This window comes from Aristolochia californica, unplaced genomic scaffold, assembly GCF_029961685.1.
Source record: "Aristolochia californica isolate CCGP_79_NKW_82.1479 unplaced genomic scaffold, dmAriCali1.0.hap1 SCAF_5, whole genome shotgun sequence".
Taxonomy (NCBI): Eukaryota; Viridiplantae; Streptophyta; class Magnoliopsida; order Piperales; family Aristolochiaceae; genus Aristolochia; species Aristolochia californica.
This window is the reverse complement of record NW_027182214.1, coordinates 39,121,362-39,265,540: the sequence shown is the minus strand read 5'-3', so window position 1 is coordinate 39,265,540 and position 144,179 is coordinate 39,121,362. Positions and strand designations below refer to the sequence as shown.

The window sequence follows — 144,179 nt, the reverse complement described above, 5'->3', positions numbered from 1 at the left end:
ACACACAAAGATACAATGAGCTAGAATCTTATCAATATGAGCTGGAAGATCATGTAGGACCCACAAGGATGAGGCCACAAGCTCACCTCCTCCCTTATTTCCACGTTATTGAAGAAGAGTTATAGTTCAACTTATATTAGAACTCTATTAGATTGTGTTATCCTTTCAAGATAGACTTATCTTAGAGAGTTAGAGTTGGAATGTAATTAGGAGATTTAAAGGTTAATTGTATCAGGACTCTATCACTTTCTCTACTATAAATAGAGGTGTTGTAATTTGGAATTAATCAAGTTCTACAATTTTCTCTTCAGTAAATCTCTCTCTTTGCTTGGCACACACTGTGTTACTCTTCTCTTCTTCTCTCTACCCGAGAGCCTTCTTCCCATTTTCTCCTTTTTTTTCTTTCTCTCTTCCCTTGCTTGGAATATTGGAAAATGGATCCTAAATTCAACAGATTTAGGATGCAAATGGAAGCGTTAAGTGCAAAACGAAGTTAATTGGGCGATTCTCGATAGTTTCGACATTGCTTCGTAATCTGGGCATAACTCTCTCATCCGAGCTCTGGTGGAGATGATTCAAGATGCTATGGAATTCGAAGAAAGTGTTCTACAACTTTTATGTTTTAAATTTTAAGAAATAAAATATAATCCAGGTCGAAACCTAGCTTGAAGTCACGGCACATACATTGTGACCCAGACCGAATGCACCAAAAGAAAAACCCTAAACCGAGAGAAAGAAGGGGAATAAAAGGAGAAAAGGAGTTTGGCACCCCTAACCTCATTTTCTATTCTCCAGCTTTTCCTCTCTCTTTTCTCTAGTTTTTTTCTTCAAATTTCTTCATGGCCCTACGTGGCTAAACTTTCAGACTGGGTCAAAACTGAAGAGTTGGTATCAATAAAACTGTGAGATTTGATTTGTTTTCATCATTCAATTTATGTTTTGAGTATCTAATGTTCTTCTGTAGTTTTCTTTTATGATTGTCTCGTTTAATCAATAGGAGGCCTACTATTTTATTACTCGTTGCAATCTACTGCTAGGTTAGATGTCAAATCCATAATTATTTGATCTCTCTAACCTGTGAAGCAATCGAGATTTGATGATTTGTTGCATCAGAAATTATTAGATTTTGAGAAGAATGTTGGACTAAATTAAATGCAGCCGCTTGTGCTTGTGTTGTTTAGCTTCATCGATCTCTCTAATTTTTATGGTTGCTGCTAGGGTTAATTGGATCGTTTGTTTTCTAAGTTACTACAAAAGGAGGGATAAGAAGATAGTTTCAACGGTGAATATTCAAGTGCGAATTGATATATGCTTGCATCGATGATCAGTTGTGAAATTTCGATGGTGGATGTTGACTTAGACCAAGGTTTGTTCTTTTGATTGATTTTGATTCTATTAACTTGAATTGTTTCTAAGTTGATTTTCTTAAAAGTGTTTTTGCTATACTCACCCCCCCCCCCCCCCCTTTCCTTGTTCACGGAGCATAAAAGTAGACTAATCATTCTTCATGGGATCGATCCTTACTCGCACTACTACATATATTTTTAGGAGTATAGGTTTTATTTTTTGTTGCCTGCGACAGCACACCAACCGACTTATTATAGAAGTGTGGAATGTGGATCTTATTTTTACTTGGCAGTTGAGAATGTTTGGGCCCCCATTGCTAGGCAGATTAGAGTAATTTTTTTAGGCCTTTCATCTAATTTAGTTGACTGGTTTTTAGCCTATGTGGGAATTTTAGTTTGAGGGAATAAAAATCTCTTGTTGGCTTGATTGGTCTTGTCGATCCTTGTGAAGAAGGGCTTTTGCTTATGATTTGATAGAGTTTAGGTTTTTTTAAAACTAGGTCTCTTATCCAATTGAGAAAGATGAATTTCAGCATTTGTTGGCAATTTTCAATTGGTATGGATGTTGATTCTTCCCCCTAGTAGATGTTATTTTTGTTTGATCCTCGGTGAGAGGAATGTCTATTACTAATTTGGTGAAAGTTAGTGTTGTGGATTCCATAGCACAACGAGTAGTCCAGAGGTGACGCGGTGAGTTGACTTAGGAGTAGGACTTAGGAGTAGGACTTAAAAAGGAGTTATGCGTATAGGTATTTTTATTATTTGATGACTGTAGTATGCGTATAGGTATTTTTATTATTTGATGACTGTAGTGAAGGAAGCCTTAATGGAAATTTTGTAAAAAACTCTGTTTTCGGGTGGAGCTTAAGAGCTCACGATTGGAATGAAAAATCAAGAAAGGAATTTGGGATCTGCGTTCTCCCTAAGGAACCAGGGTCGGTGTTCCCCTGGAACCCACGATGTAGACTCTTGTCGACGAGTCTAACCCTCCATTTCGGCAGCCTTCCTCTTCGCTTCCCTTCCATAACTCTATTCCGACCTTCCGTAAACCATTTCCACCCACCGTCATCCCCGAATCGACAACATAGGTCGACCAGAAAGGTCTCGGCGACCAGAATCTCTTCAAGAAAGGCAAGGCGACCTCTCCCTTCGACGTACAACTCGCTCTATGGTCTGGGAACACAACATCTTGGTATCAGAGCAAGCCGAAATGGGAGAGCCATCAAACAGCGAAAATTGGGTATCTACCGTCAGAGGAATGATACAAACCAGTTAGAAAGAAACCAAGGGACGTCTGGCGATTTTGATGGAAAGCAGAGGGTCTCAGGTAAATACTCAAATCCAACAAATTTCTGCTAAGCTTGATAAATTATTGGAGTAAGAAACCCCACTCCTCGTGAAGAAAGGAGGAGCCCTGCAGCAATGTAGAGTGACCATTATGTGGGTCGAAATGATTAGACCGAAAATGGTGTAAGCTCTGGTTCAGGTGGTGGGACCATTCTGAGGTACACCAAGTTGGATTTTCCTCTGTTTAAGGGATCTGAGGACTCCTTAATTTGGTTATATAGGTGCGAGAAATTTTTCTCCCATCAAAGAATGGCTGAAAATGACAAAGTAGGATTGGCCGCCTTCCACACGCTCGATGAAGCACAACTATGGGGCCACCAACTCGAAATGGAAAATCCAGACATAGACTGGGCAGAATTTAAAGATTTATGCACAATTCGGTTTGGACCGCCTGCTCAGAGCAATCCATTAGGGGACCTAGCTTTGCTGCGTCAAACCGGCACCATAGAGCAATACCAGCAGGCATTTCAAGAAAAATTTGCCCAAGCCAGTAAAATAGTTCAGGTGGATCAACAGGTGGGCTTGTTTACTGCTGGATTATCAAAGTCCCTCTGGTTAGAGGTTGAGCTCCTCGATCCCTCTAATTTAGCCCGAGCAATGAACTTAGCCCGCACTCTAGAGGCCAAACAAAAAATTCAGAATTGTCAGCCTTGGCAAACTAACAGGTCTGCTACTAGCAGCACATGGCACTCCAGTGCCCCTGCAACTACTTCCACAACAACCAAGACAAGTCAGCCTCCACCAGCATTTATCAAAAAAAAATTCAAGAGCAGAAATGGATGACAGAAGATCCAGAGGGTTGTGTTATAATCGTGATGAAAAATATACATTTGGTCATCAATGTCTGAAGTTTTTTTGGATAGAATTGGAAGATCATGAGGAGGACAAGCCCATACACGCCGAGCAGGTGGAGGCAGAGCCAGCACCTGAAATTTCTCTCCTTGCCATTACTAGCCTCCAATCTACCAATACGATGCAACTTAGGGCTCTCGTCAATGAGAATCCTCTCCTAAGTCTGGTTGACTCAGGAAGTACCCATAATTTTATAAGTCTCAAGGCGGCACAGCAGTTACAACTTCAAGTACAGCCTCGTCCTGTCGCTTCAGTGTCATTGGGGAATGGAGAAAAACTTCCAAGCTATGGAATCAGCACGACTGTGATATTTTCCATTGAAGGTCATCAGTTTGAAACCAAATTTCTTATTACCTCTCTAGAGGGATTCGAGATGGTTATCGGAATTCATGGCTCCACACGTTTGGACCGATTTTGTGGGATTTTGCCACTTTGACCATGAGTTTTAAGCTCGCCGGCCACCTCTTAACGTTCCAAGGGCGCAAAGCTGAAGTTAGCCTTGAATTGCACAGCAAGTTGAACGCGAAGCATGCCCATAGTGTTGCCACTGAGAGGGCTTCAGTTGCGCCACAAACAACAGCCACTCAAATTATGCCTCCACAGCAATATTCACAACAAAATCTGATACTAGTTCAGCATCTGAAGTTCTGCTTCAGTGAGCCACTCACAGTTGGCTTTTCTAGTGTCTTAAATGGCATTTGACACTTTTGAATGGATGTCGAAATCTGACAATCCATTGTTTCACCATCCTGTTGCAGTTGCAGAAATTTGGGGACTTTTACCACTTCACTTGGCGGACAGTTCAATTTTACCTTTCACTTATCCTTCTTATGCAGCACAATTGCAGGAACATTGGCAGCCGCTGAGTTCAATATTGGAGTGTGGAATTTCTTTATATCCCATAGATATGACCATTGAGGACCAGATAGATGCAGCACATGAAACAGAGAAGGCTTCCACTCTAGGACAGCGACAGCCATTGGATGATTTCTCTGAGCTGAGGACACGGCTACTTAATGACCAGATGCTGCTTTCTAAAAGAGGCTTTGTGGATGCAGATGGCCTCAACGGACGACTGTGGTTCCAGCATTTGCTTTCCGGTCCTCCTGGTGCCTCTAACAATGAGCTTTCTTTCTTCCCTGGAATACCGGATGCCCTATCTCAAGCCACAAAGATGTCAAACCGAGCAGGGCAAACAACACTTGAACAGGACATTTGGAGGGTTGCCAACGCAAGCCATTTCTCTCAGGGGCAATATCCCTTGACCCAGAACTTGGGTGGTGTACCGAAATTTTGCTTTCTATCAGTTGTTCACGATTTTCGGTTCAGAAAGTTAGATCATGGGGAAAAAAATTGTTTCCTCCTTGCAGGTGGAACCTACGGCTCCCGAAGGTCCTTTCGAGTTCAAGGACAAGCTCGTTTTCTAGGCGGGGAGTGATGTTGTGGATTCCATAGCACAACGAGTAGTCCAGAGGCGACGCGGTGAGTTGACTCATGAGTAGGGCTTAAAAAGGAGTTATGCGTATAGGTATTTTTATTATTTGATGAATGTAGTGAAGGAAGCCTTAATGGAAATTTTGTAAAAAACTCTGTTTTCGAGTGGAGCTTAAGATCTCACGATTGGAATGAAAAATCAAGAAAGGAATTTGGGATCTGCGTTCTCCCTAAGGAACCAGGGTCGGCGTTCCCCTAGAACCCACTGTGTAGACTCCAGTCGACGAGTCTATCCCTCCATTCCAGCAGCCTTCCTCTTTGCTTCCCTTATGTAACCCTATTCCGACCTTCCATAAACCATTTCCACCCACCATCATCCCCGAATCGACAACATAGGTCGACCAGAAAGGTCTCGGTGACCAGACTTTGTTCAAGAAAGGGAAGGCGACCTGACCCTTCGACGCGCGACTCGCTCTATGGTCCGGGATCACAACAGTTAGAGACATTTAGAAGCTTGAGGTTCCCATATAATTTAATAGAATGATTCATAGCATATGTTAGGAATTTTGTTGTATGGATTTTGGTTTGCTTGTGAAATTCCTTCTCTCTTAAGGGCATGTTTGGAACCCACGAAACAGAAAAGGGGAGAGAAAAGTATTTTATATTGCTTGGAGGCTTATAGAATAATTGAGAGAAAAGAAAATAAGAAAAGAAAATTCACTTAAAAATAATGGAATTTGGGGAGAAAAGAAAAGAAATCGAAACTTGAGAAAAAAAATTTAATTATCAAAATTTTAAAATATTATTAATTTTCTTTTATTTTTTCTTTTTCCACATGTATCCAAACAAGAAAAACTACATTTCTTTTCCATTTGATCTCTCATTTTTTATGGGTATCCAAACAAGAAAAAAAACTTTTTTCTTTTCATTTATTTTCTCTTTCTCTTTCTTTTTTTTCTCTCCACTTTTTGAATTCCAAACACAGCCTAAGTCTTGTTAAGGGGGCTTGAATTTTTGGTTAATGGGAACTAGTGGTGCTAAATGGGAAACATCACCTAAAATGGTAAAACAAATAGAGTTGTGATGCTGATTTCAATAGGAATAGCTTTTTGTGAATTCTTTCACTACTATATCCTTATTAAGAAAGATATAAATTCTAAGTTTTTATAAGAGAAAGATGTCGGATAATTGAGTTCGAAAACAATTATTCCTTGAGTTTGAACAAGGGTAATGTGTGGATTGAGTTAAACAATTGTGTGGTAGTGCCCATCTGAGTAGGGAGTTTGAGCCTCAATTGAGTAACCAAAAGAGAATGATAGTGCCCCATCTACAGCGGAGAGTTTGGGCCTCATTTTGGTAACCTAAAAAGGATAGTAATGCTTCATCTATGGTGGGAAGTTTGGACATCGACTGAGTAATTAGAAGAGTACTACATGGACTTTGTTAGTCTTTTGACAAGATAATGTAGGCCTTGCTTGGGATGCCTAGTGAAGTATCTGGTGAGTACACCGATTGAGGAATATGAAATTGGCCAATGTTATAGGAGTAGACATTATTATTGAATAAGAGGTGGCCTTATGTCATCATTTATTTTACCCCGTCCAAAAGATCAAAATTGTTTGTGGTTGGGAATCTACGGCGGAGGAACTTCATGAAAATTATTTGTGGTTGGGAGTCTACGACGGAGGAACTTCATCCCCGTCAAAAAGATAAAAATTATTTGTGGTTGGAAGTCCATGACGGAGGAACTTCATCCCCATCAAAAAGATAAAAATTATTTGTGGTTGGGAGTCTACAACAGAGGAACTTCGTCCCCGTCAAAAAGATAAAAATTAGTGGTTGGAAGTTCATGACAGAGGAACTTAAGATTACATCTATGTTATCCACCCCCCCCCCCCCTGTAATGGCTTTTATGTCTCCTACCACTTGAGAGTCATTGTCCTGTGGAGGGACACGGTGGTGGACACTTCAGAGCAATACCAATAGACACACTACTAATAACAGTGGAGTGTGTCCTACATCCAGCATTAAGACTGGAGTATGAAGCAATGGCTTACCGGCTAGGAGTGATTTTTACTCTCACTTATAATGCCACAAGGCCTCATGGAAGGACGCAACAACGTGAGGGGGAATGTTGGAAGATGAAGACATATTGGAAGATGTGCCATTTTATACAAAAATATTGTATACATCATTTGCAGCAAGTTTGGAATTCATGTTGTTCTCTCACCCCCAGCTTGAGGGGGAGTGTTTGAAGATAAGATCAAATCCAAATGACCAACGAAGGCCCACATATATAAGATTATTATAAGATGGGCCACATGACCAAGGAAGGCCCACAAGATGGACCCAAGCCCATAAGAAGTGGGACCCACAATGATTACCATGAGTTGGCATCCTTATCACATCAGTTGGAAGATCAAGAAGGACTCACAAAAGTATCTTTATCTTAGGGTCACGACCAAGAAGAGTTTTAGTTTAAGTTATATTTGTCTTTTATCAATATTGAGTTCCTAATTATGTTACGACTTACCTTAAGTGTTAGAGTTTGGGTGTAATTGGGACAAGGGTAGTTTTATTGTAATTGGACTCTACTACTTTCCTCTATTATAAATAGAGGTTCATGTACTCTAATTACAACAAGTTATTGATGCCAATGAAGTATTTCACTTTTTCATAAATTCAACAGAGGACACATCTTCGGTGGCTACCCCTATGGAGGTCAATGTCAAATAGTTTATGTCATCTCCTCGGCACCTTCATCTTGCGGCAGTTTGGTGCATCATCCACTATCTGCACGACTCCCCTGCTCATGGCTTATTCTTTCCTACCGGCTTTGCGCTACGTCTGGTTGCCTACAGTGACACTAATTGGGCAGGGTGCTCCGATACCCGCCATTGTACTACAGGCTGGTGTATATTTTTAGGGGATGCACTAATTTCTTGGAAATGTAATAAACAAGACCAGGTGATCAAGTCATCTACCGAGGTCGAGTATCACGCTATGTTTACTATGTGTACTGAAGTTATTTGGCTCCGCAGTCTTCTTGATGAGCTCCAGTTTCCTCAGCCCTCATCTACACCTCTTCATGCAGATAATAGAAGTGTTATCCAGATTGCGGCCAATCCGGTTTTCCATGAGCGCACCAAGAATATTGAGGTTGATTGTCACTCCATCCACGACACGTTGGAGCGTCAGGTAATATCTCTTCCGTACATTTCTTCAGATCTTCAAGTGGTCGATGTCTTCACCAAAGCATTATCTCAATCCCGACTTAATTTTGTGGTTGGCAAATTGTAGTTGGTTGACTCACCAGCAGTTGTTGTCGCCGCCTCTACTGCCGTCGTAGCTGTTCGCTGACGTCTATACCGCCGTCGCAGCTGCTCGTCGGCCGTCTCTGTGGCCGTCCGTTCAATTTCTTCCTCTCCTTGTCGTCACCTCTGTTTCCGTCGCCACCGCTTCCGTCACCGCCGCTTCCGTCGCCGTTGACTCCGTCGTGGCCGTCATCCCCGACGATAGGTCCTCCCCGACGCCGTAACCCCCTTCCCTCCTCGTCGTCTCGGCGAAAAACCAGAACAGGGGAGAAATAATCTCCCCCTTCCTCACGAGAAGATGATCTCGCACGTGCGATTTCGCACGTGCGAGATCATAAAATAAAAAAATAAAATAAACTTTTTCCTCTGGAAAAAATTAAAAATAAATTTTATAGAAATAATTTTCTATAAACTATTAGTGTCTCATTTTTTTAAACATTTTTCTAATTGAATTTTTTATTAAAAATCATATAATTTTCTAAGTAAGATTTTTCGTACCAAGATGGGGTAGAAAACTGTATAGAAAATTTTTGAATAAGTATTTAACAGTTGATGTTGTAATACTTTTAGCATGAAGCAATTTTCATTGCAATTTTATGTTTGATATTTTATTTAATTAAAAATTTATCGATAAGTATAATAATATATTAGATTGATTATTAATTTTTATTTATTTTCCTAGAAGAGACAATAAAAGGTCCATTTAACTTTCCTAAGAAAATTTTAAAATATTTCCTGTAATTTTCTAATAAGTCACTAATAGTAATAAGATTTTATGTAAAGGTTTTTTTGGGAATATGTATCATAGGAAAAATATTTTTAGTTTTTCCTAGCATGTAAATTTTTATCTAGGGGCACTAAGGAGGCCATAATAAATTATGGCCAGATTCAAAAATTACAAAACAAGTTTGATAACAATTGTAGTAAAAAATATTAATATTGGTGCATTTTAATCCATTATTGAAATTCAATCCTGAACCTCCCCTATCATTATATTTTTTAAAAATGTATGCATAATTTTATATATAATTTATTCAAAGCCACCCCTACGTGCGAGATCATAAACAAGGGGAAAAAAAAACTCTTTGTCCCTTCCTCATGGCTCTTAAATAAATTGAAAATATATTTTAGTAGAAATACGTTTCTAGAGACTATTAGTGGTTTTTTCAATAAATGTTGAAAAGACATTTTTAATAGAAATATAGGGACCATTAGTGCCTCATATTTTTTCAAAACATTTTTTTAATTATAAATTCTTTAAAAAATCATATAATTTTCCAAGTAAGATTTTCTTGCCGATATGGGTTAGAAAACCATATAGAAAAATTTTGAATAAGTATTTGACAGTTGATGATAAAATACTTTGAGCATGAGGCAATTTTCATAGCAATTTTGTGTTTGACATTTTATGTGATTAAAAATTTATCGATAAGTATAATAATATATTAGATTAATTATTAATTTTTATTTATTTCCTTAGAAAAGGCAATAAGAGGTCCATTTAACTTTCCTAAGAAAAATTTAAAATATTTCTTGTAATTTTCTAGTAAGTCTGTAATAGTAATAGTATTTTATTTAAAGGATTTATAGTTTTTATTTGGGTGATTGTAAATTGATAGTGATATTTTATTTAATTTTGTTGTGTTTGATTATTGTATGGAGTTTATTTATAATGTTATGCAGTGTATGGAGTGTTTAGATTATTTTATGGAGTGTATAAACAATTTCATGAAGTGTTTATGGAATGTATAGACAATTTTATGGAGTGTCTATGGAGTGTTTATGCAGGTATTATGTATATTGATTATGCCCAATTTTAAGTAGAGGTCATGCCGAATTTTATACAAGTATTATATATATAGATTATGCTCAATTTTAAGTAGAGGTTATGCCCAATCTTATACACATATTATATATATAAGTTATGCCCAATTTTATGTAGAGGTCATACCCAATTTTAGGTAAAATGTATGCATAATTTTATATACATTTTTTCGATATATATTTTTTGAAAAGTTTTAAATGTATGTTGAGGCTCAAGCTCGGCTCGAACTCGTTGGGCTCGAGCTCGATAACAATTTTAGGCTCGAGACAAGGCTCGGCTCGAAGCTCGGCTCAAAATATTTAAATCAAGATCGACTCGAACATAACCAGGTTCGGACTCGGCTCAGCTCGATGCCACCCCTACTCGCACTACTACATATATTTTTAAGAGTATAGGTTTTAGTTTTTGTTGTCTGCGACAGCACACCAGTCGACTTATTATAGAAGTGTGGAATGTGGATCTCATTTTTACTTGGCAGTTGAGAATGTTTGGGCCTTCATTTCTAGGCAGATTAGAGTAATTTTTCTTTACGCCTTTTATCTAATATAGTGGAATGGTTTTTAGCCTATGTGGGAATTTTAGTTTGAGGGAATAAAAATCTCTTGCTTGCTTAATTGGTCTTGTTGATCGTTGTGAAGAAGGGCTTTTGCTTCTAATTTGATAGAGTTTAGGTTTTTTTTAAACTAAGGTCTTTTATCCAATTGAGAAAGATGATTTTCAGCATTTGTTGGCAAGTTTCAATTGGTATGGATGTTGATTCTTCCCCCTTGTAGATGTTATTTTTGTTTGATCCTCGGTGAAAGGAATGTCTATTACTAATTTGGTGGAAGTTAGAGACATTTAGAAGCTCGAGGTTCCCATATAATTTAATAGAATGATTCATAGCATATGTTACCAATTTTGTTGTGTGGATTTTGGTTTGCTTTTGAAATTCCTTCTCTCTTAAGGGCATGTTTGGAACCCACGGAATAGAAAAGGGGAGAGAAAAGTATTTTATATTGCTTGGAGGCTTAGAATCATTTAGAGAAAAGAAAATAAGAGAGAAAATCACTCTCTTAGATAAAAAAAAATTCACTCAAAAATTATGGAATTTGGGGAGAAAAGAAGGAAAAGAAATTGAAACTTGAGAGAAAATTTGAATTATCAAAATTTTAAAATATTATTAATTTTCTTTTATTTTTTCATTTTTCACATGTATCCAAACAAGAAAAACTACATTTCTTTTCCATTTGATCTCATTTTTCGTAGGCATCCAAACAAGAAAGAAAAAACCTTTTTTTTCTTTTCTTTTCTCTCCACTTTTTGAATTCCAAACACAGCCTAAGTCTTGTTAAGGGGGACTTGAATTTTTGAATAAATGAGAACTAGTGGTGCTAAATGGGAGACATTTCACCAAAAATGGTAAAACAAATTGAGTTGTGATGCTGATTTCAATAGGAATAGCTTTTTGTGAATTCTTTCACTACTATATCCTTATTAAGAAAGATATAAATTCTAAGTTTTTATAAATAATTGAGTTCCAGAACAATTATTCCTTGAGTTTGTATTGTGTGGATTGAGTTAAACAATTGTGTGGTAGTGCCGATCTGAGTAGGGAGTTTGAGCCTCAATTGGGTAATCAAATGCCCCATCTTCAGCGGAGAGTTTGGGCCTCGTTTGGGTAACCTGAAGAGGATACTAATGCTTCATCTATGGTGGGAAGTTTGGACCCCCACTGGGTAATTAGACTTTGTCAGTCTTTTTACAAGATAATGTAGGCCTTGCTTGGGATGCCAAGTGAGTATACCGATTGAGGAATATGAAATTGGCCAATGTTATAAGAGTAGACATGTTAAAGCCTTATCAAGTTATTGTTTTGTAGCTGAGTTGTCGCTTATGGATTATCGTCCCCTATTTTGCAAAGACTTTTACAGGATATTTGCAGGTATAATTCATGGCTTGTTTGAAATGTTGAAAAGAGATTGTGAGATGTCGGAAAAGACTCCCGCAAGTAACTGGCCCAACTTTATATCAAACCTAGAAAGTGGGTTCACCAATGAGCAGCTATTGACCGTAAGGCCTAAAACAATGACGAAACCTACGCAGCTCCAATGCTCCGAATGAATTTTTTGTTCCCAAGAGCGTCAATTATTGATCCCACTTCGACTGCTTAACTGCCAGGTCCTCACTAAATTGAAAACAGTTCGGATTCGGTCCGAAGAGATCATCGACCAAATCCGATGCGCTTTGGAGAGATGGGTATTTTTCCAGGTGGTTAATCATGGTCCCAGTGAAACTTCCTGATGAGATGACAGAGGGAATTCGCAGGTTTTTCAGTAACCGGAGAAGATGCGACATTACAGAGGAGACCACGCTTAAAAGATCAACACCCCTGCAGTTGGCTTGAACAACATTCGACGGAGAGAGGTGGTCCGGTGGAGTGATAGGAGTCGACGTTAGGGTTGGTCGGAGGGAAGAGGTACGGGGGAATTGCTGGTTTCTGATCCATACATTCGGATAGGATCCAAAAGATCCGAACCGATAGGAGGATCTAGGTCATATAATTGCATAAGACACCTATATGAAAAGTGGAGAGAAAAGCTCCATTAATCATTGGTACTTTATTATTCCCATCAACGCAACATCTGCCACATATTTGGATAAATTCCAAACACCTCCTCGACGGTTTTCCTGTTTAAACATAACAAGGGGATTTACAACCTAAATGAGGACACATAGGAACAATGTTACACAAAAGCTAAAGCTATTTGTCATGACGGGCCTTAGTTGAAGGTTTAAATAATGTGGTGCTTATGTAAGACGTGGTTTATTAATTAAGTGGAACAAGTTGTCATGGCAACGACCTACCACAAGGCAAAGGGCACGACGGCATCAACCCTGAATTGTTTAAGGGCCACATCATCCAAGTCGGAGAGATGCGTAGGATTCTTTTCCCAACTGACACCAGTCTCGACTCGGTCGCGGCTAACCCACATAAAATTTTCTCCTGGCTCAGTTGTGGACAAAGTGGGTAGAGTCAGTTCACCCAACCTTAATTCCGACTGTTCTCTTACGTACTCGAACAACCACCCACTCTCTCCGCTCAATCTCTGCCAATGTCACGTACTCGAACTCTCTGATACTTCGAATAGTTTTAAATAGTAGGAAAGAAGAAGACGACGAAGAAGAAGGAAACCATAGGTGATGCGAGTGCGGGAAGTTAATACGGAGTCGGGCCGAGTAGATGATGGCAGCATTTACTAACAGTCACAAGAGGTTGTGCAGGAAGGCTGACATGCAGATCCTCACTGGATAATAATCAAAAATCTCGTACATCTCTGCGCGTTCCTTAAATTGGTGAGCTAACCAGACGAGCAGCAGCACTTGGCAATTATGGTTTTCAATGGAATCACTTTCGCCACATAGTGCGGAAAAGAAACTAGACAAATAATTCACGCGTCTCACATTAAACGGATACAAGCTCATCTAGAGACTCTACCCAATTAAAAATCTGTTCCACCGATCATTAATGACTCAAGAGTGATCGGAGCTCGAGATGACTTACATTTTCGGCCACCAAATAGATGGAGTTGGTGTGGAGAGTGAAGAGTGTGAAGACCTCCCAAGCAAACTGAGCTCATCTTATGCCACCACGTATGACAGATCTTATCTTCCAGAGCAACAGTTCCAGAATTGAATGCTCTTCGCCGGTTAGTAAGTAAACACACTGAAGCATTCGCATCTGAACCCGAAATTACGAAACTGATAATAATAAGCTAATAAGTCGAGTAGATGTGAGCTGACTCGATTAAGCATTTAAGAAAACAGGCGATGATTGTTTAAGATTTCGCTCATTACGTATGGGAGAGGAGTGGCAGACAAGTCTAAGGGTGACGAGTATCATTGAGTATTGGGAAGCATGAGTGAAAAATCGAGAAAACAAAGCACTCGACAACACGACAAAGAAAAAAGCCCAAAAACACGAAGAAATCAAAGCAAAACATTCCTGTTCCTTAATAGAAGGAGATGTGTCATCGATGTCAATTAACGTCTATCCAACCCCCAACAAACGGTACTTAAGCAAAATATATATGATGGAACGGGAACCAAATAGGAAAAGCGAGCCATGCACTTTGCTGTGGAATTTGGATCACAAACCACCACAGGGACGGGAACGACCCCACCATTACAAACGACTTTAGCCGTTTTCAACGGCCACATGTGGCGTCATTAACACATGATTAATATAATTACGAAAGCGAGGGGTACAAAAGGCCAGTTACAGATTTGATCTGGTCAAAGAACAAGACGGGGGGGGACCACAGCGCGGAAAAAGCAACAGATAGAAGTGTTATATAAATGATACGTACGACGAGTCTTTGCACCCACGACGCTTCACGCACAAGCAACAACTAGACATCACCACTCCCCCACTTCCTCCTAACATTTTCAAATTTACACTTGTGTGTGTTTTTTTTTTCTTTCGCACTTAATTGCAGAGTCCGTTTCGCTTTTGCCGCTTTTTACAAAAGAACGAGTAGGCAGGCACTAGGCCGTACCCAGGTCTGAAAAGAGAGAGATACCTTGTTTTTCGGGCAGCCCCGAGTCGGACCAACGCGACTCTCCCTCGGGCGGGGTGAAGCCAGTGGGGACGCACTTCACTTTCAGCCAGGATGATGCATATAGCATGCATTTTAAAATTCAAATTACAAAATGCGTACCCACGGGGGTTTGGTCAAATTCACTGCAGAGATATTTTCTCCTAACAGGTTTCTGTGGCGCAGAAGCAGGATCTGATTGAAAAAACACACTCGAAAGAATAATAAAGCATTTATCATATTTCTTTTTTATTACTTAATCGGCGATCCGTGATATTTTTGGGCGGTTTCTCCCCTTTCCGCTCTTTGGCATGGACCAAAAAACACACGACAAAAGTGCAGGCAGAACATCCCGGACAAACGAAAAACACCCCATAAGAGACGGACTTTATTACAAAATATGCCCCCCATCCTATCTAAATTTCCATTCATCCCACCCTTCTTCGCTTTTCGCTTCCTCCACCCCCTCCCTTACGGCGCTTTTTATACCCCCCCCCCCTCCTTTCCTTCATCTTATTGCTTTTCAAAACAGTTTTCTTCTTCTTTCACTTTCTCGCCAAATCCAATGTAGAATTCCTATTGAGCTTTTTTGTCTTTTTATCTTTTTTTTTCCTTCATACATCATCATCTTCTTCACCAAGTAACCCAAGTTCTGTAGGGTTTTCAGTAAGTCCATTCTGAGGGAAGGCGGATCTCTTGATTTGCGGGAAGAACGGGGCGGACTAAATTATGGCGCCTCGGCTGGTGCAGGGGAGTAACAGAGCTGATGCAGGAAACAGAACCATCTGTCGAAGAGATGAATACAGCAGTTACCATCTCCATCTCAAGGCTTCCCCGGCCAACAATCTGTAATAATAAATTAATCATGCCCGAAACGAACCGAGGGTTTATCAACAAAAATACCTTCTTGGTGGACAAAGCTGGGCTGAAAGCGAGGCTGTGCAGTACCCATCTCATCAAGATTCAAACTCAAAGCCTGGACCACTCTGGCAGGAAGAAGAACCGTCGAGCACGCTGTCAACCAACCACCCGATAACAAAGAAATCAACACCCAGATTTTAAGAATAAAATTAACCTCCTTATCTACAGAAGTTTCTCGCTGAAAAAACACAATCCACGATTTCAAAATAGAAGCTCCAAGATGAACGAACAATCTAGCAGTACTTCGAACTGAGCAAAACAGATTGTTTCAGATGCTCCAAGCAAAAATTAATAGAAATAGCAAACAATAGAAAAAAGAATCCTTGCAAAACATTAAAAAGGATAAATTAAAAAATAAAAAAAAACTGCCTTCAGATAAACTCGAATGTATCTTTAAAGTGTAGCACAAGATTTTCCTCAAGAGACGAATGAATAAAGGAATAACCTGGCTTCTTGCGGAGATCCGCTGCGTTACCGACTCCCCTAGGCAAGAAGACGCCAGTGCCGCATGATTCCCTACTGGTACCAGAACCACCCAGAAATACTGCTCGCATGCCCGCACCGGGTTGCTGCTGCTGTTGCAAAGGGGAGCAAGCGGAAACAGATAAACCCAAGGGGCGGCCGCATCTGCCACCGTTGCCAGATCTTATCCTGCCCTGCATCTGCTGCGGCGGCGGAGCAGCAGTGGGATTCGCCTTACTCTGCCTTCCCCAACCGGCGTACGACTGCTGCTTCATAAGTTGTTGCTGCTTTAGCTGCTGAAACTGCAAAATAGAGAAACTTTCTAATTAAACACAAATATCAAGAGAATACACCAGTCATATGAATCTAAACGCCGTAGGAGGAGGTCCAGAAAATGAAATATGTGCCGGAGACGAACGCAAATGAAACATTTGCTAGGGCTAGAACCAAAAAGTGAAGTAAGAGGAAACTCACTTGGGTACTCTGAATTTGCTGCTGGGTGAGACTTTGGTTCAGAAAATAGCCAGTTGAAGCTGTTTTCCTGGGAGGTCCCAACAGCCCCCTTCCATGAGATCTCTGAGCCTCGTCGTTCATCTTCATGCGCACAACTTGTCCCGCCGCCGCATAAAGCAAATCCCAGGCATCCTCCTTGTGATTTAGCGGGGTGGAGGGAGGAGACGACACCTGAGACTGTCCGTTCGGACTATTTCGGCTCGAACCGTGGCTATGAAAATTCCAACAATCCACAGCACACAGAGTAGATTGGGGAGAACCGGCCATGACCCTCTGAAACACAAAAGGGGGAAAAAGAAGAATGAGCCGACGAGTGTAAGAAATCAAAATCTATGAAGCAAACGGAACTTGCAACAAGAAACCGTTTCAGCTTCCAACCAGAAATGCGACCATCACTTCAATTAGCAGAAGGATGTGAAAAGGACAGCGAAACCCCCAATATCCCACCGATAGAGGAATTATTGAGGTTAGAAAAAAGGAAAAAGCTGAAGCCAAGGGAGGAAATAAAAGAGAAAAGGAGGGAAAACGCTGAGCTGGGTACACCTCAATCCAAACTCACCTTCGTTTTCTCTGCGTCAGATACAGGGCCGTGACCGAGCCTTTCGTTGTCCAGAAGCATAGAGTGCGCCATTTGCCGAGATAAACCAGCGATACATTCCTCCTCGTCGCTCTCAGTCTCAGCAGAACCGACCAAAGATTCAACCGGCGAACTCAAATTGGAACCGAACGAGCCAAACTCGTAAGGAAACTCGCCCGGAAAGCAGACCCTAGTATCATTTTCCTCGCCCCTGTGCTTCTTCTCCATCAGTATGTCTTCCACCAAGAACTCGGACGGAAGCCAGAACTCCCCATCATCCAAATCCTCCGCCATCTTTAAAGAACCAAAGACAGCAAGAAGCGCAGAAAGCAGACACCACTTCCTCCTAGCTGTTTTCCTAAGAAACAATAATAGCAAGGACTGGGTTGGCCCCAACAAAAAGTAAAACCCTGGGAGGGACGGAGGGAGGGACGGAGGGAGAGGAGGTCGGTTTGAACTTTGAAGGGAGAGGAGGTCGGTTTGAACTTTGAAGGGTGAGAAGGAATGTTGAGACGAGAGTAAGGGAGCTTTATTGAGGTTTTGACGAGGGGAGTGTGGGCTTGCGTTAATGAGCCGAGCTAGAGAGATTTTTCTTTTTCGTTTTTTTCTGAAAAAGAAAGAGGGTTTTTGACTTTTTCGTAAAAAAGAAAAAAAAAAAAAAAGCCATGTAACAACTGGCTCCGGAGTCATGGCTGAGTTCAGTGGTTGGAGCAGACATTTGTCCGCCTGTGAAACTCACCTGCCATGTGTTTTCATCACAACCCCTTTCCCTTTCCCACTCTACCACTCCTTTTTACCGCTTTCTTTCCTGTTTTTTTTTTTTTTCCTTTTTTTTCGTCCCTTCACCCTGCCGTCCCTGCCGTCGTCGTCGTCGTCGTAACGACACCACATAAATCACTCGCCATCAATTAGGGTTAGGGTTCAGATGAACGATTTTCCCCTTAAATAAAATGACGAACTTACCCTCTCGCGCCTCTTCCTGCTTTCACTGTTGGCTCTGCTCTGTCACGGCTAACGCGTACTCCACCAGACGGTTGCCTCCACAGTCCGTAACTCTGTCCACTGAGAAGTCTCCCCTTTTAGTTAAAACCCAGATATTGCCTTACTGAAAATTTTCCACTTTTGGGCATTCAACTAATCTCACGGTCACACCTTACCCTCGTAGGACCGAAAATCTGCTGTCCAAATGCACATTAATCCAAAATTTAAGCTGTTATTTACGCAAAGAAAGTGGGGATTTTATTAGCACTTGCTCCTCCTTGGCTCTATGAGTGACGATCTCTTATAAATACTTGCACGTCGTTAACGTTATAATTAGAGCACTTATGTATAGTCTCTTTTTTCCCACATGAATAGGTCCTATTTAAAGGCTTTTCACTTAATTGGAAAGTCGATCCAAACTCATTAGAAACTTAAAGGTAGGATTCTTTTTTATAAAGTTTTATAATCAAAGGATAAACAAAAAGCAAAAGCAAAAGCAAAATAAATAAGCCACCACAAACCGGTTTCAACCTAATTGTATACTTTTAAATGGACTTGTTAGTGTTTTTTTTTAGGGAAAATTGGAAATTAATAATCAATTTCATACATTACTATACTTATCCGATAAATTTTCTATAAAATAAAATATTAAATACAAAATTACCATAAAAAATAATTTTCTGCTGAAAGTATTACAACATCAAATATCAAATACTTATTCAAAAGCTTTCCAAATGGTTTTTCGCCCCATCTTGGCTAGAAAATTAAATAATTTTTTTGTAAGAATTTCCATCTAAAAAAGTGTCTACATGGAAATGTATTTTACTAGAAATACATTTCCAACGTTTCTTGGAAAAGACACTAACAACACCTTAGGTTAAACAAAAGAAATTACTTGTTGACTTTTATCTTGCCTAACAAAATGTTAAAAAAATAAATAATTTTTGAGATACTATGAAAGAACATAAACTATGTGCAATAGTGATATAAAAAAATCTCCGAAAATGTAAAAATTATGAGTTGAACTTGTTTACCGTCTTAAATATTTCGTCTTAGTAGTGTTTGACTTTATTAAGGAAACAAGCAAAAAAGCAAAATGGTAAAGATGTGAATTTTATTCAATCAATCGCTATCTTCTATTTCTCTTTATCACTTGATACTTCAATTAATATGTTTAACTACAATGTTTTAGTGGTTGTAATGGTCTTCTAAGGGGGGTTAGTCAACAAACATAAAATTTGAAGTTCATCTTCATCTTCATTTCAATCATGTACATGAACTTCATCTTCGAAATGGATGTAAGTGTGGACGAGTTCATGTCCACTGGAAAACAATTTCCGATGTTAGTGCCCCAAATGAAAAAACGCAGAAAATAAAAGAATTAGTGACTTGTAATAGTATACTTAATTAAAATATAATATTTAAACATTAAATTAGGTAAAATTAATATTATTACTACACGAATAACTAATTTAATGTATAACTTAAATATATTAATATATTAATTAATTGAATTATATATTATATTAGTTAATGATTACTGTTGACTATACATTAATATAGTAATTACGTGAGCCAATTAACTGTGCACATGATTAATCAAAAAAAATAAATCAATAACATTAAAAATAACATAAACGAATATAATACATTTAGTTATTAATTTATTGATAATATATGATATTCTTTAACATTAAAAATCATGATTAAATAGGAAAAATCTATCAAATTCTAACTTTAACACACTATATTATTAATTAATAATATTTTTTCCATTAAATTTAAAACCATTGATTTTATTAATTATAAAAATGAGTTAATTAAACCAAGTGCTTGAGTTAACAATATTTTAATTACCACTATTAAATCACTAATACAATAGAGTAAATAAAAATTAAATATGATTAATAAATAAATAAAATATTATATTAATAACATAAGATGGATTTCTTACATGGTATTAATTAATAATATATTTTGATAAAATTAAAAATAACTAATTAATCAAATGCATACTTTAACTATATTTTATTTACCAAAGACTTAAATATAAAGTTTAATATAGTAATAAAATTTAACAAAAATATTAAATAAATATATATACAACTTTATTAATAACCTAAAAGAAAGATTATTCAAATAACGAGTTCGTGCCTTTAATATTAAAATCATCAAGTTACAAGTTTAGTACATATGAATGACACATGTTCAAAAGTAATAAGATGCAACCATCATTTATCATTCCACATAGAAGTCGCTATAGTATCTCAAAATTGTACAGCTCTTGTGGATTCTAATACACGCAGCCTTCGAAAGCTTGTTACTTGGCTCCCCTCGTCCTCAAGACCATCGTTATCGTTGTTGTCTGTATCATCCATTGCACCTAATTGGACCACAACACCTCCTCCACCGAGCTCGCCACCGAATCATCATCTTCATATTTAAATAGATCATTGTAATCCTCTCCACGTATATAATTGTGCAAACCTTAAACCTTAAGAACCCTAAATCCTAAAAATACCATAAATCCTTAACCATAAACCCTAAACCCTAATTACAGGACCCTTAAATACTGAGCACCAACCCCTAAAAATAAACCCTAGCCTGAATAAAAAATTTAGACCCTAACCATAACCCTAAATCCCATGATTATGCACAAATAACCCCAAATTAGACACTGAAACTAAAATTAAATCAAATAAAACACTAATTTAATAATAAAAAAATTAGGGTTTAGTCATACCTTCTAAAATTTGGGGAAAACTAAATCTGAAGGGTGAAATCGATGCCTAATCGAAGTAGAAATTAAGCAATTGATGCCCAAATGTCAAAATCGAAGAAAATCGAAATCAAAATGGGGAAAATCGAACGAAATCGGAAGGTATTTTGGGAAAAAAGAGAATAGTGAGAGAGAGCTGGGAGTGGGAGGCCGAAAGGGAGAAGAGAGGGAGAAGAGAGAGAAGAAAGGGAGGTTGAGAGGGATAAGAGAGAGGGAGAAGAGAAGAGGGAGACCGAAGAGTGAGTCCGAGAGAAGAGAGGGAACACAGACCTCGGGGGCGCATGGAGACGAGAGAGGGGGTGCGGGAGAGAGGGTGAACAAAATGAAAAGGAGAAGATCGAGAGACGGAGGCCGGAGAGCGAGTCCAAGATAAGAGAGGAAGCAGAGAGCTCAGGGGCGCAGGGAGACGAGAGAGGGGGTGTGGGAGAGAGGGAGAAAAAAAAATGAAAATGAGAAGAGAGCGAGAGAGGGGGATGCGGGGAGAGAGAGGGAAAAAAAAGGTCAAGGGTTTGAACCTTGGCGTTTACTTCATTTGGATAATGATTAACAAAAAGGGTTGGAAACCAGATTCCATAAATTATAACGTGGAGATGATGTTCAGATTCATCTTAGTCATCGAGATGACTTGGAGTCTGGCGCTCCACTAAAACTCCTGCATCAAGTTGACTACCCCCCCTAAGGACGACAAAAAAGGCACAATCATAAACCCTAAACCCTAAACCCTAAATAAATAAAAAAGGCGGGGAGCGGGGGTTGGTTTTTGTTATGGTCCAAAAGGCGCAACCCTTTGCCTATCTTCAAAATTTCAAGAGTTGGGTAGGACATAGGGTGCAGGGTCAAAATAAGTTAATTGACTTAATAAAATTAGTTGGTGGAGAATAACATTTGCTTCTTGCTTCTCATTAGTCTTCAAGCTCCAAACAACAATTATAATATCTGAAATAATAGGAACATTTGTATATATGATAACGACAAATCGATTATCATATTTATTTTTCTTACTATCTCTCTCCCCTATTTCATTAGTTGCTTTTATTATTTTTATTTTTCTCTTCTTCTTTTTCTTCTTTCTCGCTCCTATAGGTATTGGTTAGTATAATTTTGTTGTCCTATGGCCACACCAAAAGCCCCTTAGTGATTGATAATAAAACTCACTTATAATTTGGGTGAAATATAGATGGTGAAAAATAGTATTACCTAATCAAAATCTCGAAATCAAATTTAATACTACACGTACTATGTTGAGATCTTCATTGTCAAAGGATTTATCTGAACTAGTGAAACTGTGTACTAAAGTCTGTCTTGAACTTGATTTAACTAGGTTTAACTTTTATTAAAATTGAGTAAACATCATTAACAATTCCCTCTTAAACAAATTTTGTATTTTCCCGTGTTTGGTCTCGATCAAGGAGGAACTGGTCTAATAGGACTTGATTCGAACGACCAATTTAGTCCATACGGAGGGAATGTGACGATGTGCTTGGAAAACGATGGCAAAAGCGACGACAAAGAAAATATGGATGATCAGGGTTTAGGGTTTAAAATATGCTGCATTCAGATTCACCGTTACGAATACGTAATGACTATAATGCGTATTCACTCCAGTTTTGACTGGGCAAACGAAGACCCATTTGACCAACCAAGGCCGCTACACTGAACCACCACTTAAACTGCCTCTCATAGGTCCAAAATTTCGTACGACCCAAATCACTGTCCCCATAATTTCCAACTGTATGTCGTCCAAGATAAAAACGCAATGACGAAATCTATCCTTCTCATTCATTCCACTCCTACCTACAAGCAAGTTCAATTTTTTCCACGTCCACAGTTCGGTTACAGTCAGAGTTGGACGAAGCCACTCCCGTGTGCGCGTAGTTGGAACCAGTCAAATATCCGCACGGATTGAACACCAAATGGACGAAGCCAGAGACTTGGAGATCAACAAGTTTCCACTTCTTTCTGTTTGTCGTTACTGCTGCCATGGCAGATAGAAGAGAGAAAATCTGGAAGCATAAGCGGCAAGCGACCGGACGCCCCTGTCCATACCTGCAAGAAATTTGAGACGAGTAAGAGGCGCCAATTGGCTTGTCTTTATTTTCCAAAGCTAGTAGTAGTAACATCTCTGATCTCTCACATGAACTTCGCATATAAGACAGATATTCGATCGAGGACAAAATTATCGTCGGAGAAGAAGCACCAGTAACCAGATCTGGATCTTCGGATCAGATGCACATGTGAGGCTTTCCTTAATCCTTCTGCCTTGCTTTCTCTCTTTCTCACGGCAGAATTTTACATCTCCTTTAATTTATAAAATCAGATAAATCAAGAAAAGGTTGGGAGGGTGGGGCAGCCGATTTGAATCCGGAGATTGTGAGGATCTTTTCTGGTTTGTACAGAGATAATCCGTCCAAAAGCTATTAAATTCAATTCTATGTAACTTTTCCTTTTATCGAGAGTATCACTTTGTCTTTGCTTGAGAATGAACTCTGTCGTTGAAGATTTCAAATGCTTCTTAATTACCTCCGATGACCTGAATCGCTTCCCTCAGTCAACAACTGTGCCAATGCGACAGTACTGGTAATGACTCCACACTCTCAATTACCCTTTACGAATCATGATTCGGATAAGAAGATTTTATTATTTTATTTGTTTAAAAAGTAAAAGAATGGAGTACTGGGTAATGCATGCTTTGTCAATCACATTACAATGGAACGAGGCTAATTGCAATTTTGCCATTAGAATAGGGGAGGGATCCCCAGTGAAATGATGTCTCTCACCCACTTCTTTGTAGTACTCTATTAAGCTCTTGATTACTTATTCCATATACACCGCCCAAACTCTGATTCTTCCCCTTGAAAAGGAAAGACATTCTCCCTATTTAAACCCTTGAGGCGACAATTTAGGGCTTTGTGCTTTTGTTGTACAAAGTTCATCAAATCCTGAAACTATTTCATCCTCCATTAGGGCACATGTTCGCTTCCACGGGGGGCCTCTCAAATTATCATCAAATGTCCGGAGACAACTCCTAATATCCGTTTTCCTTAACGATGGATTCCCCCCTTCCTAGAGTTACTTTCTCTGGTCAGTTTTTACGGGTGGAACTGTGAGTCACAGTCGACCATCGTTTATACCTTAAATATTAACGCAATGCTTGTATTTGTGGAGTAAAGTTTTTAGCTGTAAGGGGGCGAGACCGACACAAGCACGGATCTGCAAATGGAGGAGGATCCCGTTCCGTCCCGTTTCTCTGGCTACGGAGGCACCTGTCTTACAGAAGCTGAATCTGGAGGTGACGTCGCCGTACTGAAGATTCTACCAAAGCAACCGTCAGTTCCGTTGGCTCAGATTTCAAATCTGCCGTCCTATTTAACGGCGGGGCCGTCGTTGTCGGTGAACCGGCGCTCGCCGGACATGGGAAAGGCGTTAGCTTATCGCGGACGCCAACTCCATTATAAAACCTGGTTAATAGATAGACTAGAATAAAATATATTTTGGGAAACATCAGACATCGGAGATAAGCGTGGTGGGGACGGGGAGGGGGTCACCTGCCGAAAGGTACAGCACGGGCGAGACTCAAAGAAGACACGGATAGCGAGTTGGCGGGAAAAAAGGTAGACCTTCTGATCTCTGATGAGCGGATCCTAAGGAGGTCGCAAACCCAAAAAAGGAACAAAGAGGGGAAAAGAGAACCGGGCCGGGTCCCATATACGGGGAGAATATCGAAATTTGGGAGAAAATGGGATGTCTGCCGGCTTGGCTGCAGGAGCGGGTCGGGGTTTTGATTATTTTTAATAATAATCAATCCAAAGAAGGAAATGGGAGGTCTCGAGATTTAGAGTGGCCTGCCGAAAGGAAAGAAGCTCAAACGGTCGCGTCCGATGGCGACTGCTGAGCTTCTACCGCCATTCGAAATTCGGTTCCCCACTTTCCCACCGTGGAGATCGTCGTTTTCTGCGGTGATTCATCTTGAGATGCGTTGATGGCCTGGCCCCCATGGTTGGACGGAGCTACAAGAAAATTGAAAATCGAAAATTTACGGAGACGTTATCTCCTGCCCCGAGACTCGAGTCTAATCTTTTCTTCATGTCGAGAAAATTTTAATAATTTATTAAAATATTTGAGATAAATTATTGGTTAATATGTAATTGTTCATCTGGGATATCTCTCATGGTCAACAAGCGTCAAAGGCATCCAAATATTTTGATGTTAGATGCTTTACCCGATGTCTGCACCGCCGGGCCTGGAATAAATAAGGAGTCTTGATTACGTTTTACTATGTTTTGTCTCATATCGAGCCGTGGTCATAAATTTTCAAGAGGACCGGGCACTGTGTGACTTGTAATTGAGTACATAGAGCATTTAATATTTCATAATGTTGCTAAAGCTGACATTTTAATTATCTTGATACACGACTAGAATTTTGTTACATGAGTGCAATAGGTGTGACTAGGGAAAAAAATATTTGTTCATTTAAATAGGTGTATTTAATTTTTAATTTATTTATTATTTAATACATTTATGATTGATGATCATAAGAGATCAAATTTTGAATAATTAGAAAATTTCCTTTGTATACAAGAAAAGAAAAGAAAACAAGGCAAGTGGAGTCTAGTTGCTGAGAGAGGAGGGGGAGAATGTGTTTTCTTCATAATTCTGCTTTAGCTTTCCATTATACATTCCACACTCCTTTTCCTTTTTGCTTTTTTGAGCAATAAATTCAGCTAAAGCATTTCAGCTTCTAACATAGCAATTCCCTCTTTTCTCTTCCATACTGTCACTTTTTATCAACTACTTAGGCCACAAGAAACCTTAAAAATAGAAATATTTTTATAAGAACCATTAATGACTTATATTTTATGAAAATATTTTTTTATTTAAAAATTCTTACCGCAAAAATTATATAATTTTTTTAGTAAAATTTTCTGGTCGAAAAATTTAAATAAATATTTAATAATTGATGACATAATTCTTTTAGCCGACTAGTTTTCTTGTGATATAAGTTTCCATCGAGGGACAGTAAGTGGGCCTTATTTTGCCTTATTTTCTTCTATCACCAGCGATTATTTTTCTCATGGGGATTAACGTTGCGTGATGGCTGTGATCATGAGGACAAGAGAAGGCCTGATCATAGACCTGGGTCCAGGAAGCTACGCGTGATTTCCGTAACAATTGCAATCTGCGGATGGACTTTCACGTACATGGCCAGCTGTTGATTTGATTGAGATACTATCTTGGTCACTCCAAAAAACAAAAAAAGGACCCATAGAGAAACCATCTTCTGCGACAATGGATCTGGGAAGAAACCACACTCACCTCAGACATAAATGATCAGATTCTGTAATTGTTGCGTAGCCCTTCATTTTCTTTCTGGAGGAATTAAAACTTTAAAGGCGAAGAAGCCATTAGCTTTTGTTACTTGCAATGCAATAAAGAATATCTTGCTTGAAAAGCAAAACTGTGGAAAGACGTATCCGGAGAGCTCATTTTATCCGAAATAAAGCAAAATCGAAGAAAAGGTTAGATGAACCGATTAGGATTACCATTTACACAAAAAGAACGGTAATGAAAGAAGAAGAAAACGATCATTTTCTTTACCACTTTTTCTTTTCTGCGCTTTTTCCAAACACTTTGGAGTCTGGAGTCGCCTTCTTCATCCAAATGAGAAAGAAGAGTAGTTTAATGGAAGAAGCGTTTGGTAGGGAAGAGCACTGACATGTGTGAGTAGATCTTGATCTGTGCAACATCCTTATATTATAATTCGAAAGGAGAGTCAAATAAAAAAGAAAATCAAATGACTTGTGAGAGATTCTGAGCCCATGCAAATGGGTCTCCACCTCCTGGGACAAGGGTTTAACACCTCCCACCACTTCTCATTTGAAAATATATTTCTTCAGTAATGAACGTAATTGTCGTCGAGTAAGCATATCAGGGAATAGATGCACATGGATCTGGGTTGGTGCACCAGCTTCCTACCCATGACCACGCACACAGACATTGAGTAAAAGACTATAATGCATGCATGCATCACAAGGACATAGTAGAGCAAAAACTTGATCACACATTTGGTCCAGGAGCATATTCTTAATATTATAACCAGTATGATCACAGTAGAAGAAGATTAAAGAGGAGAAAAAGAAGAAAAGTCGTAGAGAGAAGGTTTCAGGATTGATTTAAGGGAAAGGAGAAGCAACTATGGATCTACTTTCCACTTTCTAGAGGAGGAAACTGGGGATGGGGTTGGAGACAGAATACTGGGAGATTGGCCATCTGCCCTGCACTATCAATCCTTGACCCTACTATTCAATCTTAATCTTGTGAAAATAAAACATGGCGTCGCCTACCATACTGTCATTAAAATGATATATGTTTATGCGGAACATGTCTGCTTAAATTAAAGATTTAAACGTCGATGGACAGTGAAGATTGCTGTTGGAAGAAGGCAGACGTTGTTCAAGAACCAAGTTATTTTGTCAAATAGTTGTTGTTGGACGAAGGTTGACGTTCTTCAGGAACCCAAGAATCATGAACTCGCATGAGAAAAACAGAGAAAAATCCTGAAATTTTTTTATTTTAATTATGTTTGACCCTTTTTTTTTTCTGCTCATGCGTGCAATGAAAACAACTGCATAACAAACTTATGGTATTTGCACTAGTAAATAACCCTCTTGAGTCTGATATTCTACCGAAAATATTTAAAGGGAATGAAAACAATTAACTCCTATAATACATTGAAACTAAGAGTATTATTATCTTTGTGTTTTAATTAAAATTAAAAAGTAAAAGAGTGGGGTCTCATTGTGGAGGCTTGGGCTTTTATGATACTCATGGATAATTTTTTTTTTTTTTTGAGTCCTAAATGGGACAACGACATGCTTAGTGCATAAAGATGTCAATTTTATTTTGAGTATATTTAGTGTTTATCACTTATATTAGATATGAATAATGGTTATTTTATATCCTATTGTTGGAAATAAAATGATGTAAACTCACAAAACTTAAATAAACACTTTAATAAACCCAAATTGAATATGGTGATAATACGTAACTTTCATCGGTCCGCTTTATCAATCAGATATAAAATAATAATAATTAAATAATTCCTCTGTAAAGCTCGAGGTGTGTATCCACTGTATTTGAAAGACATTCGCCTCCTATGCATAGGAATCTCCTGATCTCTTCCAAGATACAACATACATTTTCTACCTTCTTAAAAGTGCATAGTACTAAAAGAGGATATTTCATATTTTTCTTTCAAGAACACTGGAATTTCTCTCAGGACAAAGAACAATTTCTTATTTTCATAGCTTAGAGTTCTTCTTTGCATCTCCTTTATGTTATGCAGTTTTATTTATAAAGCTTTATGACTCTTATGGGAAGAAAAACTACCTCTTGATCTGACCGTCCAGATCTGTAATCACTTTGATCTCACGATTCAGATCATTGATCCCAATCTTACCGTCGAATCTGTAATTGTTTTGATCTGATGGTTCAGATCTATAACAACTTTTGATATAATTGTTAGATTTGTAACAACATGATCTGATAGTCTAGATTTGTAACCACTTGATCCGATGGTTTCGATCTTGTAACCATTTTATCTAACGGTTCATATATGTAACTAATTGATATGATGATTTAGATTTGTAATCGCTTGATCCGATGGTTTCAATCTTGTAACCATTTTATCTAACGGTTCATATATGTAACTAATTGATATGATGATTTAGATTTGTAATCGCATGATCCGATGGTTAAGATATGTAACTGTTTCCATCTAATGACCCTGATCTTCATCCATCTCAACTGTCATATTGGAGTATGTGTGACCACACACGTTCGAGCATGAGAGCCTCGCACACGCGTGTGTGTTAATCTCACATGAACTCAAGGAGGACAGATGGGTATTTATATTTAACCCAAGAAGTCCTCACTACTTTTAGCAATGTGGGATTAAACAAAATGAAAGTAGAAGAAAAACATGGCTTTGGTCTGACAAGTGTTGAAGTTGTGACCTCAAATATATATCACAACGCTCTGACCAACAAAACTAGGCAAGCACGCGTACCTATGGGGGGGGTAGTCAACTTGAAGTCCGAGATGAAGATCAACCGCATTACGCCCTTCATCAGTTGAAGTCGTTAGTGGAGCATAGATGACATTTCATCTGGATGCTGGGGATAAAGCGGTCCTTCATCTCCACGTTATAAAAAATTTCATCTCGTTGAAGACCATTTTTCCCATTCTTCCAGATGAAAAACGCACGCCTTGATTGATTTTTTTCCCCTCTCTCTCCTTGCACCCTCTCTCTCGCGCGTCCTCATTTCCATTTTTTCTTCCCTCTCCCGCACCCCTCTCTCGTCTCCCTGCGCCCTCGACGTCTCTGCTCCCTCTCTTCTCTCGGACTCTCCTCTCCGGCCTCCGGCTCTCGGTCTTCTCTCATACTCGCCCTCTCTCTCGCACCCCCTCTCTCGTCTCCGTGCCTCCCTCTCTTCTCTCGGAATCGCTCTCCATTTTTCTCTCTCTTATCCCTCTCGACCTCCCTTTCTTCTGTCTTCTCCCTCTCTTATCCCTCTCGACATCCCTTTCTTCTCTCTCTTCTCCCTTTCAGCCTCCCACTCCCTTCTCTCTCGCTCTCGCTATTCTCCTTTCTCCCAAAATACCTTTCGATTTCGTTCGATTTCCCCATTTCCATTTTGATTTTCTTCGATTTTGATATTTGGGCATCAATTGTTTAATTTCTACTTCGATTAGGCATTAATTTCCCCATTTGGCATCGATTTCACCCTTTGGCTTCAGTTTTCCCCAAATTTCAAAACGTATGACTAAACCCAATTTTTTTTCATTAAATTAGTGTTTTATTTGATTTAATTTTATTTTCAATGCTTAATTGGATGATACAGACAGCGACGATTGCGATGGTCTTGAGGATGAGGGTAGCAAAGTAACAAGCTTTCAGAGGCAGAGTGCATTACAATCCACAAGAGTCGCACAATTTTGAGATGCCATATCAACTTCTATGTGGAACGATAAATGATGGTTGTATCTTATTACTTTTGAACACGTGTCATTCATATGTACTAAACTTGTAACTTGATGATTTTAATATTAAAGGCACGAACTCGTTATTTGAATAATCTTTCTTTTAGGTTATTAATAAAGTTGTATATGTATTTATTTGTTATTTTTGTTCAATTTTATTACTATATTAAACTTCATATTTAAGTCTCTGGTAAATAAAATATAATTAAAGTATGCATTTGATTAATTAATTACTTTTAATTTTGTGAAAATATATTAGTAGTTAATACCATGTAAAAAATCTATCTTATGTTATAAATATAATAATTTTTTATTCATTAATCATATTTATTTTTTATTTACTCTATTGTATTAGTGATTTGATAGTGGTAATTAAATTATTGTTAACTCAAGCACTTGACTTAATTAACTCATTATAATTAATAAAATCAATGGTTTTAAATTTGGAAGATGTAGATGAAGATGAACTTGTCCACACTAATACCCATTTCGAAGATTTCGAAGATGAACTTGTCCACACTAACACCCATTTCGAAGATGAAGATCATGTAGATGCATGAGATGAAGATGAAGATGAACTTCAAATTCCAGTTTGATAGTGCATGCACATACCCATTATTTTTAAATTTTTTCTATCATTCACCACCATTTTTGAAAATTGAAAACCAATATATGATTAGATTTGACAAGGTTCGAGCAATCAGTACACTATAGCTTACGATGATAGGTATATTTTGGACTTGAACTTGCATCTAATTGGAAGTTCGCCACCCACACCGGTCCTAAGTGAATGAATCTTGAACTTGGACTTTATGTGCAGGCTTTGAGAATACCAAACAACTAAGAGTTAATCCAGCATGTGAGTTCCATCGGGGTAGCGTGTTACAACCAAGCGTAGTTGTATCGTGAGTGCCTCTTAGAGAACAAGTCTAAATTCTTTGTTAGACTACGGCTCCATAGTCACACTCGCATCGATGATATCTCCAAGGCTATACTACATCTCTATACCCCGCTATAATAGCCTCAATATCATTAAGGTAATATACCAACCTCATATCCAGTGCAATTGAGCACCTACTTCATAGAGATGGCGGCGTGAATAAAATTCACTTTAATTTGGTGCTCCTACTAATCACTCATTCAACTTGTTTTTCCCATTGAACCTTTATCTTGGGAATTCCACTTAGATAAGTTGGGTTGCCACTAACGGCGACTCAAATAATAGGCTTTAGTCCGACCCCCCTCGAAGTATATTGTACTTGTCCTCTTGACAGGCTCTTGGTCAGGTCAACTACCAAGTTTTCCATTGATTTAATATAACTCAAGGTTATAACTTCAATGGATGTGAGCTTCCTCAAAATTTTATACCGAAACTCAATATGCCTAGACACCTTTGAATTATGATTTTTACTTTTTAATTTTCATAAAAGTCGCCTGATTATCACAGTTAATTAAGATAATTGGAATTGAGTTATCCAACATGGGAATGTAGGATAATAGACCCCGAAGCTATTCATCTTCTCCACCAGCCAAACTCTATGGCTACAATTTCAGCCTCCAAGCAACAGCCCCAATACACTGTGTAAATACAAAAACCACTAGTGACTTTACTATTATCGGAATAAAAAATCCAGTTGCCATTACTTTACCCTTTTAGTACAGCAGGAAAACCAGAATAGTGTATTCTATAATTAACATTACCTTCAAATATTTAAGAAGTTTTTCAAAAGCATTCCAGTGAGTTTGATTGGGGTTTCTTGTATACCTACTCGATCTTCCTATCACGTAGGAAATATCTGGTCGGGCACAATTTGATAAATACACAAGACTTCCAATAATTTGAGAGTACCCCACCTGTAAAATACTATCCCCACCATTCTTCTTTTATTTTATGATAGATTCATATGGTGTCCTAACTAATTTACAATTCTAATATCTGAACAGTTCCAGAACTTTTTTCACATAATGATATTGACTCAAAGCAATCTCATTTTTTATTTTTAATTGTTTTGATTCCTAATATCACATTTGCTAACCCGAGGTCTTTAATATCAAAATTATTATTAAGGTATTTCTTTACCTCTAATATTTTGATATTTTCATTTCCAAATATCAAGATGTCATCAACATAAAGACAAAAGGTAATGAAAGACCTATTGTATATTTTAAAATATACATATTTATCAAAATCACATATTATAAAATCATATGATAGGATTATCCTATCCAAATTTTCATGCCACTGCATAGGAGTGTTTTAGACCATATAAAGATTTGACTAGCTTACACACCTTATTCTTTTGACCAAAAACTACAAAACCCTCTAATTATTCTATATAAATTTCTTCCTTTAATTCACCATTGAGAAAGGTTGTTTTAACATCCATTTAATGTACTTTGAGGTTGTATAATGTAGCTTGTGCAATAAGCACTCAAATTGTAGTTATCCTTGTGATTAGTATGTATTGAAAAAATTGATCCCTTCTCTTTGACTAAAAGTTTTTGCAACTAATCTAGCTATATATTTTTCTATGGACCCATCAAGATTACGTTTCCTTTTGAAGATCCATTTGCATCTAATTGATCTAGACCCTGGAGGTAAGTCTTTGTTGAATGGCTTAAATTAAATATAACATATTTTAAGGGTTATTATATAATTTATGGTAATCTATCGATTATTAAATGACTTAAGTTATTTAAATTATGGGTAATAATATGTTTTAAATAAACATCTAATTTTTAATGTTCTATTTAGTTAGGTCCTTAATGACCTTTGTTTTAAATGTTTATAAGGTATTTATGTTTTATTTGAAATTACAATGTTAGGTTTCTAGGTTAAGTTAGGAATTATTTTTAAACTTAAATAAAGGGTAATTTTTAGTTATTTATTAAACATGTTGTATTATTTGTATTTCTAATTATCTATTTACATATTTATCAAGTTATTCTTTCATTTACATATTCAATTTATTTTTATGAGTTAATTAAAGTACATTTTTTTAATTTCTATTTCTCTATATTTTATAATATATTTACTAAAAATGATTATTTTTTCATTTATTGATTATTAAATTATTTGATTTTTATAATTTATTCATTCGTTGGCTATTAATTGAAATATAGTTTTTAAATTTCGATTTACTAATTGGCTACTGTGGTTGAAATTTTTTAAACTATTTATAAGGTACCCTTTTTTCAAATTATTATTTTATCATGGATTATAACTCATTTTGAAAAAAAATATTTTAAAATTCCTATTTAGTTCTTTATTATTAAATACATTATTTACAATGTATTTTTATGGGTAATAAGTTATAATATGTTTTAATGTATTTTATTCACTCTAATATGTTTTAATGAAATTACAATTTTTATTTTTGTTTTTAGTTATAGGTTAGTAAATAACATTTGTGTTAATTTTTTATAAAGTATATTATGTTTTATTAAATTATAGTGTTTAACCTGTCCTCCTCACCAAGAACCCTCCCCATCATCTATGACGGGCTGAGAGTAGCACCAACCCCCTTTCACTTCTCTTTTCTTTGCTCTCTACTTTCACAAATTGAGGTCTTTTTGCATTAGGGCAGATATCCCCACTCTCTTTACTATTCGACGATAGGGATGGAAGGGCCTTATCTCCTGTGGTCATGATATGTGACCTGACTAACTTTCAAATTTTTATTAAGAATTATATTTTTATTATATTAAATATAATAATTTCTTTTTATAAAATATACTATATTAATTTAAATTGTCTTACTTCTTAACTATTTGTTTTCTTTAAGAATGTAAATTTTACATTTCCTAAGTTTAAAATAAGTCTCAATAAAATGCAAACTCCTTTTATTTTCAATTGCATGTTTAAAAGTATCATTTTTAATCTTTACTACTTACTAAAGGTTTATAATATGTTTTAATAAAAATATAATTTTGTATTCTAATTTATTTAAAATTAGAATTTCTTAAGTCTGAAATAAGTCTCAATAAAATTCAAATGGTTTTTGTTTTCAATTACATGTTTAATTCATTAATTATGAGTTAATTATAACTATAATTTTAATATTTATTACTTTATTAATGGTTAATTATATTTTTAATAAAAATATAATTCAAAATTCTACTTTATTTAAAATAAAAATTTTCATTGATCTATTTAAGAGTTGAAATTTTATCCTTTTAATATATTTTCTTTATAGAATGAATTTATTTTATTTAAAATGATAGAATGGATTAATTGATTTAAATAGATTCGTTTTAAATACATTTCATTGAGAATTTAAATATTTCTTCTTTTTTGAGTATTTATATTTACATGCCCAAGTTTAGTATTGATTTTTAGGACTTCATGGGTTACCTCATGGAGAAAGAGCAAGAACGCACATTGGAGAAGAAAGGGAGAAAAAATGAGGTTATGGATTTGTGTCCAAACACTCCCCTTGAAGCTCTATTTATAAATAAATAAAAGAACAATATTATAATTATGCCCTTCACCCTAGTAAGAGTGAAGAAGAGACAAAAAAATTAAACTAATTACATCTGTAACACCCTAATTACATTATATCTTCCAACACACCCCCTCAAACTAGGAGGTAATGACAGTGATCCTAGCTTGAACCAAATAACATAGATGTAATAATAAACTCCTCCATCACGATATCCCAAGATGAGTACGAATCAAACTCCGACTTTCAAAGGGTAGAAATGGGTGATCAAATATGAGTCGGTAATATAATCGGCCACCAACCTCAAAGGATTTCAATCAAATATAAGGATAACAATCACTGAAGTGGGTAATGCCTGTCATTCACAAGGCATCAATAAAAGACCCAAGGTTACCAATAAAAAGTCTCAAAGAAATTAAAAACACCTATATAAATAAAAGGGACCAACCAAAGTAATTCTCCAAAAAGCTTTAACCAAAGGAGTAATTGAGAGTCAAATAAAGGATGGTAAGAGAAAGGCTACCAAATAAGAGGATAAAGGATAATGAAGAAGATAAGGTGTAGAAGTCCGGGTTCACCATATGTTTTATTTTCCTAAGAACTTCTAATCTTCATCAAAATAATCAATGACAACAATTTTCAGCAAATAATGAACCAAGTTAGGCAACTGAGGAGTTCTTTTTTAAAAATATTATCTCAATCAAAGAGACACAATTGCAATAGTGGATATGGGCCAATGCCCAAATAGCACGTACTAAATAATGAAAGTCCTTAATAAGGACATATGAAATAATCCATAGTGAGTCCATCCTTGAATAAGGAGGTTATGCACCAAATAATAAGCTGGAATCGAGTAATAAGTTGCCCAAAATTCAAGATATTAATCAAGCCAGAGAGAAGGAACTGAGTCAGACTGAGGCAAGGGACTGAGTTGAGCCGAGTCAGGTATCATACCACTATAGTCGAGTCCCTAGAGGAACCAGTAGAGTACTCGAGACTTAGACCAGCATACTAGAGGAAAGGAGCAAGTGGACAGAGTCTAAGTTGACCAGTTCGAGTTGGCTCGTTCTGAGTTAACTCAAGCAGATCGTTGGTCTGAGTCTCGACATATTAAATACAAAATGAACCTATCTTTCTTCCCCTCACAAAAATCTGTAATGAACAACAACACAGATAACTTGGCGGAGTTGGTGTTGTTGTCTCTGGCAACAACAACAAAGTTGGCATTGAAGACGAGCTAGAGAATTTTCCAAAAAGAAAAATAGCATCGGGAATCAAGTGATTCTGGCAGAGACAATCTCAAAAGGTAATCTATAAGCATATAATAGACTGGCGATGAACCTAATGTTAGACGGTTCTCTAATTGTTACCTAAATGACCCATCGCTTGGTGGTTTCCCTTAAACCGTGGTCACCGGGTGTAACTGAAAACAATTACAACCTCTCACATAAATGACCTGTCGCTTGGTGGTCTCCTTTGATGGAAAAGAGAAGTTTAAAGAAAGGGTCTGGTCTAGCAGAAGCATGCCTGGTTGTTGCCATCGATGAGCTTCTGCGATAGACGAGACAACTCTGTTCTCTGTTCGCCAAAAATTGACGCCATGACAGGAGGTACGATCTTGAGTTCATGAATTTCATTTATGTTTTTAGAACATTATATAAATAACTATAATTTGGTATTAGAGCAGCCCTCTCTGATATGACATTATTTCCGTGGAGAACGACGCTCTGTGCGTGCATTCTTTGGTGTCTGCGAATGCTGGCGCTGTGAAGCCAACCGACATCTCATGTTGGTGCTACGTGTCGGCCGTTGTCGCCGTCGTCATGCTTCATTGAAGCAGTGATGGAGGTCGGCTACGAGCAACAATAGATGATTCCCTTTGTCCGCCACGCTCTCGGGCCTCGGCGGCAAAAGAGAGCCATTGGCCGGTGCGGGGTGCGCTAGTGACACCGATGGCGGCGGCTAATGTCTGATGGGAGGTCGACGTCCAATATCCGACGGTGGAAGCCATCGAACGCCGCCTTTGCGCTTGGCTGGAGGTTGGAAACGATCTCCAACGTGCAAAAATAAAAAAGAATTGAAACTTATGGTTAAGTTTCATTTCAATAACGAGTCGACTTGGATTGGTTGAGTTGACTTAGACCTGTTGAGCAGGATCAGACTGGTTGAGACGACTTGAGTGGGTTGTGACGAGTCGGACGGGTTGAAGTGACTTAGACATTAAGGGTTGAATCAGGCGGTTAGGGTCGACTCGGACATGTTGAGTTGGCTTGCCCGTTTTAATTTGCTGTGTCAAGTCTCCCGAGAGAAGACCGAGCTGACTCGGTTCTCAAAATATTTTTTACGCGCTTGCGGGGATTTGACCCTGCATGCTTGATTAAGTTCTGGCGCCAACGACGAATAGGCCCACTTGCCATTATATGTTATCGTTGGATACACATTTGATAGATATTTAAATTGCTATCACTTTTTTATGCAATTTCGATTCATATGAATTAAATAATTGAGCATGCACATATATTTGTATAATGTGCATATTTTTTTGATTTTTAAATTATATAAAAAATTATTTATGTTTTATGCATACTTCATTTTTATGTATATTATAAGGAATTAATAATTGACATCAATTTTAGTCAATTATTTTTTTGTCATATTTTTTTTTATAAATTTGAATAATTGAGTAATTGCCACATCATTCTTAATTATGAAAATGTCTAGTGACATTAAGTTTAGTCATTTAAAGTTAATGACATAAAAATTGTGATTAATCTTGGAAATATAAGAAGTTAACCCCACTGGGTAAATGTTATATTTACGTGATTAATCAGGATGGGAAAGAAATATTTTAAAAAAAAATTCTAGTTGCCCACAGGCCTAGAATATTCCTTTACAAACAAATATCTGGGGTCCTATCATAAGGAGACATAAATTGCATATGTGTTATAATTTAAGTCCACAGGAAAAATTATAATGACATGCTGATTTATTTGTTTGAATTATTTACATGGGTAAATATTCAAAATTTTTGGCTTCATTACATGTTTAGTAAGTTTGTTGTCTGTTTTGTTGTTTTTCAAACTTTGTCTATCCCAAACTTTGATTCCTCTATTTTCCCCTTGAATGGAAGGAGAAAATTCTCCTCTTATTAGGGTGTATGGATTTTGACTTGGTACTTTGAGTAGATGAACCTCCAAATCCCACGGAATCTAATACCCAAATTGAGAAAACATCATTTGAACTTTGTGAGCGATCCAATTGATTAAGTTTAATGTTTATTAAGTCTCATATTGGGAAGAGTATTTGTCGATCCATTCCTGAATGCGCCAAAGCCAAGGAATATCTTCAAGCTATTCATGAACAATGTGAGACTTTCGATAAGGCATTAGTGAACACCCTAATAGTCCGATTGTGTTCCATGAAATTTACTGGCACCAAGGGTGTCTGTGAGCACATCATGCAAATGCAGGATATAGCTGCAAGATTGAAATCGAAGGAGATTGAGATATCTGAGTCATTTTTGGTTCACTGCATCCTTAACTCGCTTCCTTCTGCATATGCACCCTTCAAAATCTCTTATAACACACAGAAGGATAAATGGTCTATTAATGAAATTTTGACCATGTTTGTATAAGAGGAAGGGAGGCAGAATCATGAGAGTATCGAAAGTGAGCATTTGACAACTCGAGACAAGAGACTTTTTAAGAAAGGGAAGCAAAAAATGCCTCTTAATAAAGAGTATATGGGCGGTGTCAAACGTTTCTTCAGCAAGAAGAAATGACATATAAAGAAAACTTACCCCTAGTTCAAACATTGGCTTGAAAAGAAAGGTAATCTCATATCCTTAGCGTGTTTTGAATCTAATATGACTCATGCTTTTTATAACACTTGGTGGATTGAGTCTGGTACTATAATCCATGTTGCCAACACCATGCAAGGTTTCTTGAATCAAATGAAAATCGACGCCAAGTGAACCTTTGATTTCAGTCTTACTACTGTGCATGATATTAATGTAGACAATAAGCAAAGTGTTATAAATGATAAATCTTCCATGTTGTGGGATAGGAGATTAGGTCATATCTCCATTGATAGAATTAAAAAAATAAGTTAATGATAGAGTCCTTGTGACTCTTGATTTAATGATTTTAGTACATGTGTGGATTGCATTAAAGGAAAGCAAACCAACAAGTACAAGAAAGGTGCCAGGAGGACTTCTGATGTCTTAGAAATCATACACATTGATATTTCAAGTCCTTATGATGCATGTTTCAATGGTCAGAAGTATTTCATTACTTTTATTGATGACCATACACGATATATGTATCTCTATATGCTTTATGATAGAAGTGAAGCACCAGATGATTTGAAGTAAAACAAATCTAAATCATGAGGTCAGATAGAGGTGGTGAATATTATGGAAGGTACACTAAAAGAGGACAATTGCATGGTCCTTTTGCAAAGTTTCTTGAGGAACAAGGTGTTGTGCCATAATACACAATGCCTAGCTCACTGTCTTAAAATGGTGTGGTTGAAAGAAGAAATCGAACATTATTGGACATGGTGAGGAGTATGATTAGTAACTCCGATCTCCCATTGTCTTTGTGGAGTGAAACTCTCAAAATTGTAGTCTTTGCACTCAACAGGGTTCCAACCAAGGTGGTTCATACAACGCCATTTGAGTTATGGAAAGGTTGGAAACCTAACTTAAGGCATGTACATGTTTGGGGCTATCCACTTGAAGTTTGGATTAACAATCCACATGAAACAAAGTTAAACTTTAGAACAGTCAGTGGACATTTCATTGGCTATGCAAAAAGGTCTAAGGGATATAGATTTTACTGTTCATCTCATTCGACAAGAATTGTAGAATGCAAGGTTCCTTGAGAATGATGAAATTAGTGGGAGTAGTCAACCTCAAAACTTAGTTTTTGAGGAGCATACAAGTCCTCAACCTGCTCCTACAACTTCGCATAGATTGGTTGTTGTTCATGGTAATCATCAGAATTCGATTATTCAAGTAGAACTAATAGATGAAGAACTATCTCATCATGAGGATATTCCTTTAGATCCAATTACTCAACATTCTCAACCTAAAAATATTGAAGTAACATTAAGAAGATCTTCAAGAGTTAGAAAACCTGCAATATCTTCAGAACATGAAACAACCTGAAGGTTTCATTTTAGAGGGGAATGATCACTTGGTTTGTAGACTTAAGAAATCTATATATGGACTAAAACAAGCATCCCATCAGTGGTATTTAAAATTTCATGATGTTATTTCTTCATTTGGTTTTACAGAGAATATCATGGATCAATGTATATACCATAAGGTCGGTGGGAGAAAAATAATTTTCTTAGTCCTATATCTAGATGATATTCTACTTACTTCAAGTGATTTAGGATTACTTCATGAGGTCAAACGATTTCTCTCGATGAAATTTGATATGAAAGATATGGGTGAAGCTTCTTATGTCATAGGCATAAAGATTGATAGAGACAGATCCCAAGGGACATTAGGATTGTCTTAAAAAACCTATATCAATAAAATTCGAGAGATATATCAGATGAATAATTGCTCATCTGGTGTTGCACCTATTGCCATAGGTGACAAATTAAGTTTGAAACAAGGTCCACAAAAAAATTTAGAGAGGGAACAAATAAAATATATTCTATATGCTTCCGCAGTTGGGAGTTTAATGTATGCTCAGGTTTGCACAAGACCTGACATAGCATATGCAGTGGGAATGTTGGATAGATATCAAAGGAATCCTGGTGTGGACCATTGGAAAGCTGCAAAGAAAGGCTACAAGCTTACGTATAGTCGATCTGATCATTTGGAAGTGATTGGATATTAAGACTCTGATTTTCCTGGCTTCCTTGATTCGAGAAAGTCGACATCAGGATACGTCTTCATATTAGATGGTCGAGCCAATTCTTAGAGAAGTGCAAAGCAATCTTTGATTGCTACTTCTTCCACAGAAGCAGAGTTTGTATTATGTTTTGAAGCGTCATCACAAGCTATATGGTTGAGGATTTTTATTTCAAGGCTTGAAATTGTTGACACAATTTCTAAGCCATTGAGGATTTTCTGTGATAATTCAACATCGGTGTTTTTGGCCAAGATAATAAGATCGGAAGCCGTAGTAAGCATATTGACATAAAATTTTTAGCTATTCGAGAACATATCAAAACAAACAAAGTGGGTCTACCACCCGTTGCTTATAAGGGACATGTTGAACATATGGGACTCAGTTCTATTAAGTAATTTATGTAATTGACATTCCCTTTATGTTTGTATCACAAGTTGTCAATTCAAAAATAAAAAAAAACTCCATTTAAGTTCATTTTTTGTCTTCTCTTATTTGGTTGTATACATAAAGTTTAGAAAATGACAATGTAAGATGATCCTGAATGAGCATTTGGAAGTTCATTCATAAAGAAATGTGCCACATAAAGTTCTCATTCAAAAGAGATAATTTCATTGTAATATGTGGAAGGTAATACTTGCTCTAAAGGACTTACCACCACGATTCATGTAATTTAATATTCTTCGTTTGAGTATAAAGATATTATATATATGGGAAACATTCTTGAAGATGTATCAATAATCAATGATACATATTAAGTTTGTGCATGGGTCAAGTGGGAGAATGTCAGACGGTTCTCTAACTGTCATCTAAATGACCCGTTGCTTGGTGTTTCCCTTAAAGGGTGGTCACCGGTTGTAATTGGCAATAGTTACAACCTCTCACATAAATGACCCGTCGCTTGGTGATCTCTTTTGAGGGAAAGGAGGAGTTTTAAGAAAGGGTCCAGTTACAACCTCTCACATAAATGACCCGTCGCTTGGTGATCTCTTTTGAGGGAAAGGAGGAGTTTTAAGAAAGGGTCTGGTCTAGCAGAGGCATGACTAAACGTTGCCATCAATGACCCTCTGCGATAGATGAGACAACTCTGTTATCTATTTGTCGTTCTTTGTTCTCCGAAAATTGACTCCATGACAAAAATCTTGAGTTCTTGAATTTCATATATGTTATTAGAAGTTCATGATATAAAGAACTATCACCTAAGACAACAACGAACAACGAAACTCCATGAACATCAATCCAATCCAAGATCCAATGCCAACAAAGAACAACAACTTCCGAAAAATAGCAACGCCAAACCTTCCAATTTAAGCAGCTCAACAGAGTAATTACTTCAATAGAATAATTTAGACAGGACATTGATCACTGAAAAACAAAACAAGAAGGGGAGAAGGTGATGGAGTAATTAAAACGTTTGGTGAGTTGGCTAATAAATAATAAGTTTAAGGAAAACTAGGGAAGAAATAAAACATCAGTAAGCGGAAGTCAAGGCGTAGTAGAGGAGGATCCCTTCCCAATAACTTTGGTTTAGGATTTGTCGGCAACCCTCATAGGCTCCCAGCAATTTGGCAGATATCCCAAAAGAATTAAAACACAAACTTCATCATCAAATTTAATTTGAACGGAGGTCAATTGATTGACAATCATGCTAACTCATTCAAATGTGTTTCCACTGATGTATTTTCTATCATCTTTAAATTGAATGGTTTTTTCATGAGATGTACCTTATTATTTGCAGAAGTCTTCTCATAAATATTCGACAAATCTTCATCATCCCCGCTGTGGTTTTCTTCGACGCCACGTTATGAGTGACATTTTTTTACAGTGTTAACCTGACTACTCACAACACCTGTCCATCAACGAGAATCCACTCATCATCTTTCATACCTTCTAGTTTCATATCCAAAAACGGTTAACGCAATTTTTTATTGTATAAATAATCTTTGATCTGCATCCTCTAAAACTCAAAATCCGTACCATCAAACTTGTTGATTCCAAGTGTCGATCCTTCTTCACCAACCATTGCTCTCAATTACAAACCAAAGCTCTGATACCACTTGATAGGAATTAGATACCCTAATTCCATACTAACGAGAGTAATGATGATAATCGCATAAGAAGAAAAAAACAAGCATGAAAATACAACAAAATTTATGCAGGTTTGCCTCAAGGTGAGACTATGTCTTGTCATCTGCCCCTGTAGTAATCCACTGTGAAGATGAAATAATTTACAAGAGAAATTGTACACACTTACTGGCATTTTTCTCTAACCTCTTTGGGGCTTCAACTCAGGATCCTTCTCCAATGATAAACCCTAATAGTAATACCCCAAATAGAAAGAGAAAACTAGGGCAACTACAATACAAGAGTAAAAATCCCAAATTGCCCTTAATGAAACTACAGTCAATATATTGTGGACTCAGCGTAAGATGTTGATTAGGCTCCACAACTTAACAGTAAGAAATTTGTCTGATAAACAAGGAGACTTGAAATGTAATAGACTTTTGTTACTTATCAGATGTTCTGATGAAGAGGAGTAAGTGGCAGAGAGCATACTTGAAACGTTAGTGGCAACAACAGTGGAAGAAGATGCAAGAGAAGATACCATCATAGTCTTCAGTCTTTGCAAGAATTTATAATCTTCATTGGTTATAGTTGTCTTGCCTTTGTGTTACTCAGGTTTGTGTATGAACCGAAGCTTGGTTCGTAGTGGCCCAGTCTGGTTTTCCATGCACGTTCCAACAATTTTCTACTAAATGATTTTGTCCTCCACAATGAGTGTTGACCCAGTTATCAGATCTCGAAGGACCAGAGCTAGTCTTACCACCTCTTGCTTGACCTCCTCTTAATTTCTACCACGCCCTCTAGTGGTAGAGGGTGTACACCTATTATCTGAGTACATAGCGGAGGATACCCCAGTGTGAGTGGTAGAAAAATGGTCTGTTATCCAAAGTAAGGTGACACTTATGTCATCAAAGGGTGAAAGTGTCGAGGAGATGAGAAGTTGAATCTTAGCCACCTCAAGTTATGGTTTGTAATTTGCTAAAAGGATAGCTAAGACTTCCCACTACTTTTCTTGAACCGTTATATCAGTGGAGTAGGGTTGAGCAATTTTCCTCTCCAAAATTAGCCCCCAAAACCGTGCCAAAAACTCATGTATTGTCCCCTTGTTTGGTATTAAACATGTTCTGAACAACATCATAAAGTTTATGGAGGTTCTCTGTGTTGGATTGCAACTTCACACAAGTATCGCATATTTGTTTAGTTGTCTCAAGGTGGACCAAATTATTAGCCACATGCTCTTCCATGCTATTTATCAACTAGTTGATTACCAATATATCATTCTTTAACCACTTAATAGAGGAGTTGTCCTCCTCATCAGTAGGTGGAACTAGTTTGGTGACATGTTTTAGTGTAATAAGAAGCCTTTTAACCTACTATGACCAACTCAAGTAATTAGATAACCCTTTCAAGGGTATAGTGGTAATCTTGAGAAGGTCACTCTTACTTCCTACGTGATCTTCAACCATTAGAGATGAACAAAAAAAAAACTTAAGAGGAGAGTCGTGACTCGAGAGGGAATCACCAAAGAAGACTTGTAAAAATAACTTATAAGTCTAATATGAGTAATGGAAGCTCCTTGAATCAAGCCAAAAAGGCAACCACAAAGAATATGAACTGACCCAAGAGGAGGGAGACCAAGGCCAACTCAGGTTGGAACCAACTTGGAAAGAAAGAGCTAACTAGCTCGGATTAGATAGGGCATGTGATATTTTTTCATTTAGGAAAGAAGATTCACCAAGAAAAAAAATAATGGAAGATCTTCCTTCAATCATCCACTTTCCAAAAATAAAATATGAAACCTTCCTTTAGTGTCTTAGGTGCCACTTCTTCAAATCAATCTCAATCCTTGACCTGCCTTAAATTATTTTAGGCAAGGGGATAATTAAGGGAGGTAATTAATAATCATACCAAAGATCTAGCTTTTATTACCTTTTTCCTTAATTTTTTTTTTGTTAAGGCTTTCTAATCTTGACTCACGCGGATACACTCCAATGAGAAGATCAAGGTATGTAAAATTATATAAAAAAATAAGAGATCTCAATCAATCTTGTGGATCTTCTAAAGAAGGAACTTTCTTTCTATAAGTCATGTGCCAACTAATCATGTAATTCAAGCCTTTTCTTTCCCTTTTTTATTTTTAAACTTTTAGGAAAGAGGATCAAGATAAAATCATAATGACAAACTCCCTTCCAAGGTGAGAGAACAACATGCATTTTTTTCAAAAAAATAATCCTTGCACCAATGCAAGCACCTTTAGAGTTGAAAAAAAATAATTGAACTATGATATTAACCTTCAATATTCAACATATGTAAATATAGCCTTTCAATCATGAAAAACTATGGAACCATCAATGGAATATTTATTCATCAAACAAATAACAAAAAATCCACAAGCTATATCAGTCTAAAAACTGATATCTTTAATCGAAGATAACATGGATTAATCACATATTAACCAAGCTAAAGCTAGTATATAAGATGTAGTAGCTCAATATTTTCTCATAAAAAATGCTTAATAAACCTTTATCTTGCCGAGATATACAACAACATTCATCTCAAGGAAAAGATGAGAAGAAAAAACTTTTCTTTGTGAGTCAAAAAATGTTCAAAACTTAACCTTGATCAATACCTCAACTACCACCGAAACAGTTGATATAAACTTTATTAACCAGCATCATATATTTGGGATCCTAAAGCTAATGCTCTGATACCATGTTAGATTTATGATCCCATGATAGGTACTCGGCCATGAGGGAGAGAGGAATGAAAAAAAAAATGAGTGAAGAAACGGAGAGGAAGAAGGAAGAGAAGAGAGGCATGGCTATGGAGATGGAGAGAGAGGGTTTGATTGAAAAGTGTAAGGAAATTTTTGAAGGAGAAGATGGGAGACTTAATGATCTACCCCTTTCCTTGAGTATCTACTCATAGTTTATGAATGAAGGTTACAATGACTACATTACCCTTAGGCTTACAAGTTCTCAAAATGGAAAAGACATAAGTAGACATATATCATCTTCTCTATTTTCACCCTTGTACCATCTTTATGAGGACGCTAATTTATACCCTTTGCCATCTCTTTGATGTGAAGAAGGTATTTACCTTAATGCCCCTTTGAGCTATTTTCCAACATAAAGCTAGCATTCTCACAAATTGTAGTGTTTCTTATGTCTCATGACTTTGGAAGTGCCTTGTGAAGCTTGTCATTTTATCTATAGAGGGAAATCTCCTCTCCTAAGACATTCAATTTGTTTATAATATAGGTGAACCTAAAGTTCATCTTAGCTATTGATCTGCCCAGTATCATTTTGAATTCATCATATAGGGTAATCAACAAACTAATCCTAGAGTCCTTGAGTCTAGTGGTCCCTTCATGTGTGACCTCTAATTTGTCCTATATTTCTTTTGCAGTCTTACACGTGGAGACACTATTAAACTCATTTGGTCCTAAGTCACGCAACAACATGTTGACGGCCTTGCAGTTTATTTTGAGTTGCTCCTTGTCTTCCCTGGTCAGCTCAATGAAATCCTTTGTGACTAGAATGATATTTTCTTAGTTTTGAGCCCAAAAGGGGCCATTATTAGTCACATGCCAAATGTCCCAATCCATGAATTGGAGGAAGAATTTCATTATTACCTTCCAAGATCCATAATTTACACCACTGAATGGGGGGTGGGGGGGGGGGGGGGGGGGGGGGGGGGGGGGGGTGTAAGATTATCCTTCGAGAAAAAACAATTTATCTTGAGATGCCATCTTAATAAAATTTCAAAATCAAGTGGATTTTGATTCAAATCAAGTATTGACCTGCTCTGATACTAATTGTTGGCCCAAGTGGATTCTCAAGTCGGGGGTAAAGTGAGAATTACAAGTTTAAAAACTTCAAGGCATGGAATAATAAATCACGTAAACATGCAAAGTAAAAGTATTGAAATTCCCACACTACAAAATTGACCCTAAATATTTTGTTATCAATGTTCCCCTATTGGTATATATCGCCCAAGAACCTGTACTAAAGAAATTCCACTAATTTAGCTCTATTAGTTGGAATTACATAAAAGAAATTTCAACTCTCTTTTAGGCCATGTGTATGCTCAAATATACAATTTACAATTCAATCTCCCCAAGAGATTTGCTAGATTCTATCTCTAGCAAGACCATTTCTATCTTGATTTAATCATATTTTAGATGAACCTGTCTCAAATGAAAAATACAAAAGAAAGGTAAAACTTAGACCCTTATCTGTTAGAGAGAAACCTTCTCCTTTGAGGGATCCAAGATTTCAGCCTTTGTAGCATAATGAAGAATGTTGGAGCTTCACTATGATGTATGCTAGGAGATGGTCTAAGAAAAGAGAATGGAATTTTCCAATGTTTTGGCTCACTCTTTCTCAAAAATGCACTTTAGGAAGAATTTCAAGGGATTGAGAATAAATGTTGGTGGATGTGTCAATAAAAGCTTAGTAACTTTATGAGAGATTTGGTGGAGGTATTTATAAGTTCCACAAGCCAAACTAGTTTTTTTTTCTTTTGCCCATTTGCAAAAAGTTGAGTGTACATTGATCGATTAGTGTAAAGTGGATGATCGATCAATCGCGTGTAACAACTATTTTTCTATTAGAATGTGTTATGGTCCCGTATCTGACACATGGATTCATAGGGAGGAGAAGAGAAACATGAAAATTAAGTTGAAGGGAAGCCTTTTCTCATTACTTTTACCCCTTAAATAGGGTTCACCCTTACAAGGTTCAAGATAAAATATTAAAAAAATACCCCCTATAATAAAATATTACAAAAATGCCCCTGTGGCCTATTAATTCTATAACTAAAATAAAATAAAGTAAATTATAGAAAAACAATTAATTAGACTCTTAATAATGTTATTGTGTGCATAACATTACACCCCCTGGGAGAAAGAGCTTGTCCTCAAGCTTGAATGTAGGGTTTGCTTGCCCATGTCGACATTTTCACCTATTCCCAAGTAGCATCCGCAGTATCTGTGTTAGCCCTCTGGATGACAAAACTGAAGCATTCCGCCGGAGATTTTTTTTTTGACACTACCAGCATCGCTTGCTGTAGCACACCCCAATACGGTAAGGCACCATGACATGGAATGCAAGAACTTCCTCAGACAATGCCTTCACCGCAACAAAAATTGCAATAGGTTGATCTATGCCCATTACAGAAGGGTCCACACCAACAACAGTAAAATTGCTGAATGTACCAAGAAATGGCAATGCCTTCTGCTCTGCAACTGAACTTCTCATAAAGATGATTGCACTAGCACCATCACCTACTTGGCTCAAGTTACCAGCAATGATCGTGCCATCCTTCTTGACAACCATCATCCGCATAGCCCGGTCGAACACAAATACATTATGAAGGCAGCCATCATCCACATAAAGCACAACATTTTTCTCCTCTTGATATTTAGTGTCAATGATCTTTGTAGCCACTGGTGTAATTGCTGCAACAGATTGGCTATGGGAGAGAACAGTAGAGTGGTCTTGATCTTGCCTGGTGACACCAACTCGATGAGGAACATATTCAGAAGTACTTATTTAGCTTAGGGTGGATTGAGCCTTCCTTGAGCCTTCCCACGTCATAGGATTTGCGGTCATCGAATCGAATCCAACGCCAAGTCTTATGTCATCGAAGCCAGTTAGTATAGCTGCAGCAACAACGGTAACAGTTTGAAGGCTAGACGAACCTTGCTGTTTCGTAGTTCTGATTGGCACAATTTTTGGAAACCTTGCATAGCATGCTTGCATCCTGCGAACCCGCATGCTAACATGGGCTGGAAAACCAACAACAACGTCTAAGGATGCAGGACGATCCAACCCCAACACTAAGGCTGTCAAAGAACAAACAAATTTCTGGAGCATCTGCGCAATTACAGCCAAAGAGTTATTTAGATTTCCAGAATGAACAATACCTATTTCATTCAGCACTGCCACTGCATCACTGTTTGCATGGTTTTTGGGCAGCATTGTGTTCTGCACTGCCATAGCAATACTATGTCCTTGGCTGTCTGGCAGCATGGTGTCCTTGGCTGTCTTGCTGCATGGTGTCCTTGGCACAACAACACTGTTTTTGGTGGAAGAACCCATGAGCCTCTCCCAAATAGAAAACATCATGGACTTCATAAGGCACTACTTGTTCTACTCTCAGGACTATTAGCACTATTTTTAGCAGTGCCACTATTGTCAGCACTGGTTGCAGCAGTGCCACAGCAGCTGCACTCTTACTCTGGTCAGACGCCGCCCAGAATCTAATATTTTTCCCGTTAACAGCCATAAAAATTATTCCCTACAACATAACATTCAAAATATGGCCAAGAGAACCTTCATCATTGAGAGTCTCCCTATCTGCCAACAACTTCTCAAAATCAATGGTATTAAGACAACCTTTACCAAAGACAACCCCTTTGCCGCATATGATTTCATTTGAGATGAGATCAATGGCAGATAATTCATTAAATACACCACGAGCAACATCAATGGTCCCCCCATGCAGAAGCACATTCATGTCTTGTCTCATTTGGTCAAAGTCAGAATTTTCCAGGTGGTGCTCGACTCCATTATATGTTTCTGTTTGTAGTTTCTGTTGGGGTGCCCTTGTCTTCACTGCAATAGCAGCAACAATATTAAATATTAACATCATCTTGGGCTCAAGAGCTCCACTCATGGTACATGCAATAAGAACATAAATTATTTTTTGCTGTTGTCCTTGTGCCCACAACAACAGATAATTGTGCGCCATATGTCACTGCTGCTACTACTCGCAGAATTATCAGCATTGTTTTTAGCAATGGCACTATTGGCAGCATTGTGTTCTGCTGTGGCAAAACAATGTCGTACAATCCAGAAATGCATTGGATTGAGCTGGAACAATAGGTGGAACTTCCATTCTTCCAGTAAACATTGCTATGTTGCTGACCTAAAGATGGACCTATCAGTTTTCTATTTTCCAACTTGTGTTCACAGATCTGAACAACAGTAATCACTGCAGCATGTCCCTGATTCTCATGAACTATAGATGCACCCTGTGATTCATTTTCATTTTCTACATATTCTAGGTGTTGCTCATCTTCATCACTTTTAACTGGTTTTATTTTTTTCTGTTGAGTCCATTTCAGCATTGCCATAATAGCAGCAAATTTAAAAATGGAAAATGGCTCTCCTATCCAACCCAAGAATGCAACAGCAGCAGAAATTTGAAATTGAGTCAAACTGTGCAACCTAGCTACAGAAAAATCATTCATACACAACAACGTCGTACAATCCAGCAATGCATTGGATTGAGCTGGAACAATAGGTGGAACTTCCATTCTTCCAATAAACATTGCTATGTTGCTGACCTAAAGATGGACCTATCAGTTTTCTATTTTCCAACTTGTGTTCACAGATCTGAACAACAGTAATCACTGCAGCATGTCCCTGATTCTCATGAACTATAGATATACCCTATGATTCATTTTCATTTTCTACATATTCTAGGTGTTACTCATCTTCATCACTTTTAACTGGTTTTATTTTTTTTCTGTTGAGTCCATTTCAGCATTGCCACAATAGCAGCAAATTTAAAAATGGAAAATGGCTCCCCTGTCACCCAAGAATGCAACAGCAGCAGAAATTTGAAATTGAGTCAAACTGTGCAACCTAGCTACAGAAAAATCATTCATCCACAAAACCATTCCCAGCACACCCAAAAAAAATTTATCTCCATTTTTTTCCACGTTGGCTCCCTTCTCATATTCAGAACTCCCACTGAATAGAAAATTTTCTATGAACAGGGCCCGAGCATCATACATATCATCCAAAAAAATAAACGCTTCAATCTCATATTCAGAACTCCCACTGAACAGAAAAATTTCTACAAACAAGGCCCGAGCATCATACATGGGGCATAAAAATTGCAGCATACCATTGTCAATTTGACCAAGAACAGGCTCACTGCTGTTGTTCTTAGCAATAGAAAAATAAAACAACACCCATAAAATTTTTTCTATCACCCCCGGAATCCCTAAAAAAATTCTAACTCGTAATTCAGACACACAAGCAGGAATTTCAGAAAATATTCTCTGTTTCTCTGCTTCACGGAACGGAGACCCTCCATCTCCAAATTTCGAGCAGTGTTGCTACTGCTCAGTCCCTTGGAGCCACCCCATCAACCCCATGGAAGAATCGTTTTGCCCTAAAAATTGATGGTGTTTCAGAAGCTTACCCCCAAATTTCATCTTCCATTGTGGTTCCCCTTGCTCTCGTCGCCCTTTCTCTCATTTTCTCCTCGCCTTGCTGGCTGCTGGAACGATGGACCCCGGTGGACATGCATTGCGGTTGGTTGCCTGCTAGGCTTTTTCCAATGGCGAACAACACCCCTTTGGGGCTTCTCCGCTTGGCATTTTTCTGAGATGGAGGTGTCTCGGATTTGTTTGTGACGCTTGTGGAAGACGTATGGCTTCCCATGAGAAGGGGGTTGTGGAATACACCTTCGATATCCAAAAATCAGAGTCCCCACCATCTAATTTCGAAAGTTCTGAGTCTAATTTCAGATTTGCATGGTCCCTGTCATCTGATTTCCATGCTCTGAAATTTTTTAATTTTTCAAGCCCGTGGCCTATCTTCCCGTTCGAGATGGCGTCTGCTGCCTTTCGTTCTATGAAGTTTTCATGCTCGGAGAGTTTAGGTCGTATGACCTTCTTTTCAGCGGCAGCGAGATGCCTCTCCATTGCAGAAATTTTAATGGAAGTTCTACGCATTCCATGCCGCAAAGTTTCTTCCCATACTATAAGTCCTGCACGTATTTCTTCCAATAAATCGAGCATGGCAATCCATTTTTCTTTGGACAAAGAATCGCTCATTGTGTTCCCGCTTTGATTCTAGTTGTTATGGTCCCAGATGTGACACATGGATTCATAGGGAGGAAGAAGAGAAAAACGAAAATCAAGCCAAAGGGAAGCTTGAAAACCCTAGGTATTTTTAGGAGAACGCACACCCCCGAGCTTGTTGAGGAAAACTCAAAACCCGTGCTTACTCTAAATCAATGCTTGTCTTTTTACATTACTCTTCCCCCTTAAATAGGGTTCACCCATACAAGGTTCAAGATAAAATATTACAAAAATGCCCCTATGACCTATTAAGTCCTTAAATGAAATAAATAAAGTAAAGTAAAGAAAAACAATTAATTAGACTCTTAATAATGTTATTGCATGCATAAAAGAAGAATGTGACTTACTGATCGATGGTGTGATCGATAAATATCTTCCCACTGGGTTTGTCATTTTAAATTGGTCGATCAATGTACATGGTATGATCAATCAATTAGAATTCCCACTGGCAGTGCATTACAAGTATGATGTATCAATGACCGTACTATGATTGCTCATACTTTACGTCCTTGACTGGCGAAGTTTTGTATGATCTATCAGTCTCTAAAGTTTATCGGTCAGTCAACATGAATTTTATTTGCCTGGACAATATTGATCGATCAATCCAAATGGGTTGACTGATCATGCTTTATGACACAGATTGGCCATGTTTTGGATGATCGAAAATGCTTTATATGTTTTCCCTTTGCACTTTTGGTTGATCGATTATTCCAATGCTAGTTCATCTTATATACTTTTAAAGCATGAGAATTAATTATCCTAAGTGATTCTAACATGTATGAAATATATGTTTGCATTTCTAAAAGCATGTTTGAATGAAAAATATATCCTAAAGCTCCAAATTTGCATTGCACCTCAAGTTTTGGAAGGAGTGGATTGCTCTCTTATGTAGACTGACTTTTTGACTTTTTTCTTAGTGATTCCTTAAACTCTAGTCTTCAATTTTTCTTCCTCTTTTGAGGGTACTTCTTCAAGAGTTCTTTGACATTCCATGAGGCTTGAGGTCTTTGACAAGCTTGTATTGATTCAATGCTTTAGACCTTAAAATTGATGTCTCTTGATGTAAAAGTATTTGAAATACTAGATTTACAATTGTCAGCTCAATTAAGTTTTGTTATCATCAAAATCAAGAAGGGAGTCAACGCTCAGTCAACAAAAGTTTCTTTTAATTTGTTTCGTATTTACCCTATCATGTATTACTTCAATAGATTTCTTCCTAAGCTGGAAACATAATACGAAATAAAGCTCCATTTGTAGGATCCATTGTTGAAGCATAGATTGATAATGAAGCTTTGACATTTTGTTCAACATACTTGTATGGAGAGGAGATGAGATTCAACCGTTCGAAATTACGATGGAGTTTCTAAGTGTTAGGGATAAACTTTTTCTCGCATACTGCTCGTGAGTTGAGCAGCAACAAAGTTAGAACTTGAACCAACCGCATAAAAAAAGATGCTTTGACCTGTAATGGATAACTCCGATGAGATCAAAGAATCTTTTATAAATAATTTATCTAGATCTTTGTACATGTGCATGTTTTTTATTTAAAATATAGGTTTATTAATGTAAGACATATATTTGAATGAATAACAAATGCAAAGAGCTTATTTTTTCAAAGGTGTGACAAACATGGATGAATGACACGGGAAAGCATTTGCCAAGTGGTTCAAAAATAAGGTTAATAGTGTACAATTGTTAGGGTAAAATATAATAACAACTTTCGAATCTCTCTTCTTTATGATAGTATTGATGATCTTCTCTACCACAAGTCAAGCTATTAGAATACCAAGGTTGTCTTGATAAACATAATAACATCTACAACGTTAAGGGGGACCCCAAGAGTCATCATTGGTACTCAAACTATATAATAAGCAACATGCAAATCTGCATTGACTAGCTCGAAATACAACTTAGGTAATGGTCAAGGGATATTATGAAGATAATGATCTCGATTGTGATGGCATGGTGATTTATGTAATAGAGTTGTGATACTTGTAAATAATTTTGTTTGTGCTCAAGTGTAAGTGGTTTGGAGTAAGTAATAAAAGGCATGACATTGAAAAGGATGACCGGTTCATAAGCGTTAACATGGCTCACACATTAATGATCCTTTTGCGTTGGCTTATCAAGTGGAACAAGACCCTAAACATGGTATTTGACAATGAATCGCGTAAAAATGATAAGAACCCACTTGTAAAGGTCCTTATCTTTTCTTAGAAAGTGTAAGGAAGAGTTGAAAGAGAGAGGTTAAAAGGGTTGGAATAAGAGAGAAATGACGAAGAGAGAACTAGAGGAAGAGAGGGAGATAGAGAGAGCTCTAGTGGCACATGGATGGCCGTTTGAGGGCTCTAGTGTTGAACATGTGATTAAAATGTGTTCCCAGTTTTATTTTTTGTATAAAATAAATCTATTCAAGTTATAATACTATGTCCCATTTTAACAAAAAGATGAGCATGAGATGGTTGTACATCTCATACGACAAGTGCTAAACTAGACTATGACAACATAGACAACAAAGTATTAGGTGTTAGGATTGGCTATGAGAAGAGGATGGGTCTTGGTGCACCCTTCTTCTGACATCCCAATTCTGGAAAAGAGAAAAACTTCACCGACTTGAAGTAATTTGAGTACAATGAGCCTCTATTTATAATAAAGGAAACAAATAGAATCCAGTTAAAATTAAACTACCTTTATCCTAATTACACCAAAATTTAAATACTAAAAGATAAGCCTAGAATAATTGAACAACTAAACTTAAATAGAAGACTAACATAACTAAACCACTTTTAACTGAGACTCTTTTGTGAGACCTCTTCCTGTGAGACTCATGTATGACTCCATACTAATTTTGGCTTTGTAAGACTTCTTGTTGTAAGAGTCATGTAAGACTCTTCTATAGCTACTCATCAACATAGCCAAGTAATGAATGCAAAGCTAGCATATACCAGGCAAGAGTTAGTAGATACGAGTTTAGTAATGAGTCAACTCAAGATGAATGTACAACTAGTAGATATGAAGTAAGAGTTAACGAAAATAAAAGCAAGAGCTAGCATATACAAGGTTAGCAATGAGTCAACTTCAGACCTAAGTGAGCTAGATGATGCAACACCTAGTTGATCATAGTACACTCCGGCTAGCTTTTGGTTTTGGTGCATCATCTTTACACCCTTCTAGCTCATCATAATATCATGATACAATTGCATAACACTTTTTTTTTTGTTTTCTTTTGTTGGATTATACTTTTATATTTGACATCATTCACATTTAGCATTTTAATAAATTTATTTTTATTAAATAAACAATATTTTATATATTTAAAATTTTTGGATAGGTATAATTTTTGAAATATCAAACTAAAAATAGAAAATAGAATTTTCTCGAAAGAATATTTCACCAAAAAAAACCATCTCCTTAGGAAAAAGAATTTTCTAGGAATATTTCATTGACAAGACTTAGATTTCTATGGCGGAATTTTCTATTGTAAAATGTTTTTGACTTATTATTGGTAGAAAATTTCACCATAAAAATTTAAGTAAACTCAAGAACATAATAAGTGGAAAAAGTTTTCATAAAATGTTTTCTCGATAAAATAAAATATTATTTAAGACAAAATTTTCCCCATAAAATTTTCTAAAAAAATTGTTACTATAGAAATACCATCATAAATTATTTTAAAATTAAACGTTTGATCGGTGCAAAATTGCAAGTGCATAGTATTGTAGTTTTATAGTAAAGTGATGATAAAATATCATCATCAGGGATTGGTAACTTACTTTTGACAAATACCGAAATTATATTAATCTTGACTTTATTTAGAGAAGTCACTACGATCTTTATAATTGTAATTTAAAATAAAATCAATTCAACGAAAATACTCAAAGGAATATCAAATTAATGAGAAAGAAAACTTCTAGGAAATCAATTTCACCTAATCTCTCACTATGCTTTACTCATCTAACTAATTAAATTTAATTCTCTCTGTTTGTTACCTAATCTCCAACTCATCCAAAAGCCTCTTGCGATAGTTAACTGGAAATATTCTTGTTCATCATTTTACACACGAGTATGCAAATTAATAAAATAAGAAAACATTAACATCAACGATTTTAATACTACATAGGTTCATACAAGTCTTTCAATCTCTATATTTACCTATGCCGAAATATCCAAGATCTATCCTATAATTCCCTCTTTCGATAGCAAATCACAAGATCAAAATCATCTAATTTATGGCCAGTCAATTAGAAGTAATAAGCCCAGAATAAATCAGACAAACATAGAAGAAAATTACTTCAAATTAGAATAGAAAAACATGCATAATTCGAAGCTAGGTTACATCGTTTTCCTAGAATAAAGAAAATTTAGTTCATGCTAAAAACGAAATTCAACATAAACGAATTCACCACCTTGTTTTCTGAGGGGAATAAAAGAAAAAGAATACTAAAAAATCCTCTTGCCGTCCATCCTCTCCTCTCTGGCGAATCCTCTTGAAAAACTCCTCTGAATCCCTCTCTTCTCTCCCTTCAGTCACATCCTTCAAAACTCCACCGAATAATCCTCTTTTTTTTCCTTCCGTGCTTGCCAAATCCAAGTCAAATAGCCAAAAGATGTGAAACTCTCATAAATCCAAAACCACCAACGTAAATCTTTCCCCCCATGTAATCTTTCAAAGATCAAGTCAAGTCAACTTGATCTTTATTTCTTAAATAGCACGTGTGAACTTTGAATATTTCTTTTCTTCAAATCTGAAATAAAATTAAATGACAACAGTGAAACCTAAAACCAATAATAATAAATAAAATTAGACTAAAGTTTAAAGTTAAGAAGTGATAAAATATACAAAATTATACAAGTCATCAACGTTAAAATTTAAACTTGGCAAAAAATTTCCTGGAAAAAAGGTTAAAAAAACTAGAATCTTTTATTGGCATAAAATCTCGCCAACATTAAGTCTTTGTCGACAAAACTTTTGTCAGTGTGATATAGTTGATGAGATTTGTCCGAAAAATATTTTTGATGAAAAATAATGCAAGGGTTATTTGCTTTCAATTTAGCCCTTTTACAATAGCCTCTAATATAGGTAGGTTTCACAATTCAAGTACAAATAAAAAGAACTCTCGATCCTATGTGCTTACTTCTGTAACAATTCAAATAGTTGTCAATAACTGGATTTAAAATATAAGTTTGGGGAGAATTTCAGATTAGTATTTCAAATTGGGGGATAGCACATAAAACAACCATACTGAATAAATGATTTCAAATGATAGCCTATGAGTAGTCATATGAACATTAAGAAATGGTTTCAAAGTGTAATGGCACTAATTCAGTATACTTAGCCAAATATAATTAATAGATTTTAAAGTAAAAATATGTTAAATACTTAGATTATTAAAATTTTAAACAAACAATCAATCCTATGTAAAAAGCCCCTTCAAATTTAAATTTTAAAAATATTATGATATGATGTAAAAGGATGAGTACAAAGATTCTAGCAAAAGAGATACTTAAGCAAATAAATATTTGAAAATAAAAAAATTCTTAGCTCAATAAATGAAACTTTCAAATTCAACTTCATTTTGGACCTTGGAGGAAACTCAAGTTCTCAAAATTGTGCTTGAGGTTTAGGGGGCTTGAAAAATGTTGTGGCTACAAAGTTCAATCTTTGGGGCAAGGTTGGATTAAATAGAAAGGTCCCCTAACACTAAAAAACTAGCCATTGTGGCTAGAAAATGATTTTTGTCATTTTTTAAAACTAGTGCAAAAATAGGTCTAAAATTTCTGAAAAAATAAGCATTAAATCCTATTGTTGCTGCGAAACCTAATTCAAGTTTTGGATACCTACAACTCCCGGATTTCAGCTTGGAAGGTTGACATATTTTATTTTCATAGAATATGGTTGATTACATAAATAGTGATCTGACTTCTTTTGCTTTTCCCCACAACTCTTCAAATGCATGTAGTCAACTCCTCTACATGTGGTCAACTTCTTTTCCCTTCGATTTTCTTTATGCAACGAATATGCTTTTACACTGAAACATAGTTGATTATTTTCAAAGTGGTTGACTTCTTTGACTTTCTGTAACTTGTAGTTGGTTCCTTTGAGGCTTGAGTTAACCTTTTGAAGTGGTCGACTCTTTCTGCAAGTTTTAATCTTTTTGGATCTTTTCAGATTGGTTCAATCGTTTGAGTGAACGGGGTCCTAGAGCCTCTTCTCTGTCCTGGCCAGACCATTCAAATTAATAGATTGTTGAATGACTTAAATTATATATAATTTATTTTAAGGGTTATTATATAATTTATGGTAATCTATCAATTATTAAATGACTTAAGTTATTTAAATTATGGGTAATAATATGTTTAAAATAAAAATCTAATTTTTAATGTTCTATTTAGTTAGGTTCTTAATGACATTTGTTTTAAATGTTTATAAGGTATTTTATGTTTTATTTGAAATTACAATGTTAGGTTTCTAGGTTAATTTAGGAATTATTTTTAAACTTTAATAAAGGGTAATTTTTAGTTATTTGTATTTCTAATCATCTATTTACTTATTTATAAGCTATTCTTTCATTTACATATTCAATTTATTTTTATGAGTTAATTAAATTATTTTTTAAATTTCTATTTATTTATATTTTATAATACATTTACTTAAAATTTGATTATTTATTTCATTTATTGATTATTAAATTATTTTACGTTTATAATTTATTCATTTGTTGGCTATTAATTGAAATATAATTTTAAAATTTTGGCTTACTAATTGGCTACTGTGGTTGACATTTTTAAAACTATTTATAAGGTCCATTTTTAAAAAATTAATATTTTATCTATGGGTTATAAATCATTTTGAAAAAAAATATTATAAAATTCCTATTTAGTTATATAAGATTAAATACATTATTTACAATGTATTTTATGGGTAATATGTTTTCTTAAAATTACAATTTTTATTTTTATTTTTAGTTATAGGTTAGTAAGTGACATTTTGTGTTAAAATTTTATAAAGTATCTTATGTTTTATTAAATTACAATGTTTAACCTGTCCTCCCCACCAAGAATCCTCCCCATCATCTATGACGGGCTGAGACTAGCACCAACAACACCCCCCCCCTTCCCTTCTCTTTGGTTTGTTCTCTCTATTTTCACAATTTGAGGCCTTTTTGCATTAGGGCAAATGTCCCGACTCTCTTTACTGTTCGACAATAAGGATGGAAGGGCCTTATCTCTTATTGTCATGATATGTCACCTGACTAACTTCCAAAATTTTTTTAAGAATTATATTTTTATTATATTTTTATTATATTAAATATAATAATTTATTTTTATAAAATCTACTGTATTATTTTAATGGTCTTACTTCTTAAGTATTTATGAGTTACATTTGTTTTCTTTAAGAATGTAAATTTTACATTTCTTAAGTTTAAAATAAGTCTGAGGAAAATGCAAACTGCTTTTATTTTCAATTGCATGTTTAAAAGTATAATTTTTAAACTTTACTACTTACTAAAGGTTTATAATATGTTTTAATAAAAATATAATTTTGTATTCTAATTTATTTTAAATTAGAATTTCTTTAGTCTAAAATAAGTCTCAATAAAATTCAGATGGCTTTTGTTTTCAATTACATGTTTAATTTATTAATTATGAGTTAATTATAACTATAAATTTTAATATTTAATACTATATAAATGGTTAATTATATTTTTAATAAAAATATAATTCAAAACTCTACTTTATTTGAAAATTAAATTTCTCACTTATCTATTTAAGAGTTGAAATTTTATTCTTTTAATATATTTCCTGATAGAATGAATTTACTTTATTTAAATAGATTCGTTTTAAATACATTTGACTGGAAATTTTAATATTTCTTCTTATTTGCACCCCGTGCAAAAGATTCTATTTTAGAAATTGAATTCCACTTTAACAAAGGCATTCTAATACCAAGTACAAGAAATCAATTGGAAAATGAAACCGTTTTGCCTACTGTTGTTTTTATAGGCACCCCACTGACTCAACCACGGTTATTCGAATAAGATGTTCTCATGATTTTATTTCTATTCTGGCATTTGTTGCTAGCATGGCTAAGGGTATGTTTGGAACCCCCAAAAAGATACAAAATGACCATTATTATTTTTAAAATATTTAATATAAATAATATAATAATCAAATTCTCCTTTTAACCATTTTTTTTTTGAAATAATAATAATTAAATTCTTAATTATTTTTTTTAGGGGTTCCGAACAAACCTTAAGGGTACGAAATGTAAATAGTGCCAAGGTTGACCACAACGTCTTCCGAACGAAATGAACCGTAGATGGTGTTGCATAAGGATCTTGCCAGTAGCAGCAGGCAAATCCATCTCTTACACCGTATATGTATTCTATATGATATTTTTAATAGCACGGTCTCTCTGGCAGAATGATACCAGCCAAATCCCACCAAGAGGAAAATGAAACTACTATACAATTACACAGGATGCGCAGACCATAACTGATTTACAACTATGTCTTCTGCTCTATCAGAAATGCTACGCAGAGAATTTGTTTACACCCGCTTTTCTTTCAAGTGAGACCTGCACAACAAAATTCATGTCGAACTAATTTAGAATACTTGCATTGCTAAAAGCTGGTGAGACTCAAACAAACCCTTACTAGTGGAAGTTTAGCACCTACAGAGATTTGGATCTTAATCCAAAGTTCCCTTGAATAATTCTACGAAAGTCGAGTTCAAAAGTTGATACAAAAAGATAAAGAGTGAAAAGTAGATACCAATAGAATATCTTCATCTGTACCAAATGATTTCCGAGCTTTCTCCAAGCACAACATGGAAACTCTTTCGTATTTCCTACAGCACAACCTCATAGTAAAAGTTTAAAGTGACTTTGTTAAGGAATAATCCCACATGGATTAATGAGTATAAAAATCTTGAGTTTATTAGTTAGGAAAGAGGTTTCCTAAGTTGGTTAGTCATTTTGGGATGGGCCTTAGACCCAACTTAACATGGTATTAGAACAAATATTCATATGTGAGCCTACACCTAAACTATCCACTTGTAGAGCCACAAAAAAAGGGCCTACACTTAAACTATCTACTTGTAGAGCCACAAAAAGAGGGCCTACACCTAAACTATCCACTTGTAAAGCCACAAAAAGATGACTTACACCTAAAACTAGTGTTAAAGAATAGTCTCACATGGATTAATGAGTACAAAAATCTTGAGTTTATTAGTAATGAAAGAGGTTTCCTAAGTTGGCTATTCATTTTAGGATGGGCCTTGGACCCAACTTAACAAACTTAACTGAGACTACCAAGGAAAGTACGCATCCATGACAGGCGTAAAAAATGCTAATGTTGTTAATCCAAGTATGTAATGCAGCAATAGAGAAGCAGTGTTTCATAGATTACCTAGGACTGGCAGGATCCCTTATTTCAAATTCCTTTCTGTCAGCATCGTAACCACATATAACAACAAAGTGGCCTAGAACATAAAATGAAACCAGAAGTACTTGGGTGATTCACAAATCAAAGTTTCACATAAGGATATTAACAATGTGTAAACTTTAGATGACTTACAAACGAAGATAAGATTGCAATATATATGAAAAAAGTATTCAAGGTATTAGATCTAATGGTAATAATGTTCTCATAGTCTCACCACAGTATACAAGAAACAGTTTAGTGAAGACTTAAACTGAGAAACATAAAAGAAATCTTATTTTTTAGAATATTTAGACAAAAATTCAAGATAGCTTCATAATAATGTTTCATCGGTTCAGTAAACTATTTTTAAGTGAAAATACCAATTGGAATAGCATCTAACATGAGCCTCACAATTTGCACAGGTTGTTAACTTATCTGGAACAAGATAAGTTGACACTGATTCTGACCCCAAATTTGATACTTGGCCAAGTTGGAACGCAATATGAGCAACCAATGGACAGCTTTTAGACATGCAGGTTAAAAAAGAAAGGATTCTTCTAAATGATGACACAAAAAAGGGGAACAAAAGAAAGAAAGAAAAACAATCTTACCAGTATATCCTGGGCTCCCACCAATGTATTCTGAGAAATAGATATCCTCTAGCCATGACTGACAGCTGTGAAAAACAAATTTGTTATTACATGTTAGAAAATCTATTGAGGGGTATTTTGGTCACTTTGCATCAGCATATGTTTCTGATATCTACATTTTCTTATTCTACATGTTTGATTATGTCTTAGTCTTAATTTCATGCAATTTAGTTATGTAAAGTGGGAGAGATAAGGGTTAAAGTGATTTAAGTACGCAAGGGGTATTTTTGTACTTTGCTAAATCCCATTGAATAAACAGAAGAGGGGGTCAAGCTCAACCCCCAACCAGACTCAAATGGAGGTCTCTTACTCTCCTCTTTCTTCTCTTAACATCTTGCTTTTCTCTCTTCAATATCACCTTTTTCCATTACATTTTTTACCACAAAGATGAACCATCAATAAAGAAACTGAGAGCAATCAAATTCCCGAAAATGAAAAAGTATTACGCGATATAAAAACTAACAATACAGAAGATGGTTTTGTAAAAGAAGCAGTCTCGTGGAGTGTAAGCTAAGTTTCAAGGAGGAGGAAGTCTCCCAAGTGGGAAGTTGTTCACCAGAGGAAAGTCAAAGAAGCATAAAAAAAAATGTGGAGCAAGATTCCTGTCTAGTTATTAGTATATAGTATTAGAATGGTGTTGAAGCCAGTATAAGTTTGCTAAAAGTGGAGATGAAAAGTTGATCAAGTTACTGATCAGAATCAAGCTTCTTCAAGATAACCAAGATGGATAATAGATAATGGAGTACTGGTGTCTATCCAAGATGGAGTGAGCTAATCAAAGTTAGACAAAACTTTTTGTCTTACAAGCTGCAGTCACAAACTCCAGTTTAAGGGTGAGTATGAAAGAAATAATCTCGTAGAGTTTAAGCAAGTCTCACAAAGGAGACAGTCTTATTAGTGGAAGTTGTTAAAAGAAGGAACAGCTAGGAAATATGGAAGAAGATAAAATGGAGCAAGATTCCTGTCTAAGTTATTAGTTTAGATTATGTCTATTAATGTCTTACTTTGGTTAAGTTCAATAGAGGTATAATTGGGACGTGGGTAGTTTAGTTTGAGTTTGATTCTAAGTGAAATAAATCTGTTGAAATCTGTGCAATGGTATGTTGCATTTCCCAGTACTGATGTATACAACTGGAATTAGTTATAGGCTATATGTCATGTTAGGAACCTATAGTTCAAGTTTGGTTAAATTCTGAGTTGCATTCATGAAGTTATGTGAGTTGAAGTTGTAAGGAGTATTATTGTAATCTTATACATGTAATCACTTAAATGAATAAAAGAGAAAGGGAGGTACAATTTTCAGCCTCCAAAGGGTGCTGCTCATGCACTCTTTTCTCCCCCTTCTCTCTCTTTTTTCTTGCTTCTTCATCTCTCTTCTCCTTCTCAAGCATAACTTTTTTACATGGTATCAGAGTAGTGAGATCTTACTGCAATGGTCTTCAAAGGCGTGTTCTGCTTCTCTATATGCTTTTACATACTCCAGAAAAGGGGATTTCAAGAATTTCATCTGATTGAACTTAAAGGTCAGAAGTTTTTCTTTTTTTTCTACCATAACTTTAGAGTTAATGGTTTCTACTACTAATAAGAGCAATTCTATGAGAGGATTGTACTTTTAAAGGGTTCAACTATTGGGACTGATGAATTTCTTGGAAAGAGTTACTTCACTGACTTGTTGTAATTTGAGTACAACGAGTCTTTATTTATAATAGAAGAAATAAGTAGAATCCAATTACAATCAAATTATCCTTATTCCAGTTACAGACAAAGTTAAACACTAAAAGACAAGTCTTAGAACAATTGAAGAACTGAACATAAATAGAAGACTAACACAACTAAAACACCTTTAACTGACACACTTCTGTGAGACTTCCTCCTGTGAGACACCGGTAAGACTCCACTATATTAATTGTGGCTCTATAAGACTTTTTACAATGAGAATCATGTAAGACTCTTCCATATATGCTCTTCAATAGGGACTTTCCCAATTTCTACCTGCACAGGCCACCCATCTGAAGGGTTATGTCATCATTTTCTTGCCTCAATTGTGGTATTAATGGAGCAATTTGATTTGTTGGTGACCAAAGTGAGTAGAGGTAAACTAGTTGGAACTTTTTTCCAGCCCTATTTATCTTGTGTGAGGCCCAAATAAACTGCACATATCTCAATTTTGACTTTTTTTGAGGTTTTAAGATGGTTGATTCCAATGAAGTGTTTCCACCAACCAAGGAAGTGAAAATTTTAGATGGAAAGAAGAAAATTGTGATAACTACAGAAAGGTTGAATGACCAGAATTACTTAAGCTGGTTGAAATCAATTCGAATATATTTGAAAGTTCAAAGAAAAAACTAAATACTTGAGAAATGATCCTCCTGTTCAAGTGAATGATGATTGGGAAGCTGAAGACAGCCAAGTAATGACTTGGCTACTCAATACCATGAATTCCAAACTCCGAAATCAAGTTATGAGTTGTGAAACAACAAAGGAGATTTGGATGTCACTTGAATCCATGTATGCCCAAGAGAGTAATTTGACGGCAATTTATGAACTTTATGCTAAATTGTTCGGTCTAATGAGGGATGACAGGAAAGTTATTGATTACTATAGCAAGTTGTAGAGTATTCTCGAGAGATGAGTATATGTCACCTTTTTACTACTGATAGGAAATAGCTTAATTTTGGAAGGTCTTGAACTTGCATATGATGCAGTCTGACCCAAATTGCATGCTTCAGATGATATGCCTTCACTCCCTAATGCATTTAATAGGGTTATGCATGCAGAATTAGTTGTGACCACACATATTAGTAAGGAAACACCTACCGTTGAGACTATTGCCCTCAACATTCAGTATAGGTCAAATTGGTGAGAAATGCATCGTGGTCGCAATGGAGGCAATAGATGACGTGGAGGAGAGCAGAAGAGGCAGAAACAGAGGTGATAGACAGTGCGCTCATTATGGACGCACTAATCATGTTTCATAGAAATGCTAGGAGAAGTTTGGTAAACTGGCATGGTGGAACTTTAGTGTTTTTGGGAATAACGAGGCCTCTACGGTTCCTGTAGGTGATATTGTGCATTTTGTGTTGGATGAGCTGTAACAAGCCCAATTAACATCTACCTCTACGTCTGTACCTCAATCTACTCTGGCTATATCAGATGAATCTGTTTTGCATGTGCATCCAGTGTCTACATGGGTTATTGATTCAAGTGCATCATCTCACATGGCATGTATGTCTTCATTGTTTTTAATCTTAGTCTATCCTTGGTATGCAAACAAGTTACACTTGTTGCTGGTTCATCATCCTTGATTAGTGAGAGTAGGTTCTATTCAACCTACTTCCTCATTGTTCCTTGATTCCATTTTATTAGTTCTTAAATTTCTTATCAATCTTTTGTCTAACTGTAAAATCTCAAAATCTCTAACTATTTAGTAACATTCTACCATACTAATTGTGTTTTCCAGGACCTCCAAGCAAGGAAGATGATTAGTTCAAGGTGTGAGAGAGATGGGAGGTATCACTTGGAGGGTTCCTCACCACATACATCCTTAGCACTTCATGTTAATAGTACACCTTTCTAGAGAAATTTACAATTCGGCCATCTATCTCCTGTAAAGTTATTCTCAATTTTAGTGTGAGTCATGTCAAGGAGGGAAGCATTGGCGAGCATCATTTCCTACTAGTCAATCGTCTAGTAATAGTCTTTTTGAAGTAATTCATTCAGATATATAGGGACTGTTGGATTTGATCCCAATTCCATCCCAAAATGAATAGTTATTTAGAAGGCCTATTGCTCAACCTTATAACCCATTAACTTCTCTTACCATTTTTCAATGTGGAATTTTTTCCTACTCAATGCTCCACTTCACATGCAAGCTTTACACATAACAGGCCTGAGACATGGACACGAAGCCTCAATAGGACACACAGACTCCTACTTCATGGAGCCCATTACACATAGACTCCTACCTCATGGAGTCGAAAACACAAAGATAACCTAGGGAGAACAAATTGTGCCTTGGCCCGAACACACAACTTGCTCTGATACCATCTTGGACTGAGCCCAGTTTCATCCCAAAATGACTAGCTACTTAGGAGACATATTACTCAACCTTATAAGCCATTAATTTTTCTTCCCATTTTTCAATGTGAGACTTTTCCCAATCAACAGGGACCATGTCCTATTACTAGTATTTTTTGGTATAAGTATTTTGTGTCCTTCATTGATGACTTTAGTCGGTCTACGTGTGTATATCTCTTACAGGAGATGTCTGAAGTATTTGATGTGTTTCTGAATTTTTATAATAAAATAAAAACTTGGTTTGGTACTTCACTTCAGGTTTTGCTTACAGACAATGGGTTTGAGTTTATGAATAATAAATTTACTTTATTATGTCAATCTACTGGTATCATTCATCAATCTTCTTGTGTATATACTCCATAACAAAATGGTATGGTAGAAAGGAAAAAACGCCAATTACTCGAAGTTGCACGCACAATGTTATTTCATATGCATCTCCCTAAGTCCTATTGGGTTGATGTAGTTCTCACTGCTTGTTACTTATTAGCAGGATGTCGTCTTTAGTACAGAGTGGCAAAATTCCTTTCCATATTCTCAAGCCTGATAGTGAGTTGTTTCCGTTGTGTCCTCAAATTTTTGGTTGTCTATTTTCTACATGTTTTTGGTCCTAAAATTGATAAACTTTCTCCCAAAATTGTCAAATGTGTTCTCTTGGGATATTCTAAAACACAGAAGAATTATAAATGTTATTGTCCATCTACTAGAAAAACCTATGTCCTTTAATGTTACAATTTTTTGAAGATACTCAATATTTTCCCATGCATATTACTTTGCCTAGTGTTATTCTTCATTCAAAACTGTTGCTCCTAGTCGTGTGGAGGCAGTTTGTGGTTTTGTGCCACATGTTGAATCACCCAAACCGTTACAAGTGTATCATTGCAAAAAATATACAAAGACACCACAAAAGCCTTTCTCCTCACAACTTGTGCTAGCACCTTCTTTGTCTGAGGCACTGCACTTGTGCTAGCTATATGTAAAGGTGCTCATACATGTATTCAGAATCCTCTTCTCAGTTTTTTCTTTTGATTCATTCTCTGAGTCCTTTAAAGAGTTTGCTGTATCATTATCTTCTTGTGTTATTTCTTCATCACTGCAAGAAGCTTTGTTATCGCCTTTGTAGAAACAAGCTATGAACGTAGAGATAGATGTTTTGTTTGATCGTGGGACGGAGACATTATGTGACTTGCTTTTGGGTACTACACTTGTGGGTTGTCCTTGGGTATATGCAATGAAATACAATAGTAATGGATCTATTGCACGATATAAAGTTCGTCTTGTTGCTAAAGGGTATACCCAAACTTATAGTGTTGTGTTGATCTTTTCGAGTGGGAAAAAAGTCCCACACTGAAAAATGAGAAGAAAAGTCAATATTTTATAAAGTTGAACAATAGGCGTTCTAAGTGGCTAGTTACTTTGGGATGAAATCAGACTCAACCCAAAAACTCATCACATTATCAGAGCAGGTTGTGTGTGTGGGCCAACGCAGTTTTGTGTTACCCAAGTTATTTGTGTTGTGGGCTCCATCAAGGAGTCTGTGTGCCCCATTAGAGTGTTTCTACTCATGTTTCAGACCTGTTATAAGTAAGTGAGGGAGAATGTTGAGTGTGAAAGAGTCCCACATTGAAAAATGAGAAGAAACGTTAATGGGTTACAAGGTTGAGCAATAAGCCTTCTAAGTGGCTAGTTATTTTGGGATGGAAGCGGGCACAACCCAAAAAACTCATTAGATATGTCTGAAACCTTCTCTCATGTCGATTGATTATCCTCTGTTCAGATTCTTGTTTCAGTGGCAATGACCTAGTATTGGCCTTTACTTCAATTGGATATTAAAAATGTGTTCTTATAAGGTGACTTAGATGAGGACGTGTATATGGAGCGACCTCCAAGGCATGTTGCTCAAGGGGAAACTGAAAAAGTATGTAAGTGAAGTAAGTCATTTATGGTCTTAAGTAGAGTCCATTTGCTATTAGCATGGTCAATTAATTCATGGAATATCCTTGAAAGGTTCATTTGGAGGCAGCTCAGGATATTACAATACGTAAAGGGAACATCAAGACAAGGTTTGTTTTATGCACCTCATGGTCACTTAAAGATTGAGGCATACTCAGATTCAGATTATGCAGGGTCAAAAATTGGATAGAAAATCTACTATTGACTAATGTGTTTTTGTTGGCAGAAGCTTGGTTAGGTGGAAGGGTAAGAAACAAAATATGCGGTGTCTCAATTAATTTCAGAAGCTGAATACTGAGCAATGGTGCATACAGTAAGTGAACTCATGGGGGTCACATCAGTGTTACAGGAGATGAGTTTTATTACTATAGAGGCCATGACCATGCACTGTGATTATTAGGTTGAAATCTTCATTCCTAGCAACCTTGTATTCCATAAACATACAAAATATGTAGAGGTTGATCATCCTTTCATCCATGAGGCCATGATGAGTGGAGCAATGATCACATTATATGCTATGTTCGTTGATCACAATATTTTTCCTAAAGCTTTGTGTAAGAAAGAGTTTGAAGTTTTCTGTAACAAGTTGGGGCTTCTTGATAATTTATTTGCTCCAGCTTATGGGGAGCGTTAAAATCTGTGTGAGGGTGTTTTGGTCATTTCTCAGTACTGGTGTATACAGCTGGAGTTAGCTATAGACTATATGTCATGTTAGGAACCAATGGTTCAAGTTTGGTTAAATTTTGAGTTGTATTCATGAAGTTATGTTAATTGAGGTTATAAGGGGTATTATTGTAATATACATGTAATCACTTAAGCGAATAAAAGAAAAAGGGAGGCACGATTTTCAGCCTCCAACTTGTGCTGCTCATGCACTCTTCTCTCTCGTTCTTACTTTATCCCTGTTCTCCTTCTCAAGCATAACTTTTACAAAGTCTTTATAAATAGAATGTGTGAGAGAGTAAACATGTGTAAACTCGCTTTCCCTCTTTTCTCTCAATCATTCTTGTATTCCTCCTTAACTCTCATTCTAAAAAATTCTCAAGTTCCACTTCCAAGAAAAAGATAAGCACACTCAACATATATGCTGACATCTAAGGAAAAAAGAAAGAAAATGTAGAACTCTTCTGAGAAAGAAAAACGAAAAAGCTTTGACAACAGCTATATTTTTCCTGATAAAATAATAAAGTTCACAGGAAAAAGCCCTTCCATGCTTCTATATAGACAGCATAAAAAAAGGCGATGACATTTATTCAGTGACCAACTTTGAGATGCCCCTAATTTTGTTACTAGCAAGTCAACAAATTTTGCATGCGTTGGCACCAGAAATATAATTACACATATTAAAGAACCTCTAGCAGAATACCTTAACTTGTACTTGTCAACTAAAGCAACAGCAATAAACTGTCCAGACAAAATAAGCATAGAGATTTCTTCGCCACTAATGCACCTGCACTGAACAATTACAAGATTCAACAAACATATCTCTTGGCTGTAAAAGAAAGTGGAAACAGCAGTAAGTTTCAGATTGTCGTGTCATAATTATTACTGTATGTAGAACTACGAGAAAAACTGAATGCAACCTTAAAACCTTTCTATCACTAATACAAAAGAGCAGTTGCAACTGCTAGGCTAAGTGCTCTAACATGCCTCATCATATCATCAGGTCCTTCAGTCAAGAATAATCTTTCCCGATAAATTCTGGGTTCCAAGCTTCTGAAAACACCATTAAACAGCTCAGCTGATATCCTGGAATTACCACAGAGTAACAGGCAAAAAAGGGCTAAGAATTTAAAACTAGTAGCCACCAGCAGACTGCATAAATCAGATCTGAAATGATTTGGACGAATATCTGTTTAGATGGAATTATTCAAGATGAGGATAAACAGTCAGAAAGTTGCATTGGTTTAATCAAATAATCAATTCCATGGTGTCAGAATCTTCTTGTCAGTTCCACTTTTTTTTTCTGAAATAGCTTGTAATTGTTTATGTTGCAATACAGAATGCTCATTCCCCGCACTTATTCATCTTGGTGCTAACTCATTGACATTTCCCTTTAGCTCAATCATGATTCTTTATGTCATTTCACCGGTGCAATTCATAGGATCCACACTTCCAGCCTTAACCTTACGTAAAAGAAATATTCATGTTCACACAAAATTCTACTTCTGCCACAAGTTTCACAAGTATGAACTACTAACTGGTAAGTATACACAGTGAACAAAGAAAGAACTATGACACATATACCACTTGGATACCATAAGAAACTTTTGTGCTCCACATTGCTTTGTAAATATGAAAATGTAAATTTTATCATAAACAAGGCAACTTTACAGCAAATTCCAGGAGCCACCCAGGATCCAGAGGGAAAACTCTGTCATGCTATATAATGAATAAAAAAGTATTATTACATAGTAAACTAACTCCATCATCTGCTTAGTAGATGCTGCAGACAATGCTATTTTGATCAAGCATTAAATTAATGTTGTAAGAAAACAGCAAATAAGCTAATCAAAAGTTCAATAATCGACTGATTAAAGAACATTATAATGAACCAAAATTTGGCTTCAGATAGTGGATTTTGTTCAACCAGCAATCTTGTTTGATACCCACGCTTACACACCAACCTGGGTAGCATGAACACAAAAAGCAGCCTTCGCATTTACTTTGCCTGATATAATCATAACTCATACAGAAAGCCCTTCTTTGAGAGAGACCATCCATAAGCATACAAAACAGACCAACCATGATGATGGTGATGACAGAGAAAATAAATTAATCATGGAAAATCTTTGAAGGAACTGAAAAGCAATGAAGAAAGCCACGGGCTTTGCCTGATAAGCTTAACAGTAAGGACATCTAATAGGACAAAGTTATGTGAAATACCTCTATGTCAATTCCTGATTCTCTGGCTTTTCCAAATAATTTATCCACACGACCAACATCGCTCTGTAACTGCTCCTGCATGTATTCAGAAGCCCTACATTAAAATAAGGAAATGTATGCATAATTGACTTATTCAGCCTCTATTGTATAATGCCTTCTCTCTTATTCTCCTGAGAGGAATAAGCAGAGGCCACAGACATGTAGTGTAAGTGCCTTTTTTTTGGGGAACAAAAACAAGTTTGCAGAAACATCCAACTTAAGTGGAGTGGTGGTGCTTTTGGCTTGGAATAAACTCATATACAATCGTCACTCATCTAAAATTGATGTATGACCATTTTAAGTCTTTCACGGTATAGCAAGTACAGAGGCAGTCAGAAAAATAAGGACATGTAACAGTTCAATCTGCAGCCAATCTACTAATAGACAACTATGCATCCAAAAGTCATCAGATGGAAAGGAAGCTATGACAAGCAAGTTCGACAAAAGTGACACATAGGACAATAAACAGCCTTGCCAGTATTAAATTACATCTTGTCCTCAAGCAAAGAAAACGTGCAATAACTAACTTAAACATTTTTATCACACCATAGTCCATAGACTCACTTTGTAATAGGTCTCTGCAGAAAAATTTGGGTTCGCTCCCAGAGTTACAGTCAGAAAAGAAAAGCTAACAGAAAATTTCTGCAGCAAATATGCCAAATCAACAGTCCAAATGCTGCCAAATCAGAAAAAAAAATTAGAAATATAGATTTACTAAAAGATACTAAAAATAAAAAATACTAATAAGAAGCAACTTTTTATACATAAATTAGGTCAAGATCTATTCTATCATTAATTTCAACTAGTTGCTGATGATAATCACGATGTAACTATCCAGATAGAAACTTAACGAAAGAGGTCCACACATACAAAAGAAGCCTTACATGTAGTAAACAAAACAATACGTAAAAGCTTTTTGTAGAAAGACATGAAGCAGTTTCTTCAAATTATTTTTTTGCTCAAATAACAGGAAGTTGGCTATTTGAACAGCATGAAGTGAAGCTCTTTGTTGAAAGCTATTCTAGGAATTTTTTCACAAACATGCTATCATTACCTACTTGTGTGGGCAAAATTTAGTCCAATCACATGTCATACTAATCTCTGTGTAATGTGATGTTCTGGGTGGATTTGTTCATTTGGAATGCAGGAGTGCCAATATGGAAATTTGTAGTGGATTTCTGATCATCTTCTTAGTAGCAAATTACTTCTCTCCATGATATTATTTCCTTGTCAAGTTTATCCCCACTTCTTGCCTCTAAGATTGAACTTCTTAGTTTTTAGTGAGCTGCATCAGCATTAAAACAAACCAGTGAACACAGAAAACCCCATGGTGCAATTGAGTTTTCAGCAACCACTGTAACTCAGAAACTGCTGAAAAACAAATCATACAAAAATACTGTCTAGAAATGGAGGACAGTTTCCATTTTTTGGGTGATGTCAAAAATCAGAAAAGCATTCTCATGGGATAATAAAAACAAAAATCACACCAAACTTTCAATTCACTCGTATGATTTGGTGGATAACTACACCTAAGCCTGATGATACTTTCAAATAGTATTCTCTTGCTTTGCTTCGTAATAAAATCATCACCGTTTCAAAAGAAAAGCCTGATGCAAATACTCAATAAACTCTCTTATGGGACTTCTCTGTAACTGTCTTGCTTCTCTTGATGCACAGAACTGATATTCCTCGAGAAAGATGTTAGACAGAAGAATGACACAATGTGCTATAAATAAACAAATGAAGAAATGCCCAGAGCAGATTATGAAAAGTAGGAGAAAAAAAAACAAAAAACTACCACTGTGCTGCTTCATAGTTTCTGTTGAAAACCAAAATTTGATCACAGAAACGAAATTACATTCAATTTATCAGACTCAGAACTACAGCCGACTCCAGCACCTGACTAAACGTCGAGGGTCTAGAAGCTCCCAATTATCGCTGATTTTCCTGTGCGCTGCTCTCCACTGCCCCCCTCCTCCCCTCATGTCCTTTATTTGTCCATTCTCTATTTGTAACCGTTTCCTAAAGGACAGTGCATGTGTTGCCAAGTGGAGCTTCCTCAATCGGCTCCTGAGCCCTTCAAACTTTCTCCAACTTCTTTTCCTCTTTTACCCCTCCTGCTGTAGACTTGAATTGCCAGGGTTCAATGGCTGGCATGAAACTGGGATACTTGCAGGTTTTTTAGGTGGCTCACGTGGAAGACAGGGTGATTCTGGAGTATGCTGGTAGGTCCAGCCAGTACGCTAGTTCCCCAATTCCTTTCCAGCACTTTATAGGGTCCGTAGAATCTAGGACCGAGTTTTTCATTCGGTTAACGAGCCAAAGACCTCAGGCCGTAGGGCTGTAGTTTATGATAAATTAAATCCCCCTCCTGAAATTGAACCTCTCTGTATTGCTATCAGCATAGATCTTCATTTGGGATTGGGCCTTGTCTAAATTGGCCTTAAGTTCTAGCAGAATTTTATCTTGTTCCTGTAACTACTAATGGACATCGTCCACCATGTTAAGTGGTGGAGCCTAATTAATGCTTTACGTAGAGTCGGTATGTGGATCGACCTTTGCGGTAAGGTCGTCGTGGGGATTGGAAGGGGGCGGGGAGCCCCCGAAAGGTCCGCTATATATTGATTGTTGTTTCTTTTTATATTTTGGGGCGCCAATATTAGGGTCATTATCGAAAAGGATCATTTGTTGTTGCTGTGAGAGGTTAGAGAAAAACACTTGAGTGTGTGCGATTTCACTTGTAAACTACTTCATCATCTTAGTAAATTATTGCAGTGGTGGAAGATAGGACATAGTCTCACCTTGAGGTGAACTTGTATAAATCTGTTGGTTTTCATGCTTGATTATTTCTTCTTCTACGATTATTATTACTCTCATTAGTATTGAATTAGAGCATCCAATTCCTAACACACTAGAGGTGTGGAATCGGAATACCTTAAAAGGCAAGGTGGATCCTTTGCATATAGCGCTGAATGGGTCATCCCCGCTACTCGGTGATAAGTAGTATTCTACCACAGCTCAACCCAAGGTGTTCATTTGAGCCAGTGCATAGGATGTTCTCCCACAAAACAATGTAGATACGCTGTCAAACACCAGTTCAATACTTCGGTTTGTCCATATGTTGGAGGATGATAGGCAAAGCTCATTCGGAGATGAGTACCCGATTGCTTAAAAAGTTCTTTCCAAAAATAACTAACAAAGACCCGGTCCCTATCTAACACAATCGACCATGGAAACCATCTAGATGGATGATTTCCTTAACAAATAAGTCAGCTACTTGCTTTGCTATGTACGGATGGCTGAGGAGTAGGAAATGGCTGTACTTGGTCAATCTGTCAACTACAGCCAGAATTGTGTCGAAACCATGAGCCTAGGGGAGTCCACCTAGGAAATCGTATGAGATGTCTTCCCAAACCCAGTGAAGGATACGAGGGGCTGGAGCAACCCAGCCGATGTGAGGGCATTGCGTTTATTTCTTTGGCAAACTTCACAAGATTCCACAAATCTTTGCACATCTCTTTTAAGACCAGTCCAATGTACCACGTCGGCGATCTTCTTATAGAAGCGAAAGTACCCCTAATGGCCTCCTGAAGGGGGTGAATGAAACTCTTTGAGTAGTCTTGGAATGCAGGCTGTTGTAGGGGGCAGCACTGGGTGGTTCTTGAACATTAAACAGCCCTTTACTATGTTGTAATGAGGATGGCTGGAGCTGTCCACAAGCAACTCATGTTGAATCTTTCTAACCCTGTCATTTTTTGTATCTCCTATTCTAATTCCTCTAATCCCGTGAAACACACAAAGAGATAGCTGAAATCTCTATGGATTCCTCCTTTGAGAGTGCATCAGCTGCCCTGTATCATTACCAGGCTTGTACTGTATTTTGAAGTCGAATCCCATTAGCTTTGTCACCCATTTTTGTTGCTCTTCCCCCATCAACTATGGGTCCATGAGGAAACGCAAACATCTTTGATCAGTCTTGATAATAAAGTGCCTCCATTTTTGGACTGCTAGGACGATGGCCATTAGCACCTTTTCATAGATTGATTTTAATTGGTCTGATAGTGTTTGGCTTAAGTAAGCTATAGGTCTCCCTTCTTGCATGAGTACTGCCCCCATTCCCTTCCTGGAAACGTCGGTCTCTACAATGAGTAGTTTAGAGAAATCCGGCATGGCAAAAACAGGCACTGTGGTCATTGCCTTCTTTAACCTCTCAAATGTTGTCTGAGCCACCTCATCCCATTGGAAAGCTTCTTTCTTGATTAAACATGTGAGGGATTCAGCAATCTTGCCACAAATCGACAGTAATAACCAGTAAGCCCTAGGAATCATCTGAGCCCTTTTACATCCAGGGGAGCATTCCACCTGAGTATTCCCTCTACCTTGGAAGGTTCAACTGAGATACCGTTTGCTGAAATTTAATGTCCTAGATATTCTAATTGTTGCTTGTAGAAAGAACATTTCTTTTGGTTAACGACGAGGTGATTTTCTCCTAGTACTTGGAGAGCTAACCTCTAATGAACTAAGTGAGCAGCATAATCTGAACTATAAATCAAAAATATCATCAAAGAAAACTAGTATGAAATCATGCAGATGTGGCTGAAAAATCCAATTCATCAAAGCTTGGAATATTGAGGGGGCATTAGTGAGCCCAAATAGCATAACCAAGAACTCATAATGCCCTTCGTGAGTCCAAAAGGCTGTCTTTGGCATGTCCTCTTCCTTCACCTTAATTTGGTGATATCCTAATTTCAGGTCCAACTTGGTAAACAACCTGAGCTCCCCCAAATTCATCCAAGACATCCCTTATGGTGGGAATAGGGAATTTGTCGGGTATTGTAATATTGTTGAGGGCCCTGTAATCAACACAAAATTGCCATCCTCCGTTATTTTTTTTTTAATCATTAGCACTGGACTGGAAAAGGGGCTGCTAACTCTCCTGCCTTCAAGGATACGGAATGGTCATACGAGCATGCTGGTGGTAGCCCTTTTGGAGTTTCAAACTCTTGCTGGAACTCAATGATCAGTCCAACTTTTGAGGCAACCTCCTTTTTGATCACCTCTTCCACATCCCAAATCCCTTATACTCTAGTAGGCAAACTTGTCCCTCATATTCCAGAACTCTGATCATCACTTTTAGGGACACCTCCACCTTGGCTAGGGCGGGCTCTCCTTGGAACTTTATCCTTCTCCCATCGAGTTCAAATATCATCCAGAGATTCCTCCAATTCAGACAGACATTACCCCAACAATTTCAGCCATGCCACCTAGGGGCGGCATCGAACCGAGCCGATTCGCGAGCGGCTCGAGCTTGGCTCGGTTCCAGCTCGATTCGATTCGATTTATCTGGATCTCGAACTCGATTCGATTTATCTGGATCTCGAACTCGATTCGATTTATCTGGATCTCGAACCGATCTGAGTTCGAGATCCAGATGAGGCTCGTTTAAGTTAACGAGCTGAGCTCGTCTAAACCATGGTTCAGTTTGAAAGCTCGCAAACCGACTCGTTAACTTAACGAGCGGCCCAGGAAGCGGGAGCTGAGAGCGGGAGTCATCTTCGACCCTTCGACTTCGAGTTCGATATTAACTTATCAAATTGAAACTCTTCGTCTTTCACCGAGCAATGGATTCCTCCATTTCAGGCGGTGAAGAGCTTCCAAGCCTTCCAAGGAGCCATCTTTCAATTTCACGATTGTGGGTACTTAGAAAAGAGCCGCAAGTCCAAGGTGTAGTGGAATAGATGGAAGAGGAGAATAGGATGAGAGGTTGTACAAAGGCAGAGAAAAGCGTCATTATCCTCTCTGTATGATAGTGTTTGGTCTCCCTTAAAAAACGGTGTGATTCTTTTGGTACTGATAGGCTGTTGCAAGTTGCAACTTGCAGGATTAGAAAGAAGGGAATAGAATCTCTTTTGCCCCTTCGTGTTTTCCATCGGTAAAGCACATACTTTTTTTTTTTGTGTGTGTGGCTGCGTCGCCATCTTCAGTTGATCTCGGCTATACATTCAGTATGGTTTGCACCCAAAAACGAAAGAAGCAACGTTCAGTGGACCAAGCTCTATAACAAATTCTTACTGAACTCCCGGATTTACCTTTGGAATCTAATAATCAGGGGCACTGAAAGACTGTCAGCCACGAAAACTTGCTACAGGCCAGAACTCAGGCTATTTCGTCTGAGGCTCTGAGTCGGGCCGACACCCCTGCCTGGTTCGGTGTCGTCTCCTCCGTTTCGCCTGGAGAGGAGCACAAAGAAACCCATATTAGAGAGTCTAACACTTGATTCACAAAATATTTTGACGCCAAATCTATTTTTTTTCTCTACTAAATTATGGCCCGCATAAGTTAACTATTTAATTTTCTAGATGTTGATTGTTCTTCAACTTTCTGTCTTAGGTTGTTGGTGATGTGCTTAGGATTTGTCAAATACTTACCAATTTAATTAGGTAAATACTACTATTTCGTATTCTTACTGGATCTCCTAAGCAAAAACATACATATTTGTGCTTTTTCATTTGTTACGTCGTATGCTTCTCTTACGTGAGAACATTAAGTACCTTATTAAGCCTAGATGAATAATCTCTTTTTTTTTTTTAGTTGAATAATGGACCTGGGACTTTTGAATGTCAATAATTGTCAGAGAGAGGAAATGCAAAACTACTCCTTTTTTACAGATGAATTATTTTTTTAATAAATTTTATGCATAATTATGCAGCTTTTATGAATAATTTTATGCAGAGTATATAGATAATTTTATATACAATTTATTTGACATGTATTTTATGCAAAGTTTTAAATATAGGTGGATGATCGAACTCGGCTCGAGCTCGAATTCAGTTAAAATTATTGGGCTCGAGCTTGATTACAATATTAGGCTTGAGGCTAGGCTCGGCTCGAGCTCAAGTTCGAAATATTTAAATCAAGCCCAGCTCGAACATAGGTAGGTTTGGGGCTCGGCTCGATTTGATGCCCACCCTAATGCCACCCCCAAGACCACTTCAGTACTCTCCATGGAAAAGAGGTAAAAGTGTTGTTTGATTTTCAGTCCTTGGATTTCTAGCTTGAGGTATGGGCATAGTCTTCTCTCCTCAGAGGCAATACCAGTCAGTCACTGTCACTGTGAAATTTCTGCTTGCGCACCACCAGAAGTCCAAATCTTGGACCAATGACAAACTAACAAAGTTATGGGTGGCGCCACTATAAATGAAGACCACCACCTCTCGTTTACCAACCCCAAAAGCTTAAGTGTGTTGTTTACGGTTACTCCATGCAACGCATTCATCAACATTGTGACAAGATTCTGAGTGAGGTTCTCCTCCTCTTCTACTCCGCATTGGTGGTCTCTCTTGGCTTGCCCTCTTCCTCTTCCAAAATTATCATCACATTCATCTAGTATAGCCGACATCAATGGCCATGAGAATATTTCTCGCAGCAACGAACACAGAGGCCTTGCCCCCTTTTTCTCTGGAGCTTCAACCTCAAAAAGCCATCGAAATGTGTATTCCAGTTTCGTCACCGGAGGAGGTTCTAGCGTCGTTCTGTGTTGCAGAGTCACCATCGAGGGCAGAGAAGATGGAACCTGTTGGAAGATAGGTCCAAACCCACATGACCAAGGAAGGCCCACATATCTAAGAGTATTATAAGATGAGTCACACGACTAAGGAAGGCCCACAAGATGGGCCCAAGCACATAAGAAGTAGGACCCACCATGATTACCACAAGCTGGCATCCTTATCACATAAGTTGGAAGATCAAAAAGGACTCACAAAGGCATCTTTATCTTATGGTCACATCCTAGAAGAGTTCTAGTTTGAGTTATGTTTGTCTTTTATCTATATTGAGTTATTTAATTATGCTAGGACTTATCTTTAAGTGTTAGAGTTTGGGTGTAATTGGGACAAAGGGAGTTTTATTGTAATTGGACTCTACTACCTTCCTCTATTATAAATAGAGGTTCATGTACTCTGATTATAATAAGTTAATGAAATCAATGAAGTATTTCTCTTTTCCATAAATTCAACATGGTATCAAAGCGGGTTCTGTGAGTTGACTTGATCAACCCACAAAGATAATGAGATCCTTTTCTCTAAACCCTAAACCCTAAGTCTAGGTTCGTAGTTGTTTTTTTCAGTCCCTACACCCGTAGTTTATTTTGCATTTTTCACCTCTATACAGAGATTTTAATATTGCAAATTATATATTGACGGAAAGATATTTGAGTCTACTTTCCAATGAAAAAACATTTTTTTTCCAATCGAAGTTATCTACAGGGATATATTGATATTTGAAAGCGAAGGTCAGATTGCAAAAGAGGTTCGAGCAGCAGCAAAAAGCTTCCGCTTCCGAGGTATTTTATGCTCTCAAGAACTAGACTTTATATGGATATATATATATATATATATATATATATATATATATATATATATATATATCAAAAGAAAGATATGTAAGTCTATTCTCTTAAATATTCAACGAATTTGCAATCGGATTTATCTTCAAAGAGAAATCGATATTTGAAACAGCGAAGGTCAGATTGAAAAAGAAAAAGGTTCGAGCAGCAGCAGAGAGCTTCAACTTCCGAGGTATTTTATTCTATCAAGAACGAGACTTTATATGGAGAATTATATATCAGAAAAAAGATATGTAAGTCTATTTTCTTACCTATTCAACCAATCCTCGAACTGAGTATTTTACAAGGAGAAATTGATCTTGGAAGAGTCAATGGTCATGCAGGAAAAAAAAGAGAAAAAGTGCTTAGTTCGGCCAGATGACAGGGACTGAAATCTATCAGATTATTTATCTTTTGATAATTATATTTTATGAAGAGAAACTATACTTGGATGAAGGTATTTAAGTCTAGTTTCAGAAGGAGAAAATTTCATGTCAATCTGATCTATATTTAAAGATATATTCGCATTGGAAGGATCAAAGGTCATGCTGGTATTCTATTGTATTGAAAAATCCGAATTTAAGACCTATGTTTTGCGTCACTGTTTGAGTTGCTATATCAGGAAAATATCTTACTTCTCCCTGGTTTAAGGGTTTATTACTACACCTATGTTATTTGGGCTTATTGTTGCATCTATGATATTTGGTTCAAGTTGGGATCACTGCCATTGCCTCCTAGCTTGAGGGGGAGAAGTACAAGAAGTACAAGAAAATAGTATTTTATTCTATATGTTGTGGATAAGTTTATGTGAACAAAATATTCAAGAAAGAGGGTGCACAAAAGATGAAACTTCTGCATCTAAGAAAAAATATTTATATCAGATTATGATTATTTTATGGGTTTTTCTACAAAGTTTATTATTTTGGTTCGTGTTATATGAGTTGGAAGATGGTCGTGTTATATTCAGTTGCAGCTACTACGTTTCTTTGGGGATATTATTATTGAAGAGGAGGTGGTCTCAGTACATTTTCTCATACCATAATTTATTTGACTCTCAAAAATATCACGGTTGGAACACCATGAGAGTCGGTGCCCGGATTGGGATACCATGATAAATTTAACTCTCAAAAATATCACGGTTGGGATACCATGAGAGTCAGTGTCCGGATTGGAACACCATTATAAATAAACCCATTACCCCCCTTGTAATGGCTTTTATTACTCCTACCACTTGAGAGTCGTTGTCCTGTGGAGGGACACGGTGGTGGACACTTCAGAGCAATGCCGATAGACACACTAGCTACAAAAGACGGAGTGTGCCCTACATCCAGCATTAGGAATGGAGTATGGAGCAATGTCTTACCGACTAGGAGTGACTTTTACTCTCACTTATATTATGCCAGCAGGGCCTCATGGAAGGACACAACAGCGTGAGGGGGAGTGTTGGAAGATGAAGGCATATTGGAAGATGTGCTATTTTATACAAAACGATTCTATACATCATTTGCAGCAAGTTGGGAGTTCATGTTGTTCTCTCACCCCAGCTTGAGGGGGAGTGTTGGAAGATAGGCTCAAGCCCACATGACCAAGAAAGGCCCACATATTTAAGAGTATTATAAGATAAACCACACAACCAAGGAAGGCCCACAAAATGGGCCCAAGCACAAGAAGTAGGACCCACCATGATTACCACAAGCTAGCATCCTTATCACATAAGTTGGAAGATCAAGAAGGACTCAAAGGCATCTTTATCTATTGGTCACGTCCTAGAAGAGTTCTAGTTTGAGTTATGTTTGTATTTTATCTATATTGAGTTATTTAATTATACTAGGACTTCTCTTTAAGTGTTAGAGTTTGGGTGTAATTGGGACAAAGGGAGTTTTATTGTAATTAGACTCTACTACCTTCCTTTATTATAAATAGAGGTTCATGTAGTCTGATTATAATAAGTTAATGAAGTCAATGAAGTATTTCTCTTTTCCATAAATTCAACAGAACCCTATTGGTTTCCACATTGGAGGTGATCAGAAACGATGACATTGCGATCGTCCCATTGATCCAGCCCGACCCCACATGTTTGGGCCCATGCCACTTAACTTCCCACACCCAATCCAGGACTGATTTGTGCTCGTTGATTCGGTGAGCCGCCTCTATGAGTCCAAAGAGCTTATCTAGCTGATTCAAGTGCAATTTGGCTCGAATATCTTCCTTTAGTCTTTTTATAAACGTGCCCATCAACACTTATGGAGAGACAAGAGGACCTCATATAAACTCCCCATCTAAAATAGTTTGAAGGGGCGGAGGATCACAAATTTGAGCTACAACCAGTTCTTCATCGGCGTACATCTCTATGCTCTCCCTTCCAAGCAAACAACCACTGTCAGAACCTTTTCATCTTTCGAAACTCTTTTCACGGAAAAATACCTATTCGCGCAATACAACTACATGTGCAGGTCATCTCCCAAAAATACTAGTAATTCTAACCTCATCCCTCTCATTTCTGCATTTTCCAACCATGTATTTCCTCCCTTGAGGCTTCCTCCTGCGCGGTTCACCGAGGTATTTGCCATGAAAGATTTTTCCTTCTCTCCTCCTTCTCGGGCTGTTATTCCTTGCATCCAGTCTTTGACTTCCATTAAAAGCTCCTGAATAAACAGCATATCTGATTTCATCTCCTCCACCCCATTCTTCAAACCCGAAATCTCCTTCTCCACAGATTCAACTCTTCCTTCCATTTTTGTCTTCACCATACCCAAGCTCGAACGGCTCCGATACGAGATGTTGTAAACCAGAATTTGACCACAAAAACAAAATTACATTCAACTTATAAGACTCGGAATTACACCAACTCCAGCTCCTCACTAGAGTTCAAGGGTAGGGGTGGCATCGAGCCAAGCCGAGCCAAGCCGAGCCGAGCCCAAACTATCCTATGTTCGAGCCGAGCTTGATTTAAATATTTCAAACTTGAGCTCGAGCCGAGTCCAACCTCGAGTCTAAAATTGTTATCAAGCTCGAGCCCAATAATTTTAACCGAGTTCGAACTCCAACATACATTTAAAACTTTTCAAAAAATACATGTCAAATAAATTATATATAAAATTATGCATACATTTTACATAAAATTGGGCATGACCTCTACATAAAATTGGATATGACCTCTACTTAAAATTGGGCATAACCTATATACATAATACCGACATAAAATTGTCTATACGGTCCATAAACATTGCATAATATTATGAATAAACTTTATACAATAATTAAATAAAAAAAATTAAATGAAATATCAATATAAATTTACAATCACCCAAATAAAAACAATAAATCCAGTATAAATTTATAAACTATAGCTATTTCTCTTCATGCTAGAAACCAATATACTAAGTCCCCGCATGAGTAAAATCTCCACTTATGACAAAAACAAAAAAATAAAACTTATTATTGTCAGATGGTGTCCAGCAACACCAGAGGATTTAGATTAACAATTGCATTTCATTAGAAAAGTTCTCGGTGACCCAATCTCCCCCACTTTTGTTGTGCCCGAGGCTCTCAATAGAATTTTCACTAAAGCTCAACGATGTAGTTTGCTCTTTGAAAGCACAAGAGATTCCCCCTTGAAATAAATTTGTGGGTCGCCCTATGATTTTAATATTTCCATTGTATTATTTCGTTTGTGTATACGTGCTATTCGCCCAAAATGGATGGGTTGGTTATTCTATTTTCATCATGGAATGCTTATTTGATTCTTTTGACTCTTTGGGTAATAATATAAAAAAATAAAAACTCCTTGAGTTAGATCAGAATTTGTAGGAAAATTTCTTTGATTCCTTAACTTCGATAAAATGAAGAGTAAGAGTTATATTCATTGGTATACCGCATTGGACTGAAATCCAATCTGATACCAATATTTCCTATCTATCCTTGTCTTAAAAGGGGCAATTTTGGGGGTCTTTTTTTTTTCAATTACTCTGTTTTTATGTGATTTCATACTATACAATTCCTTTGTTTATGGGAGCAGTTTCCCTCGAGGGAGAGGATAATGAGAAGAATTATGGAATGGGTTGTAAACTATGCCTAGATCTCGAAAAAATGAAAATTTTATTGATAAGACCTCAATTGTAGCCAATATCTTATTACGAATAATTCCGACAACTTCAGGAGAAAAAGAAGCATTTAACTATTATAGAGATGGTGTGATTTGAAACATGCAGAGTGCCCCTGATTCCCACCGAGAGAACGAAAGGGGAAGAAACGAAATTGAAAATGAAATCGACCTCCCGCTCCGTCGAGAGAACGAAAAGGGAAGAAACGAAATCTAAAATGAAATCGACATCCCGCTCCGCCGAGAGAACGAAAGGGGAATTAACGAAATCGAAAATGAAAACGACCTCCCACTCCACCGAGAGAACGAAAGGGGAAGAAACGAAATCAAAAGTGAAATAGACCTCCCACTCCGCCAAGAGAACGAAAGGGGAAGAAACGAAATCGAAAATGAAATCGACCTCCCGATCCACCAAGAGAATGAAAGGGGAAGAAACAAAATTGAAAATGAAATCAACCTCCCACTCCGCCAAGAGAACGAAAGGGGAAGAAACGAAATCGAAAATGAAATCTACCTCTCGCTCTACTGAAAGAACAATAGGGGAAGAAACGAAATCGAAAATGAAATCGACCACCCGCTCGCTCTGCTCAGAGCTCCCGAAGCCCCGCTTCCCGATTTCCCAAATCCCGGGCCCTCATTAAGTTAATGAGCCGGTTCGTGAGCCTTCGAACCGAACCATGGTTCGGTCGAGCTTAGCTCGTTAACATAAACGAGCCTTATCCGGATCTTGACAGTTCGAGATCCAGATAAATCGAATCAAACCGAGCCGAACTCGAGCCACTCGCGAACCGGCTCGGTTCGATGCCACCCCTATTCAAGTGTAACCTCCCAATTATCCCTGATTTTCCTCTCTGCACTACTCTCCACCCCCCATCCTACATCCTTTTTTCCTCCATTCTCTATCTGTAACTAACTATCTCCTAAAGGACAATACCGGTATTGCCAAGTGGACCTTCCTCAATGTGCTCCTATTTCAAACTTTCTCCAACTTCTTTTCCTCTTTTACCCCTCCCGCTGTAGACTTGAGTTATCGGGGGTCTATCAATTTCTTCATAAATAGAAATGATATTTTTTCTTCTAGAAGAGATCAATAGAACAAATTAAAGACGAAAAGGTAACAATGCAAGTTAAAAAAGATTTTTGGACACACCCCAGTAGATGTTGGCACATCTCTCAAGTTCTGTCCTTGTCCATAACTACTTGACAAATTTGAAAGACCAAAACTTTTCTTTCTTTGAAAAGAAGCTCAGTAAAGTCATAGTCCGCCAACAGAAATTATGTTGTTTACTTCAAAGCAAATATCTACAAAAATTGAACTGATGAAGCATAAATAAAAACACATAAACTGTCAATTCAATTTGTAAAAAAATCTAGACAGCTTACCTTGTTGTGCTGCAAAGATTTGCCAAAGATTGTAGGTCACAATGATCGATGCCAAGGGTTTTCAAAACCATAAGAACACAAGCAAGACCGCAATCCCAATTATAGAGCTGGTGTATATGTGGCACCTAATGACATAATTATCCTTATTTGAGTATAGATATTTCAAAAGTATGTATTGGGAGGATCATTCCCATGAAATCAACAGTGTCATTTCTCTACGTGTGGCAAGTACTTATATAACTGAGACAATCAAGGGTGTCACACAAGCTGCGCATGTCTAACAGCCATAAGTATGCTCTAAGCATGAAATGCCAAAACATGTTTGTTCACACAATCACCTTTTCTGGGAGTATATACCTCAAGAGGACTACCTTTTATCCAATTTGATTTTGACAACAGTTTATGCAATTGTTAAGAAGTTATAAAGATGCTTTAGTAGTAATGAATAAAGCTTCAAAATCAAAGAAACTTACATCAACACAATGTGAATGTGGTAAAGTAGTTGTGTAGCTTGGTCTGGGGGAACAAGAGTGCTCAAAAGGATAATTTTGAGAACAATCTCCAAGTGGGAGGCCAACACTTTCTTCATCCATTTTTATCAGCTTATTGGCCAGGAAGCATTGAGGCCACATGGAGCTTAGCTAGGATGAACTTTTACCAGAATGAAGGTCACTCCAATTTGGATATAAATCTGCACTGAGAGAAACAGCCGGCCATATTATACTGTTTGCCTCAAACACACACACACACATGCACTGAGAGAAACAGTCAGCCATCTTATACTGTTTGCCTCAAAGAAACACACACACACACATAGGCGCTGAGAGAAACAGTCAGCCATCTTATACCGTTTGCCTCAAAGAAACACTCAGAGACAAGCTCCAAAGCAATGATGTGAAGGAAGCAAGACATCTAGATACAAAAAACTGCAACTTTTTAAAACTCACTATAATTTATACTCGTGTTTTTTCTACAGAAGTAAGAATAACCCAATCCAGAAACAGTGTCTACCTACAACATAGTTCTAACAGCAAACCGCCTGCAGAATTTGATACTGGTCATACTTTCATATGAAATTTAGCACCACTTACTTGCACGAGGCCAATGATTTTTCAATAACAGTGATAAAAAAAAAAACACCAGTGATGCAGCCTAAGACCATCTCAAACAATGTTTCATTAAGTTCCAAGTGTACATTTACTGATAGCTTTCTTACAAATATATAGATCATAGTGTCACAAATTTCTTGTGGTGACAAACCATTTAGGTGCCGATTATAAAGTGCTTAGTCAAATGATGTAATCCGAAATATCAGAAAAGAATCAAAAATAGAATGTGCATATCTTCTTATATGTAAAATCTGTGATTCATTTGGCAACTTTGAGTGACTTCGGTTCAACCACTTGCCATGAGTTCCAAGGCCTTGTCATGGACATGCTGCAACCTCTATGTTGACTTTACTGTTGAATGAACCTCATTATTTCAATTACATCCATGGATTGCTTGTACAAGGGTTTCAATTCACCTAAAAGTCCATCGTGTTGTTTCTTTAATTATAACAATAAAAATGAAATGTACATTTACAGATGTCACAAAAGCCAGATCGTCTTGCCAAACGGACGGAACATTAATACGCTTTCAAAGAAGGAAAGCCACTATACCAACATTCAAAACGTTCAATGTTCCAAAACAACGCCCAAAATTGAAAGCCACCGTAACTAATCTCCAACATCCGAACAGAAATAGCTGCAAACAAGATAACACTCAAAAAACTCTTCCATAAAACTTGTAAAAGATTATCCTAAAGTTGAATCGAGCTCCCGTTTCAGTTTATCGTATATCTTTCGAGTTCTGTCAGGAACCTAGTTTCGATACCGAGTAAAGAACATAAAGTAGAGCGGAGACTCGATTATAAGGAAGAACATCCAATATAAGAACAATTTGCTTACCTAATGAACAGAACGCCGGGAGTCGCCTCTTTATCCTTCGTCGACAGTTCTCAGAAGTCAATAATGTAGAAGCGAGGAGGTTTTTGCTTTGTCGGAGAAAATAAGGTACAACCGGGCAGGGGAGGTTCTATAATCTATGCTATTCGCCTGTAGGATGCATTTTCTTTTGGTGGGAGCAATCCTCCATTACTTTATACATCAGGAAGCAAATGTACCACTCGAATAAATTGTAACTTGTAATGTAAGAGGTATTTTCTCTGTTAACAATTTTCAATGGAAATTACAAGGACCCACATGCTAGCCAACAGAAAAACAGGAATAGAAAAACCGAGCTAGAGACAAAAACCGGATTGCAATAGCTTTTTTCTCAATGAAGAAATCCCCTGCGAAAACTGAAATAATAAAAATATAAAAAATTGTTTGCCCTGACATTGCAGTGGTATAATCACCTGTAAATGCGTACGAGCACCTGCAATCCGAAGAACAAGTTCCATTAAATGAATGAGAGAGTGAAGAATATTGGGTCGTTGATATTTGATGAAGGCAGTTCCTGGCGAGCGGCCGGTGGACGTGAAGCCCATTAACAAGGTTTATATATAGATTTTACTCGTGAGTGCATGTGCGAATATAGACGTGAACAGCTGGGAAACAGGAGAGGCAGATGAGCGCTGCACTCGGGAGAAACAGGTAGTAAAAAGAGCAGGCAGACGCATGTCCGAGAATGGAACGAGAATGAATCGGACAGCTTCCTTCATCGATTATTTAAAAATGCACGGGACTCTCTTCCGCAACAGTTGTACTTAATCGCAAATCTGTAAATACGATTTTCAGATGGAGTAGGGTTTAATCAGACCCTTTGCTTTGTCTGGGTAAAATATATTTAAAATCTGGCAAAAGATCATAACCCGGCTAAGCTATCCGGGTTTACCGGTTCAATCTGTGAACAATGGACCCCCAGGCCCCAGCTCCCCCGTTAGCGCTTAGGGTTTAGGGGCCACCACCACCCCTCCCTATTTTTATGATATTAATCACTTGAAAATAATTTCTATCGATTAAATATTATGAATTTTAGTACACTGGCTTAAATTTAAAATAAGTATATTTCTTTTCGCTTTGCAACAAATCACATGCCTTTTATGCATCTATTATAATTTTCTTTCTTTTTTGCATATTTAGTCTTTTGAAATTTAAAAAAGTCTGATTTAATGTAAACTCTATCTTTCCAATATTATGTCGTTTGTATTTATGAGGATTATTATAGATAAGAATTTAAACTAGGATTATAAAACTTGCACCAAACTTCTTTTTGTGTAAAACTTTACAAGACTCAAAAATGGGTCAAAACTTAGTTAACTGGCCGAGTTTGCCACTTCAAGATTGAATTGATTTATCAAGTCAAGAGTCAAAAGTGAGTCAAAACTTAATTAACCAAAGCGGGTTCCCCATTTCAACCAATGAATCATTTGATCCAGGTCCATTATTATAGAACATGTAATTGTTATTTATTTAGGCTTCTAGGAGAATATTTTCTCATGTAATCTCATTTCTAAGGTTGTAAAGGGAGCAAGAATATTAATGTCTTATTATTATTATTTTATGTTATAAATAGCAGAGAAGAGAGAACCGGAGCAAGAATATTAATGTCTTATTATTATTATTTTATGTTATAAATAGCAGAGAAGAGAGAACCCTAATTAACCCTCTTCCAAAATCAACGAAAATATTAATTTTCTAGCTCTCTCTTTTTCCATGTCTTTTCTATCTTTTCTTATAATTTCATGAAATTTCACAGGGTATTAAAGAGGGTACACATTACAAGAAATATGATTTTTTACAAAAGTAATTAATTTTGCCAAAAATTCTAGATACCTTTCTCGATGAATTTCAAATTTCACTCAATAAAGCATTCTCACTGAGTGGTCGGAACCACGTTTTATCAAAAAAAAAAATTAAATTACCGAGAAATATACACTATTCTCAACAAAATTAATTTCTATGAGAAAGTTCCCCATATTTTTAGAAGAGATCAAATGAAAAATGTGACTTTTCTTGGAAAAAGTTAAAATTGTTGTGAAATGTATACATTTCTTGAAAAAAGTTATTTCATCGAGAAAATTTCCCATTTTTTTAAAAAAATAAAATTAAAAGGAGCATTTTTAATAAAATTTTAATAAAAATGAATGCATTTCCCAAAAATTAATTTCATCAAGAAAAATTCCCATATATTTAAAAAAATTAAATTAAAAGGGGGACTTTTCTTGGTGATATTAATTTCGTGAAGGAAAGTCCCTCTATTTTTTTGCCACACATGCACAACGTGCACCATGTGGCTTATTTTAAAAAAAAAAAAAAAAGTTTTTTGTAATTTTTTGAAAAAAATTAATTGAAGAATTTATTCTCAATGAAAATTCATCGAGAATTATTTTTAAAAACTAGATAAAAATAATTAAATATAAATTCAAATTAATTTTAAAAAATATTTAAAGATTTTAAAAATAATTCTTGACAGAAAATTTTCATTGAGAATTATTTTAAATTTTTTTAAAAAATAAATATTTTAAAAAAGAAAAATAATTCTCAATGAAATAAGTTTTCCAAGAAATAGTTTATTGTTATCAACAAAATTCATTTTTCACTGAATTTTTTTTTATATGGGTGATTCTTAGCGAATTTCTCAGTGAAAATTTTCCCTATAATACTCTTCTCCATGGGGAAAATAGGATGATGATAAGAAATAGTACTCTCTGCTCATAGCTTCTCTCATTATTTTTTGTTATTTTTCCTTTTTTTGATTCCAACGTTTGTTTTTTTTTTTTTTTTTTTGCCCTTATATAAGTTTGTTGCCTTTGGTTTAGTTTGACATGATTCCAATCATTGGTTGTCCTTGATTTGTCTTACAAGTCCTAAGTGGTTCTAAGACATATGTGAGTATTCCTTTTCAGTCTTATAGCAAATTGTTTGCTCCATTCTCAGGTTTTAAATTGTCATTATGAGTTATGTGCTGCAATTCTTTTCTTTTGTGACTTTCAATGCTGGTTTCTTTTAGTTTCTATTCATAAAATGTCCTAAAATAAGTAGGACTTGTTTTTGTCGTTGTCCTGATGTTCTTATCAATACCACTTTGGAGATAAAACTATTGTTGTTGCTACTAAGTTTAATGGTCGAAACTTGCTACACACAATGCTGCTAGGTGCACTAATGGTTGATTTTTGTGAGTGCAAATTTTGCTTTTAGTGTCATACATTTGGGAGTTAAAGTCAATCAAACACATATTCTCAAAATTCAAAGCTTAGTATTTTATCACCTTCTTTTTTTAAGAGTTTGACATGGATGTTGTTGACACAATACAACTAAAGTCGTCATGTCGACAACCACAAAGAAATTTAGAGCAGCTTGTTTTGTTTCCTGTTTTCATGTGAATCGTTGATTCATTAAGGGTCTATTTTCCTTACATTTATTATAGTATTTTTCCTAGTTTAATTAAAATAGGAAATATATGCTCTAACAAACAACTTTCAATGCAATCTTTTTTCAATCAACAACATTTGTTTCAATCGTTGCTTCTTTCTACTATCCTCCTAACTATGATAGCTAGTAGTGACTTGTACTCCTCTTCCACTGATTAATTCCCTTTCCTTTGTTTGTTTTATTTTGACTGAGAGTTGGGTAAGAGTTTTTTTGGACTCATCAGTTACAGAAGTTGTTGTCCCAACTTCAATGCAGTGTCACTAGTAGCAGGTTGTCTATTAGTGTTGTCTTGCTTGGTCAGTTTCCACATCAACCATATTGAATTCTTTTTTCAATTCTAAAACAATGGCTTCTTCATGGAAATATTTCAAGTACAAATTAATCCATGGTTGCCATGGGAGAAAGTAGCTATTAGTCCAAGTTCCCTTGAGTTTTGGGTTGAGTTTTGGAAGTAGTTTGAACCATATTTGTTTGGTGCCTATTAGAAAATTGTTATCATTGGTACTGATATTTATAGTGAGATCTATTATAAAGTTGGAAGATGAACTCTGTTCTAGTGTAGGGTTGCTGACTCGGTAGGTTGGTCAAACTCGAAGTTTTGTGGGTTAATCTAATCAATTTCTCTCTTGGTAATCCATGCATATATGTATGAGTTGAGTCATGTATATTCAAGGGCAGGCTAAGAAACCTCAAGTAATATTTCTTTAGTCAGTAATGTTTTTCATCATTCAAAACAATATCCATAGACCCACGCCAAATCCAACTTGAGTTGAGTCAAGTTAGATTATTTTGCAACTTTAAAGTGGGTGAATATTGTTCTATTTTTAAAAACGGGTATGTTGGTGTCTTTTAACTCTTCTTTGACCTAAAGGTGCAAGGTTTTTGGAGTCATGTCGAGTGGCTCGGAGTGATGTTATTCTCTTATATATTGTTGGCAAGTAGGGTTTCTTGGTATTATAAATCCCCAACTTGAGAGGCAGAAGTAGAAGGAGAAGCATAAAGGAAAAAGGTATTTGGATGAGCATGCAGTGAAATGTTGTGGTGAATTTTTACACCAAAGTTGGGGACCAAAGTCAAGTTTTCTCAAGCATCTAAGAGGGAAAATGGAATATCAAAATTTTGAGAAGTGACCAAGTGCAAACCCAAGTGGAAGATCGAGTTGAAGTTAAAATTTTGAGAGTTTATTTCTTCATTGAAGACATTAAAGACCTAAGTGTAGACAACTTTTTACTTTTTATTTTAATATATATATTTAATAAGATGAAATAAAAAACTCTAGCTTGAGGAAAGTATTGGAAAATCTAATTTCTATTTATTTAAGTTTCTACAAAGTATTTTCTCATAGAATCTTATTTCCAAGGGTGTAAATGGAGAAAGGACACTATTGTCTTTTTATTATTATTTTATGTAATACGTAGAGAAAAAGAAGGAAACCTAATTCATCCTCCACTAAATTCAACTTAAATACTCTTTTATTGTAATTCATGAAATTTTATATCAATTAATCAAGTCATGAACTTTCACATCAATCTATGAGGTCTGTATGTCCTCTATTTCCATCACAAAAAAGGGGAGGGAAAGCTTCTACACTTTTGGGTAGAAAATTTTCATGTTGTTGAATTTTTGGAAAAGAGAAATACTTCATTGACTTCTTATAATCAGAGTACATGAACCTCTATTTATAATAGAGGAAGGTAGTAGAATCCAATTGCAATAAAACTACTTTTGTCCCAATTACACCCAAACTCTAACACTTAAGGATAAGCCTTAGCATAATTAAATAACTCAATATTAATAGAAGACAAACATAACTCAAACTAGAACTCTTCTATGACGTGACCATAAGATAAAGATGCCAACTCGTGATTATCTTTGTGAGTCCTTCTTGATCTTCCAACCAACTTGTGGTTATCGTTGTGAGTCCTTCTTGATCTTCCAACTAGCTTGTGTTTATCTTTGTGAGTCCTTCTTGATCTTCCAACTTATGTGATAAGGATGCTAGCTCGTGGTAATCATGGTGGGTCTTACTTCTTATGTGATTGGACCCATCTTGCAGGTCTTCCTTGGTCATGTGACCCATCTTATAATACTCTTAGATATGTGGGCCTTCATTGGTCGTGTGGGTTGGAGCCCATCTTCCAACACTCTCCCTCAAGCTGAGGGTGAAAGAACATCATGAACTCCCAACTTGCTGCAAATGATGTATATAATCTTTTTTGTATAATATGGTAGTCCTCCCATCTTCCAACACTCTCACGCTGGTGCTCTCTTCCATGAGGCCCAGTTGGACAATTCAGGGGGGTATAACATAGATGTAATAATAACTTCCTCTGTTAGGATTTCCCAATCGTGATATTTTTTAACATAGTATCCTCTGTCATGGTTTCCCAACCGTGACATCTTTTTGATAGGGTATTAAGTTCCTATGTCATGGTTTCCCAACCATGATATTTTTTTATAGGGTCAAATAAATGATGATATGAGAAAGGATACCGAGCCACCACTTTTTCAATAATAATGTCCCCAAATAGGCATAATAGATACAAGTGAAATATAACACAACCATCTTCCAACACATATAACACGAACCAAAATAATAAACCTTGTAGAAGGACCCATGAAATAATCATAATCCGATATAAATATTTTTTCTTAGATGCAGAAGCTTCATATTTTGCGCTTCGTCTTTCTCAAATATTTTGGTCACATAAACTTATCCACAACATATGGAATAAAATATCTTTTTTCTTGTACTTCATCTTCTTCTCCCCCTCAAACTGGGATGTAATTGTAGTGATCCTAGTTTGAACCAAATATCATGAATGTAGCAATAAACCCAAATAATAGAAATGTATAAATAAGCCCTTAAGGAAGAAGTGAGATCTTTTCCTAATATATCAACTCAAAAAGTGACGCAAAACAATGGGCATAAATTCGGATGTTTCATTGTAACAGAATACCAGTATGACCTTTGATTTTTTCAATGCGAATATATACTTAAATATAGTTCAGATTCACATGAATTTTTTTCCTTATGAAACTAGACTTAAATAGCTTTCATCCAAGTATAACTTCACTTCATAAAATATAATTATTAGAAAATAAATAATCTAATAGACTTCGGTCTCTATCATTTGACCGAACTAAGTACTGTTTCTAGTTTTTTTTCAGCATGACCATTGACTCTTCTAAGATCAATATCTTCTTATAAAAAAACTCAGATAGATAATTGGTTGAATATTTAAGAAAATATACTTACATATATTTATTTTTGTATATAATTTTCCATATAAAGTCTCATTCTAGATAACATAAAATACCTCCGAAGTTGAAACTTTATGCTGCTGCTCGAACCTTTTGTTTCAATCCAACCTTTGTTGCTTCAAATATCGATTTATCTTTGTAGATAAATCAGATTGAAAATTGGTTAAATAAGTAAGAGAATATAATTACATATTTTTCTTTTGATATATATATCTCCAAATAAAGTCTCCTTCTTGATAGCATAAAATACCTCGAAATTTGAAGTTTTCTACTGTTGCTTGAACCTCTTTTGCAATCTGACCTTAAATCATTAAAATATTTATTTCTCTTTGTAGATAACTTCGACTATAAAAAATCATTTTCCTTGGATATTAGACTCAAATATCTTTCCATCAATATATAATTTGCAATATGAAATTCTCAGTATAGAGGTGAAAAATGCAAAACAATCTACGGGTGTAGGGACTGAAAAAACAAAAACTATGAACCTAGACTTAGGGTTTAGGGTTTAGATAAAAGGATCTCATTCTCTTTGTGGGTTGACCAAGTCAACTCATAGAACCTACGCTAATACCATGTTGAATTTATGGAAAAGAGAAACACTTCATTGACTTCATTACCTTCTTATAATCAGAGATATGAACCTCTATTTATAATAGAGGAAGGTAGTAGAGTCCAATTACAATAAAACTACCTTTGTCCCAATTACACCCAAACTCTAATGCTTAAGGATAAGCCTTAGCATAATTAAATAAATCAATATAAATAGAAGACAAACATAACTCAAACTTGAACTCTTCTATGACGTGACCATAAGATAAAGATGCCAGCTCGTGGTTATCTTTGTGAGTCCTTCTTGATCTTCGAACCAGCTTGTGGTTATCTTTGTGAGTCCTTCTTGATCTTCGAACTTATGTGATAAAGATGTCAGCTCGTGGTAATCATGGTGGGTCCTACTTCTTATGTACTTGGGCCCATCTTGTGGGTCTTCCTTGGTTGTGTGACCCATCTTATAATACTCTTAGTCATGTGGGCTGGAGCCCATCTTCCAACAAAGGTAAAGGGAGGTCTCTCCCTCCATGTCATCAATGGGGATGGGGGAGAAGAGGTTGACTTCTCCTTAAACTAAAAAAAGAGGGATTGGCTGTTATGGTCCCTAGCCATGGATCTAGTAACTCGGCGAGTTGAATATGAATCCAGCACTGTTAGAGGGTTTCTTAACACGTTTTTGTGAAAAGAAACTATCTTTTTCTTCCCTCACACGTTATAATTGAAAAGGAGTTTCCTTTTCTCAATTATAGATGCAACCAGCAAGTTAAAGGACTGTTTAAGCACTCAGATATGAAACCCCTCTTTTATGATTCATGTGAAGAGGGTTTTACTTGCTGTAATTACTCAAGAACAACCCCTTTCCCTTTACTGAATTCATTCCCCTTGAAAAGGAGTTTCCTTTTCTTAATTATGAATGCACCAATTCAAGCAAGAGACTGTTTTAAGGATCCAATTATGAAACCCCACTTTATACCTCACATCAATGAGTAGGGTTTCTGAATTCATGCAACTACCAATGCTGAATGTAAAGAGGGCAGTCTCTAGCTCTTGTAAACTCGGAAAAGATAGATAAAAATACCTCTTGAAGACCTCCTTCAATTCAGCAACTCGAAAATTCCTTTCTTGATGCTAAGACTCAACCAAATCCTCCTTCCCTCACTACTGGTTCGTGGAAGAGATGGATGACTATTGCAGCATGGAAGAGAAGGCTGATTCCTCCTCCTTTTCCTTCCAAGATCTCCTCAAAGACTCCCCAATGGATGCAGCAAACCCCCAAGAGAGTTCACACCAAGAACCCTAGAATAGAGAGCCTAGAAGGAACCTAAATTACCCTAGTTTATGCTAATTCCGAACTTGCTTTATTTCTCCATCCTTACCCCTTAAATAGGGTAATTAACATCAACATAGGTTAGGGTTATTAAACCCAATTCTACCCCTACCTTTAAGTCTTATTACAAATCAATAAAATTCGAAATTAAAAGCAACATAAATAATAAAAGTAAAGTAGATGACTCAGTCTTATTGAGTCCATAACATTGGCACCCACTCCCCTCTCTCTACCCCTAATCTCCATTCTTAAAACATACAGCAAATGGAGAGGGGTAACTCGTCCCTCTTGTTTTTACTAGGGAGGGGCCACCTACCCTTCTATTTCCTTCCCTCAACAACAAAAAAGAGGTCCATACCCCTCCTCAAAAACAAAAAAGCAAGAGTACCTCCATCGGTAGCGGAGCATGCCAAAAATTGATTTAGAAACTCGATTAAGATAGCGTCTCAAGATAAATTGCTCCTTCCCAAAGGACAATCTACCATTCGTCCCCCTTTATCTAATGGTGTAAACTATGGGTATTGGATGGTAAGAATGGGATTCGTCCTCCAATCCATTGATTGGGACATTTGGTATGTGACAAGGAATGACCCATCTAAGGCTCAAAAATTAGAAAATAGCATTCTTGTCACAAAGGACTTGAATGAGTTGGCTAGGGAAGATAAAGAGAAAATCAAAACAAACTCAAAGGTCATCAACTTGTTGTATTGTGCCTTAGGACCAAATGCATTTAATCGGGTCTCCACATGTAAGACCACAAAGGAAATATGTGATAAATTAGAGGTCATACATGAAGGGACCACTAGAGTTAAGGACTCTAGGATTAGTTTATTGATTTCCCAATATGATGAGTTTAAAATAAACAGAGTGAATCAATAGCTGAGATGAACTCTAGGCTCACACATCATATATGAGTTGAACATTCTAGAAGTAGAGATTTCCCTCTATATGCATAATGACAAGTTTCTCAAGGCACTTCCAAAGTCATGGGAAAAGAGGAAGACCGCCATTCTTGAGAATGCAAATTTTAGAATAATGAGCTTGAAGTGCTTCTAAGAATTCTCTTTACTTATAAGATGAAACCTCAAGAAGTAGAGGAAGAGCAACCTAAAGCAAAAACTCTTGCTCTTAAGGCCAAAGCTAGTGCAGAAAACGAGTCTAGTGAAGAGAGCTCCAATGAGGTGAGTTTTATCACTAGACACCTTCAAACAATATATAGAAAGAAGAAAATTATCGAAAAAGGCCAAATTAGAACTCAAAATGAAAAATATTTCAAGAAATTGATGTTTGTTTTGAGTGTGGTAAACCAGGGCATAAAAGGAATAAATGCCCAAACTTAGAAGGAAGAACCACATCCTCAAGCAAAGATTCAAAGAACAAGAAGAAGAAAGTCTTGATCTTTGTTTGGGGTGCTATGGAAGAAGAGTCCAACCATTCCAATGAAGAAGAGTGTGATGTACGACTCATGGCTATTGAAGATGATGAAGAGTCAACCACTTAGGAAGAGGCTTGTCTCCGAGCTAAGGCACCGAAAAATGTTTGAATTTTGGATAGTGTGTGCTCGAGGAACATGACCGATGATAAGAGGAAGTTCATAGAACTCAAATTGAAAGACAATGGTCATGTAAAATTGGAGACAATAGCAAAGGTATCATCAAAAGAATTGGTAAAATTGGTACCTCAACCTCTTTCATGTCCGATGTCTATTGTGTAGAAGGGTTGATGCATGATTTAATTAGCATTAGTCAATTTTGTGATAAAGGTAAAAACGTCTCATTTGAAAGAGACAAATTCTTAGTAAAGAACGAAAACTAGGGGTGGCGTTAAATCGAGTTGAGCCTGAACCTGCCTATGTTCTAGCATGGGTTGATTTAAATATTTCGAACTCAAGCTTGAGTTGAGCCTAGCCTTGAGCCAAAAATTGTAATTGAGCTCGAGCCCAATAATTTTAACCGAGTTCAAGCTGGAGTTCAAGTTGAGTTCGAGCTTCCACCAATATTTTAAACTTTGCATAAAATACATGTCAAATAAATTGTATATAACATTATCTATACACTCTGCATAAAATTATTCATAAAAGTTTCATAATTCAAACATTTTTATCTCAAGGACAAGTGACAAATATACTCACAAAGCAGCTCACATCTAAGATACAGACCACTATATGCAACAAGTTTGGTATCTATGATGTTTTCTCTCCCCCATCTTGAGGGGGAGTGTTGGAAGACATCTCAAAGGGGCATTAACGTAAATACCTTCCACACATCAAAGAGATGGAAAAGTGTGTTAATTAGTGTTCTTCTCATAAGGATGACACTAGGGTGTAATTAGAGAAGATGACGAATGCCTTCTTATGACTTTTCCTTTTGAGAGCTTGTAGCCCTAAAGGCAATGTAGTCATTGTAAACTTCCTTCATCAACTATATATAGAGACTCAAGGCAAGGGGTAGATCATTAAGTCTCCCCTCTTCTCTCTCTCTCTCTCTCTCCTTAGCTGTCCTTCTCTCACCTTTCTCCTCTCTTCCTTCTTCCTCTCATTTTCTTCCTCTCTTCTTCTTTTTCTCCTTTCTCACCCTCTTGGTCGAGTACCTTATCATTGGATCCTAAATCTAATAGACGAAATGATCTACTGAGCATCAATTGAATCAGAAACTCAATATCGTTTGGCTAAATTTGTCAACCCAAGCACGAGGAGACTGTTTTAGGCCATGTAAAAATTTCCTCAATTTGCATATTAACGTCCCTTAAACCACAAAGCCAGGTGGTTGATGCATATATATTTCTTCTTTAATATCACTATTCAAAAATGCATTATTCACATCCAATTGAGAGCAGTTGGTGAGTTTTCATCTTTCAATTTGTCTTTCTCCATTATAGTCTGTAATGTATGTAGCATAACAAACATTTGGTTGTGGTCCATATAGTGTTTTTAATCAAATTTGTGTATTGGATCTATGGTGCGCTAGGCCACTAGAAGTTTTGTACCATTGACATTCTCTTCCATATTTATGGTTCATTGTTGCTTTTTCTATCAAATGTACAATTGGCTAATTGTTATCTCAACGCCCTTGTTTGTTTCATTTGTCATTGCTAATCAAAATTAAAAAAAATAGCATTCTGATTGGCCACATAACTAGTTTACTTTGGCAAAAGAGTTTGATAAGCATGAAGGTTATATGGCTACCCATAAAGTGTCTCAACTTTGGAAAATATAAAAGAGGCTATATCATTTAGTATCATGTTGCTTTGGAACAAAATGTGAAAACATGTGTTTGTTAAAGATCTAGGAAGACAACCTCCTTTGTAAAGTGGTAGAATATATAATTTATTGATAAAGCTCCTCATACAAACAAAAGCAAATCCTTTCTTATAGAGAAGTAGGAAGTACTTAAAACCATAAAAGAAGTAAATCATTACAAAATCTGCCCTATGATCATCTATTCTTTTAGTCTCTACTTCTACACCTAGTTCTACAATCAAAGTTGGGAAGGATCACTAACAACAAGAAAATTGCTCCTTTGTGTTTTTTTTTCACTAAAATTACTCAGAAGTAGTGGATAAACAACAACTTAAGCCTCGTCACCATCACATTTCAACAAGAAACAACAAAATGGCTCCTAGTGACCAAAAGTAACACGACAAGCAAACTGGCCTTCAACTGTGAAAGAGACATTATGATGCGAAGCTGAAAATATGTCTAAAACATGAACTGGCTATCCTGACATTACTCTTGAAGAGAGTAGGGAGGTTAACTTATGAGTAGATAAACACAAACTGCTGGATAATGTTTCTCTATGGGACCTCTGGAACTTTCTCATTAATGAATTGGTAGCAATAGTCATAAAAGGGAAGTCAAGGGAAAGCCTTCATCACTTTTAAGAATTTTTTCTAAGCAGAGAGGTTCCAGCCTTCCAGCCTAGTTCTCTTGTTTGCAGTCAGGTGGTTGATAACTACTACAGATCTGATCTGAAGCCCACAACCCTTACAAGGTCAAGTGCAGTGCACTGAAGTCTCAAAGTTGCAAAATCTGGTCTCAAAAAGAGGGGAACAGGTAATGCTTTAGGAAGTGATGTTAGAAAGTACAAGTTAGGTAGCTTTCATTAAATTGGAATTTTCCTTTCTATATATTAACAATCCCGTCAGTGATGAATACGATACTATTTTTTTATTTATTTTTTTTTCTCTTTTGATAATTAGATGTTCTTATCACTGTCAATTTGGTGGATTCTCCAATCATTTTGGTACAAAAGTGTTGGTTTGAACTATGAAATGGTTCTTCATGCATGGTGATTGATAGTTGTATGGATTCATGCTTGCGGGAAGCTTGGAATAGAAAAATTAAAAGAAACTTAAATATTTGTGGGAGTTTCTATGAGTAGTATATTCCTAATTGTCTGAGATAATATAAATATGTTGTTCTTTCTATCCAAATAAATAAACATTGTTCTTTTACATTTTCTGTGACGTATTATGTTTGGTTATATAAAGCAAAGTTTAAAGATTAATTATTAAAATAATTACATTCTAATACTAAATTTATAATTGTACAACCATTTTAAAGGCTAGAAATAATGATTAGGTAAGTTATATGCCACATTGTAGAATTAGATGCATCACAAGCCAATTTTTGTGTACTAGTGTCCCACATGCCCATGTAAAAAAATGATTTTCCTATAAAGTTATGTCAAAGATATATATCATGTGCATTTACTTTGTTCTTGAGAAATTACTAAACGAGGTTTCAAGCATTTTGCCACTAAAAAAATTACTAAAGAAAACCAATTTATTACCGAATAATTGATCAATCCATAATAATGAGTATTGAATTGAAAAATTAGATTGATGTTGTGGATAACATCGAGATGAAGGAGGTATATGAGAAGTAAAATAAATCTCGTAGTTGTTTGCACGTGTCATATACACCAAAATTTTCACAAGTTTGAAGCCACTAACAAACATTTGATAAACCATTTTGATATTTTAAAAGTAAAAATTTGTTTAATTTATTTATTTTTATATATTAATAAATAATGTTACAATATGGGACCCACCATGGTTGCACGAGTTGGTGGGACCCACCATGAGGACGTGAGAAGCCAAGAGGAGTCATCACACAAGCTGGCATGAGTTGGAAGATAATAAGCACAAGCTGGAATGAGTTGGAAGATTTGAAGATCTAGTGGGACCCACAAAGATACCATGAGCAAGTATCTTTATTACATTAGCTAGAAGATCAAGTGGGACCCACAAAGATAAACCACGAGTTGGCATCTTCAGCCTATGGTCACGTCCTTATAGAAGAGTTAGAGTTTGAGTTATGTTAGACTTCTAATTATGTTGAGTTACTTTATCATGATAGGTTTATCTTTAAGAATTAAAGTTGGAATGTAATTAGGAGAATGAAGTTTAATTGTATATGGAATCTACCACTTTCCTCTATTATAAATAGAGGAGCTTGTACTCAGAATTAAATCATAAAAGTGAAGTAGTTCTCCACTTCTCTTTTGTGTAAAGTTCTCTTTTTACTTAAAGACTTTCTTCATTTTTTTTTCTTCTCTTCTCTCTATCCGAGAGCTTTCTTTTTTCTTTTTTTCTTTTTCTCTCTCTCTCACCTTGCTTGAGATGTTAGTAAAGGGATCCTAAATTCAACACGGTATCAGAGCATTAAATTTAGGATCCCCATATCAAAAGGAATGCTCTAAGAAGGAATGATCAAAACCCCTCAAAGAAGGCTCTTTGTAAAGGAAGATTGAAGTTCTTGAGATAAGATTCTTTATTATTCTTATTATTAATTCATGCTACTACATTCCGAGTTTAGAAGATGATTTAGAGATGATTTTATGGTTGTATTCATCTTATGAGTTTGTGAAGATATATGCATATCGAATTAGAAGAAGTTACCAAGGCAGTTTTATCGGTTTGGAAATTTTTTGACCGAGACCAGTTTATGATGAGATTGATACATAAAAAAGTTATAAGTCTGTGGTAACAAGATTCCCTAACAAAGAAGATTGATATTGAGCCTATTATGAGTAGTTATTTATTCATATAATTTCAGAAATATGATTACTTAGCTTTTATGCTAAGCCTCTCCATTAACCGAGTTGATTGAAGAATTGTACTTGGTTTTATTATTATTTGTTGGAGAATTGTTTAAATTGATTTGCCTACTATGGCTCAAGAAAACATGAGTAACAAAAGTGATATACTCATAATTACTACTATACCCTTGTGAGGGGTATCAAATTTCATGAGTTGGTCCATACCGGTTAGAAGGTATCTTATAACAAAGGACTTACTTGGTCACCTCACCAACCATGGACCACCTGTTGATGAACAGGATATTTTTTATAACAAGTGTTTAAACAATGATACTTTGGTGATTAGTTGGTTAATCAACAACATGAAAGAACATGTCTCCAACAATGTTATTTATCTCGATACTGCTAAACAAATTTAGGAGACATGTGACAAGTTGTATTCTAGCCACAACAACTCACATAGGCCATATGATATTCTCTAAAGAATGTTGAACACTAAACAAGGAGAAAATATCCATGAATATTTGGCCCACTTTAGAGGCCTTCTTCAAGAGTGGAAATTAGCTTAGCCTACCACCACGGATGTCTCTGTCCAAGATCAGCAGAAAGAAGCATTAGTCACTGCCAACCATATCTCGAAGTTGCTAAGATTAACCTTTGTAGCGCTTATGTTGTTCACACCTTTGATGACGTATGTTCCACATTACTCCGTATTCCAGACGTTTCTTCCTCTACTACTGAAGTATCATCCGCTATGTACTTCGGACATAGGGGAACATCATCTGACCACGACGAGGCAATGAAAGAAATTATAGGGGAGGACGAGGAAGAGGTAGAAGGAATGGTTCTGTCATAACAGATGACAAGGAATGCACTCAATGTTGGAGATATGGCCACACTATAGATACGCTATTACAGGGTGGAATGCACCTATTGTGGAAGATATGGCCACTCTATAGAATTATGTTATAAAGCTAATGGCAAACCAGACTGGACAAAAGTTAATCAAGCCATGGTAAGTGATATGAAGGAGGACCAGTCAACCATATCAACATAAAAGAAAACACTTACTGATGATGAGTATGACTTGTTCCAAAAAATGAAAACAATGATGGGTTCTTCTCCAAGTTCCTCCTCAACTACCACTACCACCACCGCTTTAGGTATGTTATCTACCTCCTCCTCATCCTGGATATTGACTCAGGAGCCTCCGAGCATCTCACGGGTAACAAAACTCTATTACACTTAGTTTCTCCGTGTCTTTCTCATAAATTTGTTACCATAACTGACGGTTATCAAACTAAAGTTCTAGGGAAAGAATCCACTTTTGTTACACCATCCCTTCTGCTCACAGATATCCTTTTTGTTCCTACTTTTCCCTTGAATCTTTTATCTGTTAGTCAACTCACCAAACATTTTAATTGCTCTATCACTTTCTCACCGATTTCTTGTGTGTCTCAGGATATTATAACGAAGCAGGTGATTGGTGGAGGCCGTGAACAAGGGGGGTTCTACCACCTGGACTTGCCTAAAATAAATACTATTTCAACCAGTGAAACTGAGACAAGGATATGGCACAACCAGTTGGGACATCCATCCACACAATCTCTTCATCATTTTTTGTTAATCTTAAAGCAAGGTCAGAATTAAATTGTGAAGTCTGCCAACTAAGTAAACACCAGAGGACTACATATTCATCTCATCCAGAAGATCAAAGTGTTACTCCCTTTTCCTTAATCCATACAGATGCATGGGGGCCCTTGAGCGTCTCAAATATTTCCCAAGTCAAGTACTTTATTACATTTATTGATGACTTCACTCATACCACTTGGTTATTTCTTTTTAAAGAATGTTATCAAATACCATTGATTTTTAAATCATTTTATGCTATGGTACTCACTCAGTTTGGTCAGAAAATAAAGTACTTCAGTCTGATAATGCAAAAGAATAACATTATCCAAACAAACATCATGTGCCTACACCCCTAAAAAAATGGTGTAGCAGAATGGAAGAACCATCATTTTCTTGAGGTAGCTTGTAGTTTACTATATGTTATGAAAGTTCCATACTTTTATTGGTCACATGTCATTCTTCTTGCATGTTTTCTTACAAATTGGCTACCATCATCTGTTCTCAATAATTTGTCACCATATTCTTTATTTTTGCCACATGATTATCCTTTTTCACTGCTCTTACAAGTCTTTTGGTGTCAATGTTTTATTCATATTACCTCCACCAAACACAGTAAACTTGATCCAAAATCTATCAAGTGTATCTTCTTAGGATACTCTCGCACACAAAAGGGTTAAGTTTGCTATAATCCCACTCTCCGATGTTAACTTGTGTCCAGGGATGTCACCTTTTTTTATGACTCTTCATTCTATTTTGACAGTGCTCCTTCAGGTCTCTTTTCAGTACCAGCTTCTCCTCGACCGATTGTGCCCCGTGCTACGGAAACTACTCAACCCCTAGACACACTGGCTCACACCACTCCTACTGAGTTTACAGATCCAACCGAGGTAAGTCCATCTTCTCCTATTATTTTTGGCCCACAATATGATACACGTCCCATTGCCTCGCAGAAAGAACCCAGGACTTGCACTTGGCCCTCTACTTCTCACCCCATATCTATTTTTTTGTCTCACTATCATTTATCCCCTTTATGTTGTCAATTTCTTTCATCTATCTCCTCCATATCAGTCCCATAGTCCAATTAGGAGGCTCTACAAAATTCAGGGTGGAAGGAATTACAATGTGGGACCCACCATGGTGCACGAGCTGGGGGGACCCACCATGTGGACGTGGGACACCAAGAAGAGTCCTCACCCAAGACCTCATTAGTTAAGAAGGTAAGAAGCACAAGCTGAAATGAGTTACAAGATTTGGAGATCAAGTGGGACCCACCAAGATACCACAAGTTGGCAACCTTATCATAATGAGCTGGAAGATCATGTGGGACCCACAAGGATAAGGCCACGAGTTGGCCACCTTCCTTATATTCACGTTATTGAAGAAGAGTTCTAGTTCAACTCATATTAGACTTCTAGTAGATTGTGTTGATAGACTTATCTTAGAGAGTTAGAGTTGGAATGTAATTAGGAGATTAAAAGGTTAATTGTATAAGGACTCTATCTCTTCCTCTACTAAAAATAGAGGTGTCGCAATTCAAAATTAATCAAGTTACACCTCTCCTTCTTGAGTAAATCTCTCTCTCTCTCTTTGTTTGGCGCACATCTCTCTTTTCTTTTTATCTTCTCTCTACCCGAGAGCTCTTCTTCCCTTTTCATCTTTTTCTTTCTCTTTTCTCTTGCTCAGAATATTGGAAAAGGGATCCTATATTCAACATGGTATTAGAGCATTAAATTTAGGATCTCTCGTAAAAAGGAATGCTCTCAAGAAGTGATGATCAACACCACTCAAAGAAGGCTCTTTTGTGAAGGAACCATGAGATATGTGCTTAATTTTTTTTCCTTCATGTTACTGGTTTCCGAATTTAGAAGATATTTTAAAGATAAGTATGTGAATGTTTTTTATCTTATTATATTGTGAATATCCATGCTTCTCCATCTAGAAGAAGCTATCAAAACAGTTCTGTCGGTTTGGAAATTCTGTCAACCAAGACAAGTCCATGATCAGATTGTTAGATTTTTTTTCATGGGAACAAGAGTCCCCTTATATAGAAGATTGTTATTGAGTCTCTTATGAGTGGTATTAGATAAAAAAAAATTAGAATAATAATTTAGCATCAATGCTGTTGAATTTATGGAAAAGAAAAATACTCCATTGACTTCATTAACTTATTAAAATCAAAGTACATGAACCTCTATTTATAATAGAGGAAGGTAGTAGAGTCCAATTACAATAAAACTACTTTTGTCTCAATTACACCCAAACTCTAACACTTAAAGATAAGTCCTAGCATAATTAAATAACTCAATATAGATAAAAGACAAACATAGCTCAAACTAGAACTCTTCTAGGACGTGACCATAAGATAAAGATAAATTTGTAAGTCCTTCTTGATCTTCCAACTTATGTGATAAGGATGTCAACTTGTGGTAATCATGGTGGATCCTACTTCTTATGAGTTTGGGTTCATCTTGTGGGCCTTCCTTGGTCGTGTGGCCCATCTTATAATACTCTTAGACATGTGGACCATCCTTGGTCGTGTGGGCTTGGGCCTATCTTCCAATCCCAACTTGCTCCAAATGATGTATAAAATATATTTTTGTATAAAATACTACTTCCAATATGCCTTCATCTACCAACACTCCCCCTCATGCTGTTGCGTCCATCCATGAGGCCCTACTGGCATAATATAAGTGAAAGTAAAAATCACTCCTAGCCCGTAAGACATTGCTCCAAAATCCAGTCCTAATGCTGGATGTAGGGCACCCTCCATCTTTTGTAGGTAGTGTGTCTATCAGCATTGCTCTGAAGTGTCCACCACCGTGTCCCTCCACAGGACAACGACTCTCAAGTGGTAGGAGTAATAAAAGTCATTACAAGGGGGTAGTGGGTTTATTTATAATGGTGTCCCAATCCGGACACCGACTCTCATGGTATCCCAACAGTGATATTTTTTAGAGTTAAATTTATCATGGTGTCCCAACCGTGATATTTCTTAGAGTCAAATAAATTATGGTATGAGAAAAGGTACTGAGGCCACATCTTCTTCAATAATAATGTCTCATCCAAAGAGACATAATAGCACCAGTTGTCATGTAACACAACCATCTTCCAACACATATAACACGAACCAAAATAATAATCCTTGCAGAAAGACCCATGAAATAATCATAATCTGATATAAATATTTTTTATTAGATATATAAGCTTCATCTTTTGTGCTCCCCCTTTCTTGAATATTTTGGTCACATAAACTTATCAACAACATATGAAATAAAATACCTCTTTCTTGTATTTCTTGTATTTCTTCTACTTCCCCCCCTCAAGCTAGGAAGTAATGGCAGAGATCCCATCTTGAACCAAATATCATACATGCAGCAATAAGCCCAAATAACATAGATGTAATAATAAGCCCTTAAACCAGGGAAAAGTGAGATATTTTCCTGATATAGCAACTCAAATAGTGACGTAAAACAAAAGGCATAAATTCGGATTTTTCAATATAATAGAATACCATCATGACCATTGATTCTTCAAATGCAAATATATCTTTAAATATAGATCAAATTAACATGAAATTTTATCCTTCTGAAACTAGACTTAAATACCTTTCATCTAAGTATAATACTTTTCATAAAATATAATTATCTTACATATTACAGTCTCTATCATTTGGCCGAACTAAGTACTGTTTCTCCTTTTTTCCTGAATGACCATTGACTCTTCCAATATCAATATCTCCTTATAAAAAACTCATACAGAGAATTTGTTTAATATTTAAGAGAATATAATTAAATATATTTCTTTTAATATATATATATATATATATATATATATCCATATAAAGTCTCTTTATTGATAACATAAAATACCTCAGAAGTTGAATCTTTTTGTTGCTACTCGAACGTCTTTTGCAATCTGACCTTTGTTACTTCACATATCTATTCATCGTTCTAGATAAATAAGATAAAAAATTGGTTGAATAAATAAAAGTACAGACTTATAGATGTTTCTTTTTGTATATATTTCCCCACATAAAGTCTAGTTCTTGATAGTATCAAATACCTAGAAAGGTGAAGCTTTTTGCTGCTGCTCGAACCTTTTTGCAATCTGACCTTCGCTCATTAAAATATCAATATCTCTTTCTAGATAACTTTGATTGGAAAACCATATTTTTCTTTAGAAAGTAGACTCAAATATATTTTCGTAAATATATAATTTACAATAGGAAAAACTCATTATAGAGGTGAACACTAAAAGAAAACTACGGGTGTAAGGACTAAAAAAAATAACTACAAACCTAGACTTAGGGTTTAGGGTTTAGAGAAAAGGATCTCATTATCTTTGTGGGTTGACCAAATCAACTCACAAAACCTGCTCTGATACCATGTTGAATTTATGGGAAAAAAAATACTTCATTGACTTCATTAACTTATTATAATCAGAGTGCATGAACCTCTATTTATAATAAAGGAAGGTAGTAGAGTCCAATTACAATAAAACTACATTTGTCCCAATTACATCCAAACTCTAACACTTAAAGATAAGTCCTAGCATAATTAAATAACTCAATATAGATAAAATACAAACATAACTCAAACTAGAACTCTTCTAGGACGTGACCATAAGATAAAGATGCATTTGTGAGTTCTTCTTGATCTTCCAACTTATGTGCTAGGGATGCCAACTTGTGGTAATCATGGTGGGTCCTACTTCTTATGTGCTTGGGCCCATTTTGTGGGTCGTCCTTGGTTATGTAACCCATCTTATTATACTCTTAGATATGTGGGTCTTCCTTGGTCGTGTGGGCTTAGGCCTATCTTCCAACAAATGCTACAAGTTCCCCATACATCGAGTTGTTTGAAGAAAACTACTTGGTATTATTGGTAGATTTTTTTTTAAGAAGGGACTACCTTAGCCGAAGAGAATATGAATATCAAAAGTGATACATTGAAAATTACCACTATACCCTTACATGGGGTATCAAATTTTATGAGTTGGTCCACATCGGTTCGGATGTTTCTTATAAAAAAAGATTTACTTGGTCACCTCCCACCCGAGGACCACCTATTGATGAAGATGATATTTTTTATAACAAATGGTTGAAAAAATGATACCTTGGTGATTAGTTAACTAATCAACAGCATGGAAGAACATGTTTCTAACAATGTCATTCATCTTGACACTGCTAAACAAATTTGGGAGACATGTGCTAAACTATACTCTTGCTCGGATACTCTACGTTGACCATATGATATTCTCCAAAGCATGTTGAATACTAAACAAGGAGAAAATATCCATGAGTACTTGGCCCGCTTTAGAGGTTTTCTTCAAGAGTGGAAGTTAGCTCAACCTTCAACCACAAGTATTTCTATCCAAGACAAGTAGAAGGAAGCCTTAATTACTGCTATTTGCCTTGTAAATATTAAATCCCATCTAGAGATTGCCAAGAGTCAACTTCTGAGTGCTTCTGTTGTCCCCAAGTTTGATGATGTTTGTGCAACACTACTCCGTATTCTAGACACTTCTTCCTCCACTACTGAAGTATTATCTTCTATGTATTCTGATCATAGAGGACCATCATTTGACCACGGCCGAGGGCGAGGCAAAGGTTATAGAGGAGGCAAATGAAGAGGTAGAAGGACTAGTGCTAGTAGAGCAGATCGGAAAGAATGTACTCATTGTAAGAAATTTGGCCACATTATAGATCAATGCTATTACAAGGATTACAAGGCATGTAATTAATGTGGACAATATGGTCATTATAAAAAATAATGCTATAAAGCCTATGGACAGTTAGAATTGACAAAGGCTAATCAAGCTTTCGTAAGTGATACAAAAGAAGAATAACCCACAAAATCATCATCACATTTTTTTTTATTGTATGAGCAATTTTAGAAAATGAAGACAATGATGGGTTCTTCTTCTAGTTCCTCCATAACTACTGCTCTCAATACTGCTTCTGGTATGTTATCTGCCTCATCTTCATCCTGGATAATTGACTCAGGAGCCTCCTAGCATCTTACAGGTAACAAAAAATTATTGCATTCTCTATCTCTGAGTCTTTCACACAAGTTTGTTACCATCGCTGACGGTTCTCAAACCAAAGTCCAAGGAAAAGGATCCACTTTTGTCACACCATCACTTCTGCTCACTGATATTCTTTTCATTCCTACTTTCCCTTTGAATCTATTATCTGTTAGTCAGCTGACAAAATATTTTAATTGCTTTGTTACCTTCTTACCCACTTCATGTGTATTTCAGGATCTTATAACGAAGCAGGTGATTGGTGGAGGCCATGAACAAGGGGGGCTTTGCTACTTGGACGTGCCAAAAATGAATATGGTTTCCACTACTAAAAATGAGACAAGGTTATGGCACAATCGGTTTGGACATCCATCTGCACAGTCTCTTCATTATATGTTTCCTTCTCTTAAAATAAGTTCAGAATTTCATTGTGAGGTTTGTCAATTGAGTAAACATCAAAGGCGTACATATTCTCCTGGTCCAGAAGTCAAAAGTGTTACTCCATTTTCTTTAATTCATATTGATGTTTGGGGGCCCGTAAGTGTCTCCAACATTTCTCAAGCAAAATATTTTATTAAATTTATTGATGATTTCACTCGCAGAACTTGGTTGTTTACATTTAAGGAGCGTTCTGAGATACCATTTATTTTTAAGTCATTTCATGCTATGGTACTCACACAGTTTGGTCCGAAAATAAAAATTCTCCGGTCTGATACTGCCAAAGAATATGTTTCCAAAGACCTTTACTCTTTTTGTCAAGAAAATGGCATTATCCATCAAACATCTTGTGTCTACACTCCTCAACAAAATGGTGTGGCCGAACGGAAAAATCGTCATATTTTTAGGTAGCTCGAGGTTTATTATAGGTCATGAAAGTTTCATACTTTTATTGGCCTCATGCAGTCCTTACGGCTTGCTTTCTTATAAATCGTCTACCATCTTCCATTCTTGGTAATAAATCTCCTTACTCTAGGTTATAACCAAATGATGATCCGTTTTCACTACCTTTGAAAGTCTTTGAATGTCAGTGCTTTGTTCATAATTCATTTCCTAGACACAACTAACTTGATCCTAAACCTATCAAGTATATCTTCTTGGGATACTCTCGAACACAAAAGGGTTATGTTTGTTATAGTCTCACTCTTCAACGTTTATTTGTGTCCAAGGGTGTAACATTTTTTGAAGACCCCTCATTTTATTCTGATAGTGCTCCTCCTGGTTTGTCCTCAATACCAGGTTCCCCTCGACCAGTTGTGCCCCGTGATACGGAGATTATTCAACCCCAAGAGAAAGTGGCCGACACCACACCTGCCGGGTTAATAGATCCAACAGAGGTAAGTCCTTCATCCCCAGTTATTTTTGGCCCTCAATATGATACTCGTCCTATTGCTATAAGGAAAGAACCTAGATCATGCACTAGACCTTCTACTTCTCATCTAATTTATAATTTTGTGTCTCATCATCGCCTCTCACCTTTATGTTGTCAGTTTCTTTATTCTATTTCCTCCATATATGTTCCACAGTCCTATCAGGAGGCTCTACAACATCTAGGGTGGAAGGCATCAATGGATGAAGAAATAAAGGAACTTAATAAGAATCAGACATGGTCCTAATTCCTCTTCCAACAGATAAAAAACTCGTTGGTTGCAAGTGGGTTTATACTGTCAAACATAATCTGGATGAGTCAATTGCACCACTGAAGGCTCGACTTGTTGCCAAAGGTTATACTCAGTGTTATGGAATTGATTATGAAGAATCCTTCTTTCCAGTGGAAAAAATGAACTTTGTACGTATATTATTATCTCTTGCAGCCAATTCATCATTAGCGATATATCAACTTGATGTGAAAATTACATTTTTCAATGGGGATATTAAAGAAGAAATTTATATGCAACAACCACCAGGGTATGTGGTTGAGAGGGAGTTAGTATGCCACCTGAAAAAATTTTGTATGGTCTAAAGCAGTCCCCTTGAGCATGGTTTGAGAAATTTAGTCAAGCTCTCGTACGGGCTGGCATTTATAGATGCTCTAGAGATCACTTAGTATTTATTGAAAACACACCGAGAGGTAAGGTAATTCTGGTTGTATATGTTGATGATATCATTTTAACTGGTAGTGATTCTAAAAGCATCCAAAAAACAAAGGAAAAAATATGTGTTGAATTCAAGACGAAGGATCTTGGACTACTAAAATATTTTTTGGGTATTGAAGTATTACAATCCAAACATGAGATTGTGCTATCCCAAAGGAAGTAGGCCCTTGATCTACTAGAGGAGACATGAATGATGGGATGTAAACCAGCAGACACTCCTATGGACTCAAATACAAATTTATATGAAGGCACAGGAGAAGATGTAGATATTGAAAAATATCAAAGACTAGTGGGAAGACTTATTTACCTGTGTGTAACAAGGCCAGATATATCATAAGCGGTAAGTGTGGTAAGTCAATACATGCACAAGTCACAACTTAGTCATTGGCAAGCACTTGAAAGGATACTACGATATCTGAAAGGAGCTCCAGGAAGAGGGTTTCTCTATAAAAACCATGGTCACATCAACATTGAAGGATTCTCAAATGCAGACTGGGCCGGATCCCCGGATAACAAAAAATCTACTTCGGGATTTTGTACGATGGTTGGAGGGAATTTGGTTACATGGAAAAGCAAGAAGAAAAATGTAGTAGCACGGTCTAGTGCAAAAGCAGAATACAGAGCCATGATACACACTGTTAGTGAGCTCCTATGAATAAGATCTCTTCTCACTGAACTGGGATTCTACAAAGAAGCTCTGATGGATCTATATTTTGATAATCAATAAGCAATACACATTACATCAAATCCAGTTTTCCATGAAAGAACAAAGCATATTGAAGTGGATTGTCATTTTATACGAGAACAGTTCCAAGCAGGTTTTTTTATCTCTAAGGCATATATCATCATAAAGTCAAGTTGCAGATATTCTCACCAAGTCGGTCACTCACAAGATTATGTCTACCATCTACAACAAGCTGGGCTTTTATGATGTTTTCTCACCCCCATCTTGAGGGGGGAGTGTTACAATATGGGACCCACCATGGTGCACGATCTGGTGGGACCCACAATGTGGACGTGGGACACCAAGAAGAGTCCTCACCCAAGCTAGCACGAGTTAAGAAGATAAGAAGCACAAGCTGAAAAGAGTTAGAAGACTTGGAGATCAAGTGGGACCCACAAAGATACCACGAGCTGGCAACCTTATCAATATGAGTAGGGGTGGCATCGAGCCGAGCCGAGCCCTGACCTGCCTATGTTTGAGCCAAACCTGATTTAAATATTTCGAACTTGAGCTCGAGCCAAGCTGAGCCTAGCCTCGAGCCTAAAATTATTATCTAGCTCGAGCCCAATAATTTTAACCGAGTTCGAGCCGAGCTCAAGTTTCAACATTCATTTAAAACTTTACAAAAATTACATGTCTCGAGTTCGAGCTCCAACATACATTTAAAACTTTTCAAAAATTACGTGTCAAATAAATTGTATATAAAATTATACATATTTTTTACATAAAATTGGGCATACATTTTACATGAAATTGGGTATGACCTCTACATAAAATCGGGCATGACCTCTACTTAAAATCGAGCATAAAGGTAGCATCGAATCCAGTTGAGTCTGAACCTTCCTATGTTTGAGTCAAGCTTGATTTAAAGATTTCAAACTTGAGCTCGAGCCGACCTAGCCTCGAGCCTAAAATTGTAATCGAGCTCGAGCCTAATAATTTTAACCGAGTTCGAGCTAGAGCTCGAGTTCTAGCCGAGTTTGAGATTAACCTACATTTAATACTCTACATAAAATATATGTCAAATAAATTATCTATAAAATTATGCATACATTTAAAAAAAACGAATGATAGGGGAGGTTCGGGATTGAATCTCGATAATAGATTAGAACCCACCAGTACTAATCGTTTTTTACCCCAAATGTTGTCTAGCTTATTTTGTAATTTTTGAATCTGGCCATAAATCTACTATGGCCTCCTTAGTGCCTTGAATGAAAATTTATATTATAGGAACTACTAGAAATATTTTTCCTAGGATACACATTTCCAAAAAAACTTTAAATAAAAAACTATTATTATTAGGGACTTACTAGAAAATTACAAGAAATATTTTAAAATTTTCTTAGGAAAGTTAAATGGACCTCTTATTGCCACTTCTAGGGAAATAAATAAAAATTAATAATCAATCTAATATATTACTATACATATCGATAAATTTTTCATCAAATAAAATGACAAACACAAAATTGCTATGAAAATTGCCTCATGCTAAAAGTATTATACCATCAACTGTCAAATACTTATTCAAAATTTCTCTATACGGTTTTCTAGCCCGTCTTGGCAAGAAAATCTTACTTAGAAAATTTTATGATTTTTTTAATAAAAAATTCTAATTGAAAAATGTTTCCAAAAAACATGAGGCACTAATGGTCCCTATATTTCTACTAAAAATGTATTTTCAACATTTTTGGAAAAACCACTAATAGTCTCTAGAAATGTATTTCTACTAAAATGACTTTTCAATTTATTCAAGAGCCAGGACGAAGGGACAAAAAGTTTTTTTTAATTTTTTTATGATCTCGCACGTGTGACTTTCACACGTGCAAAATCGACTTCACGCTGAGGTGGCGGAAATTATTTTCTCCCAACTTAGGTATCTCTCTGCACTCTGGTTTTTCGCTGAGATGACGCAAAGTGAAGGGGCAGCACCGGTGAGGACCTATCGTCGCCGCAGAGGGTGGTGGTGGCAGCGATGGAAGTAGCGGTGATGGAAACAAAGGCAACGGAAACAGATGAGGCGAAGAAATCGGAAGAAGAGGAAGAAATCGGAGGGAAGGGGATGTAGCGATCGGCGAGGAGCAGTCGACGGCAAAAGAGGCAACTAGAGCGGAAGATGGGAGAAGAACAGCGTCCCCCCCACCCCCACCCCCTTGCTCTTGGTCCCATTTCGGATCTCAAGCTCGAGAGATACCAAATCTCACCGAGTCGGCACTGAGCCGAACTCAAGCCGGCTCGATTCGAAGCTACCCCTAAATATGAGCTGGAAGATCATGAGTGACCCACAAGGATAAGGGCACTAGTTGGCCTCCTCCCTTATATTCACGTTATTGAAGAAGAGTTCCAGTTCAACTTATATTAGACTTCTAGTAGATTGTGTTGATAGACTTATCTTAGAGAGTTAGAGTTGGAATGTAATTAGGAGATTGAAAGGCAAATTGTATATGGACTTTATCTCTTCATCTACCATAAATTGAGGAGTTGTAATTTGGAATTAATCAAGTTAAATATCTCCTTCTTGAGTAAATTTCTCTCCCTTTGCTTGGCGCACATCTCTCTTTTCTTTTTTTCTTTTCTGTACCCGAGACCTCTTCTTCCCTTTTCTTCTTTTTCTTTCTCCTTTCTCTTGCTCAGAATATTGGTAAAAGGATCCTATATTCAACAGAAGGCGGCAATGGATGAAGAAATGTAGGCACTATATGAATACCAAACATGGGCTCTAGTTCCTCTTCCATGAGGTAAGAAACTTGTCGGTTGCAAGTGGGTTTTTACCGTGAAACACAATCCCATTGTACGCCTTAAGGCTCACCTCATTGCTAAAGGCTATACACTGTGTTATGGAATTGATTTTGAGGAAACATTCTCTCCGGTAGCAAAAATGAATTCGGTACGTATCTTATTATCTCTTGCGGCTAATTCTTCCTAGCAAGTATATCAGTTTGATGTGAAAAATGTTTTTCTTAATGGGGATATCAAGGCAGAAATTTATATGCAGAACCACCTGGTTATGTGGTTATGGGGAAGTCAGTATGTTGATTGAAGAAATCCCTCTATGGTCTGAAATAATCTTCTCGAGCATGGTTTGAAATTTTTAGCCAAGCCCTCATATGTGTATGATTTCACAGATGTTTGGTAGATCATTCCATATTTATTAAAGACACACCTAAAAGCAAGGTAATTTTCATAGTATATGTTGATGATATTATTTTAATCGAAAGTGATCCCAAGGGCATCAGGGAAACCAATGAAAAAATATGTGCAGAATTCAAGACAAAAGATCTTGGACTACTTAAATATTTTATGGGTATTGAAGTACTACAATCCAGACATGGGATTGTACTATCTCAAAGGAAGTATATCCTTGATCTACTAGAGGAGACAGGAATGATGGGGTGTAGACCAGCAAAAACCCCTATGCACTCAATTACAAAGTTATGTGCAGGTACTGGAGAAGATGTGGATATAAAAAAATATCAAAGGCTTGTGGAAAAACTATTTATCTCAGTGTAACAAGGCCAGATATACAATATGCATTAAGTGTGGTGATTCAATACACGTACAAACCACAACTCAGTCACTGGCAAGCACTAGAAAGGATATTGTGATATTTGAAAGGAACTCCAGGAAGAGGGCTTCTCTATAAGAATCATGGTCACTTCAACATCGAAGGATTCTCTTATGCAAACTAGGTCGGATCCCTTTATGGTAGAAATCTAATTCGGGATATTTTACGATGGTTGGAGAAAATTTGGTTACATGGAGAAGCAAGAAGTAGAATGTGGTTGCACGGTCATGTGCAGAAGCAGAATATAGGGCTATGGCATACACAGTTAGTTAGCTTCTATGGATCAGATCTCTTCTCACTGAACTGAGATTCTATAAAGAAGCTCCTATGGATCTATAGTGCGATAATCAGGTAGTCATACGTATCACATCAAATCCAGATTTCCATGAGTGAACAAGGCACATTTAAGTAGATTGCCACTTCATACGAGAAAAATTCCAAACCAGCATATTATCTCTCAGGCCTATCTTCACAAAGCCAAGTTGCAGACATTCTCACCAAACCAGTCACTCATAAAATTTTATCCATCATCTGTAGAAAGCTGGGCATTTACAATGTTTTCTTACCCCCAGCTTGAGGGGAGTGTTACAATGCGGGACCCACCATGGTTGCACGAGCTAGTAGGACCCACCATGAGGACGTGAGAAGCCAAGATGAGTCATCACACAAGCTAGCATGAGTTGGAAGATAAGAAGCACGAGTTGGAAAGAGTTGAAAGATTTGAATATCAAGTGGGACCCACAAAGATACCACGAGTTGGTATCCTTATCACATGAGCTAGATGATCAAGTGGGACCCGCAAAGATAAACCTCGAGCTGGCATCTTCAGCCTATGGTCACATCCTTACAGAAGAGTTAGAGTTTGAGTTATGTTAGACTTCTAATTATGTTGAGTTATCTTATCATAATATTCTTATCTTTAAGAGTTGGAGTTGGAATGTAATTAAGAGAATGAAGTTTAATTGTATATGGACTCTACCACTTTCCTCTACTATAAATAGAGGAGCTTGTACTCGGAATTAAATCATCAAAGTGAAAATAATCAATTTGAATTTGAATTATTTATTAATTTATCACGAGTTAAAATCTATCTTAGTTTATTATAAAAAAAATTAAGTACAACTATCTTAAGAGTTAATAGACTGACTTTATATAATAAAATATTTTTTATATAAATTAATGATTCTTAATATTATATTTAATTATTGGAAGATGGGCCCAAGCCCACATACCAAAGAAGGGCCACACATCCAAGTGTGTGGAAGATGGGCTCAAGCCCATAGACCAAGAAGAAGGCCCACATAGTGGTGGTATGATGGTAAATAAAGAGTCATCTCATAAGATGACACTTATGTAATTAGTTTATGATTTACGTCTTTTATTCACTCTTACTAGGGTGTATGGTATTCTTGTAATATTAGTACTTTTGATATCTATAAATACAACTAAAGGGGGAGGATTTGTTCAAGTCCATTACCCTAATCTTCCTCCCCATTTTACCAAATTCGTCATTCTTCCTCTTCTCCTCCTAAAACCTTCTTTCCACAACTCTTCTTCTTCTTCTCACCCCTTAATCCTCTTCTACTGTGATTATACATCATGGAATCCTAAGTTTCAACATGGTATCAGAGTGGACAATGATCTAAGATGTAAAAGGAGAGGAAGATGGAGAAAAATATGGAGAAGAAAGGGAGGAAGAAGAAGAAGAAGAAAATGAAAAAAAAAAAAATTAGAAAGACAAATCGAAAAAGCAACAAAGGTAAAACAACAGAAAAAATTCATGCAGCAGCAGAAAGCTTCAATTTTTGAGCCATTTTATGCCATCAAGAATGAGACTTTATATGGAGAATAATATATCAAAAGAAATATTTGTAAGTCTATTTTCATACCTATTCAACCACTTCTCATTCTGAGTTTTTTAGATGGAGATATAAATTTCGGAAGAGTCAATGGTCTTGATGGCCAAAGAAGAAAGATGACTCAGTTTGGCCAGATTATAGAGTTGGAAATCTATAAGATTATTTATCTCAAAATAAGTTATTTTATGAAGAGAAGTTATACTTGGTTGAAAGATGAGGATTAGCATATGAGCTTGCAAAATATTTTTTGACTTCACATTGGGATCATTAACATTATCTCCCAACTTGAGGGGGAGAATATAAGGAGAAGTATGAAGGATGATGCAGATTGTTTGATTTATTGATTATCGAATGGGACTTGGTTTAACTTATTATTGGCAGTCCATTACTCGACTTGACTCCAACTTGATTATTACCCTGGATTATTACCTTGGATTATCCTCAACTTATTACTTGGTGCATAACTTCCTTATTCAAGGATGCACTTGCTACAAATATCTTATGTGTCCTTATTGCTCTTAAGGACTTTTACAACTTATTGGTTATCCGCTGCTATATAACTGCCTATTTCGTACTTGTAATTTGGGCCCAAGCCCATTTCAACTTATGCTATTGTGTCTCTCTGATTGAGACATTATTATTTAAGAAGGACTTCTTAGTTGTTGATTGTTATTAGCATTGGTTATTCTAATGAAGAAGAAAACACATGGTGGCATGTTATGGACTCTATAGCATCACTAGTTACCAGCAGGCGTAGGAATTAATTAATGTGATTTTCAATTTCCATGTAATTGATTTTGGTTTGGGTTGGTTTAGAATTTATTTGGTTTGAACCATTGACCCAAGGGGTCTGAATTGTAGTTGGCGTCCTCAACCCTATTTAAGGGGACGACTAGGTTAATGAAAGGTAGCAATTGAGTCTACTTTAGCCTAGAGTAATTTAGCTAAACAGGTCGAGAGCTCCTTCAAGCTCTCTCCCGTTTTTCCCCCAATTCCTTTCTGAAAATCTTCTTCAACACACCATCAATATACTTCAACGTCAAACAAGCAATGGAAGGAAGAGAAGAGAGGAGGGTGACAAGATCCATGGCTCATGAGGATCCTAACAACGTGGTATGTTATGGGACATCCTGGTTATTGGCCTAGGTTAAGTACCTATGTCTTCCGCTCCTAACAGGTCGATCTTTTGGGTAGTATTGGCTAGGTGTTTAACATTTGGTAACAGAGCCGACCCTCGGTCGCGAGTTCGATTCCTGGCAACGCTGCAGAGACTGGATTTCAATACTGGTACGTCGTAGGATAAAAACCCGGGTCGGGCCAGTGTCGCGCACAAAGGCTGGATTAAAATACAGGTAGGTTGTAGGATAAAAAACCGGGTCGGGCCTGTGTCATTGCGCCGCCGTGGTCGTCGGCTCACGAAGGGGGGAGGGGTGATGTTATGGAACATCCTGGTTATGGGCTTGGGTTAACTACCTATGTCTTCCGCTCCTAATAGGCCAGTCTTTTGGGTAGTATTGGCTAGGTGCTTAACATTGTAGACTGGCCTGCTCGGTTTCAGTGGCCAATGGGGCTAAAATTGCCAGTGTGGGGTTATGTGCAAACACACTTTTTACCGTTGAGGGACATTCATTTCAGGCGGACTTACTGGTCATTCCTTTGGCCGGATTTGATTTGGTGCTCGTGGTCAAATGGCTTCAGTTATTAGGGCCTATATTGTGGGACTTTCAAGCTCGGACTATGACATTTACAGCACCACAAGGCCAAATTGCATTACAGGGTATTGTGGCATAGGTACCTAACACACTTCACACTTTACAGCTTCATAACACTAGTGATTGTCAGTTAGCTCCTTTACTTACAACATTTGCGGATTTATTTAATGACCCTACGGGTCTACCACCAGTGCATCACTGTGATCACCGCATTCGTTTAAATTTGGGAACCGATCCAGTAGTGGTGCGCCCTTATCGTTACCCACCTATACAGAAAGATGAAATAGAAAGATAGTGCATGAATATGCTCGCTCAGGGATTGATCCAGCTCAGTCGGTCTCCCTTCTCCTCACCTGTTTTACTGGTACGCCAAAAGGATAAATCATGGAGGTTTTGTGTCGACTATAGAAAACTCAATTTGAAGACAATTAAAGACAAGTTACCCATTCCAGTGGTGGACGAGTTGCTGGATGAGTTACATGGTGCTACGATTTTTACTAAGTTAGATTTGAAATCAGGCTATCATCATATTAGAGTTCATATGTGGAGAGGACTGCGTTCTGCACGCACCACGGTCATTTTGAGTTCCTCATCATGCCCTTCGGTCTCTCCAATGCACCCTCCACCTTTCAGGCCCTCATGAATGAGGTATTTTTCTCGCTTCTGCGCAACTATGTGTTAGTATTTTTTTATGACATCCTGGTCTATAGCAAAAATTGGGTTGGACATCTCCAACACCTTCAGCAGGTATTTATCATTCTACGCTCTCATCATTTGGTTTTGAATAAATCCAAATATTCTATGGGCACCTCTGAAGTGGCATATTTGGGCCACGTTATATCAGTTGTGGGCGTGAAAGTTGACCAGAGCAAGATACAAGCAGTAACAGATTGGCCGCCTCCCACCTCCCTCACAGCATTAAGGGGATTTTTGGGCCAAGTGGGGTATTACAGAAAATTTATCCAATCTTATGGCCAGATAGTAGCACCACTCAACAACCTCTCAAAAAACATGCATTCAACTGGTCTTCTGCAGCAGATCAGGCCTTTCAGCTGTTAAAGAAGGCCTTAGCCTCAGCGCCTGTACAGTTGTTAAAGAAGGCCGTAGCCCCAGAGCCTGTACTACAATTACTAGATTTTGATAAAGACTTTGTGGTGGAATGTGATGCATCCAGGGGAGATATAGGGGCAGTGTTACAATAATTGGGACACCCCATTGCTTATTTCAGCCGTCAGTTGGGACAACACCACCACAAATTAGCTGCATATGAGAGGGAACTGATTGGGTTAGCCAAGGTTGTCCAACATTGGCGACCTTATCTATGGGGACGATCATTTCTCATTCGTACAGATCATTGCAGCCTCAAGTATCTTCTTGAACAGCGCCTCACCACATCACCACAGCAGCATTGGTTAACTAAACTCATGGGCTACGATTTTACTATTCAATATAAGCCAGGTAGTTCGAACTTGGGGGTTGATGCTTTGTCACTTCGGGACATTCCAGACCCACACGTTTATGCTATCAGTAACCCACATTCACTTTTGTTGGATTCTATTTGTGTGGAAACACATCAATATCCGGAACTCATTTCATTATATCAGGATATTCAGCAGGGGACAACAGCTCATCATTGGACGATTCAAGATCGTCTTATACTCTACAAAAACAAGATTTTTATGCATCATACGTCCCCACTTCTTCCCACCATCCTGTCTTCTATCCATGATGACACACATGAGGATCGACAGAAAATATATTTCTGAATCAGTTGGGAATTTTATTGGAAGGGCATGAAGAGCACAATTGCTGATTATGTAGCTGCTTGTCAGGTTTGTCAACGAAACAAGGCTGAATCTTTAAGTCCTACCGGCCTACTACAACCTCTACAACTACCGTCTCAAATCTGGTCCGACATTTCAATGGACTTCATTGATGGCCTTCCCACTTCCTCCAGTAAATCAGTGATATTCGTTGTGGTTGATCATTTTTCAAAATATGGTCACTTCATTGCTTTGGCGCATCCATATACTGCTGCTCAGGTCGCTCAGTTATTTATGGACCACATTGTCCGATTACACGAAATTCCCACATCCATTATCAGTCACAGGGATGGAATTTTTACCAGTATCTTTTGGAAGGAATTATTCAAATTACAGGGCACCCAATTGGCATTTTCGTCTGCATATCATCCACAGACTGATAGACAAACCGAGGTCGTCGATCGCACGATTGAAATGTATCTTCGTTGTTTTGTGGGGGACTCACCTAAGCGGTGGGTGAAGTGGCTTTCCTGGGCAGAATTTTTCTATAACACCTCTTACCATACTGCATTGAGAACTACTCCTTTCAGGGTAGTTTATGGCAGAGATCCAACTCGTCTATTACCATATGAACCAGGGGCATCCAAAGTCATCACTTTAGACCAAGCATTAGCTGAAAGAGATGCTATGATCACTGAGGTACGTACTCATCTCCAGGAGGCTCAAGACTCTATGAAGCTCTATTATGATAAGAAGCACCAGGCAGTATCTTATTCCCCAGGAGACTATGTGTGGTTAAAGCTTCAACACTACCTCCAGCTGTCCCTGACTGCCTCCAAGCGCCATAAGCTTTCTCCAAAATATTATGGTCCATTTCAGGTATTGGACCAAATTGGCCCCGTGGCCTACTGCTTGCAGCTACCAACCGAGGCAAAGATACATAATGTATTTCACATATCCCAACTGAAGTCATTCCAAGGTGACTCGCCCCTACTGTACACTCCTCTGCCGCCACTCCATGAGGGTAGAGTCTTTTCTACTCCAGTTCAGGTATTGAAAGCACGCCACATTCAAGGCAATTGGGAAATTCTTGTTCAGTGGGCCGATGCAGACCCCAATGACACGACATGGGAACCGTTATCAGCATTTCGACTTCTCTATCCTTCCTTCAAGCTTGAGGAAAAACTCTTTCTCTAGGAGGGGGTGATGTTATGGACTCTATAGCATCACGAGTTACCAACAGGTGTAGGAATTAATTAATGTGATTTTCAATTTCCATGTAATTGATTTTGGTTTGGGTTGGTTTAGAATTTATTTGGTTTGAACCATTGACCCAAGGGGTCTGAATTGTAGTTGGCGTCCTCAACCCTATTTAAGGGGACGGCTAGATTAATGAAAGGTAGCAATTGAGTCTACTTTAGCCTAGAGTAATTTAGCTAAACAAGTCGAGAGCTCCTTCAAGTCTCTCCCGTTTTTCCCCCAATTCCTTTCTGAAATTCTTCTTCAGCACACCATCAATATACCTCAACGTCAAGCAAGCAATGGAAGGAAGAGAAGAGAGGAGGGTGACAAGATCCATGGCTGGTGAGGATCCTAATATGGCCCTAGAGTATTATGTTCCGGTGATTACCCTTTACCCCCTTATTTGGCATTTTTACTCTTACCATTTGAGAATAGATGCCCTCTGGAGGGACACCATGATAGAGGAGTTTATTAAAATTGAATTTAGGACCCCGTGATTGAAACCTCGAGCAAGATGAGAGAAGGAGAAGAAAAAGAACAAAGAGAGAGAGAGAGGTCAGGTAAAGAGGAGAGAAGACATATCGAAGAGTGTTGGAAGATGGTCCCAAGCCCATAAGATAAGTGATTGTAAAATCACTCCAAGTCGTGTGACATCGCTCCATACTCCAGTCATAACCCATGTCGGATCTAGGGCACACTCCTATCATTCTCAAGTAGTGGCACTCCTATATTTCATAGCTAGTAGGTCAATACGTAGTGCTCAGAAGTGTAGTAAAAACTCCATCACTGTGTCCCTCCACAGGACAACTACTCTCAAGTGGTAGGAGTCATAAATGTCAATTAAGGGGAGTAACATATATGTAGAAATAAGCTCCTCCATCATGGTGTCCTAACCTGAGCACCGACTCTCACAGGTAGAAATGGGTGATAAATGCTTGTCATTCACAAGACGTCAATAAAAGACGTGATACATGATAAGTGTTTATCATATACAAGACGGTAATAAAAGACATGATAAGTGGGTAGTGTTTGTCATTCACAAGATGGCAATCAAAGACCGACGGGTATATATATATATATATATATATATATATAAGTCTCAATGGACTTAAAACACCCAACCACGATGGACTTAAACTCTCAACCGAAGCAACATGCAAGAGGTTGACCCAAAGAAGTATGTGAGAGTCAAATAAAGGATGGCAGGAGTAAGGTTGTCAAATAACCAATAGGTAATGGGTACAGAGGAAGATAGGGTGTTGAGGCCACCACTTCTTCAATAATAAAGTCTCATCCAAAGAGACACAATAACTGCAGTTGAAATGGGCATGGGCCCATATAACATGTACCAAAATAATAAAATCATTATAAAATGACCCATGAAATAATCCGATACGAGTATATGTACCAAATAATATGTTGACCAAGGAATGTGTTGCGAATACCACAAAATAATAATCCAACCGGAGAAATAGAAACAAGTCGAGCTGAGTTAGGTATCACCAATAATTACCACAATGATTACTATGAGTCAGGATTATTGATCTTCAATTTTCTTTGCTGCAAAAAAATTCTTCTTAGATGCAAAATCTTCATCTTTTGTATCCCCCATTTCTTGAATATTTTGGTCACATAAAATACCTTTCTTTTACTTCTTCAACTTCTCCCCCTCAAGATGGGAGGTAATGGTAGTGTTCCCAACTTCAACCAAATAACATAGATGTAGTAACCGAAAAAGGGGTAAGTGTGATATTTTCCTAATTTAGTTGATCAATAACAGGAACTCAAAAAGTGACGCAAAACAATCGGCTTAAATTCGGATGTTTCAATGCAATAGGATACCATTATGACCTTTGATTATTTCAATGCAAATATATTGTTAAATATAGATCCAATTGACATGAATTTTCTCTTTATGAAACTAGACTTAAATAAATTTCATCCAAGTCTAAATTCTCTTTATAAAATATACATCTATTGAGATATATAATCTGATAAATTTCGGTGTTTACCGAACTAAGTACACTTTCCCCTTTTTCCATCATGGCCATTGAATCTTCCAAGATCGATATCTCCATATAAAAAACTCAGATCTAGAATTTGTTGAAAAATAATAAAATAGACTTACAAATCTTTCTTTTGATATAAAATTCTCTATATAAAGTCTCGTTCTTGATAGCATAAAATAACTCGGAAGTTGAAGTCTTTTGTTGCTGCACTAAAGTCTTTAGCAATCTGACATTTGCTTTTTCAAATATTGATTTCTCTTTATAGATAATTCCGATTGCAAAAAATCATTTTTCTAGGAAAGTAGACTCGAATATTTTTTCGTCAATATATAATAAGCAATACGAAAAGCTCAGTATAGAGTTGAAAACGTAAATCAAATAACAGGTATAGGGAATGAAAAAAGAGAAATACGAACGTAAACTGCATGAGATAATAAATCAGAAAACGATCACATTATCTCTGTGGGTTGATTGAGTCAAATCACATAACCTACTCTAATACCATGTTAAATTTATGGAAAAGATAAATACTTCAATGACTTATTATAATCAGAGTACATGAACATCTATTTATAATAGAGGAAGGTAGTAGAGTCCAATTACAATTAAACTTCCTTTGTCCCAAATACACCCAAACTCTGACACTTGAAGTTTGGGTGCAATTGGGACAAAGGTAGTTTAATTGTAATTGGACTCTACTACCTTCCTCTATTATAAATAGAGGTTAATGTACCCTGATTACAATAAGTCAATGAAGTATTTCTCTTTTCCATAAATTCAACAGAAAGAAAAAGACTTTAGCATAGAGAGAGATCATCCACGAGTTGAGAAGTGGAGAGTTTGATTGAACCCTTCAATAAAGATCTCTATTTATACAATTTCTATTACATATTTAGGGAAATTTCAAAGATAAGTTAGGATCCCTAATTACATCAATCATGATTATCCAAATCTACATAAATAAAGGGAAGATAAATCAATTGCATTAATCAAGGAAGATTGCCAAATCATCCAACTCATGTAATAAGGATTTCTAGATCATCATGCCACCTCACATGGTGACTCACCATGCCAGCTCCTATGGTCATGGTGGGTTTGGTCCCACGTTGTAACACTCCCCCTCAAGTTGGGAGTGTTACAACTTACCGAGTTCATTTTGGCCACCAGAGAAAATGTTACCTCATAATCAATCCTATAATACTGCGTATAGCCTTTGGCAATGAGGTAGGCCTTAAGGTGAGCAACTAACCCATTTGGATTGTGTTTGACTGTAAAGACCCACTTACTGCCGATAAGTTTTTTTCCATAGAGTGTCTGCATTTCTTCGTCCATCTTCGCCCTTCAGCCTGGATGTTTCTGAGCTTCCTGATAGGACTGTGGGACAGAGATGGAGGAGATAGACGCAAGAAATTGACAACATGAAGAGGATAAATGATGGTGAGACACAAAATTGGATATGGGGTGAGAAGTAGAGGGCCTAGTGCAAGTTTTGGGTTCTTTTCTTAAGGCAATGGGTTGAGTATCATATTCTGGTCCAAAAGGAACAGGAGAAGATGAACTTAACTCGATGGGATCCACAAAATCCGTAGGTGTGGTGTCAACCAGCACTTCAGAGGGTTGAACAATTTCCGCAGCACGGGGCACAACCGGTCAAGGAGAGGCTGGTACAGAAGAGAGCCCCGGAGAAGCATTGTCCGAGTAGTATGAAAAGTCTTCAAAAAAAGTTACATCCCTGGACACAAGTAACCTTTGGAGAGTGGGATTGTAGTAAATATAACATTTTTTGTGTGCGAAAATATCCTAAGAAGTTACACTTGACAGATTTTGGATCAAGTTTACTATATTGTGAAGAGGTAATATGAACAAAGCATATACATGAGAAGACTTTCAAGGGAAGCGAAAAAGGATCATCATGTGAAAACAATAAAAAATATGAGGATTTATGACTGAGAATAGAAGAGGGTAGCCTATTTTTAAAAAGCATGTAGTAAGCGTTGAATTAATGGAAAAGAGAATACTTCATTGACTTATTATAATCAGAGTACATGAACTTCTATTTATAATAGAGGAAAGTAGTAGTGTCCAATTACAATAAAACTACATTTGTCCCAATTACACCCAAACTCTAACACTTAAAGATAAGTCCTAGCATAATTAAATAACTCAATACAGATAAAAGACAAACCTAACTCAAACTAAAAATTTTCTAGGATGTGACCATTAGATAAAGATATTTTCTTGAGTCCTTCTTGACCTCCAACTGATGTGGTAAGGATGCCCGCTCATGGTAATCATTATGGGTCTTACTTATGGGTTTAGGCCCATCTTGTGGGCCTTCTTTGGTCATTTGGCCTATATTATAATACTCTTATATATGTGAACCTTCCTTTGTCGTGTGGGCTTGAGCCCTATCTTCCAACACTCCTCCTCAAGCTAGGGGTGAGAGAACGTCAATAACTCCCAGCTTGTAGCAAATGATGTATAGGATATTTTTGTATAAAATGGTAGTCCTTCAATCTTCCAACTCTCCCCCTCACGTTGGTGCTCTCTTCCTTAAGACCCAACTGGCCAATTCAAGGGGGTATAACATAAATTCAATAATAAGTTCCTCCGTAATGGTTTTCCAACCGTAATATTTTTTGACAGGGCCTATCATGGTTTCCCAACCATCATATTTTTTGACAGGGTATTAAGTTCCTCTGTCATGGTTTCCCAATCGTGATATTTTTTGACAAGGTATTAAGTTCCTTTGTCATGGTTTCCCAACTGTGATATTTTTGGACAGGGTATCCTTCGTCATGGTTTTCCAACCGTGATTTTTTTTACGGGGTAAAATAAATGAGGATATGTGGCTACCTTTTCTTCAATAATAATGTCCCCAAAGAGACACAATAGTTGCAACTGAATATAACACGACCATCTTCCAACACATATAACATGAACCAAAATAATAAACCTTTTAGAAGGACCCATGAAATAATTAGAATCCGATATAAATATGTTTTCTTAGATGGAGAAGCTTCATCTTTTGTGCACCCCTTTTCTTGAATATTTTGGTCACATAAACCCATCTACAACAATTGGAACAAAATACCTCTTTCTTGTACTTCTTCTACTTCTCCCCTTCAAGCTGGGAAGCAATGGCAGTGATCCCAGCTTGAACCAAATATTAGATATAACAGAGATGCATAGATAAGCCCTCAAACCATGGAGAAGTGAGATATTTTTCTGATATATCAACTCAAAAAGTGACGCAAAACAATGGGCATAAATTCAGATTTTTCAATACAACAGAATACCACCATGACCTTTGATTCTTCCAATGCGAACATTTATTTAAATGTAGATCAGATTGACATGAAATTTTCTCCTTATGAAAGTAGACTTAAATAAATTTCATCCAAGTATATATTTCGGTTTTTGTCATCTGGCCGAACAAAGTACTATTTCTCCTGTTTTATTAGAATGACCATCAACTCTTGCAAGATCAATATATCCTTATAAAAAATCATACCAAGAATTGGTTGAATAGGTAAGAAAATAGACTTATGTATCTTTCTTTTGGTATATAATTCTCCATATAAAGTCTCTTTCTTGATAGCATAAAATACCTCGGAAGTTGAGGTTTTCTCCTACCGCTCGAACCTCTTTTTCAATCCAACCTTTGCTGCTTCAAAATATCGATTTCTCTTTGTAGATAACTCAAATAAAAAATTGGTTGAATATGTAAAAGATTATACTTACAGATATTTATTTATTTTATATATTTATTCATATAATGTCTAATTCTTGATAGCAAAAAACACCTCGAAATCTGAAGATTGTTGCTATTGCTCGAACCTTTTTGCAATCTGACCTTCGCTCATTCAAATATCGATATCTCTCTGTATATAACTCCGATTAGAACAAATCATTTTTCTTTGGAAAGTAGATTCAAATATATTTCTGTTAATATATAATTTTCAATACTAAAGACTACGTATAGTGGAAAAAACACAAAGAAAACTATGTGTACAAGGACTAAAAAATATAATAACTAAGAACCTGGACATAGGGTTTAGGGTTTAGAGAAAATGATCACATTACCTCTGTGGGTTGACCACGTCAACTCTAAGAACCTGCTCTGATACCATGTTGAATTTATGGAAAAGAGAATACTTCATTGACTTATTATAATCAGAGTACATGAACCTCTATTTATAATAGAGGAATGTAGTAGAGTCCAATTACAATAAAACTACCTTTGTCCCAATTACACCCAAACTTTAACACTTAAAGATAAGTCCTAGCATAATTAAATAACTCAATATAGATAAAAGACAAACCTAACTCAAACTAGAACTCTTCTAGGAAGTGACCATTACATAAAGATACTTTCTTGAGTCCTTCTTGATCCTCCAACTGATGTGGTAAGGATGCCCGCTCATGGTAATCATTGTGGGTCCTACTTCTTATGGGTTTGGGCCCATCTTAAGGGTCTTCTTTGGTTGTTTGGCCCATCTTATAATAATCTTAGATATGTGGGTCTTCCTTGGTCGTGTGGGCTTCAGCCCTTTCTTCCAACAGTAAGAATGACATGCGGCCAATAAAAGTACGGCCAATAAAAGTATAAGACTGTCATGGTATACAATAGGTTGCGAGCTACCTCAAGAAGGTGATGGTTCTTCCGTTTAGCTACACCATTCTGCTGGGGGGGGGGGGGGGGGGGGGGGGGGGGTAGGCACTAGATGTTTTATGGATAATGTCATTCGCTTGACACAAATAGTCAAGATCTCTAGAAGTATATTCTTTGGCATTATCAGACTTAAGTACTTTGATTTTCTAGCCAAATTGAGTGACAACTATAGCATAAAAGGATTTAAATATGGATGATATTTCAGTTCGCTCTTTAAAAATAAATAGCCATGTAGTACGAGTAAAATCATTAATAAAGGTAATAAAGTACTTGACTCAGGAAATGTTTGAGACGCTCAAGGGTCCCCATACATCTGTGTCGATTAATGAAAAAGGAGCGACACTTTTAAGTTCTGGACGAGGTGAATATGTAGTCCTCTGGTGTTTGCTCAGTTGACACACTTCACGAGTTAAATTTGACCTATCCTTAAAGATAAGAAAAAAAGATGAAGAGATTGTGCAAATGGTTGTCCCAATCGATTGTGTCACAGACTCGTTTCAGTTTCCTTGGTTGAGACAACAATTATTTGAGTCACGTCTAGGTAGTAGAGCCCCCCTTGTTGACGCCTCCACCAATCACCTCCTTCGTTATAAGATTCTAAAACACACACGAAGTGGGTGATAAGGTAATTGAGCAATTGAAATGTTGTGTTAGTTGACTAACAGATAAAAGATTTAAGCGAAAGGTATGAACAAAAAGAATATCTGTGAGTGGAATTGATGGTGTAATAGAGGTGGATTCTTTCCCAAGAACTTAAATTTGGGAGCCATCAGCTATGTTAACAAATTTGTTCGAGAGACAAGGAGAGACTGAGTGGAATACATTTTTGTTACCTGTGAGATGCTCAGAGGCCCTTGAGTCAATTATCTAGGATGAAGAGGAGGAACTGGTAGAGAGCATACCTAAAGAGGTGGTGGTAGCAACAGTTGAGGACGAACTTGGAGGAGAGACCATCAGAGTTTTCATTTCCTGGAATAAGTCATACTCATCATCGGTAAGGGTTTTCTTTTCTGTTGGTGGGGTAGATTGGTCCTCCTTTGTATCACTTACTGAGGCTTGATTAACCTCAACCCAATCCGGTATGCCATGAATTTTAAAACATTGATCTATATTATGGCCATATTTCCCACAATAGGTGAATTCCCTGCCGTCTATTATGACAAAATCATTCCTTCCACCACTTTCTAGTTCTCTTCTATAATTTCTTCCATGGCCTTGGTTGCGGTCGGTTAATGTTCCCCTATGCCCAGAATAAATAGCGGATGAAACTTCAGTAGAAGAAGGAGAAGAAGAGTCTGAAATGCGGAGTAATGTGGCACATACATCATTAAAGGTGGGAATAATAGAGACGCTAAGGAGTTGACTTTTAGCAACTTCGAGATATGACTTAATGTTTGCGAGGGAAATGGCAGTGGCTAAGGCTGAGGTAGCTTCCATTCTTAAAGAAAACCTCTAAAACGAGCCAAATATTCATGGATATTTTCTCCTTGTTTAGTGTTGAACATTCTTTGTAGAATATCATATGGCCTATGTAAGTTTTCGGTGTTAGTGTGGTTCTGTCCACTCTTGTGAGCGGTGGCTTTCCGTACTTAATCGACTAGTCGTTTAAGTGCGGAAAACCAACCTAATCAAGAGAGGTGGACCGGAACCACGTCTGACACCCACCCCGCCCCTTACCGCTCCCCGCGGGATTCGAAGGCGGGACATGCCAAACCTGGCTCTGATATCATGTCAAGAGGCTGGCCAATGCAACCTAAAAGACTAGTCGGTTAAGTGCGAAAAGCCACCGCTGACAAAAGTGGACGGAACCACTCTGATAGTCGGAGATAGAGTACAACTTAGCACATGTCTCCCAAATTTGTTTGGCAATGTCGAGATGAATAACATTGTTGGAGACGAGTTCTTCCATGTTGTTGATGAGCCAACTAATTACCAAAATGTCATTTTTTAACCAATTAGCATAACATCTTCTTCATCAATGGGTGGCCCAAGTTTGGTGAGGTGACCAAGTAGGTTCCTTGTTATAAGGAACAGTCGAACCAATATGGACTAACTCAAGAAATTTGATATCCCTTGCAAGGGTATGGTAGTAATCTTAAGAATATCATTCTTGTTACCCATGTATTCTTGAGCCATAAGAGGCAATTCAAGGGTAATAATGCACTAATTTGAAGTAGCCTAAGTAAGCGTCTTGGAGATTCAAGTGCAGCCAAGGCTAGCTCGGGTAGTTGGAGGAGAACCCGAGCATATCAAGCCTTTAGGAAAGGAGAGAACCCTCTTAGGCTAGTGAACTTGCTAGCCAAAAATTTCTATAATTAATTATCTTGTCTTCCTTGTAGAGAATAACAAAAATCAATCAATAAGCATGAGATAAAGTAAGGTAAGGTAAGGTAGCAATTCTGAATTAGATCTTTCGGAGATCATTCCAAAAATATATTTGACTCTAGTTTTGGATAAACCAGTCTAGATTCAGTTCCTCATGAATTAGGAAAGATATGACTGATAAAAAATCAAACAAAATTAGACCTAATCAAGAAGATATTGTGAGATCTTAAAAAACAACAATCTTTCTTCAAATGAACTCGCATCAACTAGACTTTCAAAGGACCACTTCCTTTCTTATTTTGTGCTTGATTCATTTTATTTAAAATAAAATATTCTATTTTTTATTTTCCAAGAACAATCAGCCAACTCGTGGCTCTCAAAAAATCTCAGAAAAATCACAAAACTGAGTAGAGTTCTTCAAACAACTCGATTAATGGAGAAGCTTAGCATAACAACTAAGTAATTAGATTTATGAAATAAAATGGATAAAAAACAAACCCATAATAGGCTCAATGACATTTTTCTTCATCAGGAAAATTTTGTTCCCACAAAATTATACCTTTTTATGCAGAAAATCTCAACATAAACCGATTTTCAGCCAAGTAAACCGATTTTCAGCCAAGAACTTGCAAACCGACAAAACTGCCTTGGTAAACTACTTCTAATCCAAAATTCAAAAATCTAATAACTTCATAAGATGAAGACAAAAATAAAATCATCTCTGAACCATCTTCTAAAGATCCAAAAAACAAGAACATGAATTAATAATAACAAGAATGAAAAACTTACCTCACAAGCTTCAATCTTGCTTCACAAAGAGTCTTCTATGAGTAGTTTTAACTTCTTAGAACATTCTTTTGACGTGGGGATCCCAAAATTTGATGCTCTGATACTACTATGTTGAATTTACATGATTGAAACTTAGAGCAAGATGAGAGAGGGAGAGAGAGAGAGAGGGAGAGCTCGGGGTAGAGACGAGAGAAGAGAAAAGAGAGAAAAAGACTTTAGACTAAAGAGAGATTATTCCATGAGTTGAGAAGTGGAGAGTTGGATTGAACCCTTCAATCAAGACCCCTATTTATAGTATTTTTATTACATATTTAGGGAAACTTCAGAGATAAGTTAGGATCCCTAATATCCCTACTCACATCAATCGTAATTATCCAAATCTACATAAATCAAGGGAAGATAAATTAATTACATTAATCAAGAAATATTTCAAAATCTTTCAACTCATGTGATAAAGATTCCAGTTCATATGCTGACTCATCATGCCACCTCATGTGGTGACTCATCATGTCAGCTTGTGTGGTCATGGTGGATTTGGTCCCACCTTGTAACAATTATTACACTTTTGAGCAATGCCTATAGACCCACTACCTAAAGAGGATAGGAGTGTGCCCAACATCTTTCGCCTATGAAATTGAGTGGAAAGTGTTTTTGACTATGACCATTTGACTGGAATATGGAGCGATGTCTTATAGCATAGAATGATTTTATTCTCTCTTATATTATGCATGTTGGAAGATGGGCTCCAACCCACATGACCAAGGAAGGCCCACATATGTAAGAGTATTATAAGATGGGCCACACGACCAAGGAAGACCCACATGATGGGCCCAAGCCCATAAGAAGTAAGACCCACCATGATTACCACGAGTTGGCATCCTTATCACATAAGTTGGAAGATTAATAAACACTCACAAAGGCATCTTTATCTTATGGTAACGTCCTAGAAGAGTTCTAGTTTGAGTTATGTTTGTCTTTTATCTGTATTAAGTTATTTTATTATGATAGGCCTTATCTTTAAGTGTTAGAGTTTGGGTGTAATTGGGACAAAGGTAGTTTTATTGTAATTGGACTCTACTACCTTCCTCTAGTATAAATAAAGGTTCATGTACTCTGATTATAATAAGTTAATGAAGCCAATGATGTATTTTTCTTTTCCATAAATTCAACATGGTATCAGAGCAGGATCTGTGAGTTGACTTGCTTAACCCACAAAGATAATAAAATCCTTTTCTCTAAACCCTAAACCCCAAGTCATGGTTCGTATTTTTTTCAGTCCCTACACCTGTAGTTTGCTTTACCTCTATACTGAGCTTTTGATATTGAAAATTATATATTGATAGAAATATATTTGAGTCTAATTTCTAAGGAAAAACGATTTTTCCAATCGGAGTTATCAACAAAGAGAAACCGATATTTGAAACAGCGAAGGTCAGATTGCAAAAAAAGGTTCAACAGCTGCAGAAAGCTTCAACTTCCGAGATATTTTGTGCAATCAAGAATGAAACTTTATATTGAGAATTATATATCAAAAAAAATATCTATAAGTATATTTTCTTACCTATTCAACCAATTCTCGATCTGAGTTTGTTATAAGAAAATATTGATCTTGGAAGAGTCAATGGTCATGCTGGAAAAAAAGGAGAAACAGTGCTTAGTTTGGCTAGATGGTAGAGACCAAAATCTCTTAGATTATTTATCTTTTGATAATTATATTTTATGAAGAGAAGTTAGTTATACTTGGATGAAAGATATTTAAATCTAGTTTCAAAAAGAGAAAAATTCATATTTATCTGATCTATATTTAAATATATATTCACATTGGAAGAATCAAAGGTCATGCTGATATTCTGTTGCATTGAAAAATCCGAATTTATGCTCATTGTTTTACATCACTTTTTGAGTTGATATATCAAAAAAATATCTCACTTCTCCCTGGTTTGAGGGTTTATTTATACATTTTTTTTATTTGGGCTTATTGATACATCTATGATATTTGGTTCAAGCTAGGATCACTGCCATTACCTCCCAGTTTGAAGGGGAGAAGTACAAGAAGTACAAGAAAGAGATATTTTATTCCATATGTTGTGGATAAGTTTATGTGTCCAAAATATTCAAGAAAGGGGGAACACAAAAGATGAAGTTTATGCATCTAAGAAAAAATATTTATATCGAATTATGATTATTTCATGGGTCTTTCTACAAGGTTTATTATTTTGGTTCATGTCATATGGGTTGGAAGATGGTCGTGTTACATTACAGTTGTTGCTATTATGTCTCTTTGGATGAGACATTATTATTGAAGAAGAGGTGACCTCAGTACCTTTTGTCATACCATAATTTATTTGACCCTAAAAAATATCACAGTTGGGATACCATGAGAGTCGGTGTCCGGATTGGGACACCATTATAAATAAACCCACTACCCCTCCTGTAATGGCTTTTATTAGTCCTACCACTTGAGAGTCGTTGTCTTATGGAAGGACACGATGGTGGATACTTCAGATCAATGTCGATAGACACACTACCTACATAAGATGGAGTGTGCCCTACATCCAGCATTAGGACTGAGTATGAAGCAATGTCTTAACGGCTAAGAGTAATTTTTACTCTCACTTATATTATGCCACTTGGGCCTCATGGAAGGACGCAACAGCGCGAGGGGGAGTGTTGGAAGACGAAGACATATTGGAAGATGTGTCATTTTATACAAAAAGATTTTATACATCATTTGTAGCAAGCTGGGAGTTCATGATGTTCTCTCACCCCCAGCTTGAGGGGGAGTATTGGAAGATGGGCTCCAACCCACACGACCAAGGAAGGCCCATACAATGGGCCCAAACTCATAAGAAGTAGGACCCACCATGATTACCACTAGCTGGCATCCTTATCACATAAGTTGGAAGATCAAGAAGTACTCACAGAGGCATCTTTATCTTATAGTCAAGTCCTAAAAGAGTTCTAGTTTGAGTTATGTTTGTCTTTTATCTATATTGAGTTATTTAATTATGCTAAGACTTATCTTTAAGTGTTAAAGTTTGGGTGTAATTGGGACAAATATAGTTTTATTGTAATTGGACTCTACTACCTTCCTCTATTATAAATAGAGGTTCATGTACTCTAATTATAATAAGTTAATGAAGTCAATGAAGTATTTATCTTTTTCATAAATTCAACAATACCAATTGGGTCTCTTGGCAAAAAAGAGACCACCGGATTGAGAGGGAGTGTTGGAAGATATAATGGACTGTCATTCTATATAGGAAGATCTTATACACCATTTGTGACAAGTTGGGCGTTTATAATATTCTCTCACCCCCAACTTGAGGGGGAATATTGGAAGATGGGCCTAAGCCCACACAACCAATTATGTGGAAGATGGGGTAAAGACCATAGACCAAGGAGAATGCTCACTGGCTCACACAGTGCTGGTATAATGGTAAATAAAAAGTCGCCTCATAACATGACATTAATGTAATTACTTTATAATTTATGTCTCGTATTCACTTTTACTATGGTGAATGGTATTCTTGTAATATTAATACTTTTGATATCTATAAATACAACTTAAGGTGGCAGGTTTGAACAAGCCTATTACCCTAATTTTCCTCTTCTTTTTTCAAAATTCGTCACTCTTCCTCTTCTCCTCCTATAACCTTCTCTCCACAACTTTTTTTCTTCAAATCACCCTTTAATCATCTTCTACTGTGATTATTCATCATAGAATCCTAAGTTTCAACATTAATTATTAGTTTAGGAGTAAAAATTTAGATATTACAAAATAATAATTTGATTAACTATTTTAATATTATAAAAGTAAGCATTTATTTAATTATTATATTTTTATTTATTAATTAATTAATATTTAAAAATTAAGTATTTATTAATTTATCACAAGTTAAAATCTATCTTTTTATAAATAAAAAAGTTAAGTAAAGATTATAAAAGCTAAATCTATCGGAATATTTCACTTTCCACATCATGTAAGACAGCGCACGCGCTTTGCTATTTTTCTCTCTCCACTCCCTGTGTTTCGCCACCTTTGATTTCTTGAACGGCAACTTGACACAGAGCAGAGATACCCATTGAGCGTTCTTCTGACAGCTCCCTCCTGTCTCTTTTTTGAGACCTATATAGGGTTCGATCTTGGAACGGAGGAGCCATTCCGCTCTTCCTCCTGCCCGATTTCGTCAAATTGACCGAGAAGTGGAACAGGAGAGAGAAATGGGAGACGCTCGCAACGTTGGCGTAGCCGTAGACTTCTCTAAGAGCAGCAAATGCGCTCTGAAATGGGCGATCGATAACCTGCTCGACAAAGGAGACAGGCTTGTTGTCCTTCATGTTAAATCTGACAACAAGAAGGAGCATAAAACTCAGCTACGGGGCAAGACCGGATCTCGTAAGTTGAACTTGAACTCCTGTAACCTTTTTCCTTTTTTTCTGGTTCTTAATCTCAATAGAAAGAAGCTCTCTGTATTCTGCCACCTGATTGATGCTTGGTTGATTAATTTAGCTTTGATACCGCTGGTGGAGTTTCGAGAAAAAGAGGCGATGCAGCAATACAACCTAGAACTTGATATGGAAGTATTGGACATGTTAGACACTATTTCCAGGCAGAAACAGGCACTATTTTCCTTCCCATGACTCATCTGTAGTGTTTTCTCCTTTTTCATTTTTTAAAGAAAAAACTTGGACCTATCTTGTTTTTTTACTTTCGTATCTTGTCTTTGGAAAAGGTTACGATCGTGGCTAAGATTTACTGGGGAGATGCCCGGGAAAAGCTCTTGCAGGCTGTTGATGACCTGAAGCTTGATTCACTGGTTATGGGAAGCAGAGGACTCTGCAAGCTCGAACGGTAACTAGTGTACACAGATTTCGGATAGTGTTTTCTTCAAATCAAAGAGATCAGTGAAAATAAGAATAAAATATCATTCATTATATTTTGTTTGCCAAGTTCATTTGTTTGAATCTACTCTGTGAAGTTTGTTTCCATTGGAATTATTGGGGGAACGCCTGCGGAGTTTTTTTTACCGGAAATGGATCAAATGCTATTTTGATTTTCCTCTTCGCTGTCTTTCAGTCGTGGTGCTAATGTCTGGCATTTGTGCTTCACAGGATTCTATTGGGGAGCGTCTCGAGCTATGTTGTTTCCTCCGCGCCCTGTCCAGTGACCGTTGTCAAGGATCCAAGCCACACGCACCACTGAGGCTACTCCATTTTCCAGTCGAACTGAGGGAACTAGTTTTTATGTCCTTATGCCATGAGAGTGATAGATAGATTTCTGGACAATCTCTACTTTGTTGTCGTAATAAAAACCAGTGCATTGCAGATATGGCACCAAGCTCTGACAAGGAGTAACAAATAGCGTTTCTGCAGTCAAATATTCGTTTAATCTCTAAGCTCACTCCCGTTTAATCATGAACCCAAGTGTAAATTTGTTAGGCTTTGCCAAGACAAGCGTCCTAATCTTCTATGTTAAAGTTCTCTTGAACCTTCGGCTGAGCAAATTTGCAGCAGCGTGCCATTCGGAAACGAGAAAATCCCAAAGAACGATAAAGCTGAAGCTGTGGGATTGAAACCCTAGTCTCCCAAAAGGGTGCGGATCCAAACGGAAATTTTTACAGCCTGTTCAGCGTTTAGATTAATCGCAGTTCTGGATGGAGCCCCAATGATCGGGAAGAGGAAGCGCTGTCACATTGCTTGGCATCATTGTGATAGAGGTCGCGGAGACGAAAATAAATATTCCATGTCTATTCCCTTAATAATCTTCCGTAATCATCGGACTGGACGACTAGTCTATTCCCTTAATTTTTTGAATTCCAAGAAAGTAGAGTTAATGCGCATTTGAAAATTGAAACGTGTACCTGGGGATAGAACATGAAGCATTATCTCGTTTTGGATTTATTAATTTTTTACTTCAATACTTAAATTATCCATTTTAATATAATTATGAGCTAGGGAGTTTTTTTTTATTTTCTTTTGGTATGCGCGTGCGTGAACTCACCTAGTAAAGTTCACATGTGGATGATTTCTATTTTCATATTCTCAAATTTTACAGAAGTCCTCATCAATGTGGTAAAACTTAGCCAGATAGATTGCTGTGACCGAAACTGGGTCAATAGTATCTTGGGCGAAAGGAAAAATAATCCCTGCTGCTCCTCTGCCCTCTCTCTTCTTCTTGATTTTCCCTCTTCTTCTTCGTAAATCCTCTAAAGTTTGTTAATTTTCATGGTATCAGAGTTAGCAGAAAATAATCCTGGGCAGTTTTTCTACAGATCTTGGTTCTATTCCCACGCTGATCAACCCTATTGCAAGTTCATCGATCAATTTCAATTTCTGGACGGGTAAGATAAAAGCAGATTTTTTCTTCTTTTTCTTTCTGTCACAACCATTTGTTTGAGGTTTCTACCGCTAATTTAGCAGTTATCATGATTTACTGCCCTTTTAAGGGTCCCTAATTGAAGCTAGCTTCAGTCCTACCTGCGCAACCTACTCGGTGCCTGCATCTTCTCTTTTCTGCCTCCGTCATCATGTATGGTGTTGTTTGAATTGACTTCCTCAAGAGTTGAAGGTTGTGTGTGCCATTGTTCATCGAATTGTGATTTGGGTGTGGTGATTTTGTCCAAATTTTGAATTGAAGGGCCCACTTGACTTGCTCAGGGACAAATGTGATAATTGATTCTTTGGATTATAGAGTCTCAATTTGGATTGAATTGTAGTCAATTTGAAAGACTAAATAGCAGAATTCAGCAAACATTTTACTGTCCTTAAACCTCTTGAGAGTTTATACAGTAAACACACTCAACCTATACAGATTACTTCAATTAAGTTGAATAGATCCAATTATGTGAATTGATCAAGGTCTGTCCTAATGCTTTTAAAGGCCCAAAGGATGGCTAAATATATCAAAGATGACCTCCTACTCCTATAATTGAAGATTAGAAGGCTGAAGACAATCAAGTTATGACTTGATTGGTGAACATCATGGATTCACTCTTTAGTTACCAGATCTTGATCTATGGGACAACCAAGGAAATATGGACTACACTAGCCTCTATTATACCACAGGAAAACAATTTGTCTCGCATTTATGAGTTATATGTTTGATATTTCCACATGCAGAGGGGTGATAGATCAGTCATTGATTACTTGAGGGTGTTCTATAGTAAATCACTTCACTACAAAAGCGGATGATATTCGGAAAGAGAAAAACAGATTCAGATTATTAGGTTTTTAGATGGATAGGAATCTGAATATGCTGTTATTAGGACACAATTGTTGGCTAATGATGATGTAGGTACACTAGAACAAGCTTTTAACAAAGTTCTTTGAGTAGCAGGAGCAGTGGCAGGTAAACCTGAGAAGGATATCAGACTTTTTTATGCAACTGCACTAAGTCTGAGGCTAGAGGCTAGAGGCTAGAGGCCGTGGGAGTAGTCATAGAAACAGAGGTAGAGATTCCTCTACTCAAGGATGTGATCGAGGTGATAGAGGGAATCAAACATGTAGTCATTATGGTAGCACAACCCACTTCTTTGATAAGTGTTGGGAGACATTTGGCAAGCCAGGGTGAGCAAACTCGACTATGACAGACAAAGAAACATACTTTGGTCCTCAAGAGAAGATTCAACAGTTACTACACAAACTTGGTCAATTGAACACCACAAATATCACTCCTACTAATGAGCCTGATCCATCTTCCTCAACAAGTCCCACAATGGTGAGCACAGGTATGCCAACACTAAATGTGTTTCATTTTCCTTCCCGAATCATCAATTCAAGAGCCTCTACCCACATGTCAGGTATGGTTCCTTATTTTAATCTATCCATCCTTCTTAGTCTTGTCGTCCTATTACTTTAGTCAATGGGTCTACCTCCTCGATTCAAGGGGATGGTACTATACACACACCTATCAGATGTCATTGAGCGTGTTTCTCTTTGTTCCAAACTTTCCTGTTAATCTCTTTATCTATAAGTCACATAACTAAATTTCTAAACTGTTTTTTAATTTTTTTTCTCTTACTTTTATCCTCCAAGACTTGCAGTAAAGAGAACGATTGGTTTCAAACATGAGAAAGGAGGGTTATATTTCTTGGATAATGTATCTATACCAAAAGCATTGGCACTTACAATTAAAGATTTATCATAGTTATGGCACGTGTTTTTGGGACATCCATCACCAACTAAGCTTCGTCTATAATTTCCATCTTTGCCAGCTAATATTTCTTTTGATTTGAGTCTTGTCAATTGGGGAAACATCGTCAAACTAATTTCCCCATTAGTTTTACTTATAGTTCTAGCATATTTGAATTGATACATTCTGATGTATGAGGTCCATGTCGAGTCCCTAGTCTATTTGGTTAAGTATTTTGTTTCATTTATAGACGATTTTAGTCATGTTATTTGGGTGTATTGCCTCTGAGAGGTGTCCGAAGTATTTGATGTATTTTTGAAAATTTTCAAATAAAGAATCAATTTAGTGCTTGAGTTCATACTCTTCGCACCAGTAATGGACTAAAGTTTCTCAATCACAGCTTTTCCTCATTATGTGTTCAACATATAATTATTCACTATTGAATTTAAGGAAAAGAGAAATACTTCATTGACTTTTTGTAATCAGAGTACATGAACCTCTATTTATAATAGAGGAAAGTAGTAGAGTCCAACTATAATTAAACTACCCTTGTCCCAATTACACCCAAACTCTAACACTTAAAGATAAGTCCTAGCATAATTAAATAACCCAATATAAATAGAAGACTAATATGACTTAAACACCTTTAAACTGAAACTCTTCTGTGGGACCTTCCATAATAATTATGGCTTTATATGACTTCTTCTTGTGTAAGACTCATAATGCCAGCTCGCGTGATCATGGTGGGTCCCACTAGCTCGTGTGATCATGGTGGGTCCATATCTTATGAGCTTGAGCCCATCTTCCAACACACTTGGATATGTGGGCCTTCCTTAGCCGTGTGGGTTTGGGCCCATCTTCCAAAATTAAATCCAGCTATAGTATCATCTTCTTCCCTGCTTCCAAACATAGCTAAAAACCAGAGACGAAGGAGATCAATCAGCAGCAAAAGATTTTTTGGATGCTGGCTGATTGCTAGTGGATTAAATGTGTTGGTTTTCTGAATCAAATCAACGCCTATCTTCTCGACGGAAATAGAGTTCTTGGCGGAGAAAATAATCCATCGTGTAGAAACCAAAAACGGACTCACATAGTCGTCTTCTCCGAGTAGCTTTGAACAGAGAGGTAGTCGATGGAACAACCAGCTCTTTGTCTTCCTCGCGGCGCCGAACAGAGCGGAATTGTAGGGAAAAAACTTGGTAGAATGGAATCTTGGTAGAGTTGTCTTCTCCGACAACGGCAACGGGATAACTTGGCGAAGTTTGGTGTCATCGTCTTTGGCAACAAGAATGGAGTTGTCGCCCTAAAAAAACCAGTGACCAAAAACAGTATGAGAAACCGCCAGATTGATTCGTCGTCCAAAAACGACAATAATCAGACTGTGATTGACGACAACAACAAATAACTTCCAAAATTGCAACAGATTAAAATCAATCTTGGCTAACAAATCGGCTGGAACTAAGGCCATCGTCTTCGGCCTTTAGAAAAGGAAACCCAGCTGACGACGAAAATTTTGTATGATGGTAAGGTCGCTCAACGGATTATACAGAACAGAACATCTCTTCCCACAGTGGTCGCTTCTGAATAAAGAGGGAAAGTTGTATGGATCTTCAAAAACAAATATACATCACCGAACATAACAGCGACGATGCTTAATCTGAGCAGAATCAGAATAATTCTCGAAACAGTGTTGGCAGAGAGGGATCGTCCCGGTCGGCGGTCATGAACCAAAAACTCCCAGAAATAGAATAGTAGTATAAAGGTGAAAATGTTAGTGTCAAAAAAAAAGTATAAAGGTGAAAATGTTAAGCAAATAATGGGTATAGGGACAGAAAAAAGATAAATACGAACATAAACTACTAAGATAATAGATAAAAAAAAATCACATTACCTCTATGGGTTAATTGAGTCAACTCATAGAATCTACTCTAATACCATGTTGAATTTATGGAAAAGATAAATACTTCATTGACTTTTTGTAATCAGAGTACATGAACTCTATTTATAATAGAAGAAAGTAGTAGAGTCCAACTACAATTAAACTACCCTTGTCCTAATTACACCTAAACTCTAATACTTAAGATTAAGTCCTAGTATAATTAAATAACCCAATATAAATAAAAGATTAACATGACTAAAACACCTTTAAACTAAAATTCTTTTGCGAGACATCCTTCCATAATAATTGTGGCTCTATAAAACTTTTTATTGTGTAAGACTCATAATGCCACCTCACGTGATCATGGTGGGTCCATATCTTATGAGTTTGGGCCCATCTTCCAACACATTTGGATATGTAGGCCTTCCTTAGTCGTGTGGGCTTAGGCTCATCTTCTAACATTCACCAAACTTCCTACATATATTCTCCCAAACAAAATGGGTTGTTGAATGCAAAAACAGACACCTTCTTGAAGTTACTCATATATTACCACTCCATATGAATGTCCCTAAGTCTTTTTAAGGAGATGCAGTACTAACCTCTTGTTTCTTAATTAATCGCTTACCATCGTTTGTTTTGTTAAGATAGTTCCTATGCAGGTTTTAAAACACCAATGTAAGTAGTTTGATGTTCTTCCTCATATCTTTGGGTCCATGTGTTTTGTTGATTTATTTAGTAACACTACAAATAAATTGTATCCTCGTTATGTTAAATGATTTTTCCTGGGGTACTCTAGTCATCAGAAAGGATATAAGTATTATGATATGATTCGATGAAAAAAATGTGTTTTTTTATGTTACATTCTTTGAAAATTACACCTACTTTGCCTTTTTTGTTAAGTCTCAATCATCCTCTGGTCCTTCTATGGATAGTCTTATAACTATGGCTGGTCGTAAGTTCTTTTCCTCTTTAGGAGTAAAATTGGTGATCTCTTCGCTTATTACCAGCATTTGTGCCTCTAGACATTCTAGCTCATGAGCCTTCTTCTCAAGACCAGTTGTCTTCCTCTTTGCCTACAAGTCCAATTTCTTCTTATTTGGATTTGCCCATTAGAATTCGAACAGGTAAAAAAGGTTATGTACTTTTCATCCCATCTCACAATATGTTTCTCAAGATTTTGTCTCCCTCCTATAGATCTTTTGATACGTCCATTATTCATCATTCATTGCAAGATGTTATGGCTTTACCATAGTGGCAACGAGCTATAGATGAAATGATGAATGCCTTATTGTATAGGGGAATGTAGAGTCTTTGTGATCCACCTTCAGGGGTAGCTATTGTTGTTGATTTTTAGGGCCAACACATAACACAAAATATCTCAAGGGAAGGAGAGAATAGAGAAACTCTAGCTCTTGGGAGAGAGAAGGGAAAAACAAATGAGAGAAAGAAGAGGAAAAGAGAGAGAGGTGTACCAACGAATTTGATCCAAGAGGAAGAGGCTTGAATACTCTACCCCAAGCCTTGTATTTATAATTGTAGGAATGTGCTTACAATGGCGACAATGCATTTTAGGGCTACATGCTTCAAAAGAAAAAGAAATTATCAAGGGATTACAGGTTGGTTTCTTGGAAAACTACAACAAACGGTTTACATTTAAAAATGATTGCTTTAACCATAGCACATTTAGAACGTGACCCAATTTCCCTTATATTCCATGAAAGGATGATCATATCAGGTGGATCGGGAAGAATAGTGCAGGCTCATCTTCGTAGCATAGCCAGCCATCGTAGTATTCACAAAAATCCATGGCCATTTCCATCATCATGGCCCATTCACGAGGAGGATAATTGTCGCATTGAGGCTGGAGGGCCGCAATGAATCACCGGGAGCACTCACTATGGGACAGGATTAGTCGCCCAGGGACAAGGTAGGTCGAGAGCCAACGGGGAGATTTGTGGATTCGCAAGATTCTATTGGGGTGTTTTTATGGGCCCTGGATTTATTTCGCCGACAGGAGTATGTGTATTTGATTGGGGTGGAGGAGGGCCGATTGGAGGACTCAGCATGGAGGCTACAGTTTGGCTTAATGATGGCGAGCGGAGTGGGACATCGAATGGAGGGGGTGTGGGTAGATATAGTAGTGGGTGTTTGGTTATTTGATGGAAGTAGGAACGGGAGCCAGATATTGGGAAGAGGTATTTGGAATGACATGTCAGACACCTCGAGACTCCACGAGATATATGAATCCAATCCAAGCAGCCGGTCATCAAATAGAACATCTCAATAACTCTAGGAATGTAAGTTGATAACCAACCAAACTTCAATTTTTAAACATATTTTATGATATGAAACTTTAGGGCATAAATATTTTCAAGATCATGTTTAGCCGATGCATATTAACGTTTTCAACTTGCAAGAAACCTTTATGATCAATTTTATCATGCTGAGAAACCTAGTTTAGGAAACTGGAAATTGGCTTGATCGATCATACCACCAATAATAGTAATGAGTGATCATCCAAAGTATAAACTAGCAAACAATATAAAGCATGACTGATCAACCAAGTAGGATTGATCGATCACCTTGAATTGTGCTAGAATGAGCTATAAAGTATGATCAATCATCCCCACCAGATTGAGCGATCATACCTAGTCCTTGCATTGAAAAATATAAAGCATGATTGATCAATACCTACCCTAGACAAAACCATGCCAATAAGAGACATAAAGTATGATCAATTATACCCATTGTATTGATCGATCATACTGAATTTTTGTATAGCCAAAGCTTTAATACATGATCGATCATTCAAGCAGGATTGATCAATCATGTGATCAATCAATAAGCCTAAGGAGTCATAAAAATATAGTTGTTACATATGATTAATCGATTATACATTTTTATTGATCGGTCAATGTGTTTATCAGCTTTTTGGTAAAAGGTAAAAAATGGCTAGTTTTATGAGAAATTATAAATAACCCACCATGCGTCTTTTGCAACATTCATTATGCTTACATTGGCATACCAAAACATTAGA

General features: G+C 36.8%; 4 protein-coding genes across 6 annotated transcripts; 1 reads left to right on the top strand and 3 right to left on the bottom strand.

Annotated features, from left to right (window-relative positions):
* Positions 1-14,914: 14,914 nt before the first annotated feature.
* LOC137966453 (uncharacterized) lies at positions 14,915-17,755 on the bottom strand. The gene is made up of 5 exons (XM_068813066.1): positions 17,151-17,755; positions 16,553-16,864; positions 16,062-16,380; positions 15,599-15,709; positions 14,915-15,480 (listed from the first exon to the last, which is right to left on the bottom strand). Exons 1-5 carry the CDS (start codon positions 17,460-17,462, stop codon positions 15,359-15,361), a joined length of 1,176 nt encoding a protein of 391 aa, XP_068669167.1. The 5' UTR covers positions 17,463-17,755; the 3' UTR covers positions 14,915-15,358.
* Positions 17,756-47,391: 29,636 nt separating this feature from the next.
* Positions 47,392-48,444, bottom strand: LOC137965319 (3-ketoacyl-CoA thiolase 1, peroxisomal-like). Its single transcript, XM_068811632.1, has 2 exons — positions 47,936-48,444; positions 47,392-47,851 (listed from the first exon to the last, which is right to left on the bottom strand). Exons 1-2 carry the CDS (start codon positions 48,442-48,444, stop codon positions 47,392-47,394), a joined length of 969 nt encoding a protein of 322 aa, XP_068667733.1.
* Positions 48,445-59,541: 11,097 nt separating this feature from the next.
* On the bottom strand, positions 59,542-86,291 carry LOC137965979 (guanylyl cyclase 1-like). 3 transcript variants are annotated; one of them, XM_068812401.1, is made up of 10 exons: positions 86,069-86,291; positions 84,593-84,815; positions 84,120-84,244; positions 70,816-70,927; positions 70,213-70,287; positions 68,693-68,781; positions 61,261-61,325; positions 60,635-60,707; positions 59,999-60,074; positions 59,542-59,802 (listed from the first exon to the last, which is right to left on the bottom strand). In XM_068812401.1, the coding sequence occupies exons 2-10, from the start codon at positions 84,749-84,751 to the stop codon at positions 59,758-59,760; spliced, it is 819 nt and encodes a 272-aa protein (XP_068668502.1). In that variant the 5' UTR covers positions 84,752-84,815; positions 86,069-86,291; the 3' UTR covers positions 59,542-59,757. The 3 variants fall into 3 exon arrangements, with proteins under 3 accessions (XP_068668502.1, XP_068668501.1, XP_068668503.1); XM_068812400.1 differs by having other exon boundaries at positions 84,593-84,810; XM_068812402.1 differs by having other exon boundaries at positions 70,213-70,281; positions 84,593-84,810.
* Positions 86,292-135,208: 48,917 nt separating this feature from the next.
* On the top strand, positions 135,209-136,491 carry LOC137966263 (universal stress protein PHOS32-like). The gene is made up of 4 exons (XM_068812835.1): positions 135,209-135,528; positions 135,643-135,752; positions 135,866-135,984; positions 136,245-136,491. Exons 1-4 carry the CDS (start codon positions 135,354-135,356, stop codon positions 136,333-136,335), a joined length of 495 nt encoding a protein of 164 aa, XP_068668936.1. The 5' UTR covers positions 135,209-135,353; the 3' UTR covers positions 136,336-136,491.
* Positions 136,492-144,179: the final 7,688 nt, after the last annotated feature.

Bases quoted from the DNA above. Each gene is read 5' to 3' on its own strand.
- LOC137966453 (XM_068813066.1), bottom strand. From the start codon at position 17,462: ATGGCGGAGGATTTGGATGATGGGGAGTTCTGGCTTCCGTCCGAGTTC. The intron at 16,865-17,150 runs GTGAGTTTGGAT...TTTGTGTTTCAG, and splicing joins CTGACGCAGAGAAAACGAAG to AGGGTCATGGCCGGTTCTCC. The intron at 15,481-15,598 runs GTATTTTTGTTG...TCTCTTCGACAG, and splicing joins CAGCTTTGTCCACCAAGAAG to ATGGTTCTGTTTCCTGCATC.
- LOC137965319 (XM_068811632.1), bottom strand. From the start codon at position 48,444: ATGGGTTCTTCCACCAAAAACAGTGTTGTTGTGCCAAGGACACCATGC. The intron at 47,852-47,935 runs GTGGGAAGGCTC...TGGTGTCACCAG, and splicing joins ATGACCGCAAATCCTATGAC to GCAAGATCAAGACCACTCTA.
- LOC137965979 (XM_068812401.1), bottom strand. From the start codon at position 84,751: ATGTGGCCTCAATGCTTCCTGGCCAATAAGCTGATAAAAATGGATGAA. The intron at 68,782-70,212 runs GTATTTCACATA...GTAATTGTTCAG, and splicing joins AATCAGGAATTGACATAGAG to TGCAGGTGCATTAGTGGCGA. The intron at 60,075-60,634 runs GTAATCTATGAA...GTTGTGCTGTAG, and splicing joins AGGGATCCTGCCAGTCCTAG to GAAATACGAAAGAGTTTCCA.
- LOC137966263 (XM_068812835.1), top strand. From the start codon at position 135,354: ATGGGAGACGCTCGCAACGTTGGCGTAGCCGTAGACTTCTCTAAGAGC. The intron at 135,529-135,642 runs GTAAGTTGAACT...TGATTAATTTAG, and splicing joins ACGGGGCAAGACCGGATCTC to CTTTGATACCGCTGGTGGAG. The intron at 135,753-135,865 runs GCACTATTTTCC...TCTTTGGAAAAG, and splicing joins CTATTTCCAGGCAGAAACAG to GTTACGATCGTGGCTAAGAT.